We start from the raw sequence: 141571 nt of genomic DNA on the forward strand, positions 1-141571 counted from the left end.
CCAAGCGATGGGAGTGAAGATGCTGTGTATTTATAAGACCTGCACCTTTTGGGTTGTGCTGCTGAGCCCAGAGGAGGAGGAGGAGCAGAGGGAGATGTGTGGGCCTCCCCTGAGGCCCCCCAAAGCCATGCTTCTCCCCTTCTTAGGGGCTGCTCCCACCTCACACGGCTCTGTGTGCAGGGAGACGCCTGTTGGGAGGCTCTGGAGCCTGTAGGAGCACTTAAACAAACCTCTCCCTCTTTTCTTCCTATTTAAATGAATAAGAAGAAAACAGAAAGAGGTGTCCTTTCCTTAATAACATTTGTAAAGCAAACGCATTATTTTCTGCTAAGGGCAAGCTCCTGCAGCCCTCAGCATCCCCTCCTGCCCCCTGGGCTGCCCATCCTCACCCTTGGTGCTGCGCCCACGCGGGTTTCATCCCTTTTGGCATGAGTGCTTTGAAATGAAAATATTCATAAGGCAAACCCGCTAAGGAAAGTGGATGCAACTTCATGTCTGAGTCTTTAGGACACTGCTATTTATCAATTTTTGCATGCATGCAAATATAGCATCAGTGGGTAAAGGGGATGTGATGGCCTTTAATGGGGTTACCCCTGAGACAACAGCTGCCCCGAGGGCTTGAGGAGAAGGAGGTGGTGCCCAGGCCCCGCACAGCAGCCCTGAATGGGGAGATGTGCAAGGACACCCCTGCCCTCCGACCCTTTATTTTCACACCTTCATTGCCCTGTGGGCCACGGAGCTTGTCTGCACCCTGAAAATATTTACACAAAAGTGTCCGCAGTGGAAAAAACTTTGGCAACAAATGGCCCCAAAGCACCCAACAGCAACTCAGACTGCTGCCGTTTGGCAAAGGGAGCTGAAATCTCATGGGGATGCAGTGTGCATGTGTGTGGTGCCTGGCACAACAGCCGATGCCTTTTTCCTATAGACACGGACACCAATTTTCTGTCGGCATGGGCTGAAGCCCTGCAGTGTGGGACCTGCACCCCAGGGCCCACGGGGCGGCACGGAGCTGCTCAGCGGCACGGCGCAGGCGGTGCACGTGGATTTAATTCACTCCCGATTGATCCCATAATTACAAAATTTGTTTAAAGCTGTTATATTATCTCCTTATTTGACACAATATGGCACAATTTTGTTATAGTATTGAAAACCAAATAAGACAACTGCAGTTGGTAGCATTTCAAAGCAACATTCCCTTTAAGATGAAATCAATCCTGTTTCAAGTTTATTCCCTTGCTTTATGATCGAGGCTCTAGGGGTGTATTTTGCTGAAAAATGTCTTTTTGATTTTTCAGAAATTCTTTAGATTAATATGCAGCTGTCATTGCAAGGCAAATCCAGCCCCGCTTTCATGTGCCTCCTCTCTCCCCAGGCTGCGCCGGGGCTGCCTCTGCTGGGGAGCAGCCGGGGCGGCTCCGTGCGAGCCAGGATGGGGCCCGGCCACCCCAAAGCCCTCCGTGGCCAGCTCAGCCTCACTTGGCCCTCACCACCATTTCTAAAGCAGGCATAAAATGTGCCTCAACATATATATACGGCAGTATAAAGAGAGTTTGGCTCTTTTGTACCTTCCTCCGAGTGCCTTTGGAGAAGTTGTTTGGCTTGCAGATCATGTCGAGTAAACTTTCCAGGGGGATCTTTTCGAGTAAATAGGCGCTGAAGGCCGTAAGCGAGGTTTAAGTATTTATATCAATATTTCAGCACTTCTGCCTTCCGCAGTGTCAATCAGCGCGGGGCCGAGGGGCTGCGGCACGGCAGGGACCAGACCCGGGGGCTGCACCCGATGGGGGTTGGACTGGGTGGGCTCCGGGGGTCCCTCCCAGCCCCTGTGCTTCTGTGCTTCTGGCCTCTTGCAGGCTTTGTCCAGCTGCTGCTGCCCTGCCTGCTCAGTGAGCGGCTGCCCAGCAGTGCCATGGTGGCTCCTGGCACTTAATTACTAATTAACGAAGTTGTCAGGCAGAGGAGGCACCGAGCACCCCTTGTACCTGTGCTCAGGTGATGCACAGGGCACTGGCAGCTCCTGGGATGAGAGCAGAGAGAGGGGCCAAGCATCCCTGCGAGGGTTTCCGTGTGCCTTCCCCAGAAATTAATAAAACCTATCACTCTGAAGACCTTTGCATATTTTATTTTTCTTATTTAAGCTGAGCCCTGCAATCCTGGCATTTCTGTTGTTTCAAAGAATGAAAAGCGCTGTTAGGGAATAATACATTAATAGCTGGAATGCTGCAAGCAGTTGTTTTACCAAGGCTGCTTCTGTGCTGGTTGAATAATTCCGTTGATTCCTCCACTTTAACATAAAATTTGTATTTGAGCTGCTTTCTCAGAAGCTTTCTGACACAGCTGGAGATATATGATGAGTCAAAATAAGAATATATGAATGCAGAGAACGCAGCAGCTGGAGTTTCATGTGCTGAAGTGCTCATCTCTCCCGAAAATTTGGCTCTTCATTTCTTTGTTCTCTGTTTGTTTCCCCTTTTTCCATATTTCTTTCATATTTCCATTTTCCTTCGGGGCAACTGGAAAGAGATGAGCTGGGACAGGGTTTTTATCATGTGTCGGGAGTCCAAGTTTAGCGTGGCTGGGAAACGCAGAACCATTTGCTATTTCAGAAAACAAACATCAGCAGCCTGCATAACAAAGTGCTGAGGCGTTTTGTAAAAAATGCTATCTGGACAAGCCTGAGCCCCCAGGCCCAGAAACATCCCTCCCCGTGCTGCAAACCCTGCAGCAGGCGGGGATGGGGGCTGCACGCCTGCCCCAGGTACCTTTGGTGTCCTGCGGGGACACCTGCGGAGCTGCTGGGGACGGGACGCATCCAGGAGCCCGGAGCTCCAGAGCTCTTTCCTCTCTGGGACAATGCTACAGAAAATTTCTCAGCAGAAGGTGCTACGATTACGTGGGGGTGCGTAGGTTCACGCAGCCCGTGTCATGGCTCAGCTGCTCGCCAGCGCTCTGAGCCTTTCGGAGGGCGATGTTTCTGCGAGGAGCTGGAGCCTCTCCAAAGGAATTTCCCAAACTCCTCCCCTCCGTGTGTTTTATTAACTGTGGTTATTATTTGAAATGATTTATGGGGGATTTTGGCTGCTGCTCCTCTCTCGGTAACCCTTTCTCAAGATTTGATAATTATCCCCAAGCAAACCCTCAGTTTTGGCCATAATTTGTGCTGTGAAGTGCAGCAGACAGACGGGGCAGGGTGCTGCAGCCCTAGCAAGCCTGGTTTGCTTTCCAGCAGCTCATTTGGGGGATGTGTATCAGTGGGGACCTGACACTAATCCTGGGCACTTCCATCGGCATCAGCACCGCTTTTATTTGCCATTTTGGGTTCAAGCATACGGGTTATTTCCACATGTTTTGGATGAAGGGTAGTCGCGTGCATCTTGTGCTCGCAGCGTCTCACACTGCTCGAGATGATGCATCTGTCATGCAAGTTATTAAGCCGCTGTGGATTACATCACATTGCTGCTTAACGGGGAGATGTGTTACAGGGCCCGGGAATGTCTTGCCTGTTCCAGCACAGGACATTGTTTTCCCATATTTCTCTAGAAAGATCGTGCATTACAATCACTGCATACAGCATACCATGTAAAACGATCCCCATATATTTCGTACAATAGATACTGTGTCATTTAATTAATTTAGACTAAAGAGGAATGATCAGCATTCCCTAACAACTTTTCCTCCGGGACCGTGCATGAAAAACCCTCATTCTGTACAGCAGCCAGCGCAGGGAGGGGCTGCTGGAGATAAGGTTTGAGCAGAGGGGAAACGTGCCCCTACTCCCATATTTTCCCCCCAAATATATAATGAATTCACAGAAATGACCTGAAGCAGCTGGTGGCAGTGCAACCCGCAGCCCTGTGCAAACACAGAACCGGCCACAGGAGCAATGCCAGGGCAGAGGCAGTCAGGGAGAGGAGCGTGCACCACGGCCGATATTTGGGGCTTGGTGCCGGAGGATGGAGAGAGGAGAAGGCCAGCCCGAGGCACCACCATCGCTGCTGGCTGTTCCTCACACTTCCACTTCTTTATTTTATTTATTTCCTTCAAGGAGGTGTTACGGGGAAGTGTTGTGACTGGGGATGTTTATGGTGCGTGCAGCCACATGCCGGTGACCGCCCGGAGTCGTAGCGCTGCGCGTTAGCATTCCTGTCCCCGCAGAACCCATTTTTATATTATGGAAATTTCTGCAGACCTTAGGCCATAAGTATTGAACAGTGCTCACCTCTCGCAGCTTCTCATTGACCCACGGTACAATACAGGCTTCTTTGAACATAAAAGCATCATTGACAACTGCTCTATTACGCCAGGAGATTGTTTACCCATGTGATGGAGGAGGCTTTCAAACTTGCCGCTAATTAGAGGTGTGCTTCTGAGGACAGCCTTCAGTGCCGGAGCTACCACCGGTTTTGTTCATCGTGCCCGTTGCAGGTGAGCCCTCACCCAGGTGTTTGCTGGTTTCGGCCAGCTCTGGGGCTGTTCCTGTTCTCCTTTCTCTTTTTTCCCATCCCTGCCCCGAGCCAAGGGGCCGGGGCAGCGGGGAAGCTCCACGCCTGGCAGGCACCGAGCCCGCGGTGCAAATCCTCACCGTATTTCATACCTCGCCCTTCTTTTTTCCCCACAAATTTATAGCTCCCTGCATTTACTGTAAGCGCTATTTTCAGCACACATTAAGTGGGTTATTTTAATCACGAGTAGCAGAGCTTCTCCCCCCAAAACAATTTTTCTTCTCGGGAGAGCTAATGCGCACTGGAGGCACAGGTTAGCCCCGCGATGCTCCTCGGTGAATTAGCTGTGGAGAAGTCTTTCACTGCAGCCTTCAGCAGTCGGAGTATTTAAATATAACCACACAGCTTTCATTTGATATAATAAAAGATTCTCATCTGTATTGCTGGGTTCGATATAAGTGGTTTGCCTCTCAGATGTATTATAGTTCATTTCATATTTAGTGATACGGTAATAGCTCAAATCGTGCGCTGAGGTCAAGGACAAGCATTGATCTGTTTAAACAAACACCGCTATTAATTAGAGGTGGGGTTGCTCTGAAATACCCGGCCAGTTTGTGTCCCTTCAAACACCCCAAAGCCCCGGTGCTGTCAGGTTTTGTCCCGGTGGCTGTGCTGAAGAGGAGCCGACCGCCTCGGGGCAGCCCCAGGGACAACCCCAGGATGACACCTTCTGGGTGTCGGAGCCTTCGCTCCATTATCGGAGCCTTTGCTCCAGTACCTGTCGATCCTCTTCCCACATCTTTTTCTTCTTTCCTTTCTGGAGTTGCTGCCTAGCCAATTCTTTCTAAGAGAGGAAGTTTTTACAAAGTCTCATGAGCCGTGTCCCATGCCTATAAAGGTTTTATTATTCGGGCAATATGGCCAAAGCTCTCACTTGTCCCCTCTCCAAGACTTCAAACACAGAAAAACAACTCTCCTCCACCCTCACTCACACACACACACACATTTACATCCCAGCTTTCACCAGGTCATCTTCATGGAAACTACTGAACCACAAACCCGTGAGTTTATACAAGTGCTGCTAAGCTGTCGAGAAAAGCCTTTCTGTATCACAGCAGTGGTTTTATTAAAACCTTTCAACCAAAACCAGAGAGCTTCAACGTATCGAGGAGAAGACAGTCACAGAGAAGAGGCAGTGGAAAGCCCCACGGTGTTGGTCCCAGCGGCTGCAGAGGCGAGAGGCACAGCGGGTACGTGCCTTGGGGCAGAGGCTCCTGCAAGATTTGGCTGCTCACGGCCTCGCTTGCTCTGCTGCACACCCAGAGTTGGTCAGGAACAACTATTTTTGCCCAAAACCCACTTGTGGGTGCCTCCCTGCCTGCTAGGGCACAGGATACGGCCCCCAGGGACTGGGGCTGCACCCGGGGAGGGAGCGCAGCGGAGCCGGCGTTCAGAGGCTGAGCGTAGCCCCGAGTGAAAAACCTGCCACAAACACAAAGAGCAGGCAGGATAAACAAATCCCGCTATTGCGAAGTTGCGGGGCTATCCATCACTGTCAGCGCTCTCCTGACGGTACCAGCCGTCATCGCAATTCAGAGCACCGGCAGCCAGAGCTGTCCCTGTATCTTAAGGGTATCCTTTTCAGAAGACATCAATAACAGGGGAAAAAAAAAAAAAAAAAAAGAGAGAGAGAGAGAGAGAGAGAGAAACGCTCCTTTTCAAGGGTCTCATCGCACTGAAAACTTGCTTGGATTTGTGACAGCACTTTTACATAAAAATAAAAGAATTCACAGTTTCCCCGTGATGTGGTACCAAAAATCACATTAGCAGATAGTTGAGCAAGAAGATCAGCATTTAATACGTCCTCATCATATGCCCATTTTTTAACTATGAAGTGAAATACTGAATTTCAGGGGTTTAACATAAAACCCATCTCTGGAGCTGTGCTTGGGGCACCTCCGTGTGGCGGGGTAGCCGCAGGGACCGGCTGCATGCGCTGCCCGTCGGGCTCCAAAACACGGCCGAGGTCATTTGTCTGGTGCAGGTGGGAAGACTGAACTGATCTGAACTGATCCACGGTGGCATGGGGAAGATTCAGAAGGAAGATCTGCTCTAAAGCTTAATGCATCAGGGATATATATGGGAATCTATTCCGAGCTAAACGCTGTGTGTGCAGCATTTGGCGTTGGCACCAAAGACCTGGGGCTGTGGTGCGACACCAACCCCCTTCCGAGCCCCTCTCACCCAAAGCAGCTCTCAGGTAGCCCGGACACGGGGCACAGCCGTAGCTTTTGGGGTTGTTTTTGGGGTCCTGGCATGCTCTGTAGGAGCAGCAGCTCGAAACCCAAGCATCTCATTGCAAATCTTTTGCAGACGTGGGGCTCTCGGCACAAGCCCTGGCTCCTGCCCCGTTGCCAGCCAGCCCCCAGTCACACTTTGCAGGAGTTATTGCAGTTTTATAAGCAGACCTGGGCAAAAGAAGGTGGCTTCCTGTGGCTTTGCCCCACTGAATCCCTCCAGCCCCCGATGCTGCTGCTCCCCCTGGTCCCCGTGGCCCCACCAGGAGAAGCACAGAGGAAATTATCAGTCAGGGGAGAGGGAGAAGCATCCACATCTGTGCGGGGAGAGAAGGCAATAAATAACAAATGAGATTTGATTATATAACATAATATTACTTTCAATGTAAAAATGAATTACGCTGCACGCGGTAATAAATCATAACTTTACAATTCACCAGCACGGAGCCAGTTCTGAGCCACAACATCTGGAGCTCAGCCTGAGCTTCCCAGCTTTTGGGGACACCTTGACCCGAGCCTCATCTCCGGCAGGCCAGATGAAGAAGCTGAGCCTGATTATCACGGAAGGACCTACGTGGGGACGGAGGCACCATCAGTCCGTGGCACGATGCAAAGCTCGCAAGGAAGCCAGATGGATTAGGAACTTTTTTCTTTTTTTTTTTTTTTAAAGCTACAGCAAAACAAAGCTGTAAGGTTGGCTGTCTGAACAGGTTGCCTGCTGCAGCTCAGGAAGCCCCACGTGAGCCCACGGGGGCACAGCTTGGCCATGCCACCACCCTGGTGGCACCACGCAGCCCCAGTTGTGCCCGCTGCCACCCCAGGTCCCAAGGGGATGTCCCCACTGCCCTGCTGTGTGATGGTGGCAGGAGATACACCCGGAGCCACGGCCACGTCAGCTCTCACTAAACCTTGCACAGTTCCTGGTTTAAAACTCTGCACAATCTGCATTTTGGCTGCAGCAAGCAAGAAGAGCCCCGCTTGTCCTGCACTAAGCAGCATCCCCGGTCGCTTTATGGGAAGAAGCAGAGAGATGCTGGAAGGCCAGGGGAAGAAATACTCGCTTTATTGCTAAGCTTGGCACATCTGTATCTCAGTGAATTGGCTTAACTACAGCTCACAGTCCTCATTTTAAAATATGGGCATTTCTCTGCTGGAGATGCTGTCCTCTAATATTTCCTTGGGCTGAAAGCTGCGAGGGTCAATACATCAGCACTAAAGTCTGCTGAGTGTCTGGAAATAAGGCGGTATCATTTCCAAAAGTAAGTGACCACCAGGCTGCCGTTAGCTCTGACATTGCAGAGGAGGAGATGGCTTTTTGCAACGTTGATTTACTGACAATTGTTGGAAAAGAAGCAAGCAAGAAATGAAAACCCAATATTTCCATTACCGTTTACTTAATAAAAAAAATATTGTAGGAAAGTCAGGCATCGTAAAACGCCCATCTCCTCTCTACGTTTCCAGGATCGCACAATACCTTGAGCCAGGGCAGCAATCAATTAAAGCCCAGAGCGAGCCCAGGGGCTGCTCTCCCCCCAGCAGCACCCCCTGGCCCGTTCCAGTCTGGGGCTGGGGCACGGCACCGACCGATGGCAGCCCCACGACGGCTCTGGAGCATGCCATGGCACGGTTCTTCCAAGAAACCATCTTGGAAGATGTTTCTCCTCCAAGGGGCCCGAGATCATCCTCATCATTTTGCCCTCTTGCACGAAATCTCTGCTGGTGCAGTGGGAGCGGCGCTGCTGGGACATCGGAGCCCGCCGGCGTCCCTTGTTCCTCAGCCAGTGGCTTAATCTATTCTAATGATTATCAGTGCTGATGGGTAGTACAATCACCTTGTCTGATACAATTGCTAGAATCTGAAAGCCAGCTAGATTTTAACGGTTTATCATTAGGAGCATTATTTAGTTGGATTGAGCTGGTCTTAATTCCTCTGCAGCCATCATCTCAAAGCTGCTCGGAGCCCATTAGGGCAACCCCCTCGCCCCGATGTGAATCAGTGCCCTGGCTGCACGCTGGGTGTTTTTATATTGTGTTTAGCAAGCAGTGACACAGATGGACACTGAAGTACCACAGGCAATTCATATCCATGAACTGTCCCTGCCTCCATTCCAAGAGCTTTAACAAGCACAGCAGCAGTGGATGGATGTTCAGCAGACCCAGTTTGAAGACCTGGCTGGAAATGCTCATGAACTGGAGGCTGGAGAAGCCAGAGCAGCCCTTCCTGCAGGGTCCTGGGGCTGCAGGATGCCAGGGCACATCCCAGCAACCAGCACAAGGGCTCAGGCTCCAGAAGGAGCCACAGAGAGCAGCAAAATAAAGCAGGGACCTTGTACAGCTCTTGTCTGAGTGCTGACATGAGACGGAGGCAGGCTCTGCTTTTTGTACCTGAAAATATGGTTGTTTTTCTTCTATGTTCTTGTGTTTCTGGTGCAGCTGCAACCAAGCCCCTGAAAGGTATCGTACTAAGACCTCCAGGGACCACGTTTGCTGCTGCCACGAGATGCTGCAGAGCTTAAAAGCTGGTGAGGCAGAAGAGGAGGCAAGGAGATTGTGGAGCAGCCAAACCATGTTTCCTGTACACTAATACAACATTTTTTTTTAATCAGCAGGAATACAAATGTGCATTTAGAAAAAATGCTGGGAAACTTACTTTTTCAAGAGCTAGTCAAAAGTGGTGAATTAAGCACATTTTTATCTAAACAAGCAATCAAGATCAGCGTGTAATGACCAGGAATAACTCTTCTGTGGACTGAAGAACTGTATTAGGTAAGTTGTTTGATTAATTCGTATAAAAATAAAGCACAAGGCATTTTAGATGTTTCCTTTAGTTAATGAGATTTCCATGATAGTTAAAAAATATCATTAGAAAACAATGCCATTAATCCTGGATTACACGCAACGCGGGCAGAAGACTTAGTGGCATCAAGCAGGAAGATTAAGACACTTTGCTCTTCAACAAAATAGCCGTGGTAGAGGCTATGCGCCGTGTTCTGCTGCCTGAGATTAACAAAGAGGGAATCAGGAGCTGTCCTTTCGTCCCTAACTTGGTGCATTGGCACAGCTCAAACTTCTCCTTTTGAAGTGGCAGAGCCTGCTTCTGAGCAAAAACAAATAGGGGCTGAGCAATGTGACGACAAAGAAACCTCACGTCTTAGCAGGCATCAGGAAACAGCAATGAGAATCGTGTGATGGCTGGTCACCCAAGCAGGCACTGCTCGTGTACGTTGCTGCTGGAACAGAAGCTGGAATTAGCTCACATTTTCATGCCCAACAGCAGGGACAACCATCCCCTGCCCCTCCAAACCACTCAACAGCAAATTCGTTGTTTTTTTTTCCCCCTCAAATATCCAGTTAACCTATATATGAAATATATGATAAATGAAGTATCAATAAACAAACTATCGTTGCTTTGCATTTAGAAAGTTATTTTCCACTGAAATTCTTAAGTTAAATGACAGTAACTTTATACATCCCCTATTCAGCTGTTTTAACAAACAGCAGTATGAAACAGGGATAAAAAGGCAACCCGAAATAGGATTACTTATAGCAATAAAAAGGGAAATAATCTTTGAAGAAATAATGCAAGACCGAATTCTAACTGCATTAAAAAGTAACAAGTCATGGTTTCAATCAGCAGCCAGGCAAGCGGCTGATAATCTCGTGTGTACAGCATATAAATCTGCAAGTGAGACAAATTGCATTTTAATTTATGTACTGAAAAGGTTAACTTCTAATACCCTCTGCTAGCTTAAGAAACCAGGAAAAGCATGTTCAGTCTGCGAACACACCGAGGCCAATAAAGGCACCCTGCACGTGGGGAGCTCACCAAAAGCCCAGCCGTGCAGGGCTGTAACACAGCTCAGAAGCGCACAGCTTTCCACGATACTGTTTGGAAATGAATTTGTAAAAGGAATTTGCCAAGATCACAGAATTTGGTCACTCATATATGTAAGTGACTGCTGGGACACAGGGTGAGATCCGTTCACATTTCCCTATCCAACAGCAGGGATGACCTCACTCCCCAAAACACCCAAGCCCTATTTTGTGGGGGGTTGTTTTATTGTTGTTGTTTTAATCTGGAGTGCAGGACGTTCTAGAACATCCAGAGAGAAGAGAAAAATGCTTCACTTTTAGCGTGCACTTTTGGCAGAGATTTAGATATGATCAATTGTACGCAGTTTATTTTTTTTATTATTAATCTCTTCTGATGTCCCTTCAACAAAGTTATCTGAAATCAAAGGGAATGAGTTCCATGATAAGCCCACAAATGCACTGACTCATACTGACTTTAAAAAAACAGCCCTTTTGTTCGCAAAGTTATTTATTGAAGTGAATCATTATACACATGTATAATGAAATATGCACTGGAATTTTATTCTGAGATCTTATTAAACTTTTCTTCAAACAGAACAGTTTTGAATAAACATACCTAACACACCATAGACAATTGCAAGGTACAATCTTAGCATTCCCCCCTCCGGTACTTACCTAGACCAGCAGCTTGTAAAGAAATGCAAGTCATAAAAAAAAAAGAAAACCCTTCCATGCAGTGTATGATGGCATGCAGTAATTATATTCCATGGAACACACAGGTATTGACGAATAAATGTTTTAATTAACTGAACAATAAAAAGGACAGTAATACTTTACAATGAGCTGTACATGAGGATCCCCCCAGCTTACAAGAGTGATGTAAAAGCGCAACAATGGATCCTGCATTTTTTTTTTTTTTTTTTTAAACAGTCACGTTACTGTTATCTAGATGTAGATTTTTATCTAAAAATTGTCACCTTGTGATATGCATTGTATCACGATATCAAATAAATACTTCTAAAGCAGTCCCTGCTGTGATTCCCTATCATGATAGGGAGAAACAGCCTAAAAATGTAGGGGAGGGGAAAAAAATCGAGGAGAAAAGACTTGATATCATACTGAAATACAGTATTAAGTATTTATTTTCATATCCTTTTCAAATAAGTAATGACAAATCAATGACAAAATAAATAAGGTAACAAATGTGGTCCCTCAGCACACCCAATCTCAACTGTTTGTTGAAGTCAGCCAAGAGCAAAGTGCACGGGAGGCAGGAGCCGACCCCGACCCCGCACTAGGCAGTCTCCTCGCCCAGGAGCAGCGGTTCCACTTCCAGCGCCACCACGCCAGGCTGCCCTTCCTCGCGCTGACGATACAGAAGGAACTGCACGGTCACCTGTTATTTTGGGGTAAGGAAGTAATTGACTGGGATACAGAGGCAGCACTTGCAGTGCTGGCTTTCAGCGAACGGCAGAAAGCCGCACAGAATAAAAGCAGCCACCCATTTAGCTCTGGCTCAGGCTCTGAGCACCACAGTCCACAGAGGAAAAAACTTAAAACTTGTTTAATCTAATTCACATACTGAGGGGTATTATCCATTTTATTTAATCCTAACTGTGGAATCCTCTACATTATCATACAAGCTCTTCCAAGCCTTACTTAATACTCATTTTCAGTATTTTTTTTTAAATGACAAAACATTTAATCACTTTATTTGCAATACTAAAAAAAAGGAAGATACGGGAAAAAAATAACTTAAAACCTCAGCTTTATGGCTCAAATACAAATGAGAATATCCTTTGCTATCTCTTGCCTGCAAGGGTCGTAAGCATGAAATTCATCAGATGCACAAGAGGAGCATCGTTCACCTGGGGAGCCCACATGGGGCTGCTGGTAAGGAGGGGAGTTGGTAAAAACTTCTTAGAGGTGGATCAATTGGGCATGATCAGGAAACAAAATTCTGATTTCCTGCAAAATTCTCCCTCATTTGGTACTGGAAGGCAATGACAGGCCAACAGCTCTGTGACTCACTATTTAATACTGTTTTCAACACAGAATTGTGCAATTAGACATAACTGCTTATTTCTATTGTAAACTAGACCACTGGAAATACTGCTAATCTAAGAAGAATTAACAAGTATGTACTTGTCCTTTTTCTTGACGATTCCAGCTCTCAAACAAAATTACTGATTTTGAGCATATTTAGCCTTTAAAAAAAATGGGGATGTGCACTTAGAAAGAATAAGAGATGCCTTACTCCTCAGAACTTCTGATTGTTGAGTTTTATACTTGGAAGCAGGCTTAAAAGTACAGGGTGTGGAAACAAGAAGCCATCCGTATACCTGGGCACCCCTCTGCAAAGGGCAGTGGATGCTTCATCTACGTTCAGCTTTAATTGAGACTTGTTACCACTACTACTACATGTAAAACCCCACTTTAAACTGAAACTGCATTTCTCTGGGAGGAAACCTGGCATATAAAATTTTGCCAGGAACGCTTCAGCCCACTTAAAATAACTTGGCTGGTAGACAATGTTTGTGAGAAGTCTGAGGCTAGTGTACATGCTTATTTATAAAAATAAGAATTAAAAATAAAAAGCTTTCTGGGAGGCCTGGATGGAAGCAGAGGAAATTCTCTACAAATTTCTTAGGCAGCACCCCAAGAGTTGTCCCACGTTCCCAAAGCTCTCCTGCATCCCACCTCTAAGGCCTCCCAGCTGAAGACTAGACAGGATTTCCTTCAGAGACAGCAGACCAGCACTCATTTCAAGTCCTTCTGCAGTATTATGCAGGAAACTTTAAGAAGAAAGTTTAGCAAATTAGTGTTACAGCATATGTAGCTACCGCTTAAATTTCCTGCCTGTTTCTTTTTTTCAAACAGCCAAACACCTCCCCAGGTCTTAAAAGCTGCACTGGTAGAAAAGGCTGCTGTGGGTTGGGGATCAAACCAGCTGAAATCACACCGTGGGCTGGGAACAGGACTGGGCTGCATTACCGCTTAGCCACCAAGCTGGCAGCAGCAACAGAGCTCTTAATTTCTGTAACTTACCATCCTTCTGTGGAATTCACCAAAAAGTATTTCCAGAATGTTGGTGTGTTGTTTTTTTTTTTTTTTTTTAAGCATATGTGCTCATCTGGTTGTATTTTTAAAATCAATGCTAGACTGCCAAGACTACTTAATATAGAAACATGCTTGCTGCTCAAGTCTGTGACTTTCTGGGGGAAACTCCAAGGCCTCTGTATGCAGAGAGCCCAGACTGGAGGTGAGAACCAAGCTGAGTACTCAACACTGGTGTTTATGACAGCCACTGAACACGTTCATCAAATCTGTTTCATTAAACCTACAAACAATTTAATGACAAATCAAGTAATGCAGTACTTTTGAGACAACAGCAGGTAGTTACAGGAGCACAGAAAAGTTTGGCTGGGAAAGTCTTGCTGACTTGTCAGGTCAGACTTACATTCTCTGCACCGTGTAATTAAATTACAAAGCATGATGTTTTGTAGAAGTATATAATGGATTCCAAGTGGCTGCCCTGCAGCTCACAAAAGGTGCAAGATAAAGAGTCCGTGTACAGCAGCTTGGCTCTTGCTGAATATCCTTTGGCTATTTAGTTATAACCTGGCTACACTTAATGAAAAGAAGTACCCGCAGAGGATTTGAACATCCCTCTCTGACAATAGGGTGATGTCAAACAAACAAACAAACAAAAAAGGCAAAAATCTTAGTAAAGGGCCTTACCTGAATCTAAATACAAAGCAGAGTTGTTTGCTTTTGCTGGGGGCAAGGAGGGGAAAGAAGCAAGGGTGAAAGAGGACACTTAGAGAAAAGGACAAAGTTTTCCAGAAAAGTTGTGCTAAAGTCAGTCTCTTAGACTTTTAGCAGCAGCCAACACTGTTTGCAAGGGCAGAAGTGGTCAAAACCTCATTATTTTAATACTACATATTTTAAATCCTCGTGTACAAGCAAGCCATTAAATAATCACGCACATAAAGCTCTAGTGAGGTGCACCATGGAACCCTAAGATAGGCAAATATGGACTTAAGCATCTCTCCCAGATAAGGCACCCCACCCTGCACGTTTAAACCTTGTCTTTCACAGTCTCTTAGAATCAGAGTGGTTTGGGTCAAAAGGGACATTAAAGACCACCTAATCCCAACCCCTCTGCCCTATAGGCAGGGCCACTTTTCCCTAAAAACCCTTGGGAAACTCCAACCACCTTCCTCCGCAAAGCAGCAGTTGGAAGGAAACAATTACTGGAAGAGACAATCACGTCCAATTTATAATGAAAATGTGCAAAGTTATGAAACTCCTTAAAATGAAAAAGAGGACAACGCATACTTTAGAAACAACTGCACACTTCCATTATTTATCAGAATAACTAGCTTATTGTGTGCTCAAATAACTAGCTTTAGACACCGAGGAAACAGGATGACCACGTTATCCTGTTAAAGTAAGCTGAAATGGGTCTGGTGTAATCCTGCACTACCTAACACTGGAGCTGCAGTTCCAGCTACGATCGGGAGTCCATTTGGTTCTAAAAATAGTCAACGCCAGCCACGGCAGGCGGAAGCACAAGAAAGAAAACTGCAGCAGACACAGAGTAAGTGAACCCTTAATCCTTCCTTGGACCTTGAGGAATGAGGGCTTATCTTCCACCTAATGAAACTCTGCACACTCTGAGGAATAAACCATGCTGGAATTAGACAATTTCTACAACTACTTCTCAAACCAGAGACTGCTGCACAAATGCTTAATTACGAGACACCTCTCTTGTAGAAATTACAACGTTTCCATTTAAGTCCTCTGTTTTTCAAAACCTGAGTGGTCCTGTTCTGGTCTAGGTCTAACATGACATATCGGTTTGTTAGAATTTTGATTTTCTTGCTTGGCAAGAGACAGTAATGAAGCTCTCTTTAAAAAAAAAAATAGCGTTTACTTCCATACCTTCAGGGCTTCTCAAAGCTGGAGGTCTGCTTTTGTTTTCTCTTGATTACAAATACTTCATACATTTTCAACTAACACTATATACTTGACTAGATTTCTATAAGCTCCCCAACCTGATTTGGGAGCATCTGCTTCCAATATAATTTGAACTGGAAGACTATTAGCAAGATTGGATTCAGACTCCAATCAAGAGGGAGCAGAGAAATGAATGTCATGTGCACACTGGCACTGCAATTCCGGGGCTGGGCTTGCAGAGGGGAGAGGTTTGTGGCCAACGTAGAAGTTTTTGAGTACATCACAGAGAGACATCTGCTAATATGCACATAATGTACTGTAAGGGTCATCAAGATCAAATTCTAGGGTTTTTTTTTTTGGTAAATAAATACTGGCAGTTTTATGTTTCCAGCTGTGGAGAGGAAAAGAAAGTCACTACTTCATTTGTGGAACAAAAGGCCTGAGCACTCACACCAGCCACATGGGCTAGCAACCCTGAAGCCCTGCAGTCTGCTCAGGCAAAAGAAACGACATTGTCTCAAAAGATAAAAGTTAAATTTACAAACGCAAGAAGCACGGATACTATTCTGAGGGACAGTACCATTTGACAGCCCATCCAAGGCGAGGGTGAGCTGTCCTATCATCAGGCTAATTGGAGTGGCTTATGAAATTACTTTAATTAGAAAGACAAGACTGGTGCCTGGGAATCACAACTTCTTCAACTGTTCCAGGTAAATCTGGTAAAGAGCTTCCTTCTAATATGGAACAGATTAGCACAGTATGCTTTTTTAGCACGCTCTTGAAATCCCTCTTTACTCTATTCCATTTCATACTTGGAGTTAATGGAGCTAAGTACCAAGATGTTTTAAGAAACAAAACTAAAATTCTTACTCCAGGAAAGATCAGAAAATCTCCAGTTTATACTATTTTAAATGAAACTGCAAGCAGAAGTATCCAGGCAGGTGGCTATAAACACACAATGAACAGAAGAACAGCAAATACCACATTATCATTCACTAGACTTTTAAAGAAAAAGTAAAATATTTATGGTAATATTGTACTTTTAATTTCTTGATCACAGAATGCTAATGCTCAATCTAGAAACAGCATGACTAGCAATAGCTAAAACACTGTAAACATCTTACTTATGTCCCCTGAATTAAGAATAAAAAAAAATACTGCTTAAGTTTACTCAGGACTTCAAGAAACAGACATACTAACCTATGTAACTGTGTAGTAGTAGGGCAGCTCTTAGCACGACTCAGTGAGCATAGCTGATGGTTTGCAGAGGCACTCTGTGTTTCAATGCATCTGATTTTGCCCCAAATTATACAGTTAAGGGTAGCTGCAGCATTTCCTTGTTATATGCTATTTTCTTGAAACAAAGCTGGCCAAAATCTCACAGCCTGTCTCTCAAGTGAATGCACTCTTCCAATAGCATTTATGAGTCAGCCAACTTCTCAAAGCTATAATTCTATATTTCCATTTAAAAACAAGCAGTTTTGGAGGTGTTTTTTGTTTTTACATTTATCAGACATCACACAGAACAGCACACTGCAAAATTCCACTTCCCAACTTTTAGTATACTATATATTGACTACAACATCAAAATTAACCTGTGCAATGTAGCTTCAATGTAGTTATTTTCTATACTGTTATAGAAACATTGTTACAGAAAACATATCAATTATTGTTCTGAAAGAAGATTTTTTTTTAATTAGTTTTAAATTCCACTTAATTTCTGATCTACTTATTAACAAGCCCATCCTGAAAAACTCCAGCTGTAACAGCAAAAGGATACAAAAATGTCTAGAAGCAAAACTCCAAAACTCCCAATGAGCCACGGAAGATGGTGTAAAAAGTAGAGAGCTTGGAAAGATGTGGTAGCAGGCATCTTTAAAACAAGGCTCAGTCCATATGTACAGTTTCCCAGCATGGCTAATGCAAACAGCAGGTAAGAGGTGCCTTCTGTTGATCTTCTTCGAAACTAAATACAAAGAATTTTTACAGAAAAAAAAAAAAATATGTTAAAACATTCACCGCAGTAGATTACATGTTGTAGTATTTTGGCTGGGATGGAAAAGGTAAGGAGGGAACAGGAATAAGCTTGGAAATGAATTAACCATTTACACACTCTGCTAGAATACCTGTATGCATTTGATTATGTAAAACCCTGAGCATTTTTTCCTCCTGCAGACTCTTCACTATTGGTATATTAAAAAGTCAGTAATAGCATCTTCATGGAAAATAGCCTAAAGCTTTAAACTAATTTTCCTCTAAATTTTAAATTTTGATCATGTAGTTGTTTACTTAAGGTAGAATAGTTTGGAGAAAGAAAAGGGGAGATACCACTTGCTCATGCAACCAATCACACAAAGCATGCTTCCGCTCATGTATCTGATTGAACTGTGTAAAAAACTTTCCTCTTTCTGGCAAATCAGTCCTCTTCTATCAATTAAAGACCATCATTTTTCTAAAATTCTCACCACCCTCTTCCCTTTCGAATGGAAAAATAAAGCCCTTCTTTTTCTTTACAGAGTCACAAAAGCCATGCAGGCTTTTGATGTTGAGGGCTCACTGCTAGGAAGAATCCAAAATGTCAAGCAACGGAGAGTATTTTGTAAACTATACAAGTATACTTAGCCAAAAAAATACTTACATTTTTATAAAGCTGAGGAAATCTACTTCCCAAGTAAAACACACAAGATATATAGCCACAAATGAAGCCTGACATTTCAATCATATCAAGGGAAGTCTGAAAAAATAAAGGTACATATGTTTTGGCAATAATGTTTTCAAGCATTTCAGAGACTTAGAGAGGCCACAGGCTATCATTCTGGACAGAACTCCCTTCAAAGCGGTTCAGGACAGCTCTTCAAATGACCAAAAAGGGCTAGAAAAGGTTTAATCTTTATCTTACAACAATGCACAGTGCTGCGTCATAGCCATGACTAAGATCAAAACCAGTGCCAGGCTTTAGGCTGTAACACTAATGTCAATCCAATCCTTCTGCTCAAGATGCTTGGACACAATAATTCAAGCCAAAACTAAAAACTGTAGCTAGGGCTACTAAAAAAAAAAATCATCCTGTCTGGAGAAAGCAAAATACTCATTTTTCAGTTTAAGAGAATTGTTAGTTTTCTCACACTAGCTGTATTTTGAAAATAAGCTGCCTCCCTGCTGAGCAATGTTGCTGGATTACAATTATTTTACTGGCATTAGTACGAAGGCTGCAAAATTGCTAGAATAGCCTGTGAACCTTCCTGGTGAAGTGACAGCAGCAGCAGCAGGTACAATTGTAATTTTCCACTTTTATTGATTTCACTTTTCACTGCATAGTCTCTACATGGATGTCCATGTTATCTAACACAGGCAGAAAGACAACACGTGTACATGTTGTTTCACAAAGCAGCACATCCTAATAACCCAAGGGACAGAATAAGCCCAAAACACAGGAAGCTGCTAAAAGAAGCTCTTTTGTAACTTCTTTATTTTGGGATGTATGGTACATACTTAAAATGTCCAAATAGCGCCACATTTATGATTTCTAAGGCATTGTTAAAAACAGCATCCAAATTTCTTTAAACCTCAGAGCACATAATCCTTTCAAGACACTTACACTGGGTTTTTTTGCTTGTTTGTTTTAGAATGGAAGCAGGTTAAGAACTTACATTAGTTCTTTCCAGTACTGAACTCTGGTCTTGGTTTCTTTCTAGCAGCTGACAGAGCAGAACGATGCACAGGGCTATACACACCAAGATCCAGGTTACACAGAAATTCTTCAGGTTTTTGCTGCCTAGAATGACATACAAACGAATTAGCTGAAAAAGAAAAGGTAACTTTAAATTAACAGCAGATGTTATCTGCAACATAAAAATGCAAATCTAAAGGTACAATTCCAGGTTATCTTCTTCTCAGCAACAATTCAAGGCTAAGGAGTCCTCCTCTTCTCCCGGGCCGTGTTTCCAGCCCTGCTCACTGTGCACTGTGTCTTAATGCACCACCTGAGGGCAGCAGTGCAGGAGCAGGAGGGAGCTCCTCACACAGGCATTGCTACTGAGACAATTTTCACACTCAGTTCATCTCTTAGATAGTTTCATTTCCTAGTAATTTACTTTTATGTAACAGCTGATAAACAGAAAGCAGCTAAGAATAGAATACAACAGTTTCTTTCAACACATTGCAATTTAAAAACATGAAAGCAACAATATTTGAAATTTAGATTACTTATTTATCTGAAAGATATTTTTGAATTTAAGTCTTCTGCTGGACCAGTGTCTATGTCCATGGTTAGCTAGAAATGAAACCTTATCTTTACATGCAGAGGCTCACATATACAAAGATAAAGACTCCATCTAATAAGTTTCCATAAATATCTACAGGACAACCTGAAAATGATAAACAATCCTACTGATCTCTCGAGCTATGCTATCTTCTGTATTTAAAAGGTAGTGGTAAGCTCCTACAGTCACTGTTACCTGCGGAACAAATTGCTGTATAGCATCAGAAGGCCTGCCCTAAAGACCTGCAACCTCTACAACAGGCACAGGAAGCAATACTGCTGGTTCACAGGCTTGAAGATGCAAAATTGACCGACCTGCCTGCAGTAACAGCTCTAGAACTGGCTATTGAAAAGCTTTTATTCCTTTATTCCCAAAACCATTTCTTCCTCTCCAGCTATGCACAAAATTGAGCTGAAGCAGGCATGGACAGTTATAATGCACAAGAGCCTGCATTTGTTTTCAACAGCAGGCAGCAGGAAGGAAATATCTTCAGCACTGACCTATCTCCAGGCTTATTATCAGTTCCATATTGAATGAATCTGCTTTATCCCTATTTAGTTTGCTGGGCAGGCGTCTGTTTTGCTTCAGCTTTTTGTTACCTCCACTGCACCGTGGGTTTTAGGTTTTGTGTTTTTTTAGGTTGATGGAATAATGATTTTAATTTGATACACAGTGAACATAGCTTTCTGTCTTCCATTGCAGTCAAAACAGTAGTTCGTTCAGTAGGCTGAATGCTACAACTACTGCCAGGATTTTATGAAGCAACTCAAGCAATTTCATTCCCATTAATACTTCTTAATTGTGGGTATTGAAACAGAACGCATGAAGATGTCAAGGTATTTTATGCTATAAGCAAATAAAGTCCTGTTTTAATCAACATGAAGGAAACTGAGCCACACAAAGCAATAATAAAAGCTTACTCTCAACTTACACATACAGTTAGATGGCTGAAAGTAGATAACAAAACCATGGAGCAAGTTAAAATATGGAACCAGATTCCACAAAACTATATTTTTATGTCTATATAAACTGAAAGCACTATATAGGAGATATGTACAGGTATTTTGTGGGTAAAAAGAGGGCAGAAAGGCAGAGTAGAGAAAGAATAGGACTTTCATTAAAAGACTGAGAAAACTGCAAGAAATACGCCTAACAACTCCAGTTGGAAGTTGTGCACCCTATTTTTAGGTAGCTTTTCTTTAAATGCTATAGGAAACATCACAGCGAAGAATGTGCTACTTAATGGATAATATTAAGTGCTTAAAAATCTTACATTTTGTCATCTTCTGATTCTTGAGCTTATAGTATACATATTGTGAAATCATGATTATATCCATATTAACATAAGAGATGGCAGTGATGGTCTGAAAGAGAAAAATACATTTGCACGTTCAGTACACAAAAAGTTAAAAACTTTCCCAACTTAACTGTGCTTCATAATAATAACGTGAACAACGACTACCAAGTTAGACAGCAGCAGATGAATGCGATGTAAAGCTTGTGCAATGGTGACATGCTGACACCATCACAACAGTTTGTCATTTTCCAGGATGCATGGCACAAATTCCTGCCTGGGCAGACTGAAAAATCCTGCCCAGAAGCTTAAGCCCACTCTACCCAGCTTCCCAGCACTTTGGAATCTATCAGTCTTGCTTAGTGCCTCCTGCCTCAAGAAGACAGAGCTGACATTCTCTCTTCTCCCTTTTACAATGGGGCAGATGAAACTGTTAGACAACATTAAGTTGTAAACTAGATGACAACTCTATCCACTCTTGGGTCCATCTCCAGCTTGGGAAAACTTCCGTGACTGACACATACATCTTTCTTTCATTACGAATTGAAAATAGAAACAGCAGACAAGAAAGTTCCAGACACAATTAACAGATCACTAACAACTAAGGCTGGAACTGTATTTTCAAATTTTAACAGATTAACAAGAAAGGTCTAGTTCAAAGAAGCTGTTAAAAGACAATTCTCAAAATATATATCACATATATGTGCAATATTAAGTTATCCTAGAGGTTAAAAACACAGTCAAAAAGTATATAACAAAAAGTAGAAGTATCAACAGATTACCTGAATTGGTAGTTGATTTGTTAAATAGCAGCCTATAAAATTTGTAAGATCTCCAGCTATCCAACACAGCAGAAAGCCCAAAGACAGCGCTTGATCCACTTTTCCATTCTGACAGGCAACGTAAATTTGACTGGCACAAATTCCAGAAGTAATTATAAAATATCGTAAGCCAAAAATGTTTGACAAGCTTGAAAATACATTTTTCAAAATCTGAATAAAGAAAAATTAAAACTCTTAACTACAAGAGACCCATCACAGCAATACCCCACTTACAGTCTGAATGAGAACTCAGATTCACTACAGCTCACCATGTCTTACTCTAACAGATGCTGAAATCACAACCCCATTACAGCTCGCATTGAGGTTTGTTTTTTTGTGTGTCCTGCACTGAAGTATTATTTTCTGGACACCAGAACTATGCCAGCATCATTTCATATTCCTCTGGTGTAAGTACTAGCTTTTAAGATACCGAAAGAAGAAAAACACTTAACATAGAAGTGCTAAGAACGAACAAAGCTCCTGTAAGAGCTGACAACTACACTCACGCTTCCAAATTGGAGAGCTGTTACTCAGATTCATAACAGGGGCTATGAAGCAATCCCAAATTTAAGTCCATCAGACATGTCTTGATGAATTCCATACCCACTAACACAACACTTTTAATGTAAAGTTCCTTTTCAACTAATATTTCTGAAGCTCAACAGCTTGCTAAGAGTGTTTTTATTTTGCTTGATTTCCATCACATTTTTATTAGTTCAGTAAATTATATTTCCCTTATAGGGACAGACTTTGGAGTCAATCCCATTTTGTTTCAGGCATTCTCATCTACTAGCAGCATTTCTGCTTTTCTTTTGCCATCTCCTACCTACGTTTGAAACCTGAACCCAGCACCAGTCCATCAAACAGCAACTGATTTAGCACCACCAAAGTGCTAACTCATGTGCTGTTTCTGACCTTTTCCGAGTCCAAACTTCATTTGCAGGAGCCAGCACAAGAGTACTGGTGACATGGCATGTGGTTTAAATAAACACCGAGCCAGTTTTTGCAGCAAGTGTGCTGCGTGTGCACACATCTCAGGGTGGAGAAGATAAGAGAGAAGAGGTGATTTATTCTCATTTGCTCTAAGTGGCAGAGATTAGTGTCAAGTCAGTACAACAGAACAGTACATCAAGCTCATTTGTCAACCACCAAATATTGTTCTAAACATGAACAACATGCTTCTCTGGCATATTATATCTGTATTATGCAGATAGAGAAACATATCCAAGATAAACTAAAAAAAGGCAGCTTGTGAAAAAGGCTTCAGGCAAGATTACTCATGTCTCAATCTGAGGACTGCCTAAGACTTTAAACTTACGGTAGTGCAGCAAACAGAAAACAGACAATGGAAATCAGTCCTATGACAACGCTCCAGTACTCCCACGCATTCTCAACACATTCTTCCAGAAGATGCCAAATCCATGGTGTTCCATTTATACACAGTCTCCTAGTCTCTATTGGGGAGATATTGAAAGCATGTGTATACAGCTGGGAAGCCATCATTTCTGGACTGAGATTCAATTTCAGAAGTTTATTTCTGCCTCCATTTTTACCCCATGCAAATCCGCAAATCCGTTTACCAATGCCGAATATCCGCTGTGAAAAGACCTCTGCATCCAGACGGATGCTTGATACCGCAGTTATTTCCAATCTCATAAACGAACCTGCCAAATTCAAAGAAATAAATATAGCCAGTGTGAATAAGACATTAACCATAAGATGCTTGATCATGTTTATTGCTTACAGAAAAGAAGTTAAGACTTCCAAGAAAGAGAAATACTTTGTAGCCCATCGCATTCATTAACCCTTGCAACATTCCAGATGTTTATCACTGTAGCATTTTAGCCTGAGCCTGTGTTAGATAGAGAGGTGCCAGAAATCTGCTACAGGGTAAAGTAAACACAGCCATTTATTCACACTTAACACCAAAACACTGATTTTCACATTCAGCATTATTGCAATGAAGCAACAGTGCCTTCTTTAACAGTATCCATCCTGAACGCTCTATTTACACTTAAGGAACATAAATTTAGTGATCATTTCTACGCAATTAATTCCCAGCTAATATTATGAAAGAGAAGTTATTTCTTACACAGATTGCAGACAAGCTCCAAGCTCTACTTGAATATATGTAGCACAATCAGCCTAATTAGTGATTCAATACAGTGTCAGACAGTTTGTATTATTTAATAATTCAGAGGAAAGAGGGAAAGCATGAGAAATCTCGTAAGGTAGATGTAGGGTATTTCCACTCCCAAACCACAAAGAATGAAGCACATGAAGTAAAACATAGCTTAAGTTTTGAAGCACAAGATCCTTTTGACCTTAAAAAATATCTTGTCATAGCTAATTATAATGATTCTGGATATTTATTGTTCTTCCTATTGAAATATTCATACTATTGGACATCATATTTTTTTTTTTCCCTAAAAGGCTAACCACTATAAAATTGAAGATTTTTTTTTTTTTTAAAGCAAAAATGCGGAATTATCTGTGACTATTCTTTGAGATTTACTGCTGACAAAAAAAAAAAAAAGCTGCTTTCCCATTCACTGATTCACTGTGATGATACTTAGGTTCTCTAAGGGTTAATAATTTCCCATGCAGAGGAGTCTCAAATCTATGAAAAAAGCCACAGCATATTTTAAGAAATTATTTTTAAAAATATATATGTATTGTATTAATAGGTTCGCCTGTTTAGTACTTAAAGCCAGATGTCAAATCAGTGACAAGACAACGAGAATTTTTAAGACCATTTGGGAACAACTCAGAAGCACAGCAAGTTCAGAAACCAGGAAGAAGTAACCCTGAGGCATGAGGGCATCCTCCTGTAAGTGACTACATATCTTGAGGACAACAGTCCCCAAAGGCCTCATGTTTGTGGCAGGGATTTTGATGTTCATAATACCCTGTGCCTGGGATGGGACAGGGCTTGGAAGGGCTCAACTTTCTACCCTTCCTACAACACATGTTGGAGCCACTCTCATTATGCAAACTACATTCAAGCCTTGATGAAGGTTCACAGTGTTTGTTTTCGTAGAGCATCATTCACTGTGATGTTAGGACTCACTTTGCTAATCATCAGGAAATCTTTTTTCTTTCCAGACTTCAAGTATCTGCGGTGCTGCAACAAGTTTTCTGCGGAAACTGGCTGCCTCTCAAGAGAGCTGTCATCATGGGACCTAAACCACATAAACAATAAAAAAGAACATGTTTTCATACGCTGAGAATTCATCTTTGTCTATTAGATATATTTAGCTTATACTGGAGAAGTTATTAGACTTTGTAGTCATCTTTGAAAATATTTTTTTAAAGTTAAAAAATATATCTATGAGTAATGCTTAAATTAAGCTGCCTGTTCTGGTACTCTGCAGCTGAACAGGGTCTTACCATCCACTAAAAAGGAGAAACAAAGTACACATGCTACTTTAGGCCACAAACTTTCAACTATCTATAAACACTGTAACAATAAACACGCAAATTTTATTAGCTTTCAGCAAACACTGCACCTCAACTTCATCCCAAAATGCCCCTTTTGATAAATGCAAAATATTAGACATTTTAAAACAAAGTTGACTATGGTATTTAAAACTCTGCCTGAATGTCATGACTGCAGTTTGACTCACGCATTAGAAGTTCTCTTAAAAAAAATAATCACAGGGTAAAAAGTCTAAATGAGGCAATTCAGACTCAACCACCTGATCTCAGGCTATACCCTGCTCCAAAACCCCGCAGCTGCTACAGAAAACCAAACAGTTTAAGAAGTGGTGGGAGTCAGGCCACTTACGCTCCCCAGATGCCTGCAGCCGTGTGCGCTGGCCTCCTGCCACGCGCTGCACTTAACACATTTAAAGCACGTGGATATTCTCGGGTTGCTGTTCCTTAACATTTATACAGCAGGGTAACTTCTGTGCTGCCGGCCCATGAGACTATACTTTTAGTCTTAAAATAACAGTGTGCTTTTTTTGTTTCATAATCCCCAGCAAGATACCGTGCCCCTATACCAAGAGCAATTTCACCCGTGGGTAGAACAACTGGATGCTTTCAACTAAACGTATCTGCCACAAAACCCTTCTTACTTCTCTTCTGTTGCATGAAATGCTTTGCACCTGAAAAGAGGATGAGATTGCCGTGACACTTCTTTTCTTCCTATAATATTAGAATTGATGAGGAAATAAAAGGTGAGTTATGTCCCTATAGAAATTTCACACCTACAGACTCATTCTGATTACTGCCCAAACAGTATTTTCTAGCATTTGAAAAAGTTGCAGTAGAGGTATTATTTATTATTTTCAATTAAGTGTTAGCCTGGAAGCTTGACACCACATCTTTCTGAAAAGGCTCAGTGTTTGTCTAGCTGGAAGTAAAACCATTGTGGTTTCGGATATTTAGTTATAAGGAATCAGTAGCTTGAGACTTTGCTTTGGACAACTTTCTTACTTTAATCCCCTACTACGAAATAGAGATGCCCAAACAGAAATAAATAGTATTTTAAGGGTGAAGTCCTCTATGTTAAGAACAGCTCCACGGTGCGGAGGCAAAGCACGCTTCTCCTGTAAGTCTGGTAACAGTCTGAAACCCAAAAGGATGCTCAGCGGTATAGTGTTTGTAATTTATTACTGGGGGTAAAAAAGAAAATAAATAAAAAGAAGAGTTAAGGAGTAACTCGGAGCTTCTTCACACGCTCCCAGCATGAACCCATTCACCCGACCCCTGGCTCTTCCCTGAGAGCATCGTCCCCCAGCTGTGAACGCTGCCTCCTCAGCGCTGATGATAAAGCACGGCCACGCCGAGCCTACAAACCGCGTCCCGTTCCCCCAGAAAGCCCCCAGCTTATCAAAACGAGCAGAAAAAAAAAGAGAGATAAAGAAGCGCCGTCCCAAAGAAGCGCCCAGCCCCAGACCGCCAGCCCCGGGTGCCGGCGCCCCCCGCCCCGCGTAATGGCGGCCCCGCGGGGCGGCCGGGGCCGGGGCCATGAGGGAGGCGCTGCAAGGACGCGATGGGGGCGGACACCGACCTGGCCACGGCGGCTGCTGCTCCGCGGATCCAGCTCGGGCTCGGCCGGCCCAGCACCGAGGGTCCCGGCAGGCAGCGGAGGGAGGCAGGGAGGCGGCCGGGCGGCCCTGGCGGGGTGACGGGAGGGGAGGCAGGCGGCCCGCCCGCCCCGCACCGCCCCTCGCCGCCATCGGCAGCCGCGGGGCCCGGGCGCCCTCTGCGGGCGGCTGCCGGGGCTGCGGAGCTGCCTGAGGGGGGAAAACTGCACCACTCAGGGGGATTGGGGAAAATTGGGGATTTTTGAAGGCCAGGGTGGTTGTTGCGAGGGTGCGCCCCTCTCTGATACAGCACCGCGGCTGCCTCCATGTTGTTGACCAGGGCAGTCGCTGTGAGGGCAAAGCAGAAATCTGTCGGGTGGTCCAAGCAGTCCATAATTCCATATTGCTCCATAATTCCATATTGCTCCATAATTTCATACTGCTCCATGGCTTGCCTTCAGCTGGAGCAGAGGTTCATCCACAAGGGTGTCCCCCCAGCCCTGGACAAGCACAAGCTGAGGTGCCTGGAAGCAGAAGTTAAATCTTGGCAAGATTCACTTCACGTGCAAATGCTCTACGTGCACCTTGGTTTTCTGGAGGCTCCTCTTTCCCCCAGAGGCTCCAAGGTGCAGACCCAGGCTGTTCCCACAGAGCCAGCCATCTCCAAGGAGCTCCCGTGTGGGCTCCAGTCAGTTTCTGGGTCTCCCTCTGAAAACTGAGAAATTTGCGTCTCATCCCCACTGCCTAAAAACCAGGTTCAACCCAGAATGAAGAGCAACACACGTTCATTTACTGCAGGGCTGAGCCCAAATTGCCCTTTGCAGGCCTGGCCTCGGTCTGGGATGCAGCCGCAAGCTTTCTGCTGCCTCCAAACCTGCCCTTTTCACCGCTGACTTAGTGCCCCTTGGACCTGCCGGCGGCTCTCAGGCGCTGCCTTTTAGTTTAATTGGTAATGGCAGGGAGTGATCTGAGAGACAAAGGAGCCTAATGAACAATCCTGGGATCTTCACAGGACGTGCACTTTTAAGCATGAATATTTTAAAATATTTTGATAGGAAGGAATATTGTATAATTTACTGAATTTTTAATAGAATTTTGCTTTTATTCTCATATAGGCTCATCGTTTCTGTAGTTACTGCAGCCTAGCTAATTAACACAGGGTTGGGAGACTGATTAAAGGAAGGGTTTGGGTATCTGTATTGTTCTGGTTTAATTGCTGCTCAAGCGATGATTCAGTGTTGTGTTTGGCAGCTGAGCAGCAGTTGTCTGGCACTGTGAAATTCCCCGCTTATGTCCACGAGGCTCATCTGTTGCTGATTGGCAAAGGCATGCAGATTTATATACTTTTATAATGTTAATTGTAAGGGAAAATGAGAAAACTAGCAATTTAGGTGTGGAAGAGCACTGTAATGATACCTCTAAAATGCTTCTAGAGGCTAGAAAATGTTTCCAGAAAGAGAGCTTGAAATTCACAGGTTTATCCAGGCCAGTTGCTGCTTCTGTTTCTAGAATGTGCGTATCTTGTATGTCATGAGCTGCATCTTATGACACCCACTTTAAAAAGTGAATAAAGAGAGGGTAATGTGCTGAAAGACAGCCAATTATTTCATAAATGTAAACTACACTAAAAAGTGATGTACAGCATTATATATTTATGGACACAATTTTGTTCTACTGTCACATAACAAAATGAATAATACATTAGTCCAAGAACTTGTCATTAAGTGAACTTCTTTGTTGCCTTGCCATTAAAATAAAGTCCTCGGTCTGTGTATATGCATGACATTAACCCTTTTCTGGGAGTACAGTGTAGTGTGAGTGAAGGTACTATGAGACTGTAAATTTGAAATTGATTTTATAATTTTTAAGGTGAAAGGATTCTAATGAGATTTATCTAAGATTTGAAGACATTCAGGATGGTTCTACAACTTTGTTAATGAGATGTGATAAATTGAATCCGTACTGAATATTATTTGGACAAGAAAATGCTGTTCTTTTTGACAGTCTCTGTTTTCTGAACATTTTTGTAGTAACCAATTGGAAAGAGAGAGATCCTTTGCAAGAATTAATGAGAAGGTGGAATCAGGGAAGACTTATTTAACCATTAGAAAACTTCCAGGTAAGACTAAAAATTCTGCTTGATCACATTTAACTCTAGAATATCGAGCTATTTTGTATTTTAAGTCAAATTAAGTATTTTTTTTTCCAAGAAGACAGAGGAACATCTATTTATGGTCTGATGAGGAAGACTAAAGGGGTAATCAGTCTTGGTGATTAGGAGAAAATTACCTTTATGTTTAAATGTGGTTGGACTGGATATGGGAATTTCAGGCCCCAGCTTAAATTCTTGTCTTGCCCCATGAGCCCAGCTGAGGGGCAGGGGTGGAGAAAACCCATATACAGTTTGATGGTGTAGCTGTCATAATGTTGAGCCTCCCAGGTATTCTGCAGAATCCTCCATATAGATGTATATGATGAGTTTGCACCTTTCAAAAGTAAGATTAAACTTAGCTGAAATACCATTTATCTCAGGATGTGTTAATCTGATTTTTTTTTCTTATTTTCTTCTTTTTCCCCATAACATAGTTGACAGAAAAATTGGATCAGTTTACTACCGAGTTGGACGTGAAAGGTGAACACTGAATTTTCTATTACTTCATTTTAATGCAATGTGTACACCTCACTATTTGATAAATTCAGACCTTCTGGGGAAAAACTGAAAATCACATTTTGGACACAAAGGATCAGATGTTGACTTACATTGCAGAGACTATTGGTTTAATTTTCTAGTTTGAGGGGAAAAAATTGTTTCTCTGCAATATTTTGAAGTTTCAGGGAGTTGTTTTCGTACTGGAACCCCTGTTGTTAGCTGTGTGCCACATCTGTGGGTAGGAGGTTCTTGGGTGAGTGGGGATGCTTAAAGAAAAGGACAACACGTATAGCAGTATAGAGGGAAAAAATAAATTAAAAAAAAAAAAAATGAGGAATTTTTTGAGGTCATGAAAGCTTTGTGAAGCAAATTTTGCTTAGGTCCTACCCTAAGGTTAAATTAACTTAATAGGACATGGAAAAGCACTGAGCAAAACATGAGGAATTGCCAAATGAGACAGATAATGGTGGAGAAGCTGACAGTGGTTACGTATATGAGGGAGGTGCTGCCAAGCTACAGCACAGTGATGAGTCAATAGCATGACGCTGTGGAGAAAAGCAGCTGTAGCTCTGAAGTGTGCTCATTGGGAGATGGCTGCAAAACATGGGAGGCTGTAATCCTACTGTAATTACACCTGAAAAGGCCTGGGGTAGGCTGTGGTGTTCTGTTTTCAGTGCATCTCTTCCAGAAAAGAGAGAGACCAACAAGAGAGATACAACAAGGGTGGGGTGGAAACTGACAAGAGGATGTGAAAGAGGTGAGAAACTGAATGAGATGTTTGCTCCACAAGAGGCATTTGAGAGAGCAATGAATCATTGAGAAAGTGAGGCCCTGTAACAAAACAGTGATCTGTTATCGACTGCTCCTAATGAAATTGGGAGAAGTGCTTGGCTACTGGGTAAATTCTTAATTGGGAAGTGTTGAAACATTTACCTCTGGGAAGCAGTAACAGCAGAAAAACATCAGGTGTGTCTATACCTGACAGCTCTTGCCTCAGCACAAGGATGTAGGTTAGATCACATCTTGAGGCTTTTCCAATCCTACGTTTCTATGGTTTCATGCTCATTTTATACAGAGACTTTCTTCTGCAAATGTAGCAAACAAAATTAGGTCTAGGAAAGCAGTTTTCCTAGGCATACATACTAGTGCTGATATTAATTCATTTAAATAATTTCTCCCGTGAGGTGTTGTCTATTTATTATTTTTTTTCTGTTGCCTGGTTTCCTTAAGCCATGAAATAAGTGCCACTGCTCAGCTCTGCCATTGTTGACTTTAGCGTTCCTGGTGGAAGTACTGTTCCTTATGTTTGTATCTTTCAAAGCATTGTGCTCATCTGTGAGCTATAGAATTAATGATGGTAAGCTTTTGAAGTATTATATCCTGAACAGATGTTTCAGTAGTTTTTAAATACTGACTCTTACTTTGGCATCTATCCATAGCCAAGAGGAGAACCTGTTCACAGGAAAGGCATGAGCTCATTGTACCACTGTGCGCTGCGTTTCTTTCTCAAAAGGTAGCAGAAATGCTTGTATTAATTTTAAATGCGGAGCTATGGAACGGATTATCTGGTATCATTAGTAGCTTCAGAGGATAGGTGTTTAATATTAATAATCACTGTTAGCCTATAGCTTAATTAGGATGAGAAGTGTCTGGATGCTGTGCAGCACCAGTCTTGGTTCTAGATGCTGTTCCTGTCTGCAGCAGGCACGTCCTGGCTGCTGAGCTTTTGTCTCCAGGCAGCTGAGAACAGCATGTCCTCACTGCTGCTTATCAATACTGCTTCTCCTCCCTGGTTCTGGGACTCTTTAAAAGGTTTCTGGCTCTTAACCAGAAATGAAGAGCGTGAGTGCCTATTGAAACAGTCCCTTGCAGTCAGGCAGTTTTTTCTTCTGTGTGGGAGTAGCTGCCTTTGCTCTCCTGAGGTAAGTTTTCTTGACTTCTGCTCTCAGGGACAGAATACAAGGGTTACTTGGGCTGTCAGCAGCAGTTTAATTCATTTGCCTGACTACCCTTAAAAAGACTTTGCTTAAGCCAAGTGCAGATTTCTGCCCATTCAGGGTTGAAAGGGTAGGAAAGTAGGAAAAACATACAGAAATTTAGAAGTGAAAAATACAACGGAACTGTTGAAGTGCTCCTCAACTTGCAGAGCTTGTAACTGCGGAGGCGCAAATCCACACTCAATATGCTGCTTGGTACAGTATATAAACACTCTGCAGTGGAGTTATGCAGCTCAATTACCACAATTCATAAACTATGCAGCTCAATTAAGAAGGCCCTTTATGTGGGAAACAATGTGAATGGAAATAGATGCCTGAAGTAAAAAAATGCAGTTCAGTTGGAAAATGATTCAGGTAGGTAATGAAAATATGCTATCTGATATGCAAGATGTGAATGTGAGAGGGTGTGTGTGTGTGTGTGTGTGTGCATGTGAGTGTGTAAAAATAGGTTGGGTGTGTCTACAGTTTGTCCATCACAGCAAGGAAGGATGCTGAGCAGCTGAAGAACCGTCAGACGGGCCTGAAGTGACATTTGTTTGTTGCCTGTGAGTGTTTTGGAACTTTCTCCAAAACAGCACTGGCTATCAAGAAATAAGTATTCAAACTTTTCTGTTTCTGATATAGTTTATCAATGAGATGGCACTTCGATGCACAGCAGATGTTGTCTTTTGTGATGCAGATGAGCCTTTTGGAGCAGTGCAGCTGATAATGAGCTCTGTGTATTGTTACAAGATAGGGCTGCCAGGCAATAGCCACCTACCAACCCAACTAACGAACAGCTACAGTGCTGAGGCAGAGTCTGGTTCCTCTGAGACAACGGGTCAAATCCTATGGTTTTTAGTCTTCATTGAGGGAAAACCTATTTTAATCAACAGCAGCTTTGACTTTGGAACACGGGGTTTGGCCTTTAGAAATAAACAGCTATTCTAAAAGTGTCAAACCAGATTGCTTTGTCAGTAATTGGAGTATAAACAATCCTCACTGTACAAATAATAAGTAGAATAGTTTAAAAAAATAGTGTTAATATCGAATTTGATAGAAATATTAGGTTGATAACTAACAGTTTGTTTGGCAGGAGAGTTTACTATCCTAAATAATCCAGTGTATGAAATTATGCAAGTACATGAATTATTGGACTGCTGCCAGTCAAGTGCATGGCCCAGAAATACTTTTTGTAAACTAGTCCATATAGGAACCAAAGATTACTTCATAAATGCCTGTGTCATTATTCACTTCTTTATCTGGGGCAGCAAATAGGCATAAGGAAACTTGTGGAAATACCTACTGGGAGAACAAAAGTTGAAAACAGAACTTCTAAGAGTTGCTCAATTGACTTCAGTGAGCTTTTGGGAGGTTCCTCAGAGGAATGGACACACCAGAATATGTTATCTGGAAGGAAACAAAATCAAATTATATGTATCTCATTATGGTAGAGGAAGCACTGAATCTGTTTCTATAGTTCTTGGACAAAATTGCTAATATCTGTGTAAAAGATGCAGCTGTGAACTAGTTAACTATGTGGCAAAGAATTTACTTACAAAGGAGATGTTCCCATGTTCCTCAAGGTATTTGTGTCCTCACTGATTCTATGAGAGTCAGAGGAATTTTGCCAGATTTTAAAAATCTGAGTGGATTAAGCAAACAGTCATCAGTGTCTTGCCTAGCAAGATTTTGAGGCATCAGTGCACATACTTGAAGGACAGCAGTAGGCACTGCGCCATCTGGGCTAAATCTGCCTAATGCTACCAGGGGTGGCTGACCACCAGGCCCTACAACACAGAGCTAAACTTTGTTATCTGAGCTTGCTGATCATCTGAACGCAGACTTCAGACTAATAATTGCCTGATTTTGAAGTTTTTGAATGTAAACTATTTGGAGGCATGATCCATAACTTCTGTACTATCCTCACTGGTTTCTGTGGCAGATTTTGGGCATACAACAGATTTCTGGCATCTAGATGGATGCAGGGACATAAACCTGATTTTTTTTTTCCTATTAGCTTTTTACTTTAGTAGGTTGTGGGTGTTTGTGGATTTTTATGAACACTCTAAATTAAAGAGACTTCAGCTTGACTGTGAAATTAATAGAGATATCAAAAAGCCCACTGTCATTCTACAACAATTGTTAATTATTTACAAGCAAACTTCTGCAAGAACAGTATTGTAGCTGTCAGCATTGTTGTTATTAAAATTAAACTGCTTTGTCTGAGTAGAAGATAACACGACTCATTTAGGCTAAACGCAATGAATACAGAATATTCTGTTTCTCTTCACCAATTAGTCAGAGAGAACAATAGCATCTTTCTTTCCTAACAAGACGTTTATTTAAACAAGTCTAACAAAATACATTATACAAAATACAATATACAAAATACTTTAAGAAGGGCACAAATTCATTGCAGCTATTATGAAGGTTAAAACCAAGTTTTTTCTAGGGTGGGAAACCTCTTCATAAAGCCAATTCTCCTCTTCCAGATAGTGAAATACACATGTAAGTCTTTTTGCCTTATTGCAATACATTGTTTGTTGTGTGCATTATATGCTTCAGAGGCACGAGTTGCACAAGTGCTATTTATTGTCTTTAATTTCATTTGTCTTTCCAAGCATATCCTGGTCCAGTGGTATTCGGTGTTCTTTGTGTAGCTGATTACATTTTTTATAAACAGTAAGAGGGAAGCTGAAGAACATTCAAGAGGACTGCAGCGGGTGGCTTGACTCAGGCTTCCCGTGACATTCGTTAACGTCCAATCCTGCATTAACTAACATTTCATTGTCTTAGTGACATCAGTGGTGTATAACAATGAATCCATCAATGAAAAAACAAGCTAATTAAGGTATGAATATGTCAGGGTTATAAAGGGTGATGCTAGCATGGCAAAGCCCTGCAGCGAGTGTACAGTTTGGAAACAGATTGGAAGGGACTGAAGCCCTAGCCAGGAAAGTGCCATGTTGCTGTGTCTTTCTTCAAGGTAATGCCATCAGTCTTCTTTTCTAAGCTCATTTGGGTCTCTTGCGCCTGATCTTTGCTTTGCCTTATACTCCTTAGTCAGCTGTCTCTGTTGGTTTTCTCCCTGACTATACAGATGATTCTGGGAGCAGAGAACATTGACTCCAGGGTAAGATATATTCTGTGCAGGACCCCTTGCTGCTGTCCACCTCATGGCATTAAGGGAATGGGTTGTCTGAGAAGGCAGTCAACGTTCATCTTCTCCTTTTTAGTGTAGCTATCAGAAGAGCTTTTCCACATAAATCTTCTCAGGATTGTGATTAGCTCTGACTGGAGTTGTGTTTGAGTAAGCACAAAACCAGCTTGTGGTTCTACTTTTCCTTCTGTATAAAAATTTGAAAAGATTGTCAGACACCGAGGGGAAATGTTACTTCTGTTGCTTGCAGTGAGTGAAGGAATCAACCTGTTAATTCCCACTGTGCAGTAACCTAAATCAGATGCAGAAGTAGAATCCAAGATCCTCTTTATGCTCTCCTAAGACAGTAGTTAGGCCATGCTGCTTTTTAAAATGCTTTCTAACATCTCATGTTTAGAAAACAATTTTTAGAGTGAAGGTTTGTGTTCTGCTAACAACCTGTAAGTCTGGCATAGCCTCACAGAGGAAGGAGGGAAGCAAACTGTGTGTTTCAATGCATACTAAGTTAAAAGGAAGATACAGTGAACACAATCATAAAAAAAAAAAAAGTCTCTTAGCTTCATTAAAGTATGTGTTCACCCACCGTTAATTCTGTATTTGGTTGTAGAGGCCATGCTGCAATGATCTGGAGCCACAAAGCTATTCTGAGTGCTTACTGTTAAAATCAAGGACTCGTAACTTAATTGTATACTCTGTGGAGCAGATTTTTTTAAACCAGAATTTATGAATCCTTACTGTGTTGCAAAAAGGCAAAGGACTTAACAAAAATGCTACAAACGTGCCTCCTCATTATCTTTGGGCAAACAGCTTTTCTTTTCTTCTGGATAAGTAGCTGGCTGAGAGTGCTCGACGTTACCCCTTGCTGTTCTGTGAGGTGGCCAAAGCCATATCCAAATAACCATTATTAGAAAAATGCCAGTGCTGGGACACTCCCAGTGTGGGTTTGCTCCTATGCTCAGCAAGGAGAGGAAAATATAGCCCAGTATAAATTCTGTCAAGCTCCCCGTGGGCCTGTGTGTAGGGTAGGGTTTAGTTACGGTTAATGCTTTGGAAATGTGGAATTTACTTATCAAAGGAAAGCTAAAGGGAGAAGTATACAGACGTGCTTAATGTGGAAGGCAAGCACGTTCAGCTGGCATGAGAAATCTGCCAGGCAGATTTAGAAATGATTTCTCCACTGCAGCTGCCAAGCTTTGGAGGTGGTGAGGTAGGTCCCGAGCACAGGTTTCAGCCGGGCGGCGGCACTTTGTGAGGGCTGCCTGAAATTCTGTGGGTTGGCGAGACAGGACAGGTGCCACCTGAAAGGATGCACGTCCTGCCTGGCATCCGGCTCCTTCCCCAATTTTCCTTGGGCTGGTGTTCCTCCAAAGACACAGAGCCCAGCCTTCTCGCCGACTTCTGACAAGAGGCCCCATATGATATTATATTAACTGCTGCAATTTCCTCGTTGCTCTTAAGCAAGTTATTAATTAACTGAATGTAACCACCGGCTGTTGATAAAATCCTTTTAACTAATTCAAATTCCATATCGAGCTCGGAGCATTTCCACTCAAGCTGCTGCCGACTTTAAGCTTTTGGGAAGAATTAGTTCTGAGCTGTTTTTGAGTTCTGGAGTTGGGGAAAATGGAGAGAAGATATTTGTTTGCTTGATTCCACATGACAACTCCAGGGTAACTGAATAGACTGCACGGTTGGTTTGACAAGGCTGTGCACCGAGCCAGCAGCCTCGCATACCAGAGACAGGGGGATGGAAGGGGAACTGACAGTTGTAATGGATTTTCTCAGAATTTCTCTAAAGACCAACAATTTGCCTTCAATTATTAATGTTTTTCAGAGGTTTCTCTCCTGAGAGGTATGAATAACTAACTTAAATAAATATGCATTCATGTAACACTTTCAATAATGAATAAATTACTGCATGGAAAGAAGTTGAGTAGCACATCCAAATATTAAATAATGGAAGAGGTTTTTGAGAGCGTATAAAATGTTGTCTTTAATACTGGTTAAGTGACTGGTTTTTTTCTGTGAACGCAGGAACTGTGGCTGTTACATGTATAAATGCATTACAATAATGTTTGTTAAAAACCTGTTGTAAATTAGCTCGTAGCTGACTAGAGAGAAAAAGCAGTGCCTGTGCATCGGGGTGTGTTACAGCACGGGCGTTAATCCCGCGGCGTTCTTGATTCATCTTGGGGCTCAAATGTGTTTTGCTTTCTTCCCTGCTCTCTGAAGGCACTCTGCACCCCGTGCTGTGGGATTATTGCCTTACGTTAGGGGAACTTGGAAAATACGGACTAGAGAAGGTGTTGTTTGTACTAAAATATGTACTGAAGAGAGGCTGGAGTGGATTGCCACATACCTGGGAGGAACCTTAGGATATTCAGGGATTGTTTGGTGCCTGCCAGTTCAGGAGACATTGAAGGACAGGGACTTGATTTATTATTACTTTTTAATCACTCTAGTCCCATTTTTACTTCCAGAGTGAAATTCTTGAAGACTTTATCCCGTTGTCATCTCCTGATGGTCTGTTCTGTTTAGTCTCTCGTGCTCTTTAGACAGAAATGCACGTTTTTACACTGAGTAAAACTTTCTAACATGTCCTTTTCCTGTAATGTCTCTATAGCGTTGAAAACCCGTCATGTATATGGATTCTCTCTAAGAAATACTTGAAAATGGTGAACTTCTGACAGCATCACCATGACAATAAGTGCATTGGTATTTGTTACATGAAGCAATTTAGCATATGTAAGCAATGTTATTCTAGCATAATATTTTAACGAAGCTACTTACAAATTGACTTCTTGCACATCTGTCTTACTAATTTTTAAAAATGTTTTTGCTGTGTTACTTATGGCATTAGCGTGTTCTGAAACAACAGCCACATGTAAGCCTCTGACTTTATTATTTCTATACTGAAAATTGTAGAAAACTCTCTTAATAGTACATAGGTTATCAAGCAGATATGTTAAATTATTAATTTATTTTTATTTTTTTTTCTGGTCAAGTTACAAACCTTTCACAAGAGGCACACCTAACAGCTTTACAGGTACATTCTTTCCACTCTCTGTCGGCTTTGTTCTGCATGGATTTTTGCAGCCCAAATTGCGACAGATCTGTGAGATCTGGCTCACTTAAAGCATCATCTGAGCTGTAAAACCTACCAATTAAGCCAGTCAATCACAGGGGAGAATATTTACATGGTGGTTTGCATGTCAAGGAGGAGTACTGACCTTAAATTGGGAAAAGACCTCCCTAAAAGCCCTGCAACCTGTTAGAAGAGATGGATCTTAAGAGGCAGTACGTTTCCTCTGATTGTTTTACAGTTGCTTCCAGTAAGAATACAATTTATTTTTGTATGAGGACTGGGCATTAGTCAGTTTGCAGCTCCCAGGGCTGCAGCAAGGTGTTCCGTTAGCCCCCCCCAAAAATAATAAATCCTAATTAGTAGACTTAATGTTTCATTGTTTGATTATCTGGTCCAGCTCAGCATCCATGGGATCTCCAGACGACATGAAGTGTGGAAACCTGTCATGACAGAAAAAAAACAGAGGCTTGTAGCAAACAATGGTTGTTTTGTGGGAAGAGTTTAAATATATGCAGCTGATCCCATGGGAACTGCTGTAGTCTATTCACCCTGTGTGAAAATGATGCTCTTTCAAAATAATCTTTAATCCTTTTCTTTCACTGAAAAATGTGAGAACTTTATTTAAAAGTTTCGAAAGAGCGCTCTATTTTAGTAAGTAAATGTGTTTCAAATACAAAAATAAATCAAATTATTATTGTAACACGGAGGGGGGCGGTTGTCCAAAATATCTTGCAATATTCTCTCCATAAATTACGTATGTGAATGTTCTTGGGAAAGTTTCAGGCCCAAAATAATCAGGAAACGTATCCGTGCTTTCTTTTTTTCCTGCATGGATGCATGTGGGGAAGGAAGTATCCAACAGTCTTGGAGACATTAGGAACTGTTGTGACCGAGACATCCTTTTTCTAATTCCGCAGAACAGATTTTTCCTGTGAGGTGGGGGTGAAGGATTTCAAGAGAAGGGAATCCTGCTGTATACACAGAGAGAAAGTTTACTTTGAAGGTGATTGTAATCTTCCTCCTATTCATAGAAAAGTAAAATAAAACTAAATGTGCAGTTGTTGGAAATATTTGTCCCCACCCCCAGAGAGAATGGGAATCCAAACCTCTCTTTGTTCAATCCATGCGTGTGTGAATAACATCAAACTCCCACAGGGTTTTGTAGAGCTGCTGTCCTATTTATTTTCCTGTGGTTTTTTGTTTTTAATAGGACCATGTCCTAAATATTAAACCCAGTTCAGTGAAATACAGTCTTACTCCTGGTGGTATCATGCAGCATGTTTTATAGTCTGCACACCCAGTGCTGAAAAGGCAGAGTTACTAACACAGTTGTGCTTTTGCTTTCCTGTAGCGTCTTTCATCCAAGGCATCCAAAGCACTTCATACAATCCAGTGTATTAAGCATGGCAACATGTCTGTGAGGTAAGGAAATTTATGTATTTATTTATTTATTCCTTTTTCTTGATAGAATAGTCAAAGCATTGGGCTGGGATTGCATGGGATTGCCATGGTACAGCAAGACCTCTGGCCTCCCAGTCCTTTAACACAACTCTCTTCACTTAAGGAGAATTCTCTCTTGTGTAATTTGCTTGACAACTAAATCTAAAATAATTTTTGCACTGGGTGTTCAGTTTATACTGAAAAGGAAATTTGCCTTTTCTTTATCAAAGAGTTCTGGCTTTTAGGGTTGCTTGATCCGTCAGTAAAGAAGAAACATCAGCTGGCAAGGCTCTAGTTTGAAGCTGTGCTGCGGTGTTTGAGGAGAACCATGCTCAGTGCCTGTGGCAAAATGGGTGTCGTGGAAGTGAATGGGGTTTGGGAAGTGCTGAATGGATTAAGAATTTGGCGCCCTCGCTGTGCACTACCTTAGGAGTAGAGCCTGTCCTTGGTGGGGCTCCAGCAAGGTTCATCCTCCCGGCCTGTTGTCCTTCAATGTGCTCAACAGCAACCAGTCAGAGGCTTTGAGAGTTTATCCCTCATGGCTGTGGGTTATGGATTTTACTGCAGAGATGAGTTAGCTCAGGACTCGGTAATGTTTAACTTTGTTCTGAAACGCAGTATGATGTAAATTCCCTTCTAATTTGCTTGAACAGTGCAGTAAGAGGTTAGGTGCCTCTTGCTTTCTAGTGAGAAAACTGGAAGATGCTGTAAGGTTCACTTAGCATTAACTGCAGGTAGCCTGCGTTTCCAAAAATTTCTTAAGTATAGTGAGGGGTTTTCCATATTTCTGTTGTTTAGTGTACAGCTAGATTAACAACATGGCACAGTTCTTCAGAGATTGCCCTTTTGTTTTCAGTGGGATAGCACCATCTGGTAAAACTGAGCAACCATACTTTCATCTCAAGTCCTTTGCGAGTTATGGAAATGACTCTAACTTCTTGCAGCCTTTGCCCCACTAAAAATTCAACGTATCTTATTCCTTTCCCTTCCTCTCTGATTCCAAAAATACTTTTTTTTTTTTTTTTTTTTTTTTTTTTTTTTTTTTTTTTTTTTTGTCCTTCTAATGTCTTTCTGCAGAATCTGAGTTCCTGATAAAACTATGACTCTTTTTTTAGCTGAGTTCAATTGGCTCTTGGATGCCTTTAGGTCCGACCGCCCTTTTACGTGAATTTTTTATTGTTAATCTTCTTTTATTGGGGGAATTATTTTGCAAACAGACCAATTCAATTGCTTCAAGCTCTGAAACCTGTCAGGCTAGCTTTTGTTCTGATTGCTTCTGATAAGGAGCTTTGGTAAGAATGTTGTGCCTCCAGCAAGTTAAGAGACTCACCTTGGAGGGGAGCAGCTTCAAGGTCCCAGGGAACACGTGGCTCTTTAAGTTTGTCATGAAAAAGGAATCTAGGTGTAGCAAAAAACAGAATAAAAAATTTGAATTAAATGTGGGAGAGCACCATGAACCTGTGGAAATGGGCTGTGGTATCAGCTGTCTCTTTTTATGCATAATGATGACCTGGAGTTTGTTACAAGAGCTGGAGTCGCTGCTTTCTTCCCATGTTTTGACCACGTGAAGGTGTAGATCCCAGCTGTTTGCCCCCATGGACACAGCACTGACAGGGAGGGAGGAACTTTGGCAAGTCCTTTTGCCTATTTTCTATTAACTGTGTACGTGAGGTACAAATGTAAGTCTGATCTCAGATGCTGATCAGACAGGGATGTCTGTCCTGTTGAACAAGAAGATTCTGACGATGTGGAATTGAGCTGGTGAGGCATCTCAGGAACCACACTCTGAAGCAATTTAATTGTCCAACCAGGTTCTATTTTTTAAGAATAAAAGACATTTATTATGTTTTATCTTTTCTTCAGTGGCAGCTACCTACTAGCAGTAAACTGAAATATTGTAGTGAGTAAGGAGATGCTCAAAGAACAATTTTCTCCTTGTAAGACCTACGCAAGAAGAGTCTTTTGGGCACTTGTACATAATTTAAGTATTAAGATGACAATACAATTCCATTTCAAAGAGTTTATGGTTAAGTAAATGTTTTCAATATTGTCTTTATTGCCTATAAACCACGTACAAATGGAACCATTCCATCAGAGAGAACAGGACCTTTCTGAGAAACTCTCCTGCAGAAGCACATTGAGTAGAAAGAATCTCATTTGCAAAAGGCCAAGAAAAGGTAGCTGTGTTTCAGGGCATCCGATCAAAGGCAGGACTCAAATGGATCTTCATACCTGAAGCATTTTTCTGAATTCTCTATCCAGATTTTGTTGTGCTACTTCTAAAAGTAATGTTAAAAGCCAAAAAACTTCAGACCCTCTTTTGTATTCATGCAAAGTGTTACAGAATGATAGCATTTATTCCTTTGGACAGAAAAATCTCCTCTATTGCAAGAACAAGAACAAGTGAACAAAACAGTGTGAGCTTACTGAGTTTTTCTTTTTAGCCTTCTTCCCAGGAAAGGATAGCTTTCCACTAACACAGAGAGTTCTGTTTTCTCTATTAAAAACAACCGCAGTCAAGTGGAATAGGCTTTGTATTTTGTCCTAGAAACAGAGCGTTTCATTCAAAGATAAGGCCTCTCTGCGTTTAGGTTCATTTAGTCACCTGACGGAGAGATTGGTAACTTTTAGGCTGCTTTAGTCTGCATTCCTGAAATGCTTTACTCCTGGCACTGCAATTAACAGCTTCGGGTTCACTGCTTACCACCAGATTCCCCAGCTTTCCACTCGTGCCCTTGGATGTTGCCTGTGGGAGCTGGAGAGCAGAGCAAACAGGCTTTGTTTCGAAGAGCACAAACTTTACACCTGTAAACATCAGTGGGGATGGCACTGGGAAACCGTGAACAGGTAAAAAAAAAAAAAAAAAATCAGTTTGTCTATGGCTTTTTGAAGTTTTATTTGTAAATTTGAGAATTGCTGAATTGCTGTGGAGGAGTATGATGGGCCTGGTCTCCTCTGTTGGAGACAGAGCACCCTCACCTTACTTGGTGACTGCTGGTTTAGGTCTTCGAGCTTGTCAGGAGAATTGAGCCCCTTGGGCCTTGGGGTTTAGCGTTTCATTAGCTTTTTTTTCTGCTTTTGTCTTGCTGCAAATAATAAAAAAAAAAAGAAACACCATGTAATGATATTGATAGATTTAAAATTATCTATTAAATTAACTATTTAAATCATTTTAAATAGTTAAATAGTTTAAATTATAAAACAGGCTAATGGGAGATCAAAGTCGGGGTTTTGTCTGTTCTGTTAAAATAGAGATTGTTTCAATGAACTATTTCTGGAAAGTTCTCAGTGTTTTGCATTGGTTTTGCCCTTACTTGATGTTTTGCATTATTTTTCTGAAAAACAGTGTAAAATAGAGCACAGGAATTAAGGATACTCTATATATTTCAGTTAATAATTACATGATGAACTATGTTCATCAGCTCAGAAGAGGAGTTTGCCCGTGAATGCACCACGTGGGCAATCTGGAAGCGTGCTTGGTAGATCTCTTGCTATCCTCCAAATCAGTAAATATTTTTTATGATATGAATAAGTGAAGACAGAGGGAATTTTTTCCCCTGTGACATAATGTTTGTGTTCTCAGGTTTCAGGCTGGGTAGGTGCATAGCCAGGGCTGCTTACAGCCCGCGGTGCCAGCTGCTGTGCTCCTGCTGCAGCACCTGAGCTGTCGGCACGACGTTGGGGCACGTGTGGCTGTGCACACCTTCAGCTAACCCAAACCTGCATGAAAGCAAGGTGCTGTTCGATTCCCACACTTGTCGTGCTCATCCAGCTCCTTCGTCGCGCTGTCCAGGTTATGAATTGCCTACTTGTCATAAGATTCCCTTTTCTCCTGTATTTTACTTCTGCTAAGTGTCAAATCTCAGACATTTTTACCCCTCTACGTAATATAGAGAAATTTTGCTCATTGGAAACACAGACCATGCTATTTCTGCAATGTGCATAGAAGCTCTATGAAGCTCGAATCCAGCTCTAGCACTGCTTTTCCAGTGCATAACACTTGAAACCAACTCAAATCTGTGCATTAAATGAGGACCATATCTAGCAGGTGTCTAATGTCATACCTTTATGTTGACCACCTTTGACTCACAGTCATGAGTCTCTTGCACTCTGCAAAGCCAACCCCATGAGTGGCAAAGCTGAAACTTTCTTGTTCAAATTCAACATGCGGTTCATGGTAGGTCCTTGAGGACATCCCTAGATCAGGGATTCTGCATACTGCTTACATGCATCATTTAAAAATCTTTGCTAAACTGGGTGATAGTGAATGTATTTGCTAATTTTTCCTTCTTTTTTTTTTTTTTTAATTTTTTATTTTTTATTTTCCTTTTAGGTTGTGGCCAAAGAAGTCTTGAAATGTGCCACAGATCTATTCTTCATATTACAGTGATGGCCAGTCCGCAGGGTTGTTCCCGTTCTGTCCTCATCTAACTCCTTCGTTCATATGCTGCATGCGGAGGCCTGGCTGAGTGGCAGCAAACACAGCCATGCATCATCTCTTCGGGCTGGTTTTGGCACAGAAGGACCTTTCACGTGCAGGGGATCTCTTCTCCTTAGATGATGCTGAAATTGAAGGAAGCCTTTCGGAAGCTCTTGAACAGATAAGAATAATTAGTTCATCTCCTGTAAGTGAAACACTGTCCTCTAATAATTTTTCATGTGATTCAATATATCATAGAAACAAAGCATTAAAAGTGGTGACATACACAATTCAAGGTTTTAAACTAAAGAATGCCATACAAAATGTAAGATGAGTGTCCAGCTTTTGCTCCTGCATTTATTCATGGACAGCTCCAGGCTTGGGGCTTGTTGCAGTGAGCTGGTTACACAAACACTGCTGGCTCCTTTGAGGTGAAGTGTGTGTGGCTACAAAATGCTTGGTGAGCTTCTGAAAGGAGGCAGGATGATGCTGCCAGCACCAGAGTCCAGCCCCATGTCTCCTCAGACTACCTTTGTCACCTCTTTGTCCCCGTGTTTTGCCTTTAACTTGTCTGGTTACAGAGCAAGTTGTGCACAGTTTAATGATCAGCTCATCCAGTCCTTAATTATATTTCACAGCAGACTTGAGCCAGAGCCTCAGAACCCCTCAAATGCACTTCTGGCTGGAGTGTGTGCCAGAAGGGAAGGGCAAGCTCTTAGGAGCGCTAGGATACTCAAGTAGCAACACAAATACCTGTTCCAACAGCTGTGCTTTTCTGGTGTGTTACATCATTGTGATTTTTAAAATCAGTTTTGGCAATGTGCAAACCTTACAAGACCTGACTCCATGATTCTCCCCAGCAGCCTTTTATGTTATCACACAGTGCTGCTGCTTCATTGCCACGTGGCTTGTGTGTCAGTAATTACAGGGGATTACAGGGCTTTGCAATAAAGCCCGTTTAATTAATTTTTATTTGTGTTATGTTAATGCTAATTGAAACTAACCGTGCTTACACCAGGGACCTAACATGATGGGAAATATTTGGGACCGTGCATTTGGCTGTATGTAGGTAACAATTTCAGTGTGAGTTTTGGGATGCTTATGGGAGAAGATGCCCACACGAGTGTTTATAAGGCATGCAGCTGCAGTCTGTGGTCAAGAAGGCCATGCTTTGAGACAGTCTGCTAAAAATCGTGTGATAACATAACCTGTATCTTAACAGTAATGAGAATTAAGACTAGGAACAGCAAGTGTATCATCTATGATGTGGCTGATTTGTTTTTACTCATGCTAAACACTAATTCTGAAGGTGGAAGTGAGCAAACAATAGGCAGCTACAAAAATCTCAAGCCTTCTGGTTAGTTTTATGGGGTCTGATAAAGGATGTGCATTCACTGGCTGATGTCTTTATTTGATCCAGGACTACCAAACCAATGACAACGACCAGGCTGTGGTGGAAATCTGCATCACTCGCATCACCACTGCCATCAGGGAGACCGAGTCCATCGAGAAGCACGGGAAAGCCCTCGTGGCTCTGTGGGAGTCGTGCCTGGAGCACAACCTGAAGCCTTCTGGAAAAGATGAGGACACGCCACACACCAAAATAGCATCTGATATCATGAGCTGTATCTTGCAGGTAAGAACGAGCTGGAAAAAGCAAGGGAGTGTCATGCATTCCTCAGCTATCCAGCTTTATCTCTGAAAAAGCAGTTGTGCCTCATGTTTTCTAAGGGTGCATGAGAGTAGTTGCATTTGTTTAAAACCAAGAATATGACCCCAAATGTTAATGTACATTATCGCATATATGTGGTAATATTCTGACGAATCAAACGTTTTGGCAGATTACTTATCTTTAGAAATATTGTGACTATTTAGTGCCAGATTTTGTTATCTTAATGCTTGTCAATTCCAAGTATTTCATTTAATGTAAGAAAGTGGGAGACGCAGGGCTACCATTTTCTGTGGTTACAGAAAGTTTCATTGGAAAGCACTTAAATTGGGAAAAGTTATTCTTTGGAACTGTTCTGGAAGGCAGAAAAATACTGAAGACATTTTAATAACGTGGCATTTAGGTCACTGGATATCCTGTCAGCAAGGAGACTCTCCCTCTAAATTCGGATTGCAAAAGCTGAGTCCAGATACAATGCAGAAAACTGCCTTCTGACCTAAAACCTGATTGCTGATTGCTACTGCTCTAAGCAGAGGACTAGAAAGAGGTTATGCCCTGGTCAAGAGTGTTGAAATAATTTCTTAGAATATTTTACTAAATGCTGGAGGCAGCAACAATAATATGGAAAAAGTATTTAGGTCCCAAAAATGTTTGCTCGAAGAACAGCTGAAAATAGGTCCTGTCTGAACCCTGTAAATGCAAGACTAAAAATAAGACCTCAAAGTATACAGCGGCCTTTTAGGGTAGGAGTAGGCTGTTCCAAGGCTTTCTAAGAAGGTAATCTTAGGGTGAAAAGCCATTTAAAGATGGGGAGGAGGAAAAAAATCCTCCTAAGACCCAAGCTGATTTAATATGGGATTTATATATATATATATTACTATATTATAATATTAAAATATATTATATTAAATATAATATTAATATATATATATATATATATCCAGAGTCTCTTCTGTGGGTACAATGTATGGGTCAGACACAGCAGTTTTTTCTCCAAATGCCATGAGTGTGTTTTTGTGTGGACTGCTTTGGGGTGGTGTTTGCAGCATGGCTGCTGTCTCATAATTCCTTTCTGTACCTCTTAAAATCAGATGTGGGTTTTCTAGTGCTTTCACTGTAAGAATTGCAGCGGTACTGGCACGCGTACGTCACTGTCCCATGAAAGCTGCTGCTTAGCCCCTTGTAGGATTGCTCAATAAACTTCCTGAGATTCCTCATCTAGTTTTGCTGAAGGTATTTAAAATCCAAAAGAAACAAGAAGTTTCAGGAAAAAAAAAAAAAAAAAAAGTGGAATTAAAAATGAATTTTCTTCAATTAAACTTTAGTTTACAATGATTTGTGGTCAGTTGTTTACTCTTAGTCCGTCACTGACGATACACAAAGAAGTATTACAACAAAATATTAAAAAAAAAAGGATGAAACTTCCTTGCCTGAAGCCAGCTTCTTGCCGATATTGGTTTGGGAAGAGAAGGAGTTTATTCTAGCCAGACATGAGGTCAAGTCTGTGGATGAGATTTAGCAGGATTCCTTCTGTGCTGCGCTGGGAGCTGCGATTCGTAAGCTGCAGGAGCAGGGCCTGGTAAAGCATCCTTTGAAGGTCAGTGGTGTGCTGGGGGGGTCACGTCGTGTCTGCCCTGCTCTGTGAACGGCTGGCTTTGCCAAGGGCCGTGCCCCCGATACGCAGGGGGTGCTGCTCACTTCCCTTTCTGTCTCGAGTCCCTGGGGGTGAGGCAGGAACTGGCTTTGGATGCTGGCTGCAGCACCACTTCAACTTCCCAGACCAAAGGCTGTAGACTGTAAAATCATATCGTACTTTACAGGAATGCCACAGTGCTCCACGGCTCGTCCAAGCCTTCAGTCTGCGCTGTTGGCAACTGCGTGCCGAAATCAAGCGAGCTCTTATCCAAATGTTTTCGGGATTGCACTGTGTTACAGATTGCTTTGAGAGAGGAGTTCACTGAAATGGGAATTATAAAAACAGAGCTGCTTTGAGCAAGTTTCTTCGCATAAAAGAAGAACGAAAGGCATAAACTGGGTTTTTATGCAATATGCGAGGGTTAGTTGAAGTAGTAATGAATATCTGACAGCTGGGTTGAATCTCACAGCATGTTTCTGTTGATATTAGCAGCAGGGAGGTCCCCTAGGTTTGCAAACAGCACTATATCATATTATTGAAATCTGGTTTTCATTGTCACCTACACATAAGTGTGCTGTCATGCCCTGATATTATTTATAAAGGCGCAAATGGAACCTTTCTCCTTCCATCTGAATTAAAACCTTTTCTTAACTATTTCACCTTTATCATAGGTCAAAAAAAAATAATAAAAATCCTATTCTTTGGAATTTTCTTAGATCTTTTTAATACTAGTCAGAGGGCCAAGTCTTATCTTCCCCTTCTTTCTCCATGGAGCCCTAGAGTATAAAATGGAGGCAGAATTTGGCTCCCACTCAGTAGTGCCTCCCCTCCAAACGCAAGGAGGCATTATGTTGATTTAAATGTGCTGCTGCCTGAAGGTCTATTCACTTTAAGGGTTTTTGTGAAAATGCAGTATTTGGTCATGTGGCAGTTGCCCCAGTGAGCTGTGGCAGTGCCTAGGTGTTGCTGCAGCCCTCAGGGGCTGGTGCAAAGGGGCCATCCCAGAGCTGCTGCATCACTCACTGCTTGGCAGGTCTCTGTTGCAGGCATGAGTCCTCACAGCTGGTTAACTTGGCTTTTTTGCATTGGTTGAGCAGCAAACTGCAGCCTTAATTAGGGTCAGCCGTGCTCTCCGTGAGGCTAATGGCCAAGGCAGTTACTACTCACAGAGGCAGAGCTGGCCTAGCAGGCAACGTAACTGGGTATATGGAACAATAGATTTGTGGTTTTTTCTTGTGTTTAAATTTATTTTTTTCAGTGCTGCTCCAGAATGAGCATGTGTTAAGTCTGGCCTGCCTTCCCTTGCACTACTTTGTTGCTTTCAGGAACATCTGGGTCCCAGTGGTTGCCTGTGATTTCAGATGCTAATTAAATCTAATCATATTGCAGGACTATTTTCAAAAACAACGACGTACTCTGGTTTCAAAGAGATATTCAAAACTGAGTGAAGATGAGAGAAAAGCACTGATTAAGGAGGTTTCAGAGAGAATGTAGATCCTCAATTGCACGTAAACAAATATGTCCTGCTTGTTTCAAGAGCAGTGAGGTAACTTAACTCGGGAACATAACAGGTAATAGAGGTTTATAATCTGTGCACGCAATTTTGCACACACAAATAGTTGCAGAAAATCCTTACCCGAATCTCAAAACTTAAGTATGTGTGCAGGTAACCCTAAGATCACTGAAGCTCGATGCCATTTTGAGGACAGAAGTCAGCTGTCTTTAGTCCCAAGTGTAGGCAAAAAATCATTTGACCCTGGTGCTCAGAGGAATTGACTGGAATTTAAGAAGGGAAATCTTAATTATCAGAGAAAAATTGTTGGTTACCCTGTGAACAAGCCTTCCAGAACACGTCCTCACGTGTACTCTTTTCCTCGTTTGACAGGTGTGCCTTTGATTTCAGAGTTAATTACATCTACCCCCTGTCCTTCAAAAAGGGCTTCTTTGTTTTCACTTACTTGGAGCTGCAATTTGAAAAGAGCTCTCAATATTCCGTGAATTGTGCTGTAAGGTTTTGAGTTACAGCTTTGGGCTGTCTTCACACATGGCTGCCATATTCATGCCTTGCTGTAAATTCTGAGGAACACAACTAAACAAACGAGGAACTCGGACAGAAACATCATAGTTATGCCAAATACAAGGGAGACCCTGTGCTGCAGAACCGCGTGGTTCTAGGGTCTTCTTCCTCATGTTTGTGCTGTGCTCTGATGCCGTTTCTGGACATGAAAGCAGCTCAGGCCTTTGAGCTTTCCCCAGGTGGCCTCTGGGGAGGGTAGGTGTTGCAGGGCAGGGGCAGCAGGGCACTGGAGGATGCAGGGCAGGGGAAGGAAGCAAACCTCTCAGCAGCAGCAGCAGCAAAATGCTGCCTGGATGCTGTGCCCGCAGGTAGGGCTGCCCTGCTGGGGTGAAAGGCAGCAATGGGTCTGCTAGGGTGGTGAGCAATATTTACTGGTCAACAGCAGGAGTGATGCTCTGAGGTATTTCCTGTGCTTTGGGGTGGAAAATTACCTATTCTGTCTGGATAATGGATGCGGCTTCTGCTGTGTTCTCTGATGGCACAAAACAGAATGTATAGTTAGAAATGTTACAGCGGTTAACGTTTAAGTAGTGCACTCAGTATTGTGTTTTCTCCTCCTCTTGCAAAATACAAAAATGGATGTATTGTCATCATCCCCTGCTGCAGCAGTTTTAAGTTTCCTTATGTGCTCTTTCTTTGAAGTCTGTTTCCAGTGGTGTTACCAAAACATAACCTTTTTTGACCTGTTTTTTTCTTCCTCCAATTCTGATCAGCAGGAGACTTCATTTTAATAATTTTTTTCAGCGGCTTATTTTTCAGTGTTTCTTCATGTTGTTCCAGAACTACAATCGACCTCCAGTAATGGCCTTAGCTGTCCCAGTGGCGGTGAAATTTCTCCAGAGAGGCAATAAGGAGCTGTGCAGAAACATGTCGAGTTACCTATCCTTGGCTGCAATAGCCAAAGCGGACCTGTTGGCTGATCACACAGATGCCATCGTCAAAAGTGTCCTTCAAGGTATGAACACACTGAGATTCTGGGTTTAGTCCTGCAGTGTGCCCATAATTATTAATTAGTCTGTAGTAGGTGTATATACAAACATACAAATAAACGTTTTATGCACAAAAACACTTACGAGACATGTATGTATAAAACATGCACGCAAGCATTCATAAGCATTTGATGAAATATATCAGATGCAATCTAAAATAACAGAGTGCATCAAGGAACACCTTCTAAGACTATGTGAATTTAATGAACCTTGTTGACTGCGGAAGATTCATTGCAGATTGGATGACCCACAGGGCAGGAAATATATCTGTAGTTGCTATTGCACTGTACTAATGGACTTCAAATAATAAGCTGTGCTAGGAGACACTAGTTACTGGGCTCTTATCCTTTCTATTAGTGTCATTGGCAATACTCCAAAATATAAATGAGGATGAAATGAATCCCGTTCTGTGGCAAAGTAGTCAGATGTAAGATATAAAAGCTTTATGGTGATGCTTTAGTCTTGCCCACATCAGTAGTTTTAGACAGTTTTGTTGCTAAACTCCGTAAATTTTACTTTTGTGGTTTAAAAAGAAACCAAAAATATTCATACCTCTGCAAAAGTAAGTAAAGGTAGTAAAGTTCACAATGTTCGTTGCAATATAGTGCTACTGCAGCAGTAAAGTCATTGTTTTCTCAAGCACAGGTAATAGCAATGAGTACCAATAGCTGTATAATTATGTTGCCGGGGAAGCAGGGCACTATGAACAGCAAGATGAAGTGACACAAGTTTTGGGGCACAGCCATAAGTTTAGGAAAAGAGCGACAAATGCCCACAACTGAAGGATTTGACTGTGCCTGCTGGTTTTCATGCATTTATATTATTCCACCAGCAGATGTTGCTGTGGACATCAGAGATAGAAATTGCAGATTGGAGGAGAGTACTCTGCACAGGCACAGTGCTCTGCTCTGCATACCGGCTTCACAGCACCGTACACAGTTTGTGGTTCAGGCATGAAAAGGTTGGTGTGCAGCAGGCTAAGAACCACGAGAAGAAGCTGTTTGAGAAGGGAAGCAAGAGGGTGTTAAAGATGGCTTTACGAAGCAGTGCAGAGACAAAGGGCCTTGTTCTGGTGCTGCGCAGACTGGGTGCAGCCTAGTGGCACCAGCGAGACTGATAGCAGGCTTTGGTCTGCTGCCTGCGAGTGTTTGAGAGCTGACTGGGTTTTTGGCTACTTGGGGCAACTGCTTGGCTGCACAATCAGTTTCTTATCGTCCTAGTTAAGAGAGCTCTTTAGAGTGAGCATGTAACTACTCTGTTCTGTGCAGTGTGAACTCAGCCTCTAAGCACGTGTGTGTCTGTGCCGTGCGCGTGATGCTGACAGGCCGCGTGCTGGCACCTTCCATCAGGATAAGGGACCAGGCAGCCTTATTCCTGCTTCCAGGGGATGGCAGCAGAACCAGCGTATGGTTATCTGAGGGTCCCACTGCTGCTCTGTCTTCTGGGGGAGCTGGGGCAGCGTGCACGTGCTGCTGTGCTGGGCAGAGGCTGGCTACAGAGCAGGGCTGAGCTCAACGCTGCACACCAGGTTATGGGACTCACCTCTGCTCCTTCGAGTTTGTTCTCAGTGCAGGAGCAGGATCGCAGAGGCTCTTCTGTATTTGGAGACCAAACTCCCCCCAGATACTTCTTACTCGGTGTCTTTGAAACAGGCCAAGTAACTGTTAACAAAGAAAAATGTAGTTCAGCGCCGAAGGGAAGAGAAGCATGGTGGTGGAGGTGCCTCGTACTGGGCGGGAGGAGACTGGCCATGGGAAAGCTCTGCTTGTTCGTGGAGGTTAGAAAGGGAAAGAAAAGCGGTTGGAAAGAGGAGGGTGTTCGAGCCGAGCCGATGAGAACGCGAGGACTGGCTTTGCGTTTGGTAATCTGCCAGACCAGTGCGGAGGTAGGAAAAGGATACTTGCAAGACAAAGCATTTCAGGTATGAGGAACAGTAAAGAAAAGCAGCCAGGAATGACTTTCGGTAATCTTTTTGAGGATTTCGCTTGTTCTGCTATATTTCACGGACATTTGTTTTCATTTAATGGATGGCAGTGTATGGAAAGAGGATTTGAGAGTATTTTTGCGCTTGCACAATGTTGGGAAGTAGAGTGCTTTTCTTAACTCTGAAGATGTGTTTTCTGGCTGACATCAGATGAACAGAGGTAACCTTTCATTGTTCTGTACTTCAGGTTATTTGCAGTTATTATTTAGTAAGGGCTTTTTACATTTTTATTGTAAGTGGTAGGAGAAATTCCAGCCTTCTGAGAAGTTAGTTTTGCCTTAAATACACAGCGTTGCCAAAATGTTGAAGCAGATTGTGTAACTTCAGCTGCAAAGCACAACCTTGAATGTCAAACCCTTGAATGGCGTAGTCAAGTGGAAATTACCTTGTCATAGCTTTTTTCTTACTATTCTGTGTTGCGGAAGGAAGGATTTGGTAGCTGCGTTGTGTTTGGGAATGAACATAGCAGCAACTTTTCAGAGCGTGTCCGTAAGACATCTGTAGAGTGAGAAAGAAATGTGACTAGAGCAGAAAGGTGTGCTGTTTCCCGTGGAAGTGAGAATTGCTTTGAATAAGACATTTGCCAAGATAACTTGTTCAGAGGCTTCAGCAAACAGTGAGGAATCCCCTCAGGTTGATGTGCATTTATCAGTGTCAGCGTCCCTCCTGTACGAGCAGCCCTGGCCACGACGGAGAGCTGCTGGAGCAGCAGATCCCTCCACGGGCCAGTGTCCACGGGGGGCTTGTTACCATGACAGACCAGTAAAGCTGTCTTTGCCAAGTGCTTGGAGGTCATTCCTCTGAGGGGAAGGTCTCTCCATTTGTGTGAGACGTTAATATTTGTGTTTCTCTCTATTAGCAACTAAAACAGAGTGGTTACCAACATGGAAAAAATCCCATTTTCTATTTATTTCAAGAGATTCTCTATTTATTTCAAGAGTTCCAGTTGATGAATGCCATGGAAAATCTTAGTTTAGTAAAGTATCTTTATTTACAGAACAACTTTACAAAAATAATTTCAATAAAATTATTACAAAGTCAATTTACAGTATAATACAGCTGCGTTTTCTCAAAATGTAACATCGGATTATGATGGTGAATATTACTTTTATACGTTAGGTCAATCCGTGGCATTAAATAATGCTTTAAACAAGAAGCTAGTTTTATTGTAGTCTACAAATTACTAACAACACTTAATAAACAACACGCTTCTTGGCTTTTGTGGTTCCTCTGCACAATTGACATGAGCACTCTGAAAACCAACGACTGGAGAAGCCTGGAAGATGTGTGGCTTTGCATCTGTTCTGCGGAGACGTGCAGGAGCTTAGCAGGAACTGCAGGAGTCCGGTTCTGCTCAGGCCACAGTGGCACTCATTTTTATACGTAAGCTAGAGAGACAGCGGTCGTCTGACCTCAGGAATAGCTTTTCCAATGTCAAGCCTTGATGTATTGTTTTCAGTGTTTTGCCAAAACAGCAGGCAGAGATCAAATCCCATCTCCACAGTACCTCATTCTGTAAACTTGCAGTGCTAATCTTCCTTGGGAGGTTGGGAGGTGCAGGCTCTTTCAGCTCTGTGTATTGTATGCATTGGCATGCTGCTCTTAATGGAATACGTTCTCTGCTTCAAAAACTGCTTTACAAGAGTTTAAGAAACATACTGAGCTCCCCCATATGGCAGCACTTCTGTGACTCCCCACCCGATGATGTTGCCCCTGATACTGCACGCATCTTCCCCGCTCTGCGCTGCTATCTCTTCGGTGCTGAGCACTCTGTCCCACAGGTTAAAGCCTGTTAATTTTCCTGAGAAGGCTAAAGCTTCATCAAATCCACCTCCAACACAGCAGCCATTCTTCTCCTGACCGATCTGCAGAATTCCTCCGTCTGGAACAGTGTGAGCGTCAGCAACGCCCGCGGCAGTGCCCGCAAGCTCTCCGTTCACCCACAGGGACACGGTCCCGTTGTCTGAGCTCCAGGCGCCGCAGAGATGGATCCACTCCCCAGGAACAATTACATTTTTGACCACTAATTTGTGCTGGTCACTACCTACAGCAAGCACTGCAGACTCGTGGCTGAGATAAAGCTGAATTTCATACGGATTTTTCTTGGTTCCGTAGGAGAAGACAATAGTTTTGTCCAAAACCTCAGTCACTTTGATCCAGATGCAAGCAGTGAAGGAGCGGAGGGTCATCTCAGCGGTTGGATGAACGCTCCCGAAGATCTTTTTTGAACGCATTGGGAATAGAATTGCTGTTTCGCAGCCTGAAAAAGTAAATTAGAAAGATTATGTAAGTAAAGGTTTGTATGGACACAGCTAGGACCCTTGGTGTATGCTCACCCCTGAACTTTTCAGAGGGAGCTGTGGGTTTTGCTCATCCTATGGGATGTAGGGACCCACTTACGGGGTGCTTTGAGGAAGGTAGCAGCTCTGATGGATGAATTTGCTTAGCCCTTGGTATGGCAATGAGCCATCCCGCAAGGCTAATCGTGCTGCTTTAACAAGACCCAACCTTCCCTTCACTGTAAAAGCACGTTGCTGTCCTGTAGCACACAAAATATCATTTAGTTTTAACCCTACCTGCCTGTCCTGGCCATGTTACGGTAAAGGGATGGGTTTGCCAATCTACCAGCCTGGAAGTTTTACGTACTGTGATGTTCCTGGGATGGCAGTGTGAAATGCTGCCGGGGCTGGTGGCACAGAGCCACCGGAGAGCTGCGTCACCAGCAGCTGCAGCGTGTCCTGCTGGGCTGGATACCTGATGACGGCCTTCCGAGTACCAGCAGGGCTCGGTATGTCCGTCCTGTGCAACGCAATACTCTGGAACAGTGCCCACCAGGAGCTGAGCATGGCCCTGGGGAAGCCCTGTCACCGCAGCCCTTCATCCAAACCGGGGCACCTCAGGCTCGAGGGACGAACGGATGCGCTGACGCGTTGCCTGTCGGATTTCTGATGGTGTTTCAGTGCCTATATTTAGGCTCACTTCAGAAGTCAAAGCTTGATCTCGTATGTCCTGCTGCTGGCTCAGGAAATGTCATCGGTTATCGGGGCTGCGATGTGACCCGAGGAGCCCTGCCAGCTCGCTGCGCTCGGAGCAGCACAGGCTGTTTGTTGGTGTTGCTGCCCCGTAACAGCACGAGTTAAAAATGTGCCTTCCTGAGCCAGCCCTGTCCGGCTATGTCAGCACGAACCCAGGGCTGCACAGCTAGCACCTGGGGGGATTTGTGCTGGATTAACTACAAATAGGATCTCGCACTAAGTAAGATACTTGAGAGCAGTTTCAGATCCTGGCTGGTTCTCCTGTCCCTTGCCAACCCGTGCCCTCTGTCCCTGCGATTTCCTGCAACTGGTCTGAGGCAGCATCCTCCAGCAGCCGAGTGGGGAGTGTCGGCAGAAGCATGCTGAGATGTGTTTTTTTAATTTTTTATCAATTCCTTTTCTGACCCTGGCTTTAGGGCTGTTGGTAACTCATGCACTGGTTCGGTGTTTCTCATGTTCCCACTATTTCGTATTTTTAAAGCAGTTCCCCTCCCCTCTCCAATTTATCAATACGTTGCAAGAGAAACTAGGTTATTAAAGCTGTTAACAGGAATTCATGGCTATGAGAGAAGTATCTGATGATTACTGAACACAAGACATTCTTGGCATTCTAACGTGCTGTTCCCTGGTCCTTAGGTACAACTCAGTACTCCAAGCCAGAGGGGGAAAAGCAGCCCCCTTCTATAATTAAGCTGCTTCGTTTCCTGTTTAAACAAGCTAGAGGATCTAAAACGTCTAAAATGTGTGTGGAAACTTCAGCTTCAGTGCATGAAGGACTCTTTGTGTCCTTCTGGATAGTGCTGCTGTGTTATTTCATAGACTGCTTCCTTTAAACTTTGGGCAGATTTTACATTTCTTTGTGTTTTTTTTTTTTTGAGAGAGAGTTAGTTGAGGGGCAGCAAGCAACTGTTGGGGATGCTCCTTAAAATGCTACTTATGAGTGCTATTGTGAAATGGCTTTTAATGAGCAAGCTTTCTGGCTTTATTGTCAAGGAGTAAACAAAATTAAAAACAGCCTCGCTGAAGAACAAAAAGTGTGATTTGAAAATCCCTCAAGAGTGTCTGGCAGTAATTCAAGATGGGAGAAATTAAAGTCAGTTGCTAAAAATTCCCTTGAAAAAAAAAATATTCAGAGAGGGAGACCCTGGAAGTACTTAAAATGTGTCTTTTAAATTAAGAAAGGAAAAAAAAATACAAAACGCTCTCTATAAAATCATGCAGGAACTAGTGGAAATACTTTGAATTTCCAGTGCTGAGTCTGGGATCTTTAAAGCTGAGCGAGTTTTTTTACTCTCACCCAGCACACAGTGACTGACTGCAAGGCTGGCCGTGTTACAGGGAGATAGAGGGTGAGCTCATGCTTTTTGGAAGGCGAGATTCGTGTGCTGGGGGAGGGCAGGGAGGAGGAATATGCTGTAAGAGCTCCTACCAGGACGTGCAGATTACCCAAATATTACAGTAAAGAAGTAAAAGCAAGTTACTTACAAAGCAGAATTAATGTTCTCCGTTAAAGGATGGATTTGTTGGATTGCAAAATGCTTTGTTATAAAGTATTGTTATGCTGTGTTTGCAGCGTAATAGGCTGGTGTAAGTTGGTGGTGGTTTTTGCAGCTGCAAGAAGCACACTTTGCTCTCACACTTTGCTCTCACACTTTGCTCTCACACTTTGCTCACCTGTGTAAGAGCTCACGCTGGTGGCATTGCTCAGGGCTCCCTGCCAAGGCTGGAGTAACCACCCACCTCCCTGTTCACACGTGTGGGGTTCTGTGAGTGTAGGTTGCTTCGTGTTTTGGGTTTTCTATGCTACCATAATACTTCTGTTTGGAAAATGTGATCATTAAAGATATGCCAGCATTTAGAAAACATGTAGCACCAGTTATTGAGTAGGCAGAGTTACATCCAACGTGGTTGTGCTGTGCATGCAGCAACTTTGCACCCACACCCTCTAGGTAGGGGTTTGCTCCACCATACCCAAGGTGCTGGAGCTGCTTCTGCTGGGTGACACATTACAGCACACAGAAAAACTGCAATGCGTTTTGAGATATGAGCTCATCTTTCTATGGCTACCTCGCTTGCTCACCAATACCAACGTTTTAGAAAGAAAAACTCGGCGTGTCAGTCGTGCTGTGTTACCTGCAGGCTCCCGTGCTCGGGGAAGGCATTCTGCCCTGACAGCTGGGTGCAGTGAACGTGCCCTCCCTGCTGCAGGAAGCGTGCGTGGCTGGGGCTGGTTGTCCCCAGCAGCACCTCCTCTGCCCTGGCTCTGCTCTTGGGCATCAGGGTTGGTGAGGAGGAGGCAGCGCTTAGCTCAGGAGGAAGGAGGAGGTGGGTACACGCAGCAGGACGGGAGCATTAGTGACTAGCGAGTGTATGTGGGAGTTACCAGCTGGGAAGGTAAAAGGTGAGAGAATATATTCTGTGTGTTTAAAATATGTTTGTTGCTCTATGCTCTTTGATCTAGGAGAGCCTCCAGGAGGTGGGATCCTAGCCGGGTGGCTGCTTTGCCCTGTGTAAGGACTTTGATTAAACCCTGCTTTGATCCCTTCTTTGAAAAGCTCAACGCCTCTTTTTTTCAAGAGCCCTTACTGGGTTTCCTCCCTGTATCTGCAGACTGCTCAGAGCTCCTGGGCTACCCGTAACATTGCTTTGGAGTCCTGTGTGGAGGTCAATGTTCACAGCATGTCTGCGTTGACAGGCCAACCAAAGAGCTCGCCAGGAAAGAATAACGTGTGTGGACTTACCCGCTGGCAGCAAGTGCCGAGCTGCCCATTTCTGCGATGCCTTCAGTTCGGCTCTCATCTGCTGTAGCTCTTTCCACAGGGAGGTCAAAATGAGGTTGTCTTCTCTGGTGGGACCGAGTTTGTCCTGCTGAAAAGCTGTTTCTTGAGCCTCCGCCTCAGACCTCCTCAGGCAAGCGCTCTCCAGGCGGCTGAGTCTGTTGGACACGTTGTGGCTCAGGAGCAGAACGTGCTCGAGAACCTTTCCTTGCTGGGACTCGTGAAGCCCCTTGGCTTCTGCACCGTGGTCACTGCTCCTCACAAGCGCCTGCTCTGCCTGTGAGATGACGTGGGAAGTGACTTTCTCGACCGCAGCGCTGAAGGTGCCGGCGAGGCTGGCAGCGAGCTGGCTCAGCTCTGCCCTGAGTGTCTGCAGGTCCACCTTCAGGATGTCGTCCATTGTCTGCAGCATCATGTTCTCCTTCATCTGCGAGTTCTCGAGCATGATGAAGAGCTTGTCCCACTCGGTGTGCTCTCGCTGGCAGTCACACGAAGCTGGAATGCAAGATGCAGATGCACTTAGGGTTTTAAACAGAAGGGGTATTTAACAAAACCTGGCTCTGTACAGGGCTTATGAGCTCCAGTGTGCCAGTTCATTTCCTTCTGTATCAAAATGGGAAGGTAAAGCAGTGTGTATCAGAGCAGTTCTGAAACTGTCAACCCCACTCTTCTGCAGGAAAACAGGAACAATAGTGTGAAGCAAACTTCCAAGGCACGCTATCCAAGTACTGTAGCGCTTGCTGTTCGCAATAATCTCCTGGTATGAGCACACGCTTCTTCCTCTTACAATGAATAAACTTTTGTAACAATTGGTACAAGAGCAAGCAACAAAGAATGCAATACTGCACTTAACAGAAATTTAGTTTAAATCTACTTAATCTACTTACTTTCCTCAGTCCCAAGAACCGGACCTTCGATTTCGTTATCCAGATTCACATACATGAGATCATAGTCGTCGTCTTCATCCAGAACAGAGACAGAAGCCCTGAAAACACAGAACAGCGTGAGCAGAGAAAGCACTCCTTGAGGCAGCATTCTCCAGCTGCTTCCTGAAAATAGCTGAGCTGTCTGGAGCTAAAGTCGAAGTCAGACTTCAGCGGAGACGAGACTGCGAGTGAGCCGCGGCGAGCCCCTAATAAATGCTCCGAGTGTCTCAGCCTGAATGAATGAGCGATGCTAGTGCCAGTGTTGTAATAAGAGCACTTCTGGTTGTTGGTTTTGGCGGCGAGGCGAAGGGGGCGTGCAGCTTGCTCAATCTCAGCCTTCCAGGTTTGCGCTGGGGGGAGAAGGGCTGCCTCATGGAGGGGAAGGAATGGGGAAAGCTGCTCTTGCGAGCTGCCGCTTCCCCTCCGAGAGCAGGCTGCCGCAACGTGCAGCGAAGCGAGGCTGAGAGCGGGGGATGAAATCACTCAGAGATCGCTGCCTAAAAGCCCAGGCTGCATCGCTCGTGCCATTGTGTGTCCTTTGTGGGAAGGAAAATGTTCTCTGCAAACTCATTTGGCAGTTGGTGTGTGCCAGGGCTCTGGAGGGGACTGGTAGAGAAATAAATAGGTCTGCAACTGTTTTAGATGCACACGAACGGTTTCACCTAGATCTTGTAGCACTTTTTTTTAATATATTTTTTTTATTATTTAAAAACTTCTATTATACTGGTGGTTTGCTGCCTTAAACAACAAAGGAGAACTTGTGAAAAAACTAAAGGCAGCTTGCTAGGGTTTTGCTTTTCTAGTCCTAATTACCAGTAACAGCTTTGTAACTGGTGATAAGGCATTGCTGCTAGGATCTTGTTTCAGGAGCCCGTAGGTTAGCAGCTGCTGGATGAGAGCTGTTTCTCTTCACTTGGAAACAACAAAACAAGGGGCTCGTGGGTTAGATGTTAATCCAGTGACAAGCAGTGGTGGTAGTGGTGGTGACTCACTTAAGCTCTGGAAAGTTTATCAGCTTAACAGGCCCTTGATTATTCCAGAATTGAGATTAAGGGTATCATACTGATGGTAGAAGTTACAAATATTTAGGAAACTGGGGGGAAAAACCCCACATAACCACACTCAGCGTGCAGTCTGTTCCCTTTCTGCTTGGGACCCCCAGGCCCAGCCCCTCAGCGCTGCACACAGCGGTGGCAGGGAGGGCTCCACTCTCCCCTACACGGCTTCCTCGCCCTGCTCCATCACCGGGGCTTCTGTTCAGGGGCAGGAGACACAGGGAGGTAGCACAGAGGTGTGCATGGCCTCAGCACACCTCTGGTACCAGCACTGCTGAGCATGATGCTGAGCTCCCCATGCTGCTGGCCGTGTTGTGCTGCTTTTCCCCTGCACCACGTCTGGCTGTTCCGCAGTGTGACGGTGGCTCCTGCCACAGCAGGGCCTCCAGCTGCTCTCCTGCTACCTGAAAGAGATGGTAACGTTGGCACAGTGTCCTGCAAAGGTTTGGTAAAATGGAGGTGAACACTTGCAGAGTTCTCTGCCCAGCTTGGGACACCCAGGGAGCGCAGTGCTCTTGGGGCAAGCGCTTTTCCCAGAGTATTCCTGGAGTGAAGACCAGAACAGGGCTGTACGTCCACACAGCACCACCAGCCTCATTTCCACAGCGCTTCTGGGATCAGCCGTGGATGGGGCAGAGCTGGGACAGAGCACGTGGACACCTTTACTACTCCTTGTGCACGCAGGGGATCGGCCAACATGCGTGTGGCATGGTCCTGGGGTTGTGGCTGCTGCTGCTGGCCGTGCCTCTGCCCTGCCTGACTCGCAGCCAGCCCGGCTCAGCCATCGGATGTCCCCAACTGTACGTTAGCTTCTGCCTGAGTTGCATAATTCCCAGTGTGTGGTCTGCTTGGAACGCCTGAGCAAGGCTAATCTGGAAAGCATTGGGGATAAGGGTGGTAAGGAAGGAAGAGGGAGAGAAGGTAATTAAGGAGCTGAGTATAATGTTTTTCCGTCCTCGGACAGCAAATGTGCTTTTCAGGCTCTTGGTTTAGGCGGAGAGAGAGGAAGCAAGATGGAGCAAAGTGAATTAGTTGGGAGTGGGCAGAGCATCGCCACAGCCAGACCCTGAGAATGCAAAAGGTCGGTGAGCTGCACGAGGGGAAATTGCTTAGAAAATGCGAAGGCATGGCAAATGGTGCTCAGAGCTGGCTGGAAACATGCAAACAGGAGAAAGTAGTGAATTGGGGCATGCTTTATGACCCTTTCTAAGTTATATGAAGAACAGACACAAACTGTGGTGCCTGCTTGGATGGTTTACAGGTTGGTGTGTGGGGGTTGTTCGATTAAAAAGGATTCCGTGTCAGTGAGGCCACTTAAACGTCGCTCCAAAGTGATGGGCTAGCTTCAAATTTGCCCTTTTTTTTTATTTATTTATTTATCCTGGTTAGTGAATATAAAGGCAGTAATGTTTGCTGCATGGTGACTGGATGAGCTGCCCAAATTTACTTCTGTACAAAGTATTTCTGTCCAAAGTATTTCATAACTGCAATCCATCATGTCAGGGCAAATTACACCGCCTCCTCTAATGCGTCCAATGCTTAAAATGGTGGTTTTCTCATGGTGAATAATTAGTCTTACCTTCCAGATATCTTCCTGCCTGTGATATTCTGGCTTAGGCAATGGCGAATCTCAGGCTAGCTGCTGTCTTTCCTCATGTAGAGCTGCTACTTTTTGTTTTTCTGTTGAATTATTTCCCTCCACAATTTACAACCAAGAATTTTGCCTGTCCGGGAACAAGGAAATTTCATCTTTTACCACTGCTGAAAATTTGACTGGAGCTTAAGGGGTCTGTTCCGCATGGGCAGGAAGCTTCCAGTGGAAACTAAACATGCACAAGTACAAAGAAAGGGCTTAACTCAGGAAGCACAAAATTATCCAGAGAACAAGAAATTTTTCAGTACATTTGGTTACAAGATTGTTCAATTTCAAACTCGGACGTGAGTCTAGAAATCTTCAGGTAAATCGATCTCAACATTTTGGTTTTAGGTATGGGCAAACTGGGGCTGTGATGGCTGTGTTTAACTGCACTACTCACAACCGCTGCCTTTCCTGGTGCTCAGCTGCCGCTGCCATCCTGGTTAGTTTAAAAATTACAAAATAAAATCTATCAGCTGCTTGTGCAGGTCAAAGGCAGTTTCAAAAGAACCTCTGTGACTTAGGAGCATGAGTCCCCTGGTAAGTTAGTGACTCTTGTGCCCCTCAATTCTTTTTCCAGACTGGTAGCACCAGGAAGAGATGTGTAAAAAGGTGTGGATAGAAAGAGGCCCGAGCTGAGCTGCTTGCTGATCTGTGTGGGGTAATCCATCAGCAAATATTCTTCATCTGCAGCTGGCCTTTGTGCTTTGTTTGTTGAACAGAACAAGACAAATTCTTCATATCCACGGGAATTGAGGTGGGGTCTGAACCTCGTTGTTAGCCCTGCCTTCGGGAAGAAGCCAACAACTCTTCAAGCAGAATAAATGCTTCAGGGGAGGATGCAGAAGTGAGGCTGGATAAACAGTGTGGAGGCACTCCTCCGAAGCATAAGGACCCCTTAAGGATCATTACAGGCTGCTTTGCCTGAAAGTTTTGAGTCTGCAATGAGTTTCATTTTGGTTACTTGCCTCAGGGGCGATGTTGTAAGACCTAACAGTGTTGTGGGCTGCTCTTTCTGTATCTGGCAGGAGCACGATGCGATCAAGTCTGACCCATGTATCCTCTTTCTACCATCCATGAACTGACCTGCTTATCTTCCAAAATTATAAGGCTTGGATTTAAGTGGGAGAAAAAGCAGCAGGCCAGAGTGCGAGTTCCTCTTGGAAACCAAATCCGAAGAGACCTTAAGGACTTTCAAGGGTTTACAAAAAGAAGCCATACTGCACTGCAATAGGCAGATGTTTTCCATATGTTGTTCAAGTGAAACTTAAATATATTGAGGCAGGCATGTACAGCGATGTGAAGTTATATATTTTGGTATGAGCCTGGGCTTCAAATTGAATTATGCACAGACATCTTAAGAAAATGTGTGAGAGAGGGTTTTGCATATCTGTGTCTGTCTGCAGTTGACTCTCTCTGGTTTCTTTCTATTCCTGGAAATGGCATCCTTAACTATTTATGTTCAAATTTACTGTCATGCACATTTAGTTCTCTTAATAACCAACTATTCTTTCCATATGCTGGTTACTTAATTTGAAAGCCTTAATCTCAACAAAGGAGAAATAGAGCTTTTATGTGCTTTCTAGCTTTTTTTTAATTATTAATTTAAATCACACTTAGTCTGTGGGGCCCTAGACCAGTTTATCATCCAAATCTGAAAGCTCGTTAAGTGGCCTTCTCATGGTATTGTGATTGAGAATGAAAATTATAATAGATAGGAAATCCTTTTTTTTTTTACATGTACATTGTTATACCTGCAATAATTCATTCTATTCAGATAATTTATTGGGCTTCTTGGCACGGTACATGATTTCCTGCAGTGAATTTTACACCTCCCTGGTTCTGTACTTACGATTCTTAAAAACTGGTGTCTCCAGGCGTGTGCTGATTTTCTAGGGTGCTCCCTGCCTGTGGGGCACTGACATACACCGAGTCACCGGCCTCTCGTTTGCTCTGTTCTCAGGGAACTCGATGCTGCTCCGTGTCCTGCCTTCCCTGTACGAGAAGCAGCCGCAGCCGATAAACCTCCATCTGAGGGAGCTGGTGGCCCTGCTGGCTCAGCTGCACCACGCCGAACAGCACCACCTCCTCAGGCTCCTCCAGGTCGTGGCGAGGAAGAAAGAACTTGGGGTAAAACTGTATTTGGAATATCTCTCTGCTAAACGTTGCACCCCCTTTTGGGGGAGGTTGTTTGGTTCAGATGGCTTGGCAAAGTCTGTCTGCTAGCTGCTCTCAGAACAGGAAGAGTCCCGTAACATGCATGGCAGTGCGTTCCTATGATTTTCCTATGAATTTCCCTGTGAATTTTTTAATTCCATTTCAAATTCTCCATCTGATCATAAAGAGGACGTAACAGTGATTCTGTTGGACCGAAAAGGTTGTGTTAAACCAGAACTGTTTTCTACTTTTTTGGCTCTTCCTCCATGAGCTGAGCTTTAATTCCCATAACTACATTTCTGTTGGAATAAGTGAACTGTGTTAAGTAATATATCAAGGAAAACTAAAAATGAGTTAGGAAATGATTAAGAGTGAACTAGAGATTAACTGAGGCAAAGCATCCCGTGCTTCGAAAATTCTAGGACAGCGCCCAGCACATTCAAACAAGACACAAAGCTACCTGCTTTGTAAATTTATGGAATCTATAAAATCTTTGGAAAAGAGGAATCAGCAGTAGTTAATACCTTCCTCCAGACAGCCAAGGAAACTTCATCATAATACCCTGTAACAGATGAAATAGGGCTGCTCTTGCAAGTAGGAGAGTCGTCAACCAAAGGGCCCTGTAAGTGTGTGGAGATGCTGAGCTGGTGAAAAGTAGGTGTATAAGCCAAAAAATGCCCGAGTGAGCACTTGGAGCATCCTCCCAAACCCTGGGAAGTTGGTGGAAAGCCTCCCTTTGGCTTCAGCAGGTGTGGGACCAGTCTGTCGTAATAGCATTAAAATCATTAGTCGTGAGCCGTAATAGCTTTAAGGTATTTCGTGTTTGTGCAGTGCTCTGCGTCTGTGCCACACACTCCGTAAATCCAAAGAGGTGTCATTTACCACTGTTAACAATTTATTCGGTCATGTACCTGCAATATTTTGGCAGAGCCATTGGTAACAACTTGCTAAAACTGATCGTCCACTTGAGAAAAAAAGAAAGTCACTTTATGCCCTCATTCTGTGCTGTAATGTGTTTTCCATGCATTCAGCTGTTTCAGTCAGAAGTGTGTTAGTATACACGTAGACGTGCATTAGTATGCATGTAAAATAATAACTCAGTTGGTGGTTGATCACACTCCATCCTGTTTGTAAGGTGTTCTGAAGGACTGGACCCTCAACCTCTTGAAAAATGTCTTGTAAGAAATGACAACTTGCCTGCAGCACTTCTGTGCAGCTAGGATCTTGCCCCTTATTTTTAGTTTTGTACCAGCTATTAACCTTGTCAAGTTATTTGGTTGCTGAGGGAAATCAAAACTTTCTGCTTGCACTTTAATTTACTGTATCACTGGGGAAGACTGAGAAGACCTATGTTGTTTTAATCCATAAAGTATAGAATTGGCCCAGAGCAAAGGAAATATTTGGTGAGGGTTTTTTTGCCTTTTTTTAAACAATTGAGTATTTCCTTACTTAAATATGCATAACTGCAATATTTCAAGGCTACAGCATACCCTTGTTCCATATGTTGAGCTGAACTCCTGTTGACCTCAGCAATAGCTTTGTGCAAAGGTCAACAAAGGTGGAAAACCATTGTGCTAAATCAAAGTCTGGCATTTTAGTTCTATCCCTCCGATGCACAACGCCTCTTTTGGTTATATGTATTCACAATTCTCAAATATATTCACAATCTTTGTCATTTTTATTTTACACAGGTGCTGAAGGAGTGTATTCCGTGCCTACTGGGACACTTACGAGACCCTAGCCATAGCGATGTTATTCTAAACATACTTGTAGAAATAGCTGGCTATGACCCAGTAGCCTTAGCTGCTTTTCTTCCAAAGCTAAAAGAAATTGGTGAGAGTTTTCCAAGTTTGATTGGGCAAACGGCAAAGATCTTTGGAGCTGTTGGACATATTGATGAGGTAAGCTTGAAAACAAAAGTTGGTTGGTTCGGGGGATGGCTCTGTGTGTGTGTGTTTATGTGTGTGTGCTCATTTGTTTCTCTTGTTAAAGGTTGTACAAAGTAATACACATAAGTATTCCAAACTAGGTATTGCAAACCCTGGGTATGACACCGAATTTTAGATGCATATAGTCTTCAGGAACATTGCAATCATGCAGTGAAATATGAACTCCCCAATATATGCTGTAATCCAGCTATTTTGCATTTGTAGGGAAATATGAACTCCCTAGTCCAGTGTAATCCAGCTCTTTTGCATGTGTAACCATGGGTAATTGAATGCTTCTGACGAGTGTTTTATAAGGAAAGTGCCCGGCAGTGATGCTGGACTCAAGCCTCATCACAGGAACATTTTCATGGTTGGACCTGACCCAGTGGGAACACTGTGCTTTAAAAGGATTTAAAGCCACAAACTCCTAAAATTGTTTCATGAGTTTCATCACAGAGTAACAAATCTGCACGGAGTTTTTTTCCTATCATAAAGTCTGGATGTGGAAGCCACGCTCACCTGCTCCGGGTGCTACAAACAGGCTCAGTGTGCTACAGACACCACCGAGCAGCTCTCAGGTCCCAGCCCCTCGCCCTCCCCAAAATCCCAGCTACCCATGGCCCCAGCAGTGAGGGGTGCTGCTCACGAAGCACTGCTGTTACCCTTGTCCCACTGGGACAGAGAAATACCGTAGACCCCACTGCCATCCCCAGCTCTTAAAAATGCAGCCTGAGGGAGGGAGGCAACCACTGCAAAGCCTGCAAACTACCTGACTGCTCGAGACTTTGGGTGTCCTGAGGACACCAAGCTAGCTAGACTCATTTATGATATACCGTGATTTTTAATATGACTTTTGTTTTCATTCCTGGTTATAAGTTTATGTGTCTTTTGCCACTAATAATAAACATTTTCCCTCTGCCTCAAATCACGGCTCTGTGAAGGTAAAAATAATGGTCTGCTGAATTCATGGAGCTCCTGCTAAATAATTCAAACTTCCGTGGCTGTGGTAAAACTTGATTATATAGCCAAAAAATTAATAGTATGTAATAAATCTGTTTGCTGAAGTTTGGTACTGATGCTGCCATACAGTAACCTGGGTCATTTTATTTCAGCAGAGGTGAATCCTTGTAGTTTCCCTGTCCTTTCAGTGATCCTTGCACCAAATCAACTGGTGTTTGTCTCCATAAAGGCTGGAGAAGTTGGTCCTGTGTATATGGATTGGGCTCGGGGGACTATCTTAAAGGTTTTAAAGCCTCCCCAAGAGGTGGGGTCCTGCCTGGGGGCACAAGGGCTCACAGGCAGGGGATGGAGCTGCTGGGGACACGTGGCACACCGCAGGGCAATGTTGTGGCGTTCTGCACAGACTCTCTCACATGTGTTGTGTGGTTGCAGCTTCCAGCATGAATGAAATTGGTTGTTCCCTCCTTGTTTACCTATATCACCCCAGTAAAATTTACCTTGCTGAGAACTGCAGCAGGCAGTGTTTATTTCTGCGCGCGCTACTTCAGAGTTAGGGACTCCTAAAAGCTTTACAGCTCATAACTGGTCCGTCCTTGAAGGAGCACAGCTGGGATTAGGACTCGAGGATTTAATTCTGGGGCTGTGTTTTAGCATGATGAACCAGCTCTTCCATGCAAATATCTGAGGCAGCCTTTCTGCTGTGTTGCCCTTCTTAAAAGGGACAGAATTTATTTTGCATTTGTTTACTTATTCATTGATTTATACCAAGAACAAGCAAGCAGCCACCTGGACGTGTTGTGCTTTGTGTATTATTGGAAATGACAGACTACTGTAAAGTTTACAAAGAAACAGTTTGCAGAACACTTTCTTCTTATATTTTTTTGATCCCTGGGTTTCTGCAGATACATGTAACGTCCAACTTTTACATGCACAGCCTGGGCCAAACCTGCACAGAATAATTAATCTCCAGTCTTGTAAGTGTCAGGTACCCTCCGTGCTGCCCCTTGCTGTACGCCTGCTGTGTCCGAGGGGCTGCAGGCTGCTGACAGCCACGTGCCCTGTTCCAGCCCAGCTCCACACCATGAGCAGTGCTTGCTTGGAGAGGTGGGCACGCGCTTGGCTTGGTTGTGTGGCTCTGCTTTAGCGGCACCCAGGAGACCTTTGACCAAAAACCATTTACAAAAGCGACGTGCAAAGGGTGGCAGAGGTGAGCTCTGCAGTGTGACAGCTGGCTCCTCTGCTCTCCTGGGTTTGCTTTCTAAAAAGATGTCCAAATGTTTTTTTGTATGGTTTTTGCATCCTCTGACATGGGACATGGTCTGCTTCCCTGCATCGCCTGCTTGGGTTTACCTGACGGCTTCCCTTTTCCTTCAGCATTGCAGCTCAAGGTCTTTCTCACACCTTCTCCTTGCGGCTTTTGTCTTTTTATCCTATTTTTTAAATTTATTTTTTGTATTTTAGGGAACTCGAGTGCTTTGTGTTGCACAATTTTCTGGGGGTATGAGGAGCTATTTGGAGGGCCGTTCACTGGTCCAGGCCCATTGCCTGGGTTTGCAGGAGACCAGGCAGTGACCAAAGGGTCCCTGCCCCTCTCACCAGTTCAGTAACGCACAGATCTCATTCTCCCCATGAAGCTTTCTTTTCTTGCTTTACTCTGGCTGTTCCTTTGGCAGATTTTTGCCCCATCCTACTATCAGCAAAGGGGTCTGTGGGTACTCCCGTGCAGATTGGGCACCTCAAAAGAGGGGAGGAGAGAAGCCTTTGTGAGCGCCCCATGAACTTCACTGATGTGTAAGGCAGCGCTCGCTGCAGCGTGGACACCCAGATAAAATAGCAGAAACACATCTGGCATCATAAAAGCCGGGCCAATCGTAAAGGTCCAGCAGATAAAAATGAGTCTACCCAAAAGAAATTGTTCAAGCACCACTGATCTAAGAGGAGCTGCTGGGTTACAAGCATTGCTGCAGCCGGCTAATTTATGTAGGCCCGGCAGAAGTGTGTGAGCAGCACAGCGGGCCCCGCACGCCCGGGCGTGCTGATGGGGTCCCTTATCTCGGCCGTGCCTTCCTGAACACGTCTGCGGCTGCTTCCTGCGACGGGGCTGTGCTGCAGATGCACCGCGAGCTGCTGCCTGCAGACGGGACCCTGCACCAGCCACCCCTTGCTGGCCGAGCAAAGCAAGCGAGAAACGCAATGATGACGGCGTGTTGGAACTGTATTTGTTGGTGTTTTGTTTCACTGGGCGGTTTAGTGGGTGAAAAGAGGTGGCAAGGGCTGAGGGCTGGCCCTTCGTAATGCGGATTGCAAACGTGAGCAGAAAATGTCTTCTGCTGGCTTCTAGAAGCGAGCTCTCGTGCTTTTCCCGAGCTGCTCTCTCCCCCTTGGCAGCTCAGGCAGACCCCTGGAGAGATGAGAGGTTTGGCTGGGAACGGATCCCTTTATTTTAGAGGTCCCCTTGTTTATGCACGCCGCTTCCCCTGATGTCAGGGGGAGTCTCACGGGTGAAGCTGCAATCGGGACATGTCCCTTGACCAGCAATTTGTGCAAAGCAAAGCATCATCTTGGGGCAAAAGTCAGCTGGATATGTAGTTATTGAAATACACATATATTAAGATGTTTTGGACAAACTGGAAATTGCAGTTTCTTCTGAAATCATTCTGGTCTCTTCTGTAGTCTCCTGAGCCTGATTTTAAGAAAAAGCAAACTCTGTTGCCACACCTCGTTGCCTGTATTTCAGATCTTCACCTACTGGCCATAAAACGTGAGATAAGCTTAGGATAAAGTACATGAACACAGAAAACAAGCACAGTTGAAATAACAATGGCTTATGTACGTCCAAACAGGCTCTCTGAATATTTTTGGGTAAAAATTGCGGCGGAGATAATAACTGCTTTCATGTTGAGCTATTTTGCTGTAATTTTGTTTTGTGTAACAGTTCCATATTATATTACTCACTGGAGTTTATTGTTCTTTTACCTCACTCCAGGCGAGTAGCAGCGTTTCAGCGTGGCTGGAGACATTCCAGCTGGATCAAAGTGACATGAAAAGGGTCACAACTTCTCTTCGAGTTGCGTCTGCTGCACAGTTTGTTTAGGAAACAAAAATGTGTTTTAAATGTTAATTGAGCCTATGTTTATCTCTTGGAGGGAGGAATGTCTTCCAAATAAGCTAGTGAGTATTTACCAAAAAGTCAGCCCCCTTCAAACCATTGAGGAAAAGGCCCGCTCTGTCACAGCAGCCCAGCCCGCCTGCAGAAGTAGCCGTAGTTTTTCCACATACGGCTGAGGGGAAGCAATTTGTCCGATAAGCTGTGCTCATTTATCTCTGTCACGGCACGGCGCAGCCCATCTCCTTTTGTTTGAAAGAAGTTGACTTTTTCTTCAAAACGTGTCTCACCCGTGATACTTGGGCAACGCTCTGCCAAAATCTCCCATGTATTTTTATGGCCCGGCTACACTTGGAATTAAACCTTGGGCAGTGTTTTTTCTCCTGTTACACAGTCCCAGAAGAATTTTGAGGTTTTATTTCTGAAATCTGAGGCGATAACGCTGTTGCCCTGCAGTGCTGGGAGGATGTAGATGGCACGCAGCTTCCCCTCCATTTCTGCTAATCCTTGGGAAGAAGAGATTTAGTTGTTTTTTGTTTTTTGTTTTTTGTTTTTTTTTCCCTGAAGTGCCTCTGCTTGCATTTCAGCACAGGTTCTAACAGCGAACCATCTCCTGGTTTCTGTAACGATCTGCTGAGCGTGGAGTGGGTCTCACTATGGGGAGCATCCCAGCGGAGGATCCGATATGAGCTCCGAGTTAATTGCTGCTCTTTGCTGCTTTTACCACCTAGGTATTTGTAGGGTTGTGGAACCTTATACGCCTAGAACAATTATAAGAAAACAAAGAAACCCTCATGCGTTTCTTTACCTTCAGGGTCTGTGTTTTAGTGTGAGAACTTGCACGTGTGCAAACAGAGATACTTGGAATTGGAACCGTGTGCACTTGCCAAGCAGAGATAACATATTTGTTAGCAAATATTTGCTTTTTATTTGTTTATTTATTTACATTATGACCTGGAGCAGCCCCTTTAGTTGTAATTTGTGGGAGACGTGATCTTGGTGATAAATCACCCAGCCAAACTTTAGCTGCGGAGGGCATATCAGACTTCAGCGTGTTGGCAGGGGTTGGCACAGCTGCCAGGCAGCAGCTTGGCGTGTGTGGCGAGATCGTGAAACGAAATCTCATTTTAAACCCCTCGTTGTTGGTCATGGGTCTCACCTGAGCGTTGCTCCTAGATGTAATGCATGGAAGGAGCGTGCCCCTGTGACTCCTGAGGCCCTGCAACCCCTCGCCGTTACCCCCGTCCCTGGCTCTCCTCTGCAGGACGCTGTTGCAGGAGTCCCACTCGGCCTGGGGAGCGCTGGTGAAAAGAGGGTTTGGGGTGACACTGCTAAATATAGCAAATGGGCAACACCCGGCAGATCCAGAAAGGAAGTCGTGATTGGGAAACACTTCTGTGCTCTGGAAAAATGGGTATTTGCTCCCGGCTGTGTGCTTGTCACAGCTGGTGGCATGCGCAGAGCTCACTCGAACTGCCTGGTGGCTCTTGAATGGTTGCAGTTGTGGAGGATAACGTGGATAAGGCAATAAGCTGGAAATTAGCCCATAAATGCAATGGGTCTGTAACAAAGCCACACCAATGGAGTCAGCCGTGGGCTGTGCAGTGCAGCCCTGAGCCACAGGGTCTGCTCCCTGCTGAGCTGAGTACACGAGCACGAGGGTTTGCCTGCCAGAAACAGCCCGGCAGTTAGAAGGAAGGAAAAGAAAGAAAAAAAAAAAAGGCATGGAAACTGGGTTATGGGCAGGTGAGCTAGCTTGGCCAGGCTCACAAGGCCCATCAAAGAAGAAATGGGAGCCAAGTCTGCTGCTGGTGCTCTGATCTGTGAACCAGGTTGATCTACTGCCCTAGGGCCATGCAGAGCCCTCCAAAGGCTTTGGGGACTCCGCTTCTGGGTTGAGGAGTACACAGAGGTGTATGGAGGCTAAGCCAGGTTGGGCAGCACCAAGGCCAACACGTGTGATGTTGACAGCACGCAAAAGGAAACTGTGCTTTTGGTGCAGCTGCCTTTTTGTTAGTCGTGGGGCAGCCACTATTCCCTAATTCCCCAATGGCAATGTTTTAATCAGCAGCATGCACACAAACCAGCCTTGTGCAAGCAAACATTGAATTCATTTGCTTAAAATTTGTTTTTCTATCTCCTTATGTCGTCTAGGAGCGAGCCAGGATGTGCCTGATGTATTTGGTGAACCATCTGGCCAACATGGAGCATTCGTTTCACCACATCCTTTTGCTGGAAATTAAGAGTCTCACTGACACCTTCTCCAGCATCTTGGGCACCCAGAGCAGAGATATCTACCGCATGAGCAACAGCTTCACTGCCATAGCCAAGCTCCTCGTCCGACAGCTGGAGAATGACAACGTGTCAGCAGCCAGGTAACGCTGGGTTTTGTGTGACGAGGACCAGTCCCAGGGGCTGTGCGAGGCAGTGTGAATTTATATTAAATACACCCAAGTTGCAACGAGTGAGAGCATCCAGCTGAAAACAAGCTGTACTGCAGTTCCTGTAAGTTACTGCAGTTCTATTTTCAAATTGATCTTGGTGTCTCTCATGTATTGTTCCAGTGTACACTCACTCAGCTATTGGATTGCATTATTTATAGGGTCAGGTAAGCGTACAGACACCTGATGGAGAACATCCGTGCTCGTAGAAGTAACTTGAGGCATGCATTTCAAACGCAGGAATAAGGACGATCGACACTACAGCAGAAATCCATAGTTCCAGGATGTCAGTAAGAGCCTAGGTGCACTGCAGATGCCAGATGCACGCTACCAGGCAGAATGGCCTCTGAACATCACGCAGCAGCAGCTGTGTCATTTGGCAAGGGAGAAAAAAGAAGCTGCTAAAGTTTTAGCACTTCTAAAAGAGCAGAAAGAAAGCTACATCCCAGATAAGCAGACTAAGGCAATCTGAAATGCTTCAGTTAAAAATAAATCGGTGGAGTCAGGCTACACAATTACCACCGAGTTTATTCTAGAAGATAACCACTGAAGCTAGGAGAACAATGACTGGCACAGCTCTGTAACAAAGGTTTGCTAAACAAGTCTGAAAAAATATTCTCAAGCGTGTACAAAAATGTTCTGAGCACTTAGCTTCCTTAAACTTGTATCCTGAGATTAAAGCATTGGGAGCACTGCTGCATTTGTCACAGTAAGAACGTGTTATTTAAATATCTGATAGTAGTCACTTTTAATTAGGGAGAGACTTATAATTAGCATTGCATATACTGAAATAGGTCAAGAGGGCACGAAGGAATAGCAATCCTGTGATATAAAATTTAACACAGATGTCAGAAAACTCATAACCATGAAGGATAGCTTTGGAGACAGACTGGTAGAGTTGGAGCCAAAACATTGAGGTCATTTGAGAAACAATTAATTGGTATCCTGGAGAGTTAAGAATGAGAAAGGAGAGGAACCCCGATATAGCCACTTATTTTACAAGGCCGTAATAAATGTGCACACATCACCTGGTGGCACAAATCTGCTGAAACAGAGCCCTCAGAACTGCCTTTGTGAAAAGCTTCACTGAAGACAGTGAAAAAACTGAAGTGGAAATAACCGAGTGAGCGTGAAATGACGTACGTGTTTTTCAAACCAGTCAAGTTCAACTACAAAAACGAGTAGGCAAGTCGTCGCAGCGAAGGGGGCCAGAAGAATGCCACATGTTGTGGGAACTGTAACGAAACAGGACAGGAATTGAGGTTTCAGTAACAAAGTCTAATAATTACTCTTGCAGCCCAGGACTGGTCACTTGATTTATGATTGAGAAATTATTTTATTTGCTAAAATGCTATGGTTTTCCTATTCCTTATTACCTTCTATGCCTAACATTTATCACTAGAGTGGATCTCCTCCCTCCTCTCTCCCTACCCCAAAAAAACAAAAACAAACAAACAAAAAAACAACTAACCAACCAGCCAACAACAAAAAAAAACAGGAAAAGGTTTTTGTTAGAACATTGTTGTTGTGTTTCTCTATTTCTCTGTAAAATTGCCCTTTAAGGACTTGCTTTGCTGAGGGGTAGAAGCTGCTTGAGCTGTGTATGCGCATGGTTTCAGAAGCAAAATACAGTTTTGTGTGTGGAGCCTGGGGGAGGAGGAGAGGGCAGAGTTTGGCTTTCTATCTGCAGTGGAGGGAACTTAAAACACAAGTTCCTCCACAATTTGTTTTGCTGTTGCTATCCGTTTTTAATATTTCTGGTGATAAATTGCTGCTGTTAGGAGCTCGGACAGTTGATGCAATACAGGTGCTCTCACCACAAGGCAGGTGCAATTTGTGTTGCTTCACCAGAATAAAATACAAATAAAATCCTGTTCCCAGTGCTGCTCTGGGTGACAAAGAGGCGTGTCTGCCTCTTTCCTGGACCAGTGGCTGTGCTGGGCCCTTTCAAACCAACCTTTCTGGAACTATTTCTTATTTTCCATTTTCCACTTGATTTCTCCTTCATCGTCTGCCTTATCCCTTGTGACCCTGGTTCTTGCAGGCTGGCAGCTGGGGTCCGCTGTGTTAACTCAGCGTGGCTGTGAGTGAGCAGAGAGAAAGGCAGACTTTTTGCAGTTATAGATTTGTTATTTGCTTTTGCATTTCAAGCCTTTATCAAGCATAATATCAGCTGACTCAGACAAGAACAAGTATAGAGCAGCGGTTAAGGGTAAAATGAGAGCTCTCCACTGATTTATGCCGCATTTCTTCTGACTTGTGTGAAGTGCACGAATGTTAAGTGGGGAGGATCCAGAGATCAACATGGAAATCCACTGCTGGCTGCAGAGCTGCTGCAGTTACTGAGCTGCAGTGGTTTTTAAAGAGCAGCAATCCAGAGTGTTTGTGCTGTGAAAGGAAAACAGGGTTTTAAAATGTGTGGCTGGATTATAACCATTCCTTCCAGAATCGTGTGTTTACATAAGAAGAAACTGATTTCTGCAGAGTGATGGCTGGCTTGGAGTTGTTTGACACTGGGAATTTTACATGCGTTTAGTAGAGAGTGTAATTAAAACCATGCGATGCTCTATTGCCCCTCTGTCACAAAATCGCAAGCTACTCGGTCTCGGAGGGGCTTTTTAAGAACACATGCGGGGTCTTAATGGACTGATCTAACCTGCAAGTGTAGCATGGTTATTAAAAGAAGGCAAGAAAGGGCAGAAGGAAAATGTAATGGTGCTTCCAAGCCATCGTTCTGGGTAAGAACTGAGCCCAGCAGACTATACTCGTGCTGCTCAGTTTGGTGGCTGCATGAAATTCTTTCTTCCTTCCAGGACAGCATAGGTCTAGCCCATAGCATCATTTACCATTCATTTACCATTCATTTGCCTTTCTTTTTCTACAGTATTTGACCTTTAAATCAACACTCACAGTGGTGAAGAGAACTGGGATAACATCTAAGATTTCCGTGTGTTTTACTTCCCCCGATACCACCCAGGAGTGCTGAGGCTGTGAGCTGCCGTGCGTCTGACCAGCCTGCAGCTCCATGGGGCACCTCAGCCTTGGACATTATCAGGCTGATGACGTTTCCATAATCGGCTCCTAGCAATATTTGGAAGCTCTTGATGGGCTTCCTGACGGTGAGCTGGAGATTCTGCTCACTTCTGCATAGCTGCACCTCCGTCGTGTTCAAGGAGGTGCTGGAGGCTGTACGTTGATGAACCACGAGGACCTGCACTTGAGCTATTCACGTTACTTCCAAACAGAGTTGAATCCTGGAACCAGTCCCATCTCAGTGTATTTTTAGCAATTTCTATTCGTGTGTGCTCTTCTGCCCATTTTAAGCACCTGACTATGATGCTGATAATGCTGTTGGTGTTCTGGAGCAATACTCTTCACATTAATACATCGCTCTTGACTTGCTGCCCTGTATATTTAGGTATCTTTCTAAAATTTGCAAAAGAGCATTTAAACGCAGTGCACCAGTGAGGAGCACAGCAACGTGGAGGTCTTTGCCAGCAAGGTCCTTATGATTCACGATAAGTTTGTGCATCCTTTTCCTCTTGAAACACTCCAAGCTTTGGTGTAAGCTGATCCTTCTGCAGCAACCTCAGCAATGTACTGGGTGCCTCTTGCCAAGATTTCAAACAATAGTTTATTTTACTGTTGCTGCAAGGGGAGGCCAGCAGGAAGGCCTGCCAGGCAGGCCGTTGGGCGTGGGGTGGAGGCTTCATTGAACATTTCTCTTGGGGCATGTGCTTTTGGCTTCCTGGGAACCGATGCGAGTGCGAGGCTGGTACACGTGAGAGCTGGTGGTGCCCCGGAGGAGCCGTGCCGTGCATCATCCCACAGCCAGCAGTGCTCACAGTTGCTCCAGATGCCAGGTATCAGCCAGGTCCCAACCAAGGTGGGGTGTGAGCACCAGTGATGAGCCCTGTGTTTACTAACTTGCTGCTGTGCACATGGCAGAGAGGATTCCTTGATGCGTTTCTTTATCAGTAGCATTTTCTTGGGTTTCCTTCACAAAGGCACCAAGGTTCACCCGGAGAATGCTGGGGGGAAAAAAAGTGCAGTTAGGAAAGTCTGTTCTCATTTCCAAACGTCTTCAAGGCTTGCTGGCTTGGGGCTGTCATTCATAAACCCCATCAGTCTGTCCATCCTCTGCAGCCAGGCTGTATGTGTGTGCATGTGTCAGATGTTTTCCTTGCTGCTTGATTCCCACAACAAGAGCAGTGCTGGTAGAGCTGCTGGAGTGACATTTTCCTAAGGAATTAAATCTCGTCCTACATCTGCAGGAAGACTCGTTAGCAAAGGTCATACCATGATTCTTTATTAGAAAAAAATACTTTTTTTTCTGAAATGTTCTGTGGTGCTAATATATTATGAGGTATTGCCTAAATTTAAAAACAAAACAGGACAAAGCCTTGCCAACTCTCCTGAGAAATATCCTGAACTGCCTTTATCAAAACAAACAAAAAGGCACACTTCATGATGCACTCACTATTCACAGTTGTTCTTTTTTGGTTTGGTTTTTTTTTTTTTTTTTTTTTGTTTTGTTTTCTGTTTGTTTTTTTCCAAACATGCTTTGTTTCCACTATTAGTAATTCGCAGCATTTGGGACTTCTTAATAGGCTTCCCAACTGTGAGCGTGACTTGTTGAGACGCTGTTGCTTTGGAAGTGGCGTGTTAAAATTCTCATTTGTGGCTTTCAGTGTTCACATTTCACAGACTGAGCCATTCAGATGCTTGCTCCTAAGGGGGGCAGAAAGGAAGAACAAAATAAGTGGGGTGGGGTAAGAGGAAAATGAGCTTAATTTTGAACTGCAGAGCTAAGTAAATGTTGCCAAACATCCCTTCATTCTCTAGGAGGATTCTGGTTGTGGAGTTTCTGAGCATTGTACGGGTCAGGCTGCTTTCAGCTCCGAACACCTGTGGGATGTGGTTACTCATTCGAGCCTGGGTTACTTCGGAAAGTTGTGGCCCCGTGGCTGCACAAAGCTGGGATCTGGGAGGGACAGTGTGCTGTTTTCCATCCCAGGAACCAGCACGGTACCCTGAGGTTTGAGTTTCCTGAGCCTGTTCCTTTCCATGCACAGAGTTATTTTAAAATATATTTTTCTTACTCTGAGTACATTAAGGCAGTACAAACTGCGTGTACTTTCGTCAAACATTTTAAACCACAGACTTCTATAAACTCTACAATTAACTCTAGTTTTGGTTTATGAAAATAATGCAATAAGTCACTGTTTAGCAAGCTTGAAAGAATAGTTTAAGTTCAGCTGAAAACCTTTTCCCTGTGGGACTATCAGGAAAAGAGGCTTTTTGCTTATGCAGATACAGCACATGCAGTTTCTAATCCAGTGTTGTCAGAGATGTTCAGTGTTTCTGATCCATCTGACAGAGATGTTGATCTAGAAGATGTTTCTGAAAATGATTAATCAACCTCTATGAAAATCTCTGCTGAAACATAATTATTTTAGCAGACACATAACAGGGGTCAAGGGCAGAAATGCAGTGTCAGCATCCCTAGGAGCAAAGTGTGCCAGAGCTAAATCTCTGCTTTCTGCTTTCTTAGGACAGAAAATGATATTGAAATAGAATCGCCTGTACCACTGGATGATTTAAAATCTGTTATGAATGGAAATGAAGAAGAGGAAAAGCTTCAAGTTAAGATACAGGCTTTTGAAGAAAAAATAAACATCAACAACAGTACTCCTGGCTCGATAAGAAGATACAGTTTAGGCCAGGTTTCTAAAGAAGAAAGGAAGGATATGAGATTTAACAGGTATGGTTCTGTAAAACGCGTGAGTGGTTTTTGTGAATATCAGTTTTGTAAGAAATCTTTGTTCAAACATTGAGAAACTGGTCCGCTTGCATGATGGCTATGGGCATCGTGAGTCTAATTTTAACCAAGTCTAATATCTGTGAATTGAAAGGCTAGGAAAATCTTTCAAAGTTACTTTTTTGATCAGTTCTGTGACTGATCAAATCCTGTGCCGGTGGGTCTGCCCACGCTCCATGCTGGGATGAGTGTGACTCTCCCAGGACCTGGGTGAGACGAGGCCCCCCATTCACCAGCACCCACAAAGTTCCTTGGCCGTGTGTGCTCCACAGGTACACAGCCGAGGCTGCTGCTTCCTGCTCCAATATTTCTGGCAGAGACCCTGCTGTAAACCTGACAGCAAAGGTAACCACAGCCCTGGTGAGACTGGGACACTGCCTCATCCCCTGCTGCTCTGACTAGGGCATGGTCACTTGTGTGCCCTCAGTGTCCCTGCAAGCACACCTCACCTCTGCGTGTGTGCTTTCAGGCACTTCTCTTTTAGCCTTCTTGCTCTTAAGGAGACTTCAGTTTCATGTTTAGCATATAGATACAGGGCAGTGAAGAACTGGAGGCTGAATCTTGGTTCAGGTTCAGGTTTGGTGCAGTTAAATCTCTGCTGGATGGCATTTTTATGATGTGATCAATAAAGCGTGTGCTGCAGTGCTGGGGTTTTAAGTTCCTTGCAGATAGGTTGACTGGCTCCTTCCATGGCACGCAGATGTTGTGATACATGGATATTATTTAGTTTCATTTGCTTATTAAAACTGGCTTGCATTTTGCTTTTGAAATGCATATTTATCAGAAGGTATTTGCCTCTGGCTAAGTTAGCCTTGCACTCTGCTCTCCAAACTAGCTGCATAGAGGTAACTCGGAAGAGCACATGTTCAAATGATTTCTGTCTCGTTGCTCAGCGTGTTGTGTTCCACCTTACCTCTGTTCCAAAACACTTTTCCTTCTTTACTTGCCTTCCAGGTCTAAAAGTCTTGCTTTGCATGCAGTCCGCATGAAGTCGGTAAACTTAGACAGTGGACAAGAGGAGGAGAACGGGGACATACCTGCTGGCATCTCCTTCACCGAGATCTACATTAGCCAGGAAAACGAGAAGCTACCTTTTGGTGTTGATACCGAAGAAATGCAACTGGGAAATTCTTTGGTTTCACACCAAAGTATTGACTGCACAGAATCAGAAAATTTGCCAGAACTCGCTGGAGAAAAGGCCCATGAAGAAAGCGCAGAGGTGCTGAAGAGTCCTGCAGAGTACCAAGACAAGCTCTACTTGCACTTGAAGGAGAACTTGGGTAAAGTGAAAGCATACGTCATGGAGATGGGGAAGAAAATTCCTATCCCTGACCAGTGTGTTATTGAAGGTAAGAGGCCTGAGCCCCTCAGGCTACAGCTTTAACACGACACTAAATGTCATCACACAATTCAGGCAAATGGGCAGCGAAGATCTACATGTCTAGCACAAAGCTTATGGGTGGGAGGAAGCTAAGTTTTATAAAATAACACCATTCACAAATCGTAGTGTTTGGAAATCTTCCAAGACTTTTGTTTTCCTTCAGGGATATAGGGCAGCTCTGACCTCTCCCAAACTCCTAGGAAAGTTAAAACCTGAGCCCTCCTGCGGGGCACAGAACGGGACTTGTAGCACATGCAGGTACTTAAACACCCCTCTTGGCCTGCTGGGTTGGTCTAGAGCAGACCTGGATCTCCCTCATTAATGTGACATTATTAAATCATGTGAGTTACAAGTTACACCAGTGATGAAGCAGGTCAGGAACCTCACAGCAGCATGTTCTATCCCTGAAAAGAAGCTACTTGAAAGCAATAAAATGAGATCCTGGTGCTCCAGGTTGGGTTGGATACTACCTCACCACCTCCCTGGGCTTCTTTAATGTTTTCTGCTTTCATCAAGGGCAGGCAGGTATCTGTTCTTAAGTGCAAGAAGGCTGTTTTGTCTGCTTTTTTGTGAGGCTGCAGGATGAGGGAGGTGTGCAACATGCTGCAAAATAGATCCTCTATGCTCTTTGAAAGAAAGTTATTTAGGTTTGGTTGTAAGTCTCTTGCCTATACTGAGCAGTGCTCAGTTACCTTAACACAGCTCTGTGTGCAGCTAACCGCTTGTCATTGATCGTGGGCACTTCACAGTCCAGCCCTTCATGGGTCATGTTGCTGGTAAAGAGGAACTGATCTATAAATTAATTTGAAATCACTTAAAATGTCATCTAATACTGTGCAACTTCCATCATATATCTTACCAACTGTTTGTTTACCTTTTCAATAGTTAATATGTGAAAATCAGGCTCCACCCATAAAAGGGATATAACTACATGTAATTTATTCTGTGGGAATTTCTAAATGATGACAAGTGTTAGGTCTACTATTTGAAATGGTTATTTGTTAGAATTACCGATAAAACTTTTGTTTCATAAAAATACGATAGAAAGGTAAGAGTGAACAATGCGGCCTGAATTGCTGAATGCTGCGACCTTGCATCAATCACGTGCAATACTCTGAATATTTTTAAATGTATTGCTCCATTTCCTTTCTGAACTACCTATTGTGGTATGTTCTAAGCATGTGACTATTTCAAAATTCATTCAAACTATTGTAATTTCCTGGAAGTCCACAGCTAGCATTCTTAGGGAAATTCTTTGAGTAGGGACACATGTGCAGAACAGGAGATTTATGTGACTCACTCTAAATACGCTCAAAGAACTGCAGTCTGGCTCCTTACACAGGGGACAGTTTTGTTAATACTTCAGATATTACATAAAGAACTCCATCAAAAACCTGGCAGTTACTGGACTTCTACGATTCCCACACACTATAAAGGCTCATTCAAATGTATCTGTTTTTACTTTTCAAATCAAATGTTTAGCAAATACTAAGAAAATGTTGGAAAATATTAGCAGATTTCTAAATATTTTATGTTGGTTATGCAGGAATTTTTGAACTGGAAATTTAGTCCATAAAGGAGTTAAAATATAAAAAGATAGGCACCTCACAGCAATGTCTCACTGTGAAAGAGAACTGGGAGAAAATACTGGCAAACTGTGTTGCAACAAGGTAGTGCTGCAGATTGCTAACAATGGAGAGTGCAAATTTCCCCAAATTCCACCGCTTTGTCAGAGTCATGCCTTTCCTGGGCTATCAAGTGGCAGCTCACATTCAGGTCAAAAGTGTCAACGTCAGTCACAAGAACTTCTCATTGGTGATGGGCCAAATTCTGTTCGGTGCACTCGAGCAAAATTCAGAACCATGCTTGTACTGCTGGTGCTGGAGGTGTTTAACCTTCGGCCAGACTGCCTGTGAGCATGGTAAATTCCTCACTGCTTAAAACTGAGCCTGGGTGCTGTCCCCAGAAGTAGTCTGGGAGCCACAGGGGTTAGGATAGAAGCAGCCTACGTGCTGGCCAGGCTTGGTGGACGCAGCGTGGTCAGGCCTGGGGGCAGCAGTGCTGAGCGTGAGCTCCCATACACGAGGAGGTCACAAAGGTTCCCCAGATACGGCGTGATTGCCCTGCAGAACAACAGAGGACATTCAGCTCGGTTCTCAGCAGCAGGCAGAAAAGCAAATGGACCAGGGAAAAATTAAGAACAACAGTTACCGCATGATGACATCGTTATGTCGTTGTCTGCATTAATTGGGGCTTGAAGGACAAAGCAGACCTGTTGAGGGGAGTATGAACTCAACTGGAGACCTCGAAATAAAGAAAAATTAACTGGACTGGGACTGTGGGTACTGCCCAAGCACTGAACACAGCGCAGGGAAGCGGGTCAGGGAAGCATGGTTTGTGAGGAAAATTGGAAAAAAGTACACTTAACTGGAAAAGGAGAAGGCTGAAGTAGGACATGATAATGGTTCTCAGCTATGTGTAAAACTCAAAGGTACAGCCCATGCTGAACAAGGCAATGAGCTTTAATATCAACAAGAAAAATGTAGCTCAAACAGTAGGAAAAGCTCTCTAGAAGCACTACAATCTTGTGCTGCCAGAGGAGGTTGTGGAGGACTTCTGAAAGCACGTTAAGGAAACCTGGAGAGGCTGGCTTCTGGGTTTGACACAGCTGAAGAATGGCTGGTGGCTCCTCAACCATTCCTGGTTCTTACACACACACCCGTTGGTTTAATAAAAGATGTTACTGCTTCTCATCCCTGCCTTGCACTACCAGCCAGCCTGCAGCTACAACTCCAGCGTCACAGGCACTGGAGACTTAGCGTGGGTCGGGAGGCAGATCTGCTGGCCGCTCCAGTTCCCCTGCGTGGCTTTGATTACATCTCTGCTCCGTTCTGCAAATTTCCTTTTTTTGTTGATTCATGCATTTGGTATGTATTTCATAGCCGTGGCAAAATATTTTTCCTTTACAGGATGTATTTTTTCAGTCCCTTTGTTGATTTATAAGCTCATTCAATTTAAACTATAGTCAAAATTTATGTAATATTGACTGGAGTGATGGATTTTACAACTCTGAAGGGGATACTGGTTAAAAACCGTAAGAGGGGATCCATGGTCAGTCTGTGACAGTTAATTTGAAGATGCCTCCCATGCACATTGATGTGTCCTCAGCTCTGTTATCCCAGTTAGTATTTACAGTTTGGGGCTAGATGTGTGTCAGGCAGAGGAGAGGCGTGAACTGGATGCTGCTGCTACAGCACAAGCAGAACATCTTAGGCTAAAGAAATGGTCAAGTTGAGAAGGTTTTGAAGAATGGACAAGACCCAACAACCTACTGCATCCCTGTGTACGTGCATAAGTGAATCTTTTGGAACTTACACTGTGTGAGAGGGGATTTAAAATGGTGCAGAAAGAAGGCATCTGAAACCACAAAAATCCTTTTATTTTAGGTTGTTTCAGTTTGGGGCTGATGGTTTGGTTCGGTTCCCATTTAGTTTCAACCACCTTGCACGGATTCTCATCTCTGCTGTGCTTTAAGCAACTTGAGACATTCTTTTATATCATGTTCATCACTTAAATCCTCTTAATCCTGTGGACCTTTTCCTCAAAAAAAAAAAAAAAAGCCACTGTATTTGTTGAATGCTTTAGCTTCCATGGAGCTAAGCAGTTTTCATCAGCCCATATTTTTCCAGATGGTTTGTGATCTTCTGTCTTATCGGTACCTCCGGGATCTTGCTGATGGCAGCAGCCCAGAGCTGTGCCTCTCTAATTTCCTGAATGCTCCCCAGATTTGCTACTGCTTTTCAGCACACGCTGGGCAGGATTTCCATCACCTCGGTGCCACTGGAATTTCGGTGACCGAGAACAAGAAACCGTGCTCTGTGTTGGTCACTAACGGTGGTGTGACCTGCCAGAGCTGACCTCAGCAGTGCCACACCATCCAGCCAAGGCCTGAGTCAATGTCTTACCTGGCTTAGTCCAACTTCTGCACGCAGCATGGAGCTGATGGCTCTGTGTGCTCTAGCCTTGCTGTGCCTCATCCTGATCCCTGCATGCTGGATAAGCCTGAAGGTATTCTCCTTTCCCAGACATGAAGGGATAGCGGATCAAATGCCTGGCTGCGTGGCCTGCCCCGGGCTGGGAGTGGCTGGTGTCAAACAGTTCCCAGACAACAGCCTGTGAAACTGCTCATTTTGGCTATAATTGGAGGGAAATCCTTGTTTTTCCTCTAGTTCTTCAGACAATTCAGGTAAAATCATCACTGTGAATGCCCACAGCTCATTGCCAAGCAAGCCACCAGAAAGAAAACACGACGTGTGCACAGAGGGCAGGGGGGATTTGTGCCTCCCTCCCTCAGAAGGACCGAGGCCAGGGACATTGGATGCATCACCCAATTCTCGGGCACTGAAGCCACATTAAAAATTCAACGAATGATGTTATAGCTGCTATATAGAAGCGAGCCGCTCCTGGCTCCTTGTTGCCCTGCAGGAGGAAATATAAACAGCAAATATTTTGCGGGCTTAACGACAGAACTCTGATAAAGGAGGAGACGGCCGGGGAAACAGGTTGCAGTACGCTGGCCCGAAATCTGGTTGTTGTTATGTTTTATGCCATACCGAGAGCTAATTGGTACCACATGAGGGAGTTGATGGAAAAGCTCGTTGGTCCCCCGCAGTGCTCGCCTCTGCACCGGGCCGATCGATTCCAGCATTCCTTCGGCCCGGCCTGATTGGGACCAGATGCACCTCCGCTCCCTCAGCGGCACCGCCTCGCCAGAGATCGGCTCCGTTTCTGCTGGGCCAAAGAAATATTAGTTGGTGTTTTATCCCGTGGAACTGGTATTAACCTTGAAATCCGTCCCAAATGTCAGGCGAGGCGGTGAAAATGGAGGCATGAACTCGGCCTGGCCCTTGTGCTCGTGGCGATGCGGGCCGTGGGCTGTGTAGAGAGCCCCCGTGGTGCGGGGAGCGTAATGGGGGTGTGGAGGTGCTCGTAGCAGCCTGCCCTCGTGTCTGCAATGACAGCAGCTGCTGTGCTCGTCTGCAAGCCTCTGCTGGCACAGGCCCACCTCCAGATGCGATTTACCTGGTGGTAGCAGAGGGATTCCCGACGCGGATTTGTTAGTGCTCTCCAAAGGCAAACCGGAGGGCTTGGACTTGGGACAGGTGAGGGGGACCGGGACAGACTCCATGCTTCCCTGAGGAGCACTCTCACCAGGAGAACAACCCTGCCCTGCCCTACCCACTGCACCTGGGCTCCAATTTTGGCAGGAGAGAAGAGCCCTGCATGGCTGGTACCCATGCCATGGGGTGAGCAGCAGCCCCCCGCCAGGCTGTGGGTGCCAAGTGGAGATGGCCGAGGGATGTGGGGATGGGGACATTTTCCCAGGACCTGGCTGTCCTGCACGGGCATCGTGGGCTCTTTGTGCTTCAGTCAGCGATTCAGGCAGAAAGAGAAGCACGCTCTTGCTGCTGAAGATGGGATGACGTGAGAGAGGTAGGCCTTCCCACATGGCACAGGCTTTTCATTACCCTAACGGGGAAGAGAAGGAAGTCTGAAAATGTTAGGAAGTTAAGCAAATCTGTAAGTTCTCATACTTGGCTTTTACCACTCAGATTTGATCTCTGCATACTGACTGCACTGTGGTGGGCTCCCCGAGCCTGTTGACATCGTACCTCTGCGTTGCAGTTTGGGTGACTTACTGGGGGAAGCACCCATTGAGCTGAGTTATGGCATGCATGTAAAGCTAGTAGTGCTCCAAAAAATACTTTCCTGAAGCTGACTGCTTTAAAAATTACTCTTTTCTCCTACAAACATATGTATTGTTTGCATCTTTATCTGTAATCTAAACTGAAGAGAAAAGGAAACTGAGGAAGCTGAAAAAGGTCTGACACTTAAGAAGTTGTATAAATTTCTTATTCTCTAGTTTCATGTTTATGGGTGGGTTTGAGTCTATTTGGGAAGTTTATGAGCATACTTTTACTCCTATTAACAGACTTTATTTAATAGTAAAGGATTACCACTGTAAATCAAATAATGCGTGAATTGTTCCCAGAACCAGTGACTCTGTACCTACTTGACCACGTTACATCCCTCCTGGCTACCCCGCGTGGTAAGCTGGAGTAAACAACACAAAACAACTCTGACAAATTCTTGTGCTTATATTCTTTTTCCCCAGGCACAAGCACTAAGTAGTGAACTTTAAAATTGCAACATATATTCTCTTGTTTCTTGTAGAAAAAAAAAAAAACAATAAGTTGGTTCTTATTCTCTTGCTAGGAGTTTTGGACTTGCCAGCAGACGTGGTGGTGAGAAGTGCTTCCTGACCAGCAGTCGTGTTTCCAGGGGAGCCTGATCACCCTTTGGTGTCTTTTGACACATTGACAAGTCCAAGAGGTTTTCCTGGCCCAAGTAAAATGACTACATTTGTTGTCCAGCTCCAAGGGCTAGCACTCCTAAGCTAGTCCTAAGACAGGTCTGTCTGCTGGGTTTTCTTCTTTTTCTGCAGTTAAAGCTCTTATGAGCCTGTGCAGTAGTCACAGCTCTGATGGCTGAAATGGTGTTTTGACGAATCCTAATTTAGGTCAGATGGGACAGGTCACTAAATGAAGCGTTTTTCTCAGTTGTGTGTGTTTTCCTGTTACGTGAATTCAGCGCTTTTTTCTTCTCTGATTCAGGCCTGCAAATGATTTATTTTTGCTCATTTTAAGCAAAAATCTGTTTGCTCCCCTTTCCTAGCTAGCCTTGTGAACCTGGTCCCTGTTCAGCCATCACATTCCCCTTTGTCAGCCGCTCTGCACTGCCAAATGCAAATGCAATGAGTTGTTTTCCCTAGAAATGGCTGCCTTAAAGTTTCACAGGTGCAAATAGGTCTTGCTATGCATTATTATCTCTGCTCTAATTCCTCTGGGATCAGCTGGGATTACACAAGGTTGAGATTTGGTTCATAGTGTTTCATAGATCATTGCAATGAGGGACTGGAAAAAGTACGAAACATACTTTACCTAAAGCTCAGCCAATTTATGGAGATGTGCTTTAGGAAAGCCCAAAAATGTGTCTTCTTAAACTACATGTACTAAGCACGTAAGTACATGTAATTTGTTAATTCTACACAGGTTTTGGAAGTACCTTTTCCATTCTCGGAGCGTGTCTTCTAACTTACCCAGAAGGTACAGCAAAAATGCCCTATTGCAATGTGTGCTTTGAGCTTTAATTCATGGTTCCTTGAATAAGATGCTATAAAAGTGTAATGTTATACTGGTAGTGTCAAGAAACAGTTAATGTTACTACTCTGTGCTGCAGTGGGATATAGTGCTGAGACTCTGAACTGAAATCCCTACACGAGAGGGAAAATACTTGTAAAGAGTTGTTCTGTCACTTCCAGAAACAGTGCCTTGGTTTAGCTTCTTAAAAACGTAGCATACAAAAGTGCCTAACAGCTGGGTGGTAGGATAATACTATATAATACAAACATTTTGGGGGGCGTTTTGAACTAGACAGGCTCCGATAGCCTTTTGAATAATATTTACAGTATCTGCAATGTTTTTACGTGGGATGGAGATGAAGAGAATTCTATTGACATGGTTGCATTTCAATGGATGCTTTCAAATTTTGAAGGACCATGACTCGCCCTGTGTGATTTAGGATTATTTTTTTTTAGTTAGAGCTCTGTGTCTGAGGGTGTTGGTGGGGGATGTGATCCAGCGGGCTGCTGGTTATCCTGCACTGCTCTTCTGCCCTGTCTGCAGATCCAGGGCATCAGTCTCATGTGTCGGTCTCTGATGATGCTGTTAATTAAAATCACCGTATATTTTTTTTCCATTTTAAACGTTTTGTGAAATGGCACAGCATAACTAGTTGTCTGAAACAGTGGCAGCTTCATGTGCCTGGACGATAAGAAATTCACGTAGCCTTGCCTAATTAAAGGCCTCCCACAACCAGAAGAATAAATGGCCGTGGTAGTGACATTGTGGTTGGCAGTTGAGCCAAGTACAGTGAAACTCTGCTAGATAGGTATCAGGGTCATCTTAGTTTCCCTCAGAAATAGGTTTATTATTTTAATATCACTCCCCACTAACAGTGGGATAGCTGAGATTAGCTGTTGTGTGTTGAAACTAGCAGTTCCGTGCCATCGGTTTAGAGCTGCGTGTAGTAAACTTTGGCTTGTTACCAGATATTGCCACATTCAGCATATCAAATGTAGTAGAAACAGCTATGAGTAATTGCTCATCTCGTACCAAAGGTTTGAAGACTGTCTGAGTTGAGTAGGAGGCTTTTTTTTCGCTTGGTATTGACAGATGAACATTACTTTTTTTCCAGGAATTAGCTTTCTGCTCAGCCAGCACAGGCTCCAGTGCTGGAGCTGACGTTTATTTTGGCATGCGTTATCAGCCTCAGCATTTTTTCCATGTCATCCAGTGTCTTGCTAAGCGTTTTCTTGGATTTTGGTGTCCCTCCATATATCCCATGCAGTTTTTGTTCATGCAGGAATCTCCTTCGCGGTCCTATCGAGCACAGTCCCACCTAGCACCGAGTGCCCTTTCTCAGCTGCTCCCCAGGGCTCCGCCACCTGCAGCAGTGACTTCTGTGGCAGACAGCACGGCCGGGGCTTCATCAGCTTCGTGTGGACGTGACGTGGGGGACAGGAGCTCCAGCTCCGGGCTCTGCTGCCTTGCACAGTCGTTTAAGGCACTCCAGCACTAGCCTGCAGCCTTCACGTGCCTCCCAGGTTTCTTGTCAGTTCCTACGTTTGTAATGAAAAAAGAAGTGCCGAGCTCGTTGGAGAGGAAGGCACTGACTGCCAGCTCCTTGTAGCAGTGGCAGAACGTGCTTTATGGTCACTTTTCACTAAGAGCAGTTTCCCATAATGAAGCATTAAACTTTTCACACACATGGACCAAAGCCAAACCTCTACGTCTGGGGGAGTATATTGAAATTAAGGTTCTTTGTTAGCATCTGCGATGCATAAGCCAGGGATCTTTAGTTTGGACCATGCTGGTGGAGGAGCATTCTGTCAACAGGCTCCTTGGAGGCAGCGCTCAGTTCTGTGCTGTAATACATCCCAGGACTTAGGGTCGCTCTAATTAACCCCTTCAGTTTCCCAAACTCCTCTTGTATATTGAATGTGAGCACTGTCAGGTTAGTGGCTTGGGTAATTAGATTAGACTCAGGCCTTCCCCACAGCTGCTTGGCCAAGAGTAGTGGATTTTCTGCCCTTTATTTTCCCTGCTAAGGTGGGAGTGTTGCTCGCAGGCATGGTACATTTGTGATCTGCAGCTAAGGTAATTTTCTTTTCCAGGATTATCAGCTCAGTTTAGCAACATTAACATCTTTGTTAGCTTAACTTTAAGCCCCAACTTGTAATTGGCAGCATTACAGCTGATGAAGCTTGGGTTACCTGGACACCACCGGGTTGCCCATCAGTCCGTAACCACAGGAAGGTGCACGAGCCAACGTGGGGCCAGAACAGGTGACACTGTGTGGAAAGGAAAGCTGCAGGAGCTAGAGGGTCAGAGGGACGAGCTGGTAATGCTGCCAATTACAACTTGTAAGCCCTACCCCGAGGAAGGAGCGCTGTTCTCACCCCTTTCCCTGCAGCCTGTACACTCAGTTTTAGTTCTTGCCTTCACTTCCCAACATGATGCGTTGCCTCTGCCCGTGTTTCCCTCCCTGCAGCGTGTGTAGTGCCTCTGCTGTTCTTTGTTGACTCTGATCTTCCTCTGCCTTTACATCCCACACCGTTTCTCCTTGTGGCAGTGGAGCCTCAGCGAGCTCTGCAGTCCCCACTTGCTGCAGGTGACTTCCTTTCCTCGACAAATTCAAGCAGCCTTGTCAGAGGGTAGCAGAGCGGCTTCCACGTGCCAGCTTCTGAAGTTTCTCCCAGCCCCTGACAGCCACCTGCTCCCTCTGCAGCGTACTGGGCAGGTTCAGGCAGCCCCAGGCTTTAATTTGCCACATTTCCAGTGACAACTCACTCTATCACAGCTCACCAGCTGCGCAGGGCAGCTTGTCTGCTGTCTGTCTGTCTGTTGTGCCTGTATGTAGGAAGCAAGCCTGGCAGCAGCCGCTGGGACCGGTTGTTCTCCCCCCGTCAAGCCCAGCTCTCCAGCTGGGTGATGTGGGTGCAGCACCGAGGTCTTCACTTCAGGATCTCCACCTTCTCTTTCTTCTGTTGTTGTTCAAAGGGACTATAAAATGATATCATTATTTTAAGCCAGTAAAGCAGCCTGAGGAGGCTATGCCTGACATGCTGTTATCATTACGAGGCGTCATCCCAAGACGGAAAGTGAAGGCTCGAGGTCAATATTTTTCCACAGCAGGATCACGTATCTCCGGGGCTTTGTTTCCAGTTAAAACCAGCATGGGAAGTTCAAGTCAGGTAACGTTACGTAGCTATAGCTTTTGTGCTGAGCAGCTGGTCCCAAAAGGCACTGTTGGACCCCACGTAAGCACTGCAGGATTTCGGTCAGTAATGTTTATGCACAGATCAGGTGTGCCCAGCAGACCTGCACCACACATGCTTGGGAACAAGCGAGGTTTGCAGAGCCCATAGCTGTTTCCTAACATGTAGGATTTAAAGCACCTGAGACAAAATTTTTCTAGTACTGTCCCATGGCTTGTCCTTAATTTGAGGGCACAGACACAGCAATGCCCTTCTGGATGCCGTGGTTGCCTGATGAGTAGAAATGCAACAAGCAGGAGGTGCAGCAGCACTGGAAGTGCATCCCCGCTCATCACAGGCACCTGGCTTCTGCCTTCTGTGCAGCTGATTTTACTCTTCTCTGTATTTATTTCTAGATACCGTGAGAAGCTGCGTAGCAAAGTTGTTCTTCAGCTGTCCCCTGAAGGGCCACTACTGCCTGTACAGTAAATCCAGCTTCACCCTCGTCAGCCGGCAGCCCCCGCTCTGGATCCACATCATGTTTCTCTTCCAGCAGGTGCGTGCGGTGCAGATGAGTGGCACCTCTGTATTTCTCGTGTTGTACCTGGAAAAAATGTTGTAGTGGTTAATCTGTCGAAATGTGCTTCTAATCCACGGTGCTGTTAATGTGAGTTTTTGTGAGCCTTGTGATTTCTCAGGGAGCTGTCAGGTTTATTGTGGATCTCACCACGGTGGGTACGTTACAGCAGGTTGAAGTGATTTTGCAGCTGACGGATTTCTATCGAATGTAACAAATTCAAACTGTCTGTAGGGATTCCAAAGCCTAAAGAGCACAGTGTGGGGCCAAACCTTGTTGGCCTGATTCAGGCAAAGCTTGCAGCAAGTCCTAGGTGCCGTCCTGCTGCTTTGCACTTGAACAGGAGAAGCGCAGTTGGTTCGTGTGGAAGCAAAATCAACCCCAGAGACTTCAGGTGCTGTTCAGGGGGCAGCACCCTCTGGAATTATTTTTTTTTTTTTGCTCTGGAAGTTTTGACTGAGCAGGAATTGCAAATCAGATCGGTGCTGTTCACCTACCAGCCCTAAAAGTACTGTCCTACTCTTCATGCCACTTCCAAATGCGGCCCCTTACTTGGATGTGTATGGGATTTCCTAATAGGTTACAAATAGTGTGAAATTGTAAAAGAATACCTCACCTTCACAGTTCAAGATGAAACGAAAGGTTTCTGTAATAAAATGATTAAGTTTGTTTTCTTATCCTTTGTAGAATTGGCCATTGCCATTCACCCCACCCCACTGCAAACTTAGAAATGCAAAGGATTTATCTGAAACTTAAAACATGCTTAGTGAGTTACTGTGAAGTTAACAGGCCAGGTCACTCCTCCCTGTGTTTGTTCCTAGAAGTAAATACAGAAAATGTTTTTTTAAAAATCCAGTGTGGTTGTTACTCATGGGTAACAGACAACAGGAAGGAGAGGTCAGAGAAGAGAGAAAAGGAAGCAGAAAAGGGCAGCAGCAAAACCAAGAATGAGAAGATGATAGGGAAGGAGAAAATAAAGGGGGTGAGGGACTCCGTAAATGAAAGCCTGGAGGAGGAGGTTGAATTTAAACAGAGCCTAGAGAGATTAAATAAATTATGTTACGAATGTAACATTTTGTTCTCAATGAGAGCAAGGGAAACAGATGTTGAGAAATATGTGCACAGCACTGCAACACACAGAGCTGAAGGAGGAGAAGTGGACACGAGGAGGACAAGCACCTCGTTCGCTGCCCCAACCCCACCACCGACCCTCGCCCCGCTGGTGCTCCGTGGCTTCACCCAGTGCACCAACGCTGCACTCACTGCTCACACCCACGGTCCTTGCTGCCCCCTGAACATCTCCACCTGCCCTGGCCAAACCCTGCTTCCTCAGGATGCTGCCCAAAAAGCTCTTAACCAATGCTTCCCCAAAGCATCCCTGCAAACGCAGCACTTCATGCTTTCTCTTATGAAAAAAGAACTCTGCACCCAAACCTGCAGTGCATCGGTGTGGTGCCTCATGTGAGCTAATTTGTTTGTTTGTTTGAAATCCTAAAGCTTTTATGTGCGGGACACCTAACGATGATTAAATCACACTGCTCTGAATTTGGCCCTGGAAAAAATATTATTTACGTCTGTGAAATTGCACAAGAGATAAATTTGACATAAAATATGTTTTATAGTGTGTTAATAATGAGTTAAATGAAAGACTGGTGATAAAAATGTAGCTTTCAGCAGACTTGTCATAGATTAACAGACAGCTAATACACAGTTTCTGCAGATCTGTACAAGTTACTGTATTTTTACTCTCTTCTTGCCAGTCACGCTATATTCTGCTGGACATTGCATTCTGCAACTGTAGAAACAAGAAATATTTTTCTCGGAGGTCTCCAGAACATATCCTTAATTTCAAGACCCTGCTTTTTATTTAATTTCAAAAATTTTAACGAGTAGTTGTATCATGTTTCGAAACCCTCAGATGGAAGTTGTGAAACTGCAAATTATTCCTGTGTTCTCAGCTGAGCAGCTTTTGGCCAGGAAGATGAGCATATTTCAATGGAGAGCTGAGAGAGGAGTTGTCGTACAGGAAAGCTATTATCGGTTAAAGGAAGAAAATCAGAATAAGGGTGAATAGAATAGAGCAGTTACTCGATAGACAAGGTGCTTGATTTCCCAGATTCATTCATTAAATCATCCCATACTGCGGTAGGATTTGGGGTTTGATTTGTCTCGTCAGGGTGCAGCATCACGCTGGCAAGCGAGCCACTTGCCTGCCGTGGCCCCTTCCAGTGCCTTCCTGGCAGCTGTTCATAAATTCACCAAAGCCAGGTTAATTGGGCTGCGGTCTTCCCGTGCCAGGTGCTGCCTCACGCTGACTGTTTCTCAGCTTTAATTTGCACAAGGTGATCCAGCTGCTTCTGACAGCAGAGCTGGAAAAAAAAACGCATCTCCCCGACCACACAAAAAATGCCTGCTGACCACTTGCTCAATACCTCTGGTTACGTTACGTGCTCTGAAGCAGGAGCAGGCGGCTTGCTCAGGCAGAGCAGCTTGCAAGAGGGTTTGGCCATCCCCGTGCAGCACTGCCAGCTCCACTCAGAGCCTACAGAGCTCATGCAGAGGGGGCTCAGGGTCTGGGGATCCCCAGGCTGGCAGGGGGTGTGCAGCCCAGGAGGTAGGGGGTAGGGCTAGGGCTTGGGCTTGGGCTGAGGAATTGGGATCGGCAGGCTTCAGTTCAGAAAGAGAACAAGGAACATCCACCCAGGAAATCTACGTTAACAGGACATAGCACACGTTGTGAAATCAAGTGTTCAAAATACGGAAAATCAGATTTGCTTGTGCACTGTTAACTTGGCTTCTGCGTGCAGGCACATTTTTTACTTACAAGATCATGTAGTAGATGTAGTGGAGGAATAATGCTAAGCCCTCCTAACTGCAGTGCTCTTCTTTTAACACTGACTTTGTGTGCAGTGGCGCTGATCATCTCTTTGCATCTCTAGTAAATGGCATCTCCATGTGTTCTCCACAAAGCAGCCCATCACTGAGATGTACATCTGTGGAGTTCTACCTTGCTTACATTGCCACAGAGCAGCATTTGCATACAAACATGGCATGCAAGCTGCTGTGTGTAGTAGTAGCTGATATATAACGAGCCAAGGACCATACATGGTCATACAGCGAGCTGAGGACCTTAGAGACGTGTAATGTACAATAAAAAAGCCCCAGAAGCAAATTAAATATGTGGGCATTTATCTAACTGTGTGCATATCGATCCTTCATAATTCCTTATAGAGAAATGAACTTATTCCTGTTTTTTTTTTTGCATGGCTGTCCCACTATGAAATAAGAACAAGATGCTGTTTGTTAATGGCCAAGTAAAAAATGCTTGAAATGCTGTTTTCAACATTTTCTTCAGAGCTTGTTCGCAGAACCTTTGTCAATACAGAGTAATTCTGTGCAAGTCCTCAAGGCCCTGTGGGAGAAGACACAGCTGAAGGGGACACACAGTTTTGAAACTGCCATGATCCAGTCTACATTTCCACACCAAAAGGTAAGCATCTCTGAACCAAGCTTACTGATGTGCCAAGTCCTCTTGTGCGGGGTGACCATATGGCAATTTGCAGTGCATGCCTCTGGCTGCCCTTTATAGGAAGCACTTGGCTTGTGGGGAGATTGGGAAACGTTTCCCCAGCCATTATATTTTCCGCAGAGGGTCCACGGTGTTATTTTGTGTGGTGCTTTGAAAGATCTCCAGGCTTCTTCTCCAGCCACTCCTACACGCTTCATGTGGATTGTTCCCAAGGTGATGAAAACTAGTGATGCTCCATATGGAGTTTTTCCTGCTCACAGTTTTAAACTCCAGATTCAGATTAGCTGCCATTATGGGCTGTTTGGCTGCCACTAGGAAATTCAACTAGTTAAACACAGACTTGGATTTTATGGAAACGATCATTTGCACGTGCACCATTAGTTACCCCCATCAGTTTAAAAGATTACTCTTTCAAAGCTGTTTACTGTCTCCAGGATTTCAGGGAACGCTATTTCAAAGCTATTAATCAGGCTCTTGGAAAAGAACGCTATAGGATTGTAAAACAAATATCTATTTACTCCCAAACATCTCCATCCAGTGAAATTGGATGAAATGAATTGTCAAACATGATTTTAAAATACTCTCTCTCAGGATATTTTGAGGCATAGAAATGTCTGACTGAATAAGATTAATTTACCAAGGTTATGGGTGATTTAAAAACAGGAGTTCTGTTAGAAACACCTTCTGAATCTCCAAGACAGCGTTGCGTTGAAGTGGGAACTGCCACTGCAGCTTGTGAGGGGAGCGGGGTCCCCACGTCTGACACCCAGCTTGTGGGCCAGTTTGACTTAGACACAGTGCAGCTCACACTAAGTCTTTTAGCTGCTTCTGAAATCCTTGCCTGAGTCATCCAAAGGCATTAGAAATGTCTTTCTGCTCAGGAGTGCCTTAACTTGAGTCCGTGCCAAAAGCTAGTAGTCGAAAGTCGGAGCTGGTGGAGTGTAGAAGAGTTTGGGGTGAATAAAGAGCTTAGAAAAGAGCACGCTTTCATGGCTAGAATTAGATGTAGTGCCTCGTGTGCACAAATTCTGCAAAATACGTCCAACACCCTAGAAACGTGATTAGTCTCCAGCGCATCAGTTGCATAATCCTACTACTGTTCAGATGCTAGCATTTGGCCTATTTTGGGAACTTTCATCACTGCGTAACAGGATGAGTATCTCTGAGTTCCCAAAATAGTGGAGCTGGAAAATGAGATACTGATCTTCGCTGATTTCATGAATGAGGCAGAAAACAGAAGTTTGGAAACTCCAGAAGCTGCAGACTAATTTACTCAGTGATCTGAAATTTGACTTTGAGAAGTTCTTCCCGCAACTAACAGAACTTCAAATACAGCGAATGAATTGACAATATTGCTAATATTATTCCTCTTCCAGTCATGCAGAATGCAAAATTCCAGGTGTGGTCGTTTCAGCAAACATAGCGCTTTCCCTTGGGTTTTGAAATCAAGAGATTTCAAAACAGGATGGTTGAAATCCACTGCAGTATCAATGTCCTGTGTTACGTTCCAGCTTTACGCCTTGTGTTGCAGTGACATCTGAATACCTGCACTGGGTTTGAGGAACCCGGGTGATGTGGGAGCATGTGGGGAAATCTCGGGGGCCAGCAGCCACCAGGAACCTCTGTGACGCTTTGCTGCAACCCCTGCTCTGCAAAAAATGCATTCACAATTTTTTTTTGATATGTATTCTAAAGAATGTTGTAAACCTGGAGAAAAATCTATTACATCACGGATTTATTCTGGAGTAAATTCTGAGAAATGCTTTCAGATTTAAATCACTGACAGCTATCTGAATTTGGCTGAGCTGTGTGTGCGAGGCATTGCAGTGAATACCTAGCTTACAGAAAGAATGTCCTGTATCACCGGGCAGCGTGTTCATGCCACAAAAAATATTTATACAACACAGCTTAAAACGTGCCAGAAGTAAAGCATTTCCAGATGTACATCCTTACAGATTTCCGTTCGGTTGCTTCATAGTTCTTTATCAAAGTACACGCAGGCCACATTATAAAAGCTCTGCTGGTGTGAGCCCTTTGCAGAAGTCTTTGTGTTGACTCATGCTGTGTCAGAGCAGTGACACAGTGACTACTTTACAAGCCCCGTGTGATTCTCTAAGAGAGCCCTTTGTTGAGCAGTGTTGCAAGAGAATAATTAACATTTTTAAGCCGTTGTTAGTTCTGTTCTTCCTTGCCCTTTGTTTGCTATCTCAGTTTACGCAGCAGAAAGAATTGCCACATTTTCACAATGGAGTCGCTGAAGCTTTCAGGATGATGTAGGGAGAGGATGAGATAAATCTCTCCTCTCCAATTAGGCTTTTTTGTTTCCCTGTGCTTCACCTCCTAAAATAAGTGGCTCATTTGAGGTGTCCTAGGAGTACGGAGTGGGAAAGGATGACTGCTGCGTTGATATTTCCCTGATTGCCTCTCTCACTGCTTCAGCTCACTGCAGCCACTGAAAGATTTTTCACAGGATGGCAAATGCCTGCTCTTTTTGTGCAGCTCCGTCCACGTGTGCTTCTAATGACCCGCACAGACCCGCTGAGAGCAGTGCCACCAAGCATTTTGTCCATCCTGCGGCCCCCCAGGGATAGCTCTGTGCTGCTGTCCCCTGCTGGGAGACTTCACCCCTCCATCGGGGACCAAGGGGCTGGTCTGTCTGTCTGTCCTGCTCCCCGAGGAGCCAGCTGTCCTGCCCTGGGGGGCAATTCTGGATCCCACACTATGCGTGAAGCATCTGGAGGGAGGCGGTGGGCGCCCAGACCACCAGATCCACCACTGACATACCGGGGGGAGAAATACGGAGAGAGGCTGCACAGCTCTCCTGTTACACAGCGCAGCAGCCAGCTGAATTCCTTGCATGCATAAAATTCCTCTTTGGAGGACAGTAAGAACTTCATCAATGCATAATGAGCAAATTAATCAAGTTAATGGGCACCCCCAGGCCTTCAGCAGGGCACCGAGCACTGGAGGGACGCTGCCAGAGGAGGGGACCGGCAGGAGCACCAAGGAGCTGGGCCACTCGTCTCCTGCACGAGGATGGAGAGAAGAGCCGAGCCTGGCTCTGCTGCCCTGCAGCCCCCTCTTGCAACCAAAGCCAACGTGTGTCCGAGCCCTTTGACATCTGGCTGTGGTTTTCCCCTGTGCTGTGAAGCCCATTTTCCCTACTGGAAAGGAAAGAAAGCCTTTGTTGTCTGGAGCTCAGGTGATGTTAGTCCTGCTCACGTGCTGCCTTGCCAGTCTTTAAGACAGCCTGAAACCCACCGGGACCCTGGGCTAAGGCTCAGAGAGGGCACTGGGGGCAGCTGGTGCCAGGAACTGTGTGCCAAGGAACTGTGTTCAGGTTTTTTCCTGGGGTTAGAGGCTGGGGAGCAGAGCAGCCGTGCTGCTGGGTTTCACAGAACTCACAGGCTCCTGCTTTCTCATTCCCTAAAGCTTTTGAGATGGAAGCAAATGGAAAAGGCCTGAATCAGACAGTTCTGCCCTCTGTACAGCCTTCAGTGGGCGGAACTCGTGTCCCTGGCAGGAGAGGGTATTTGTCCCATTTACTGTGTAAATCCGTGTTTTCTTTGGGCTGCTGTGTGCGGTATTACAGATCTCCGATGATGCCAGGTAAACAAATAGGAGTGTTCCCTGAGTGGTCTTGGCAATTCCTTCTGTGTAGTGAGAGACTCGGTGTTATTTAACATCGACATTTATCTAAATGCAAGATAACAGTATTTTTTGGAAATTATACAGTGTTTTAAGTGCCTCATGAGCATCTCCTGGCTTTTCCCATCCTTGAAGCTGCAGGTGTAGTCTCTGTAGGTTTTTCATCAGGTCGGACATTACATTTATTTTGGATAATCCTTACTTTACTTTGCCTAATCCTTACTTTCCTTACTGCTATCAGTGGAAGAATAGCATCGCGTTTACCTGGGTGTGCTCTGTGTAAGATAACTCAGTCCTGCTGGCATTTTTTTTTTTGAGACATTCATATTAAACATTCGTATTGGTGCTTCTTGGATGGGGCTGGATCCAGAACTTCTTTCTTAACAAAAGAAATAACAACAAAAGGCACGGTGGGCACCTGCTGCGCTGGGGACCCAGGCAGAGCGGTGGCACTGCCTTGTGGTTTGTTGGGAAGGTCCCCCGAGGGCTGGAGGTGATGCAGGAGGCTCTGCTGGAGACAAACCGGGGCTGCTGGGGCACAAAGGATCAGAGCCCAGTCCCCTGCCTCCCTGACGTGTTGGGTTAGGTGCTGCTGGTGATGAGGGAGGTGCAGGGACACGTCAGCTCCCGCTGCGACGGGGGCTCCGAGGTGCTAACTGCAGCCGTTCACCATCTGAGCGCCTTTGTTTTCTCTCCTTGTTGGCCCAGGACCTGGACCACGTGCAGATGCACCTGGAAGAAGTGAGGTTCTTCGATCTGTTCGGCTACAGCGAGGAAGCGGGGACGTGGCAGTGCTTCATGTGCAATAACCCTGAAAAGGCAACGGGTGAGTGCTCTGCGAGCCGTGGCTGGGCTGCGGCGTGGCTCTGCTCTGTGCAGGAGTGGTGCTGGTGGCAGAGGCTGTGCCAAAAGTACAGCAAAGTGCCCAGCGTAGCACTGACAGTGTCTGTTTTAACTGGAATTCTCCATTAAACTCCTTCTGTCTCAGCATTTCTGCTGAGAGAGAGAGTCAAACACAACCCTTATTTGGTGTATGCTCATAGGGACACCATCCAACATTAATGTGAACCCATAAATCTGCACGGCTGCTAATGCCTGGGGAGTGGGAGGGATCTGCACCCATCTTGCAGCACCAGATAAAGGAGTTGCATCTGCTGGACCACGTCCCAGGTCCACCGGAGACTGCCCAGGTGCCACGCATCAGGGGATGTTGGCATAAGTGCTGCAGCCAACTCATGTCCTCCTCAACTCACAGGGCATCCCGAGGAGCGGTGGCCAAGGTTTTCCGCATAATTATTTATTTTAATATAATTGAGTCCATAGTGCACATTTTAAGAACAAGGCAACTCTTAAGAACAGCCATAATACTGAAACTGTGTTAGAAAACAGGATGAGGGGACAATAAACTTTGTCCAAGGTAAAAGATTCTGGTGATTTATGGGTTTTGAAGCTCTCTGCTACCCATGTGTTTTAGATCAGTGCACTGAAATTCAGAGGATGGCCTTTTTCTTAGATTTTCTTGCCACACTGTGATAGCCTGCACAATTCTGGCCAAGAATTCTGAGTATTCTGGCCAAGCCTTTGAAGAATTTGCTTTTTCAGCTCTTTATCTCAACAGCTAACATCTCTTTATATTTCATCAACCTTGAATCTAGTAAGTCTTGTAAGCATGGTGGCACAGCTGTCTATGCTCATTTCATGGGGTTTTTGACCATTTTCCTCCTTCCACAGCTCCCAGGTGGAACTCACCTCCCACCAGAGGAGTCGTGCTTTGAGCTGAGATTTCACCTCAGTACGGTGGCCGTGCTGTGGCTTGTCCTTCACATCAGTGTTAGATGTGTGTCAGGCCACAAGGACAGAGTCTGTCTGAAAAATAACCTAACAAAACAGCTTTGTTTTGAACTTTCAAGAACTCAGTGTGCCCAAAAAGAGGAGTGTTCGTGGCAAGTTACTGATTGTGCTGGTGGGGTGGCTCTGTTAGTGCCAAGGGACTGCACAAAGGTGGCAAAGTCAGTCCTCGGAGTGACATGAGGCACTGTGTTCTTGTTGATGCCATGGGTTTGGCTGTTGGCACTAGTCTGGAGACACGAGAGGACCCCGTGAGAGTGGTGCTGGGGCTGGGATCCCGTACAGGCAGTATGGGGCTGGTGAACTCAGGGCTCTGAACACAGGGGGAACAGCAACGAGAGACCCCAATGCCAGGCTGTGATTCCCAGTGAACTCCTTGCTCTTGGGTGAGTAGAGCAGGAGCGTGCAGACGTGGGGACGTCTCTGTGCTGCTGACAAGAGGCTCTTGAGTCTGTTCCCAGAGCACTTGAGCTGACATCTCGAGTAGCATAAACCGTGCGTGGTGCCGGGCGCTAACAGCCCCCGGGAAGTGGGAGCTGACGCGTGCCCTGGAGCACCCGTGGCAGGGTTTGGCACACTTCTGCCCTGCTTACACATCATTGTGCTGGGCTGGGCTGGCACAAAAAGGGCTTGGGTTTGGCGCAGAGGTGTGCCAGAGCAGCAGCTCTTGGCCAGATGGGTGCAAAGCGTCCGTCTCCATGCGACAGGAAAATGTGCCTCCTCACAGCCTGTCCTTCCCAATCGCTTCCTTCCTTACTGCTTCATGCAGGTATCTCCACGTGCCCAAACCCAGCAGTCATCTTCACCACTGGTTTTATCACCCTGTTCATATCTATAGGGGTACAGCCTCCTTTGGTGACCCTGCCACCCGCCTGTCCCCACTGCCGCAGCTGAGGAGGGGAGACCTTAATAAATATCAGCATCTACAAAATCACCATTGACTCCCAGATTTGGAGCCAGGGCTGTGAGTTATGGGGTGCCTTCGGGGATGGATGGGAACAGGAGGAACTGAGCACACAACATTTTTGGGCTGTAACTGTCTGTTCTTTTTGTAAGCCATTTCTTTGTCTCAGTTTAAAAAAAAAATAATCAATCAATTGCACGGCACATTGTGAATATCACAGCTTGCCTCTCGAACCTCAAGGCCTTCAGAAGTCAAAGAAAATGAACTATTTAATGGGTCAACACACGTGAAGGGAATACAGAAGGTAGTGCTTCGTGGGACAAAACCTGCAGGTGAATGGGCAGTTCCTAGCACTGGAGATGCAGGTCTGGGTTAGCTGGGAGAGGTCGTGCCAGAGACACTCGGGGGTCTTCAGGGATTTATAAGATGTGACAGAAAACAGAGGGCTCAGAGATCTCCCTGAGCGTGTAAGAAATGTAAAGCTGTGAGGCATCTTTCATCCTCATTCCACAGTCGGACGGACCCTGTTGAAACCCACCAGTACTTCTGAAAGACACACAAAAAATAATTTCTCCCTCTCAGCAATGCTGTTTAGCAACCCAATTCTTCTTAAAGAAGGAATTCAGAGGGAAATTCTTTTTCTATTATTTTCTTTTGTTTTCTGTTAATGTCGGGTTTTGTTACATTTTTTGGATACCGTGTTGCAAGATGCCATTTATCCCCCAGACTTAGGGAGGGATTATGCCTTAAAGCCTGGCTCTTGCCTCGGGATGCCAGCTCCGTGATGGTTTTTGCAGATGCAGTGGGGAAGCTTTGCGGAGCCGCGCTCTGCTGGGAGGCTGAGTTAGCAAGGGAAGAGGCAGTGGCAATTAATACAGAGAAAGTTTGCCTATTTCACATGCATTCTTCTGGCTTTAAAGCATTATTTAGGCAACCACACTCTTCCAGAAGAGCTGTTAAATCATCCGGATTTTTTTTTTTCCTGCTACCCCTGAGCCAAGGAGGGAGAGAGCATTCCTGCGAACCCTACTCATCTGCCCACATACACGTACGTGCCCTAACTGTGCGGCTGGTCCCAGAGCTAGGGAAGCCAAGTTGCACTATTTTATTTTATTTTTTTTTAACAATAACCATTCAAGCAAGGACGTAAGGCATCTGAAATTTTAGTAAATACAGTGTGCCTCTTGTTAGGAAAAGCTGGCTTTTAAGAGCTTCATTTCAACATAACCTTCTGTATTGACAGTTGGCTTCACAAGCTCTTGCACAAAAAAATTCAGTAAAACCACTTGATAGCCTGTGAGGGAATTGCAGTACATTCCAGATTCTGGAAGCTTACAAAGAAATTGCAGTAATCCCTGTGGGCTGCAGAAGAGACATTGTGCCCATGGGCAATGATTCGGGTAAAACTGAGGGGTTTTTATGAATTCCTCCTTAAAAAAGCAATTCACTCAGAATAGCCTACACCATATTAAGTTCTGAATACATTTATCTTTTGCTAGCAGTGGTGATTATCGAGTGAACTGGAATATCCCAGCTATAATGCTTGCTTGAAAATTATAAAAAGTGGCATTCAGTAATGTGTCCTTTCCAGGTTTTCAACAAAACCAAATGTGATAATTAATGAAAGAGAGCCAATCCATATTCCCTTAGGTTAATTGCATTTATCTTCTTCTGCTTACCACCCACATGTTTCATTCTTTCAAGTTAAGAGCAGCTTATTATCATTGAGATCATTCATGATTGGGCTGAATTTTTGTGGATGGCTTTGTTTCATCAAATGGAAGATTGAATACTTTTTTTTTTTTTTTCTTACTTGAGTTCATCTTGCAAGAGTTTGGTTTTGGTTTTGTTTTTTTGTTTGTTTTCTATTTATTCACTACCCAAACTACTTCAAGTTTGATGCAGTGTAGTTCTGCAAAGAAAGCAAGATACGATCAGGAGAAAATAATTCCAACTTATGTCATGGAGGACTCTTACATCTATGGGTACTATTCAGGGTTAAATTGATTTTGTAGCTGGTCTCTCTTTCCTGAGATGGTTTAAGAAGCAATGGGTATTATAGCAAGTAATTATTCATTTTCAGCTTAGGCAATAGTTTTAGCTTTATTGGGTGTTCTTCAGGAAAATAAAAATGTAATGAAAAATATATAGTAGATAGTTTGAATCCTTCAACTCCTTTTTTTTTCTAGCTAGAGATCTCATGATATGTCAGCACACCACTGCGATTTCAAACCCAGAGGAGATTGTGTGATCACCTGGTTTAACCTTCTCTAAAACAACAGCTAAAGAATCCAGTCCGATAATGCTTATGTCAAAGAATTTTCTCTTTGATCTGTATCACTTCAGTGTATGTTTCTAAAGATGTCTAAACCTGTTTTTTTAACAGTCAAGTGAAGGAGAACCCGTGAGTTGTTGCTCAGGTAAATTAACCTCCTGTTAAAACATGGGCTTATCTCCGGGCTGTCTCTCAGACCCGGATCACGTTAGGCCCTTCCCTGTTATGAGAAAAATCTCTGTGTAGATTTTATCGTGTCGCATCTTGAACTTTGCTTAGGAAATTAAAGAGAATGCACTTCATTAGTTTCCCATGATGCGAATAATCATATAAAAACTCTTGTATGACTTTCCTGAAGTCTTCTTAGTTTGTCTAGATTCATGCGAGGTGAAGAAATCAAAATGAGACAGAGGGTTTCCAGCAATCGATGTGTGTGTGAGGAATGTGCACGTACCCATTGTCGGTTGTTTGCATTTTTTAAATTATTCTAACTGTATTAAAAATGCAGGTATTTCCATGTGGTAAGCAACGGGGCCACCAGCGACTGCATTTGGTTTTGGCTAGAGTTCAGAGAGAAGAGGAACTGCATTTCTGAGGCAGGACGGGTTTGCTCGGGTGCCCCTTGCCAACAGAACCCTGTGCACTTACTCCCACTTTCTGCACACCGTGGGCTCAGTGGCCACAGTGGTGACCAAGTAAAATCCCAGTAAGGACCAGGACAGGCTGCATCAGGATGCCTGGGGACGTGGCAGTGGCCTCATGCCTGCGGGGAGGTGATCAGGAAGGTAGGGCCAAGCTCTTCCAAGGGTGCAAGGGCAGGAGACAAGAGGTATAAACTGGAACAAGAGATGTTCAGGCTGGCTATAAAGGAAAACTTTCCCACCGCGGGGATGATCGAGCATTGGAACAACTTGCCTGGAGAGGTTGCTGAGATTTTCAAGTCCCAAATCAATAAATCCGTGAGCAACCTAGCCTGACCCCAGTGCTGACCTCGCTTTGAGCAGGAGGTGGGATGAGGCACCCCTTGAGCTCCCTTCCAGCTGAATTATTCTGTCATTCCGTGAAGCTAACCGCAATCAAAATAAGCAAAAGGACTTAGAAAAATATTGGAAAAGAGCTTCATTCTTATCTTTTGTGAATCTTTTTCTTCTAATCAGCCCCTCAGACATACTGGCATCTGCTTCATTATGACAACTTTGGAAGCTGACAGCGGAATTCCCCGTGGACTTCTCTGTGGATGTACACAAGAAGTGCTCTGTTATCCCTGGTTCCAGCCACTGAGTGCTTAAAGGCAGACCAGCATTTCTCTAGTAAATCCAGTGTTTGAAAGATTTTGGCCATAAATATCCAATCTGGGACAAAATTGCACATCAACTTCCTTTCTCATGCTGTTTTCCTGACCACCAGCCATCTCAGTATCTTCCAGTGCAGAAAACTTTGTGCTTTAAAGCTTCTCAGTTTGGCTTAGAACATGTTCTGCACTGGAATTGGTATCAAAGCTGTTCCCTGGCACCAGGAGCCAGGTAGGTGTACAAGACGTTGAGCAGTTGTCTTTTCATGGCAAAACTGTGTTTTGCTGTATCTAGATGTTTATACATCTGCCATCAAGGTCTGAGAGTTACTGTACACATTATGAATTCTTTGTAGTTCTCATTTAGAAGTAAAACTCCTACCCTGCCTTATCCTTTGCTCTCTGACTCACTGAGTGGGCTTTGTCGCAGCAGTTCTGACACTTTCTCTTGGGAGGCGATATGGAACCGTGCCCTTTTTATCTCCTCCATGCTACTGAGATAGTATTCCCTGACGTCAAACTTCATATTCTAACGGTGGCAAAATATCCTCCACCAAGAGCCTGCACATGTGAATGGCAAATAATGGGAACGATGGAGGTATGAGCCTGTAGGTTGTTCAATTAATTCCCAGCCCCAGCTCCATCATTCCCAGTGGTGTTTCTGTGCACATCCCCAGCAGCCAGCTGGGCCACTGTCAGCAAAGAGGTGTTGCAGAGGCACCCCATCCCTGCATGCTGTAACATCCTTGTGCCCAAGGAAGGCTTTAAATCCCCTCACCTTTTGACAACAACATGCATTTTTCTTGATCCGATCTCCAGGATTTTCACATCAGCTGAATATTGATCTCCAAACTGCCCCTGCCCCAACCACACTTCTCTGGAAGGCCCAGGACAAAAGCTTGCCAGATGAGGAAATTTCTTGAACAAAGGAAAACGTGTATCTGTAGTAGTTTTGAAACCAATATTTAACGCAGTTGAAAAGTTGTTATTAAGGGGCACGCTGTAAAACGTGGCTCTGTCCCACTGGAAAGCATGTTGTGAAATTGGTGCAGCCCCAAACCAACTTCCCCGTAAATTTGTGCGGTTTTGCAGTGACAAAAAATTGCTCGGGGAGAAAATAAGCCTCTGTTTTACTGTGTCAGGTTGGGTGTTGTAATGCATCAGTGCTGGCATGAAAATCTGCAGAGACGAGCTGCCACGTCGAGCTCGGAGTGCTGTGGGGAGAACGACCTCTTTATCACAGAAATCTGGGGCGTGCTTCCCCATCGCGGCTGCAACTTGGCCACCCCCATCTTCATTCAGCGTATCTCCTTCCAGAAAATCGCTGTCTGCAGAGACAGAAATATTTGTCATCTTTCATGAGGAAATTGAAGTAGTACGCACTGAAGACCCCCAATGCCTGCAGCTCTGCCAATACAAACAGCGCTGGGGAAAGCATACATTCTTTATCTAAATCTAAAATAGTTATCTAAATTGCGTTTGCATTGTTTCCCACTACCAGAGCAGAGGTAGCGAAAAGAGCTACGTGTCCAGAAAGCCACAAAGCCTCTGAAGCCCCAGGTGAAGCCCAAGAGCAGCAGCAGCGCTGCCTGTGGTGGCTGCCCCTGGGCACCGCGCTCACCTCGTGTCCTCCCGAGGGCCTCGGTGTCACAGCAGCCCCTCTTGCTCCGGGCTCTGAAGGGCCATGCACAGATGACAGCAAAGGCTTTCGAGAAAAAGCTTTGCTGGCTAAAGCTGAACACGAAGGTATGCGAGAACGGCCAGCCAGAGGATAACCAACTATCTGACAGATGCTGGGAAGGACTCCAAGCCAAACAGCACATCAAAACACATCCGTTCTCAGGCTGCTTACGCCTTGGCCTGCTCCTCAGTCCATCTGATCCGTCCTGTCCTGTCTGACTAAAAATAGAAGAGAAAGCAGAAAAGAAGAACCAGCAGTGGCATTACAGAAGTTAAGAGTTGCTCGCTCCGTGCGCAAGGCCAGCAGCTCGAGGCTGCTCCGAGGGCAGCGTTTTGGAGCCCAGGGTGATCCTTGTGGTTGCTGGGCCTTCCTTGTGCTGGAAGCTTCCTCCTTGGGTGCAGGGTTAGGGGACACTCCTCCGGCTCCCGAAACCCCATGGCCATGGGGCTGATGGTGGAGGAGGCCCAGCCTTATAACCACACCGTGAACGAAGCGCGGGGCCTCCCAACATCCATGCAGTGCTTTGAGTTCTCAAAGTAATTTTAAACATAGCAATATTTTTGCAGTAACGACTCTATTTGGTCTTTGTAAGGGAATCTACGGAAGAAAAATCTGCGGTGACAAACCTGAGCTATTTTTCTAAGGCAGGCTGGAGTCACTTTTCAGATCGTTGTGGGAGATGAATGGACTGGACGGTGCTGAGCCTGTGTGTCTGTGTCCGTGCCCACTGCCTCCCTGCGGTTACTGAGAGCTGCACGCTGCTTATTTCTAATCACATTTTAGATGATTCATGTACAACTTGCTGTAGTGCAGTTGATCGGGGGGCAGAAGCTTTTGTTTCTCTCCTCTCCTCCTCCCTCATCGCTGACTCCTGATGTGCACTGTGTACGGGTGGCATTCACCTGCACATGGGCACCACTGCTGCTATAATTATTCCCACCCAGTTTGTTTGAAAGCAGAATTAGTGGTCGATGACATGCTAATAGTTTATCTGTAAGTAAATTTTGCCACAAGACACTAAAAACTTGGCTCTCCCAAGCGGTGACAGGGGAGGGCCCTGACTGCTCCTGTGGGGGTGGCACTGACCCCTGCGTGGGCTGAGCTGTGAGGCCCTGGCCTTTGCGGGCCAGCATCAAAATAAATCGTGTTATTTTATACATGGAAAAGCGACAGAAAGCATCACACTCCCAGCGGGTCAGTGCTGTGAGATTTACAGGGCAGAAGCACCGCTTGGTTTGCTGTAAGGGCTGGTTTTTACAAAGTGGATCACCAGCCTTAAATGACTTCTGAAATATCCCTGAAGAGAGAAGAGGGGGCTGGCAATAAACACCTCTGTCCTTACCACTGAGGGAGCCCGGTCCTGACGGAGGGGAGGGGAGGATGAGGAGGGAAAGCCGTGCTGGTGGGGCTCCCATGGGACGGGCACCTGGCCTGCCAGCCCACACGGAAATCCTGGCTCCTATCTCCCTCCATGGGGCCACAGCTGCCACAGGGGAGCTCAGGGTCAGCCCCGAGCTGTTCCTGTCCCTCAGACCCCAGAGCAGGAGCACAACAGCACTGAGCTCTGCAGAGCTATCAATTATTATCACGGGGCTGAGGAACAACTGGGAGGTGTTACGGTGGGGGAAGTACACGGGGAATAAGGGAATAATAGAAAAAAAGTGACAGGCAGAGTGGGCCGAGCCATCGGCTCCATCTGCCAGGCCTCCCAAGTAAAACATGACCAAGGGCCTGAGGAGGGGAGGGATGCAGGCTGGCGCTGACACGGCCAAGCTGCAGAAACCTCCTCTGCATCGCGGCAAAACCTGGCATGCCGAGAGGAAAGAACTAACCCCTGGCTGTGTGTTCACCTCTGCAGTGGTAAATCAGGATGGCCAGCCTCTGATGGAAGGCAAGCTCAAAGAGAAGCAAGTCCGCTGGAAGTTTATCAAAAGGTGGAAAACTCGCTACTTCACCCTGGCTGGCAACCAGCTGCTCTTTCGGAAAGGAAAATCCGTAAGTCAGAAGAACGTCAGCTTGATCCCTTTGTTTCCCTCCTCCGCATCACCATTTCCCAGAGGTTTTCACCACTCAGCTTTTTCCATGGGCTCTGTACACCACACGGCTGACTCCAGCCAAGCGCTTGCTCGCAGGGTCTGTTTATGCTTTTCTGGCTGGATCGGGAGCGTGAGACTTTGGAGAGGGCTCAGCGTGAGGCTGGCAGTGCTGCTCTGCAGGCTAATGGCTGCTGCAGCCCTCACGTCTCGGTGCTTTACCCAAACCCTGCCCGAGCATCGCCCCCGCTGCCTCCAGGCACCCAGCACCAGCTCCCAGGTGATCCAAAGCTCCTGCTTCACGAGTGCATCCCCTACTGATGGGACTCCAGTGGGATAAGCAGTAGCTCAGGGTGGGACGGTTGTGTTCAGCATGTCTAGGAAGTCAGGCCCGTCCAAGCATCTCAGGGCGGTCCCCTAAATGAAACAACAGTTCACTTTTTTTTAAAGCCTTGCCTGCTTTTGTACATTAATAGCAGTTCTTGAGGTGATGGCGTTACGACTGGTGTTATTTGTACAGGAGGTGCAGGTCTGCTTAAAGCGAGGTGATGCTGAAGTGCCCTTCTCCCAGAGGAACCAAATTTGTTCTTTCGCATCTACCCTCACCTAAATTCAGGGTAACTCTGCTGAAATTTCTGCAAAATTGTTCAAAATTTCCACCAAAACTCATGACAAGTTTGTTCTGGGCATAGAAGAGAAGGTAATTGAATCCAGTCCTCAATAATTATTACTTGTCAGTCATTAGAAGCTAACTTTCTTCAGCTGTTCACAATGAAAATTATCAAACGTTGTGCAAAATAGTCCTTTTATTTTTGTTGCAATAGTTCTCCCTTAGATAAACCAAAAATAGCAGCATCTTCCAGTTAAACCAAGCCTCAATATTTCTGGTAAAGAATGTCTTTTATTACAGAACCCTAGCAAATCTCTTTAAGCTTCTGAAATGGCTTCCTGAGTCCCTTCTTCCAAGAAACACATCAGGGCATCCAGCCTAGGAGAAACAAGTGCCTTTCACGGGGCAGTACGACCCTCCTGAGAGCAAATACTTCATAAAACGGCCTTTCCTTTACTTTCTAGCAACTTTTTCTGACGTTTGGTTGAGATCCTGAAGACGGTTCAACCCATACAAGTGTTCCAGCTTCAGTTCAGCACTGGCTGGTATTTCCTTCTTAAGGTGTCAGAATAATTGTCACTTTCCTAGCAACTTGATTGGCTTAAAGAAATGTATTTAATGGAATGGATTTAATTAGCTCTGCAAACAAGCCAAGCAAAAGTCACGTCAGAATACCTTGATTACTCCTGGGATGCCATTAGCATGTAGCAGTTGCCTCCTTGCATTTGCATTCTCGGTGTTCTTGTTAACGTGAGGAATGTTCAGCCTTTTGCTGGCAGGTTAGGTTGTCAAACAGCAGATTCTGCTTAATAGCAGAGTCTATATAGGTTAGCTGCCCTTTTTTTAGCTGGCAAACTCCAATTTTCTTTGCTTTTTCTAAAGTTGAACAAAAATATCTGGTTCCTGCGAGCAGCAGGCTGGCGTCCAGCCCCCGGGGACAGCAGCGGGGTGTTGTGCCCGGGCATTCAGTCTTTCAAGTTGCTGCGTTATATCCTGTTACTTCAATGGCTCTGTTTGTTTGCTTGTTTTGTTTTTTAATTAGAGATTTGAGTCCTGTTGTTAACCATTGCTTGGGCTACAGCCTGGGAACCCCCTGAGCCCTCCAGCTTGCGCTGTGTGCATGCCCAGAGCTGACTGCTGCAGACACCAAGGGAAAGGCTTTGCCTTGCAGCAGGGCTGGAGCTAGGACACCGCACAGAAGTGCTTCAGACAATTAATGTGCAAAAGAAGATTTTCAAATCCCGCTCTGCTGAGTGTGCCCTGACTGCAGGCGTAGGAGACAGCCAGGCTCCTGATGCTCCTCTGCAGCTGCGAGGGAGCGTGTCCCAGGCTGGGCTCGGTGGTTTCTCACGCACAGATCCTGCATCTTTGCACCCTTTTGGGGTGAAGCAGTTTGCCCCTCGGTGCCGGGGAAGTCTGGTCAGTGTCAGACAGGGAGCAGGCAACAAAGTGCTGGTGCTGGGCCAGAGAGCGGCAGGAGGGAAGGTGCCACCAGCAGCAGGGAGGCAGCGGATGCACGGAAAGCGCTGCAGTCGCGAGCACCGATGCGCCCAGGCAGCTTGAGGTGTTGCCGGTGAATGGTTCTGTATTAAAAAGGAAAGGTTTCTGCCCGGCCACATCTGGTGCTGATTGCAGTGCCCGAAGCAGCACAGGCCTTGCCTGGCTGAGCGTGACAGCTCTGCCCCTTCATCTCTGGCGTCGCTGAGCAGGGACAGGCGCCGTGTGGGTGTTTGGACTTTTCACGCTGCTCGCTTGAAAACACAAACCAAACACAGAGGAAGTATTGTGAGATAGCCAGCTGGCTGTGCCTGCCTCTTCCCAGAGTCCCACTACAAACCTCCCCTTCGTAGAAGTAACCAGAAGGACAACATTTGCTCTGCGTAAGCGATCGTATGGCCAGTGGGTGAAGGGGCGGAATTAGAAAACCAAAATAGAAGAGGTCTGAAATGAGTCCAGACTCCTGGAAAACAGTGGTAAATCCTTCCACAGAAATGTGCCTAGGGTACATTCTCAACTTTCTGTAGCAACTTGAGGTCAAGGGCTGTGTGGCCGTGACATAACATGAAGGGAGTGGATCGGTTTTGCTAGGCAGGCATCTGTGTCCGCAGGGCTGCTCACGGGGTGCACAGTTCTCTTGGTGCATGGGGAATTGATGCTGCTTGCCTGCGTGGAAGGAGCAGAAAGGTTTTGGAAAACCTGCTGTACTCCTCTTGGTTAAAAGCACAGGGAGCTCAACAGGAGAAACCTGAGCAGTCTTGACAAAGCGGAGCCTTGTGTTTAAACTTCTCATCTGGGAACCACACTTGGTATCTGTGCTCACAGATCTCCTGCAGGACACGTCTGTGACTTTGCATAATCACCTCTTACGCTCCCCGCATCACATTCCCACCCTTACCACGACGCCAAGATTTCACAGATGTACACTTTGTACGTTTTCAAACCACATTACATCTGAGCTGTGCCATGTTCCCCGCTCCCCACTGAAAAATGCCCTGACTTCCCTCCTGGTCCCGGGCCAGACACAAAGCATTTGCTCTGTTGTTACAACCAGGACAAGGAGTTGCTGCTTCCCTTGCTGGGGGAGAGCCTGAGAAGGGGGACAGCTCATCGCTCCTTCAGAGACAGACCTGGCTCCTGTTTCTCAAGGAAACACTGCTGATCACCCGTCAGGGTCGTTTAAGCTGTACCAAACGAACGTGTTTTTCTTTGTCTCCTGTGTTTCAGAAGGATGACCCCAACGACTGCCCCATCGAGCTCAGCAAGGTGCAGAGCGTTAAAGTGGTGGCGAAGAAGCGCCGGGACCGCAGCCTGCCCCGGGCCTTCGAAATCTTCACCGACAGCAAGACCTACGTCTTCAAGGCCAAGGACGAGAAGAACGCGGAGGAATGGCTCCAGTGCATCAACGTCGCCGTCGCGCAGGCAAAAGAAAGGGAGAGCAGAGAGGCCACCACCTACCTGTAGGGCTGTGGCACCTCCAGGACGGGGCAGCTGCCTGCGGGCTGCTCGAGGGGAACGGCCCCAGCCCCAGCTGCTGGGACGTGGGGAGCTGGGGGGAGGCTGTTGGCAGGGGCCAGGTTGGCCATGGGGCAGCTTTAACACCACCGGGGGACCCAGCACTGTGCCGTGTGCTGGTGTAGACGTAGCTTGCACATCCGCAAGCTAAATGCAGCTTTTTCTTCAGCCTAATTGCCTCAGGGCCAGGAGACGTGGTGAGAAACAGCCCAGCCCTGGCCCCCCTGCTCCTGAGAGATGAGGTTTCCGTGGCTTTGGACACTGCCGAGAGCATCTGAGGATGTAAGGGCTTGCTGCGTTCCTCACTCACTGTCCGTCTGTGAAAAGATCATTTTCCCTCTTATTTAATCTCAATGTACCTTACCTTTTTACTGTTTATGTGCCCATGAAAAGAAAATCATAGTTGCTTCTTTTTTCAGATCTGAGATGGGGCAATTTTAAAGGTTTAATAGTGCTGAAAAATAAAATTCTATATTACATGTTTTGCTTTTTCTTCTTTTTCCTGTTTTTTTTTTTTTTTTTTTTTTTTTTCCCTCTATTTGTAACTGAATGTAATTTAAAATAGAAATATTTCCTTTTTTTTTTTTTTTTTTTTTAATTACTTGTCTTCACTGTTCCACAACACTGAAAAATGCCCAGGTATTTTGTTGTTGCTGTTGTCACCCTCCAGTAATTCCAAAGCAGAGAAAGCACTGCAGAAAAGATGAAAAGCAAAAGAGGAAAAGAGGGAAAGAATGAGAGAGAAGTCTGTAGATGAAGAAATTGGAGATCAAAGCTGAGTATATATAAAATCTTAAACTTCCCAATCTGCCTAAAATCTAGAAAAATGTATCTTGTGGAAAAAGTTGTTTCCAAAAAAATTGCCTGTGGTGATTTTACAGACAGATGGATCTTCCGTTCAGCAGAAGAGCCCCCAGCATCTCAGAGAGCTCCTTGCAGAGCAATGCTGGGCAGCTGCTGTTTCTCCAGCGGGGTGGGACAGAAGTAACGCCTGCCTCAGAATTCACAGCCTGATCTCTGCACCGTCCCAAATATTCGCAGCTCTCCCGGTTTCATGCGAGCCGTTGCTGCTGAGCCGTGACCCCCATCAGGAGCTCTGATTTGGTTATTGGGACAGACGTGGGCCTGGTGCGGGGAGCAGAGGGTGGGAAACAAAAACAAACCAGCTCGAAGCTGGCTGGGGCAGCGTGATCCGAGGAGACCAGGCTCCAGAAGGAGCTTTCTGGTGGCAGGGATGCTGGATCTGTGCAGTGCCACCATGCTGCCCGCCCTTACTCCTGATGCTGCTGTTGAGCACCGGCCGCCCAGCCCAGGAGGCCCCCCCAGCACCCAGCTCCTTTCTTGTCCAGCTCTCCACGTGTTCCCCAAACCCTCTGAGACCGAAACAAATCCAGCAAACCCTTCTGGATGCTCTCACACTCCCTTATCGTCTGCTGGGAGTTCGTGTAAGTCGATTTTGTGTTGCTGGAGGGAGGGCTTCAAAGCCGGCCACAGGTTTGTGGATCTAAGCAAGCAATCTGCATCGCTGCTGGTGGCATCGTAGGGGAAGGAGGAAACCAGCTCCAGCCTCCCCAAGTGTCTTGGCTCTCCGGGGAGATGCTCGACGTGGTCCAGTTCCTGAAAATTCCCGTAACAGCTCCCAGGCGGAGATGAGTGCTGGATCACGAAGTGCCGCAGAGTGATGGGAACAGCTCTGTTAAAGCCAGTCACCGAAAGTTCACCCATCAAGGGAAAGCAGCTGAGGGGTTTCGGTAAAGCTTTCAACACGGCTTCCCCTAGGATCGTACTGGACAAAGTGTCCAGCCTACAGCTAAACAAAAACATCACGCGATGGGCGAGCAACTGGCTGACGGGCAGGGCTCAAAGGGCTGTGGTTAATGGGGTCACATCAGGCTGCTGGCCGGTCAGCAGTGGGGTCCCCCAGGGCTCCATTTTAGGGCCAGTCCTCTTCAATGCTTTTATAAGCGATCTGGATGTAGGACTAGAAGGTGTTTTGAGGAAATTTGCTGATGATACCAAACTGGGAGGAGCTGTTGACTCTGTTGAGGGTGGAAAGGCCTTGAGAGAGATCTGGACAGATTGGAGAGCTGGGCGATCACCAACCGCATGAAGTTTAATAAAGGCAAGTGCCGGGTCCTGCACCCGGGATGGGGCAACCCTGGCTGTACGTACAGACTGGGCGATGAGACGCTGGAGAGCAGCCCTGCAGAGAGGGATCTGGGGGCTGGGGTTGGCAGCAAGCTGAATATGAGCCAGCAGCGTGCCCTGGCAGCCAGGAGGGCCAACCGTACCCTGGGGTGCACCCAGTCACTCCGAGCAAGTCTGGTGGCATCTGCGTAGGTCACGGCACTGGAGCTCAGGGGCATAACAGGCTGGCTAATAAAAAAATCCATGGACAAGATGGGCTGCATTTCCTCATCATCATTTGCCACCTACGCATCAATTCAAGGCACCTGATCGCCTGTGCGTGCGCATGTAGGCAAGGAGAGCACGCTGCTTGTTTGCATCTAGCTCCCAGCCCGCGGGGTGCTGCAGCTGAGAATCCAGGGCACTGCTGAGTGATTCCTCTGTACGAGCATGAAGCTGCGATATGGGACAAGGCTGTGGCTGCTTCACCTGCTGCCTCGGAGCTTTGTCATCAGCACCTCGCTGTCGTCCGTCCCTCACGTCCTTCCTCGCAATCCCAGCGTGATTGGAACAATATGGAATGCATAGCTGTGTTGTTAGAGACCCCGGGGTCTGTGCCAAGAAATAATTACATAAAATAAGAAGCTTAGCCACACTTCTCCTGTCTTAAATTAAAACTTGGAATGAAATAAAAGAGAAATTCAGCTGGCAACTTATTCTAGTCATCCTCCTAAAAGGAGAAACACAGAAATCATCAATCTAGTTATGATGAGAGCAAGGAGATTTAAAAATAATAAATAAAAATTAAAAAATAAAAATCCCACTGTTGCAAGATTTCTTCTTGAACAAATGCATAAATAGCTTTTGCTGGTTCTGTTCGCAATGCCATGTACTGAAACCTTCTATCTCCGAACGGCCGCTGCCCTCTGACCAGGGCACGCTCCGGCGGTTCCCGCTGCGTCACCCCGCTTTGTGTGCTCCTCTCTGGAGCCACCGCTGCCCGCAGGGGACGAGGGCAGCGTCCCAGTGCCCTGGCACCCAGTGTCCAGGCCCAGCACAGCATCGCTGCTCCTCCCTTCCAGGAGAGGAAGGAAAGTGGCTGCCTTGCGCAACGCTCAGCACAAAGGATGTCAGTCGCACTCTGCTGTTGGGTGAATTAACCTTTGCTGAAGGACGCCATTATTCAGGAAGTGTTTGGTGAAGGAAAACAGCCTTCGTCTTGTGGAGAGGGGTGCAGCAAATGCTTTCCAAGCCCTGGCTGTACGGGATGCTAAATCCGCCAGGCGCAGCCAGCGCCGCGCTCGCTCCTGATGCACCGAGGGCAGGCTGGCAGCGGGGGCTGGTGGTGGGGCCTGGTGGTGGCACTGCCCCCAGCATGGCCATGGGATGTCCCCAGGGGATGCAGCCACCAGCGGGGAGAGCTCCCAGCCCACACCAGTGCCCTGCGGCCCTTTGGTGGCCGGGAATAGACTGGGGCAGGATCCCGGCCCGGCATCCCTGAGGAAACCAGACCCAACGCTGGATCTGGATGCTCCCGAATACCAGCAGTTCCCAGGCTGGAGCCCAGTTTTACAGATGAGCGTAGTTTCTCCTGGAAGCAAACACTGACTCATTCGAGCATTTCTGTGTAAGAAAATAATCCACTTTTCTGTGGGAGACCTGGTGTCCCCCAAGGTAGCTCCATGACTCAGGGTGTGCACGGCAATGAACGGTGTTTAACTTCACCCAGTTTTCTGTTGTTCATAAGCAAAGAGTGCTTCCTTTCAAGTGTATTTGTTCCGATATTTTCTGAAAAATCCTGCAGCTTCTTCCTGGGCAGTTTGCAGACGGCAGCTTTTGCCCACTTTCTGGTCATGGCTCTGTCCCGGCTCTGTCCCAGCAGTGTGAGCTCAGCGCCCACAGCCAGCCGACAGCAGCGCTCCCCACAAACCCTCCTGTAAAATCCTTCTTTCCTCCCCAGGGCCGAACTGACTGAGCTTGAAAACGAACTGCAGAAGGCCGGGACATTTGCTGTGCTCCACGAGGGCACAATCCCACACGCAGCCTGCCCAAGTGGGTGCGGGCCGGGCCGGAGCCTCCACAGGCCCCGCACTTCCACGCCCGCAGCCCCGCTCGGCAGCGGTTCCTAGAAATGTGAGCCATAGGTTGTACTCCCAAGCTGCCTTCCCAGGGCTTGTTTATGAGAGCTGAACCCGCTTCTGGGAAGTTTTCCAAGGAAAGTTTACCCTCCGATTCCTCCCCTGCCTCCTCGAACAAAGAGTTCTCCATCGCGTTTGACAGGAACAGAATAAAACAGGCGATAAATGCTTAGGTATTGCACACAGGCACCGCAGGCGCTGTGGGTATAAGTGGAACAAGCTGGACTTTATTTTTCACTCCCAGATTTTCCAGGTTTTCTGATCCCACAGGAACAACCTTGCCTGCCTATTGTCGACAACTCATCTAGCTCATATTGATGCTGATGACTAATCCTGCGTGGCTGAAACCCTTAGCCCCAGCGAGGTCAGACACAAAGCTCCTATTAACTCTAATAGGGCCACAGTCTTATCACGATTGCTGCCTGTCTTAGCCTTACCTTTGAAACCTCCCCCAAGCACTGCAATAATGGGACCTGTCCCCTCAGCACCAGCAGCTGAAATGGAGACACTTCCACCCTGATGTGATGAGGGCTGGGCTGCCTCTCACCCCTGCCAGCCTCGAGCATCGCCGTGGCTCAGTGACCTGTGGTGCTGCTCCTCCAGGGACACATCCACCCCACAGCAGCACCGCTCGTGCTTGGGGCAACTGTGGTGCTCCAGGCAGCTTCCCCCAGCCGAGGGGTAGAGATAAGCAGGAGATAAGCAGGTTTTGTGGCTATTGCCCTAGCAGAAACACGCCTGCGCCAGTTAGGGAGCATTTAGATTGCACCTGCAGAGGAAGTGGACGGTGATGAATTAGACGTCAAATTGCCAACACGTTGAGCTGGCTCAGTTATGCCACACATCTCCCCGTTGTCTAATTAGGTGAAGAAAGAGGCAAAACCGGACTTGGTGCTGAAATGATGTGGAGCTTTCCAAACTGCCCACGTTGGGTTGGTTGTGCCAGGATGCCCATGTCCTGGTGCTGGTCCCGGTCCCACCAGGGGATGTCCCCAGTCCTGGGGAGCCCCGATGTGTCTCATGCAGCCTTGGGGCACCTCAAGGGTCAGGTTTATTTGCTTCTGTAAGCGTGGATACTCCGGTATAAATTCTCTGCCTGTCTGCTGTGGATAAAAATCATTCAGAAGGTAATCCCGGAGTTTAATTAGCTGCAACTTTTAATACATACTGAAATCACTTGACATTTTTAGGACAGAAGTACTGTTTTGTTTAAGCAATAGCTATTGTTCAGGGGCCAAGTTTTGCTTGCTGGTCTCTGCCCTCCACTTCTTCTGGCTCTTCCTCAGCAGGGAAATCAAACTAGACATACGAGTTCTGTATGTCCTGTAGACAAAGCATGAGGAAATTAGAATCTGAGGGGTCTTTGCAAATCAAACAATGCCTTTTGTTGCCAGTAAAAAGCGTATCCAGCTTCCTTTCAAGAGAGTTAAAAAATTACCCTCTTGGGAACCATCCAAGGCTGACTTCGGTGTGGAAACCTCGCCCGTGCAACAGCCCCACAGGGCACCGTGGTGGCTGTGCCCTGCACTGGGCTCACCGGGCTGAGCCCCCTGCCCCGGTGGCACAGCCGAGCCCCAGCACCCTCAGGTGGTCAAACCTTCTCTTGTTAGTTATGCATGGAAAATATGTGTGTCCGTAAGAGGGATCTTTGTTTTTACAGTGGTTATTTTTTTTATTTTTATTTTTGTGATGGACAGCTTTACATACCCAGGTAACACTTGCAAGTGGGTACAGACACGTCCCTGACGGGCCGGCTCTTTATTGCAGGAGGAGGTGGTGTGTCACACGGCACAGAACAGCCCTGCGACCAAACATCTTTGGTTGCGATTTGGGACTTCAAGCCCATGTGAAAACACTCGTGGCAAGTGCTGTTGTTTTTCCTTTGAAGAATGTACGTGTGAAAACCCTTTGCTTCAGTGCAGGTGGTGTTTAGGCAACAGCAGAGTATGTTTTTCCAGCTGTCCGTGCCTGTGCCTGAGTTTTGACACCGAGAAGCCACCGCCAGCTTTCTGACGGCCGTGCCGAGCTCTGAGCCCCGGCCGCCTTGGCCCCGGTGCCAGCAGCGAGCGGCCGTGGGTTCGCTGCGCTCTGCGGCACCGTGTGCTGGCCGTGGAGCTGTCCCAGCCTGCGTGGCCGTGGTTCTGCCCTTCAGCCTCTCGCCTTTGCTGGCCCTTACGCCGTCTCACCTCCCTGTTCTCACACTGCCCCTCAGCAATCCGCCACGGTTGCTCTTTGTTTGGAAGGGAAGTGACTCCAAAATGGAACAGAATTCAAGAAATAAACAAAACTCTTACACCCTATCCGTGCTTAGCTGCCCCACCTGGCTCACCGGGACCCCTCTGTTCCCCCGCCCCGGCAGCAAGCCACCGGCACCAGCAGTGGGATGGGGAGAGGAGGAAGCAGGTTGTCCGCTCACACCTACGAGGTACGGCTTTAAAACATCCACTAAAACCCACACCACAGGGAATCAAAGGCGCTTTCTAAACATATCCCATGTGTGCACGGGACTGTGACTGCTCCGCTGGCTCCCTGCCGGGGGCTGTGCAGTATCTGTTTCATTGTGTTTTCGCCATGTGCCTGGCAGATTTGGATCCAGCACGATATGTCTCCGGGAAAATTGAGCCCAGCCAGTTCAGATTGCCATCAGTCGGGCTAACGGGGACGTGGAGGAGCCCCACAGCACCCCTGGTTTGTGGCTGAGGGCACCAGACACCGGTCCTGAGGGCAAGTCCTTTCTCATGAGGGTACGGCCGTGATCTTCGGCAGTGGGCCTGTGTCCATCCTGCCCACCACACCACCGTGAATATTCCCAAAAAGCAGAGATGAGCCCTGAGCCCTCAGCAGAGCTCACCGAGCACCACCAAGGGGCACGGCTGGGTGGTTTATACCAAGGTTTGAGCCCCAGGATCCTTCATTCTTCCTTCCTGCTACATGGAAGAAGGAAGGGGCCACAGGACCCTAGTTTCATCTCGCTCCATCAGCCAAAATCATCTGGAGGCTAAAAGCAAAGGTGTGCAGGAGAAACTGCCGGGAGAACACTGAACCACCTCGACCATGTCTCATAATCTCAGGGGATAGATTACCAGAAATGGTTCACTTCGCCTAATAACACCATCAGCCCCTTGCTGTTGTTCCTGCTTCCCAACAGAACGGCTGGTTTGCAGGCAGGAATATAAAAAAAGAGAGAGAGTTAGTAAATGTTGGCTGGGGAGAAATGTTTGTCCTGTGCAAAGTTATTCCAGCCGGAGTTCATCAATAGCTTGGTAAACACCTTGCAGCCCTCCAGATACTTTTTTTGGCCAAACAAAAAGCAGCAAATTGAATAGAAGCTGAGTACCCAGAACTATTTTTGCAAACTGTTTCAGCTGTGTTGAGTGCATCACATCTGGCCGTATCCTGGTCCATTTAATCGCTAATGAGAACGCATGTGAAAAACAGTCGCCTCTTCAAAAAGCTGGGCTCTGCTTTTGGGTTTCCCTTCCTGCTCTCTGTTAGCTCTCCCCATTCACAGCAATTCACTTTCTCGCCGGCAGCCCCCCGCTGCTCGGATTGTCTTTGACAAGGGCACTGCAGAGGGGGTGGGGAAGGATGATGGAAAACATTATGATTTTATCAGCAGCCTGTTGTACATACTATTATGAAATGAGGAGTAAAACCCATGTGTAACGTATCAGGGCTGGTACTAAACTCTAAAGCCCACGAGCCTGTTAGCTGCAGGATCAATGGATCAGTGGGCTCAGCTGGGAGCCAGCTGCCCAGCATCCTGCCCCTGACTGCAACCAGGAGCAGATGGGGAGGAGGCAGAGGTGGGGTGGCCCCTCTCTGCACCATCCTCTGCCTCCTCCAGAGGTTTCAGGGCTCTCGGGCACTGGGTGCTTCTCCCAGCAGCAGGGTGTTGTGGAATCGTGGAGCCAGCCACCTCCTTGGCCTGGTGTGGCCAAGTCCCACCGTTTAATTACGTGATGTCTGGTGGGTTGGCAGCAGGAGGCACCTGAGAACACGTCCGTGCTTCGTCTGAGGTTCCTGCCCACCACGCTGAGCCCGGTGGGCACCGTGAAGGATATTTGGGGCACAACACATGTGGGTCAGCACACGGCAGGGCTGAGCTCCTGGTGCTGGCTCTCTGATGAATAGTTGATGGGAAATGGACTCGAGATCGTCAGGCCCACCTGGAGTCCCACCTAAAAGCAGGACCGTGCTTAATGGAGGCAGCAGCAGGGTAAACACCAGGGACTGAGCTGTAGGCTTGGGAAGGAGCAAACCTGCTGGCAGAGATGTCTGCCTGCACGTGGACTCACCCCTCTGTTTGGCAGGGAGGATCTTTAGGATGGATGTGCATATTTAGGAAGTGTCACTTAAAAAAAAGCACCTGGGAGCACTCAGCGGGGTGTACCGGGGAGCGTCTGTTGGTGCAGGAGCCGGGCAGTGGCTTGGGGCTCCACGTGGGCTCCATCACCATCCACCCCTGGCTGTGTAGAGGAAGCAGGAGAGCATGCAGTGGGGCTTTTTTGGCCGAGCCCTGCTCTGCGTGGAGCCTTGAATATGCAGCGAGTTACTTCAAAGGAGCCAGGGCCCTGGGGAGGCCTCGCTCGGCTCCGGTCCCTGCGGGGAAGGAGCAGAGACCTGGGGGAGTGGAGCCCGTGAGATGGAGCCAACCTGCAGCTTTGAGTGATTTCTATTAAGATCAAATGCATTAACAATGATAATTGTGGTAAACTGTGATTTTTTATGTTTATTTTTGTGATGGTGTATGTCAGCAGCCTACACTGATCACCTCTGTTGGTCCCATCACAGCTCTAGAGCGAAATTCTGGCGATCTTCAAGGTAGCACGAGGGTTTTTCTGCTGCAAAATGAAATCAGAAAGTCCTTTTTCCAGCTTGACTGGTAATACTTCTGTATTTGAACCCAAAAATAGGCAGGCTTCCCATCGTTTCTGAGACAGGCCATGGGATGTGTAAAACAGGGATGCCTCCTTGTCGTGATTTAAAATTAATGATTTCATTTTTTAATCGGATATAATCCGCTCTGAGTACGGTGATGTTTGCAACCAACACAGGATAAATGCAGGGTTTCCTTCCCCAAGTTCTCGGCTTCCTTCCCCCAAAGCAGACGATTTAAGGCTGGAGGGCCGGCACTGCAAACCTCGCCTGTGCTCACTGAGCAGCCCCCTGTCCACAAAACTGCTGGAGGCAGGCATGGCACGATGCTGTGATTTTCTGTTCACTTTAATGTCTAGATTTTACCTGAGGTCATGAAGTTTGGGTTCTTTTTTTGCAGTAAAGTGCTGCCTCCTGCTGGGTGAGAGGCACCGCAGTGAGGCTTTTCTTCCGCAATTATAAAGCGGTTTTCACTTGAAGCGTAGGAGAGAGCATTGCAGAGAGCATGAATGTTCAGGGTCTCCCTTGTTTCTAACCCACTGGTGCTGGGAATAGTGCGGGGTGTCGGTGTCTCAGCTTTCTCAGTGCTATGGGGCCAGGCAGCCTGTGCATGGCAGGCTCTTTGGGGTGTAAATGGCCTGCGGCCTGTCAGGGCTGAAATCTGTCTGTATTTAATACTGCCGGTGGTTCCGTCAGTAAAACAGGCTCTCGCCCAGGTACTGCAGGTTTAATTTCCTCTCCCTTTGCTGGTGACGCAGCAGCAGCCACCTCCTGCTCTGCTGCAGCACGGCCTCAGCCCACTGGATGGCACACGGCCCCTGCCAAAAGCCCAGAAACGCAGCGCTTGTTATAGACAGCAAAGGGAAGGCAGCTCGTCCTCGCAGTTAACATCACGGGAGGCACTGAAGGTTGTCTAATAACCATTAGCGAGCTGTGTTATTAAGGTCTCATTTATGTGCTGAGACCATGAGCTACAGCATGCGCTCTCCCATAGCTCAGACCATGAACCACCATGAACAGCAAGCATAATATTTAATGTTTTCACATTCAAAGTGTTTTTCTGATGAAGTTGGCACTTTACCCAGTGGTTTCTTTTGGTAACACCCCATATATATTCTCAGCAGCGGTGCTGTTCTGCCTAAAGCAGCCCTGTGCTGCGCAGGACGGGATTTCACCCGCTGCTGCCATCAGTGCGCAATGTGCCAGGGGCCCAGAGCTTCCCTGAAATGCTGGAAGAGAAACAAGATCCCTGGAGGAGAAGCAGAGGTGAGGAGGCAAGGACCTGATGAACCTGCTTGTTCAAATCTTTTTCTAGAGGAAGAAGGAAAAAAAAAAAGTGTAAACCACTTCATTTAAGGTTAATTGGACGCTCCAAAATGCTCCGAAGAGCTGAATACAGTTTGCTGAACACACACATGCAAATGGGCACGGCGGTGAAAGATTTGCCTGCTATTTACATGAGACGAGGCCTTTCGGTACCGACTTTATTTGCCTGTAGGGGAAACACCTGCCTGAACCGATGGCGAGGGGGCATTTTCTCGATGGCGCAGCTGCTCCTAGCGGGTGGCGCTTCAGGAGACGGCCAGCCCGGCGCAGGATGTGGTTCTGTGCATCTCCAGTGCTGCAGCACGGAGCTCTCCAGGCTGAACGTGCTCGGCAGCGTGGCCTCCCCTGCCCCAGGAGCCCGGCTGCGGGGTGCAGGTACTGATGGTGATGCTTGGGGTGTGCGGGAATGCCACCTGTCCTGCTGGGTTCAGCCTGCCCGGGGTAAGGGCAGCACACAAGATTTAAGGTTTTGCAGGCTGCCGGTGTCCCAGCCAGGAGGAACAGCAGCTGGCGTTGGGCTTGGAGCAGCACACGGTGTCTCCACGTGCTGGCACATTCCTCAGCGTCCCAGGCTGTGTGCGCATCGCCCCTGCTCTGAGAGAACAGGATAAGCCCTCCCCAGGCACACCGCTCTTCCCTTCGCTGTCCTTTAAAGCTGCAGACTCATGATGCAACCCCTAAAAATAATTTAGGCCTCTCCCTCTAGTGACAAATCTCCTCCTGGCTGAACCAGAGCTAAATCTGTCCTGCTGATGTCTGCCTGCCCGGACACAGCCTGTTCCTTTCCACCCCTCCGGTTGCCTGCTTCTGCTCGCTCTGTGCTAGTGACCCCAGTGGGATTTTTTCCAGGCTAACGCCCTGACCCTTTGCCATCAGCTCAAAAAATGAGCGCGAGACACGTGCTAAAATTAGTACCCCGATGCCTCACCGCCTGATGACAGAATCTATGAAGCACTTTTACACAAACGCAGCATTAGGGAGAGAACAGAAGGCAGGAAATATTATAGCTGGAGTGTAAGGCTTGAAGACTTTGGCATTTTAGATGATAAGAGTTGGGGAAAATAAAAATAAATAAATAAATACAAAGGTTTATTTTTACACAGGGGTGATATCTGAATCTCTTCTTGATAAAGACTTTAAGCCAGCCACCGGCAGTAGCTCCACTGGCAAGAAATGAGTAATGCCAGGAGGAATGCCACTGAAACCAACAGAATGAGAGTTTTAGGGAGTGGAAGGTAATGAATCAGTTAACGTGAAACAGAGAAACCCTGAAATAAGAGGCGGTGTTCATAATGACGCTTCCGCTTTCACACCACGTTATTCACAGTAAGATCTGCAGGCTGTAACTTATGCTCCTGAATTCCTCTTTTCTCTTTCAAAACGAGTGAGTAAGGGTTTAAAGAAATCACCCCCTAGGAAGCATTTCAAACAATCTTTATTGTTTCTCTGGGCTGTTAATTTGGAGTCCAGGTGTACTGTATAAGTACCTAGCATTCTTCTTGAAGTCGTGATTTGGCAGAGTGAAGTGTTGTTTCTCCAGCACTGCCAGCTCTTGTGGTGCCAAGCTCTTTCACATTTAATCCACAGTGGAAGTGTATGTGCAATCAGAAGTCCTATTAGAGATAACACAAAGAACAGAAGCCATTCTCCTAAAATATTTTGTTAAAAAAAAAGACTTTCCAAGATCTCCGAAGTAAAGATCTCTACAGCCAGCAGCAGGGAAGAGGGAAGGAGCGCTGTGGGGTGAAGCACAAGGGGGCAAAGGGGAGCGGGATGGACACCGTGGACTGGGAGACGCGATGCCCCGCCGCATCCAGCCCCACGTAGCCACCACTCGGACGAGCCAGGGACTGCTCCCTCTGTCACAACAATTGTGTTGGCTGGAGGCACAACGGCACTGATGCCAGATCTGTTTGGGCACCAGTGTTGCCAATGCTGTGCGTGAATGTAGCCGGTGACGTGTGAGCATCTGAAACCAAAGGCTGGCCTTTTGGTGTCCTCTTTGTGCCAGTAGCTGTCTGCACGCAGAGGGTTTAAAGAAAGAGCTTACGAATACAGCTCCGGGCCAAAGGGCACAGAATTCGGTTCGCTAACGTGCTGACTTCCATGATTCAACCAGCAATTATTCATCGCCATCACTTTCCGGCAGTGTACTGGTTCCTGGCAACGAGACACAAAGTTATTAAAATGGCTTTGTTAACAGGCTCAGGCTGCCTACAGTGCGCATGTAGGTGTGGTGCTACAGCACGGAGGCCACAGGGACTTCACCTCCTGTGGACGGTGTTACGAAACACAGCCTTAATGCAACCCCACCTTACCGGCCAAAGACATCGAGTACCGGCTCACCAGCTCCTGCAGACTGTTCCTTTTTTTTTATTTATTTTTTAAAAAAACTTGCTACAGCAAAACTTCCTGGCATTGCTAAAACTTCCAATTGCACAACAGCTGTGCGGACAACACATTGCTCAACTCTACTGAATTAAAAGAAAATATTTGCACAAAAAAAAAAAAAAGAAAAAGAAAAAAAAAGGACAAGAATTGTTAAGAATGGTACAAGCAGTGTGAGCCTGTGAAAGAAAGAAAATGAAAGAAAATACATGCTGGTTTTTAAACCACTGAAGCGCAACTGGAAAACTGGGGCAAATAAAAACCAATACACCATGGGTGTGTGCATGAGCAGGGGAAAGGAAAAAAAAAAAAAAAAAGCAGGCAAATTCCACTGCAATGAGTGACACCTGCTGCTTGCATGACTCTTGTTTTTCCTTCTTTCCAGACTTTTTGGCACGTATCGCTAACTGCTTTGAAAACGGAAAGAGCTGCTCACCTCCTGCAAACACCCATCCACCTGGTATTCTCACCTTCAGAATCTGAGGGCTAGAGAACAGAAACAACTGTGGTAATTTTTCCCCAGCTCCTTTTTTTTATTATTCCTTTGATCTTTAGCACTTTCAGTGTTGTGTAAATTGTTTTTGCCGTTGCAGAGACACTTAGCACTAGCATTGTGTGTGCACTGCGCAGCCAAGGGAAGTCCAGTGCACCACAGAGGGCTGCTGGAGGTTTCTAAAAGACCAGTGATCTTCCTGAAGTGGTGGTGGGCTTTTCGAATCTCTGTATTTGTATTTTTTATTTCTTAGTGACTGTATGAGTACATGGCTACAGGGAGGGAAGTTGTGAAAGGCACAGGAAGCTTGGGTGGGCACGCCAACCCTCCCAGCTCCTACAACCCCTGCTGAGCCACAAAGCCCAGCACCTCCCAGGACTGGGGAAAACCAGAAAAGCAACTGAATGGTTATGAAAAGGCACTGTTTTGATAATAGGTACAGACTGGCCTTCAGAGCCCAAACTAGAAAGGGAAATGAAGGCTTCCAGACAAACGTTGGACTGTGGACTTGGTGATCTCCATGGGGCTTGTCATGTTCAATGTTTGCCCGGCCGCCCTGCCCCACCCGCACACTCAGCACCCGCTGCCCCTCGGCCATGGGGCCAGGCACAGCACCCACGGCTCTTTCCTCCCAGGACAGGTCCAGCAGCCATCTCTTGTCACCGATTGAAACCTGGGATCTGTGTTTCTCCAAAAATTCCTTCCTATCTCAGGTTTTGTCAGTGTAACAGACCCCGGCAGCAGGGAACTGCTCTGGCTCTGCGCAGTCAGGGGCTATACGGTAACCTGGCCCTACTCTTTGGGATTTGGGCAAACTTATGCTTCTCCAAGCCCTCTGCTCCTGTCAGGTTTACTCTTCCTCAATAACCAGAGGGGGAAAACCATCTTTGCAGAGCACTCTGCCTGTCCCACAAGGTCACAGCGGTGCTGGTGAGCACACCTGACAGACACAGCCCACAGAGAGGCACCAAATTGCTGTGGGTAGCTGTTAGGCGGTGCATTTTGGGGGCCTAGAGCCTGTTGTGTGGGGATATCCCCGCTGAGCACTGCTGGGGCCCCTTGTCCCGCTCCACAACCCACAGGAGGTCGGTGAGGAGCTGTGGGGGAACGGGTGGGGTGAGCTGGTGAACTGGCAGCAGGGCTGTAGGAGGGGGCTGCGGTGTGGTGTGGTGCTTTGTGTGAAATATATGACATGGCCGGACCGTGCCGTGCTGTACCGGGCCGTACTGGGCTGTGCCTGCCCTCAGAGCCGGGCAGGGACCCCGGGGCCAGCCGAGGACACGGCCCCACAGCGGCCGCTCCCTGCCCCGCACACAACATGGCGGCCGGCTGACGGCACAGGGAGCTGCCAATCATCCCCAAGGAGCCAATCAGGTCGCGAAGCTGCCCGTTGAAAGGCGGGGCCTCGCTGGCAGTTCGCGTCTCCTTGCGGGCGGGTAGTCCCGGCCGGGCGCGCGGCCGCGGAAGGATACGGGCGGGCGGGCAGGCGGGCGCGGCGCTGCCGTTCCGAGAAGTGACGCGAAAGACGGGAAGTGTCCCTCCGCCGCCCCCGCGGCGGCCAGGCCGGGAGGGGGCTGCTGCGGGGCTGCGGCCCCCGGGAGGAGCCGGGGCCCGGCTGTGCCGAGCTCTGGGGGCATTTCTGCCGAAACGGGGCTGGGCTCTGTAAAACCGTGTGTTCCGATGGGGTACGCAGCTGCCCACCGCCCCTTTGGCGTTTGGCAGAGCTGTTCCTCAAGCAGCACTGACAACGGTGGTAGTAAACTATTACAGTAATAACAGCTTGATACACAGGGAGGTGTTTCCAGCTCTTCAGTAATGTTACTAGAAATAAACGCTTCATACGCAGCGTGTCTGCAGTCAACAGCCACCATTACGGTGCAGCGGGCAGAAATAACATTTTTAATGAGTCACAGTGGGTTCAGAACTGGCTTGGAAACGTGTTTATAATAACTCATAACCCCCAGGGCTCCTCACTGCGCCCCGCAGCGCGGCGGAGCCCCCCACACCCCCCCTCAGGCTCTGTCAGGGCGCTGAGGCGGGGCGCGGGGGGGACTCTTTTTTCCCGGCGTGCCCCGCGCGGCGCGGCGGGGCGCTGCGTCACGGCGCGGGGCTGTGCTAGTCGCTGCGTGGCCGGCCGCGGGTGCGGACGCGCGGCGCCATCATGGCCTCCGCCGCCGCTCTCCCGGCCCCCCCCGCCGCCTCCTCTTCCTCCTCCTCCTCCTCCTCAGCCGCCCCCGCCGCCGCCTCAGCCGCCGCCGCCGCCGCCCCGCCGGCTCCTGCTTCGTCCTCATCATCGGCTGCCGCCGCTCCGGGCATCCTGATCGGCGACCGGCTGTACTCGGAGGTGTCGCTGACCATCGACCACTCGCTGATCCCCGAGGAGCGCCTGTCGCCGACGCCGTCCATGCAGGACGGGCTGGACCTGCAGTGCGAGACCGACCTGCGCATCCTGGGCTGCGAGCTCATCCAGGCGGCCGGCATCCTCCTCCGCCTGCCGCAGGTCGGGGGGGGCTGAGCCGGGCCGGGCCGGGCCGGGCTGTGGGGGGGAGGAGGAGGAGGAGGAGGAGGAGGAGGAGGAGGAGGAGGAGGCGGGGGGGGGGGGGGCGGCCGCCATTGTGGTGAGGCGGGGCGGGGCGGGGGGGGGCGGCGGGAGCACGGCACAAAATGGCGGCCGGGCGGGCTGAGGCGGCGCTGCCTCAGGGCCTCAAGCCCTCACCCAGCGCCTCCCGCCCTCACCCGCCGCCGCTCCCTCTCCGCAGGTGGCCATGGCGACGGGGCAGGTGCTGTTCCACCGCTTCTTCTACTCCAAGTCGTTCGTCAAGCACAGCTTCGAGGTGAGCGCGGCGCCGCGCCGCTCCCCGCCGGCCTCCAGGCCGCGCTTCTCCTTAATTATACGCTATTAATCCTTAGCTAGCGTTAATTCTCTCGTCACCGCCTAAGTAACCCGGTGGAAATGGGCTTCCTTTCAGATTGTTGCCATGGCCTGCATCAATCTTGCGTCCAAAATCGAGGAGGCGCCCCGGCGGATAAGGGATGTGATCAACGTGTTCCACCACTTGCGCCAGCTCAGAGCAAAAAGGTAAGGGTGGTTTCCTTCTCGGCACCAGCACCTTCTGTCACTAATGTGCGCTGCAGTTCTCGATTCACAGTACTTTTCCAGGCTAAGTTCAACGACCTAAAATTGAGAAAGGAGCGCGCGTTGCCTGCTCTGTAGGCAGTACAGCTCAGTGCTGACCTCTTCGAATGTTACTTTTGACCGTTTGGTAGACTCTTTTATTATTTATTTAGCTACAAGTCTTTTGAGTCTTGGTTGTAGTTTTAGGTCCGTGATTGTAGTTTTAGGTACACCGCTAATTGATTTTTTTGGTGCCTTGCAGTTCTTGAAAGGTAGTGCTAGGTGTGATGAGCCAATTTGCTGCGTGTTCTCTAGGCTTTTAACAATGTTCAGCAGTTCTAATGCTTTTATGATAGCGTGTGCCCACCCAAATGGGGTTATAGTGGCAATAAAGCACCAGTTTACAAAAGATGAAAGCTGAACCTCTGCCAGCGATAGCAGTATTGCTTTTTAGAAGTAGCGGGTTTAGAATCTGAAGAAAGTCTGGTCTGGCCTGCAGTGTTTACAGCTTTAATGACACGACTTCAACAAGGAATGTGTAATTGAGCCTGGGAAGCTGAAGGCATCTTTAATTGCGAAAAGTGAGACTTCTGTTTCTTATGGCACTGTGTGTTTGTGTCAGTCAGTGAAGTGGGAATGTGAGCTCACCTGATCTGTGTGCAGATCCGGATAATGCGTGTGCTCTAGTTGTAGAGCTGTTCTCAGCTGCAAGTGCCTAATGCTGCTTTTTGTGTGTGAAGTGATGGATGTTCTCATGTGGAAAGCAAATTAACGGTGCGTTGGAGGGAGCAAGGAATGGCCGAAAGGAAGGGGTTACTGTTAAACATCAGATTTGTTAAAGTCCGTGGTGCAGCAGTGTTATAGACGGGTTGGAGATTTCAGCTGTGGTGAAACAGCTTTACTTTCAGTACCTGATTGCTTAGAACTTGGGGTAATCTATAGTTCTAGAGAAGTGGTTGTTTTCACCTAGATCTTTAAATTCACACTTTCTTGCTTGCTCAGTATCGTTAACAGGAGCTCAAACTGAGTTGTGTTAACTTTTCAAAGTAGAGTAGAAATCCCTTAGGGAAGCCAGCTGTTTCTCAGCACGTTTATTCTGGTTGTGCTTCTGTGGCATCTAAAATGTCGGCTTTTACTGTCTCATGCTAAGTTCTGCTAGTTAGCTTCAGATAAAAGAAGAATGGGCTAGTGTTACACAATGAAAGGAACTTAGGTTTTTGGGTTGTTTTTCTTTGCTTTTCCTTTGAAGCTGTTGGCCCTGAGAGAGTTTTTTTGAAGTTACACTGAAGGTGACTTCTGTAGTATTGCTTCTTAACCACAGTTGGGAGAAAGGAGTCTGGTTATTGGATTATTGAAGCTGGTTCAGAGATTTGTAATGTTTTGGCTTTGATCCAGACGTTGAAGGTTAATTAATCATACGCAATGCTTTTCTTTGCAAGGAGAACACAAATTAGTCGTTTCTTTGTGCCATGCAAAGGATCAGAGAAACTGAACTTAACCTGTGAACTTAAATCTTTCCAGCTAGCCTGTTCCAAATCAGAATGTCACTTATGCATGTTACATGGTGTCTAAAACGCATCATGTCGAGAGAAATCGTGCACTTCTACCCATTATTTTCTGGAGAAATGGGTATTGTTGCTCTGAGATTCTGAGTGAATCTGCATGAAATTAATCTAAAGATGCGGAAGCCTGACATTCAGGCTTGCTTTTCTTTTTTTTACAAGCAGGATGTAAACGTTTTTTCTGTACTTTTTACAAGATTACAATCGCATAATCTGTACACGTTATTAACTTCAACTCTTTTTTCCCTTGCAACCGACTATACAGCGACCAGCTACATTTACCAAAGCCTGGGTGATGTGGAGTGGTACATAAAGATGAAGCTGTCGTCATGGCAACAGTGAGTGAAGTATCGAAAATCCCCAAGGAGAAGCCAGTGCTCTGAGAATAGGTCACTGGAATCGGGGGACAAACAGGTTGGCCGCTGGTGAACCATTTGGAAGAACTCCTGTATCTTGTTATAAGCTTTTTTCTTTGCTGTCCAGGTTTTTAGAATACTAGCTTAATCTTCTTTTATCTGAAGCTAACACTTAGGCTGTAGTTAGTTTCTCACACACAACCCAGACCTGAAATGAAGTTAGGCTGCTGTACTTTTTTTTTTTTTTTGCTTCTAGTCTAGTATTTCTGTTAACTGAAGCTCTTAACCCCACACGTGAAGGTTGAGTAGTCTGAGTGGGCTTGCTTTCTTAAACAATTTTGGTTTCTTGGTTCCACTTTCTGGATCTGTATAATTGTAGCTTGAATCCGTAGTAAAACTTGCCTTCACAAAGGTACAGAAGTCTTACATTTGTAAAGTTTTTTTTTTATATAAATGATGATGTAAGTGCTCCCTTACATGTGTGTGTTTGCAGAATGGGAATTGCATTGGAATTTCCTTTTTGTAAGTCTTGTAGTCAACCGAGTTGCTATTAGGTGGTATTTCTAATACTGAGAAATAAGAAAAAGCTTTAAAAGAAGTGTTTTGGACAAGCACGTTTTCTTTGGAATCTTTCACAAGCATATGTCATGTAGTATTGCATGTGAAATGTTTGTGTGCATGAAGAAAAGCTCGTATTATGAAAACACTGCTTTTACAAATGTGTGCTGAAACGTCTGTTCTGAGCCAAGTACAACTGATGTTTAACATGCAGAATGTAGTTTGAAGTTGATTTTATTTATCTTAAATGTGCCTGGAAGCTGCAGAAAGGCCTCGCGAGGCTTCAACCAAATGTGACTCCTGTCATCTGTGACCTTCCAAGCGTTGGTCTGAGGCTTACTCAGCTGTTCTGCACCTCTGCTGCAGCCGTCAGGTTTATACACTTATGTTGAAGTGGCCTGCATTAATTCACAAAACTTAGCCTTCTTAACTGGTCTATAAACGCACAGTGCTTGTATTTATGGTGTTGGAGACAAACGTAGAACCTGACTTCTTTTCACATTGAGTGGTGTAAGAGATCTGTCTGGTCATTGAAGCGAGATGCTGACGTTACGCTGCACTTACCAGAAGTACTTGTTGCACTTTAAACAAAACCACACGCAGGGTACTTTTCCTCCAACACGTTAGATGTTCCAAAGACATGCAATTTTAATATTGCATCTAACGAAGCTGTGGTTGTGTCAAGAGCACAGATCTTGTTTGTCAGAGGGATTAAAAAAAGGATATTTATAATTCTGTTGCAAACACGTTGCGGTCTGTTTACCTTCTGGGTTGTTGTGCTGTCTCTAAATGCAGATGAAGTTCTGTGACTGGATGGGCTCACCAGAACGGGCGCTGTGCTCTCCATAAGGTCTCATCTGGAGCACTAGTGCTGGTTTATAAGAAAATGTAGGCATTTGTGATAATTTGTAATAGTGCCTTGCTGTGTAGGGCTTGAAGCTTATATTTCATGTATAAGCTTACAAATTAATGTTCTCTACCTTGTTACCTGGGCCTAAAAACAATTCCTGCTTGGACTGAGAGCTAAGTGCAGCAAATACAGTAGCAAAGTTCCTCCTACTGCCCTTCTGAGTAGGAAGGCTCAGGAGATTTTCTCTTGGAAACATCTGAATACTTGTGAATCTGAAACTTGTGAATAACTGCACGTCCCAACACGTGGGAGTTGATGGCAGCAGTGCCGAACTGACCAACCTGTTTCAGGGGGGATCTTCCCTCGTGCTAATAACAAGGTGCAGTAAAGCCTTACACAGATTTGTAAATTTGCTGAAGTAGATAAAAGGCCACAACTTCTTTCTGTTTCTGGAAGTACCGTCAGATAAACTGATGGCTTCAGTTTAAAGCTTCATGGCTTCTGTGGTAGATTCCTAGAACTTGTATGTCACAGGTGGCCAAGGTAACTCAAGACAAGAGAGTGAAGCACACTTCCAATGTCTATTAATTGTGAGTTTCCCACACTTAGCTGTTGAGCATGTATGAGCAGTTTGTATTGATCCTCTTGCCATGTAGGATTGTGAAAACTTCAGGTGAAGTAAGCTTTACAGCCTTTCCTGTTGCACTTTTAGCTGGCTTGTTGTTTTCATGGTAATGATTTCCTTAAAGAGCTGTCAGAGCACGGAAAGCCCTGTGAAGGGTCGGGAGCCTGCTGCAGGTGGTTGAGTGATCCCACCTGGTCACGCTGTCTCACTTGTGACCTTAAACCTTAGCTGCTCTGGCTGTTTGATGTGAGGTGGATGCCTCTGAAGTGTGGTGCTAACGAGCTAAGATGAGCCTGGATGCCTAAACTTAGGTTCCTGCTCTTATTGATGACTCGCAGACCCTGTTATGCTGGGGATGGCTAGATAAAATTGTGTGAAGAAATGCTATTTAAAACTTGGTGTTGTTAGGTGAAAGCAGTTGGAAGTGAATCAGTTTCACTGTTTTGAAGAACTTAAGGTGGTTCTCTGAAGCAGCCTCCTACCCCAGAGCTTTAAGTTCAGACTCCTCTGATGAGTAAAATAATACTGTAACTTCTCTGGAGAAGTAGTCATGTTAAACTTCAAGTCTATTCTCCAGTTACTTTCTGAAAAGCTACATGTTTTGACTGGGTCATGTTTAAAATAGCTGCAATCACAAGCCATGTAAACTTGCTGTGATGAAAGTTGCACTGAATGAATGAGAGAAGTGACTTCTGTGTACCAGAGAGCACTGAGACAAGTGGTGTGGCTCCTATTGAGCTGTGGGTCCTTCCTCGCACCACGAAGCTGCAGGAGTTGATTTCAGGTGTCCTGGGAGTTGTTCCTCTTCCCCTCTGGGGAGAGCTGGGGGGAGCTCCTGCTTCCTTTAACCAGTGGTGATCAGCATCCTTCCAGGTGGCTGCAGAAACCTTGCCTAGTGTAAATTGTGGGTTACTGCAGCCGGGGAGTCCTTCAGTCAGCCTTGTGATTCAGCTGACACTTTCTTCCTGGGATGGGAACATGGAAGGGTTTTTGAGCATTCCTTGTGCTCTGACCTGTCAGGGAAAAGAAATGTGACCAAGGTGTGGAACGTGCATTGGGTCCAAAAAGACAACTTACCAGTGAAACACTTCGTCTGATAAAATAGGCTTTGTATTTGACATCCACTTTGCCTTACTGTTTTCTGTTCAAGATAACGTGAAATAAATTTGTCACCAGTGTTTGGAATGGACGAGGTTTATGGTGTAAACAGTCTGGGGTTTATTAGAGCGTAACTAGTTGCACAAATACTGTTCTGCACTGGAAAGCACAGAGGATCTGTAAGGTGTAGTAAGACAGGGCAACGGTTGAGCTTTCTTTGAGGAGTTGGGAAGGTGAACAAGTTGAGGTATGGTGCTTGTGGGTAAACCATACGGCAAGTTACTTCAGCTGCAATTAAAAAAACGCCTTGTTCAGTTTGTGGATTTGGGAGGAATGAGGAGTTGACTTGCTAGTGCTAGACTTAGGAGTTTTTGTCAAATGAGTGATTGGTTTACAGATGCACATACTGATCAGTGGATGCAGTGTGCAGAGCCACAGGCACACCTTAGAGTTTAAATTCATGGTTTTACACGCTTTTTGTACGTTGCAGTAGCAGGGCTGTCTCCTCTCAAGATCTGAATAATTTTGACTTGTGGTGCATAGGAAACTGCAGTTGGAAAAGCACAAGCCTGCCACTTTAATGTCAGTAAAACTGTTCAGAAAGCTCTCCTAGCTTGTTTTTGCTTTGAAGTCCTGCCTAGCTAAGGTAGTTGCCTCACGCTCCTTCCCCCATCGCTATCAAGAAGTAAAAAGGCTCCCTGAGATCCTCACCGTAAAGGTGGCTTCCATCCCAGCAGCTGGAGCGACGTAGTTTGCATACACAGTAGGACAAGTTGGTTTTCATTTTAGCCATCTAATCTGAAGCAGTCAATTGCAGAAACTAAACTAGTTTATCTAAACTTGGACAGCACAAGATTAATGCTTAAACTTGCTTGCAGGAGTTGAAAACCGGATTCTGTTGCCATTAGTTGGTTGGAAGGGAAAACAGAGATGCACTATTTTTGGATATGCAAAACAGTTTTGATTTTATTTCTTGCAAACTATAGGACTCCAAGCCCCCTGATACTTGATCAGAACTACATAAACACCAAAAATCAAGTAATCAAAGCAGAAAGGAGGGTACTGAAGGAGTTGGGATTTTGTGTTCATGTCAAGCATCCGCATAAGGTGAGTCATCAAAAATTAATGCAATTGTAAATATTATTCTACCTTGAAGGCAGCCCTGTGAGCTGTGTGTGGGACAAAGTCACGGGTGTAAAGATGATCTGATTTCAGTGATTTATTCCATAGTAGCCATCACGAATGTATTTGCAAGAGTGTTTGAGCTAATAGCCATATTGACTGTGGTAGAAATCGCTTCCTTGGAAAGCATTAAAGGTGACTGTTTTTCAAAATCACAGAAAAGGAGCAAAATAGAGCATTGCCTGAACACAATGGGATGGTGTGTGGGCTTAGAGTACAGAATCGGCAAAGGAGGAGACACCATTGTTTTGGAATGCCGTTTGGTTAGCATAGTTATTTCCTTTCTGTTGCCTTATATGTTATAACTGAGTCTCTTTTTTTCCCCCCTTTTCCCTCAGATCATTGTTATGTATTTACAAGTCTTAGAATGTGAACGTAATCAAACCCTGGTACAGACGGCCTGGTAAGTTGTTTTCCGTTCTCTTCCTAGCCAGGAAAATAGTAGCAGAAATAATAAGCCTGATGATCCATATGCAAAGCAATGAGATGTAAGTTTCTACATTAATACGTACTTTTAAAATACTCTGGAGCTTGTTTCTGCTTACTATTTTCATGGCTTGATTTCATTCTGTAATGGAGAACTCAATTTAACTTTGTTCTTTTTTCTACTCTTTAATTAAAGGGTAGTCCATGATGGTAAGTCATAGAGCTCTGCCCTCTGCACCTCAGCCCATGACCTGGGGATGGCCTGTTTGGCTGCCCTTCTCTCCAGCCTACCCAGTGCAAGCTCTCATCCGAGATTCACTGAAGTGGTCCATATCCATCGGGCAGCATCTTCTAGTTCTGTCGGGGTGTCAAAAGGATTTGTATATTTGCTTTTAGAAGTACCTGTTAACAATGTCTCTAAATGTGTTTATTGCCTAGCTACTGTATACTGTAGTGCATTTAAAGGGCCCGTGGACACATTGGGTAGATTTTCTGCCAAGATAAATTCAGCTAATTTAACACTTGGCTAGACTCAAGGTTTTTGTTTTGATTTGTTTTGTTTTTTTAAAAAAAAATACAGTGCATGCAGCATGTTCACTTAGTATCCATGTGGGGCACTGTTCCGTAGAGCCAATAATTCCTGACTGCTGTTTGTTTCTTCCCCATAGCTCAGAAATTTAGAAATTGCTGGAGGTCTCTGCTGTTTAAACATCTCTCTTGGCATCTATTTCATGGCGGTGCCACCATGCTGGAAGAAACGTAGCTTAGTGGAGTAGTTCCAGTACTAACCTGTAGGTCTTTTTCTAATGTGAAGATTTTGAGTGCAGTGAGCAAATCAGATTCTTCCCTTTCTGGATGAAGTTAATGTTAATCAAGGTGCACGTAGGATTTAAATGTGATGTTCTGTGAACTTCATAGGTTGCCTCTAGCCTCTGGAAAATGGTAGGTTGAAAATATCCTGTATTTTCCTGCTTGCATTTGAATTTGAAACATACTGACTTTGAAATATGAAAACATTGGTGTTTAAAGCAAATGGACAGATGAAAAGTACTTGCTAGACTGTTAACTATGGACACTTCATGGTGCAACTTGACGTAACTGGGGAGAAGGTATTAACTTGCATTGGTGTTTAGAAACAGTGGCAATGGAGCAAACTTCTTTTACAGAAGTAACAAATGTAAACATCAAATGCAATAATTCTAAAGAAACTGTGTTTAATATTATAAGAGAAAAAATAATAAAGTCAATTGAGTCTCCAGAACTGTTACTCTCTAAAGAAAAGGATGGAAACCTAAGATCCAACCTTGCCTACATTCCTTTTTTTAGGAATTACATGAATGACAGCCTTCGAACAAATGTGTTTGTTCGCTTTCAGCCAGAGACCATAGCATGTGCTTGCATTTATCTCGCTGCTAGAGCCCTGCAGGTACGTGTTAATTTTTCTTCAGTTTGCTATGGCTTTTACCACTAGTAACTTGTTTTCAAGAAAATAGTAGTGAAAATGCTTAAAGTGTAGTCTGTAATCTCTAATTAAGGCCTTTTTAATTTGTTTTCAGATCCCACTGCCTACCCGCCCTCACTGGTTCTTGCTCTTCGGCAGTACAGAAGAGGATATCCAGGAGATCTGCTTAACTACTCTTAAGCTCTATACCAGAAAGAAGGTAACTTCGTTAAATCTTTGTGTTTTTTTCTAGTTCAGTGTTTGTGGCTGCTTGAGTTGTCCCATAGTTGTCTGGGAGTGTTTGGGGACATGGATGTACACACCTGCTAATCAGAACAGCTCTGCTGTGTGGCTGCTCCTCTCTGAGGCAGGGGTGAGAGCACACGACAGAAGGCAGTCAGGTGTCTGGGCACATAGTTAAAAGATGCATCTTGGAGAAATGGGACAAAAATGCAAATTGTGTAAGCCTCTTACCACTTTGTTATTTTAACAGCCCAATTATGAATTTCTGGATAAAGAAGTAGAAAAGAGGAAAATGGCACTACAGGAAGCTAAACTGAAGGCAAAAGGCTTAAATCCAGATGGAACTCCGGCACTCTCAACACTGGGTGGCTTTTCACCTGCATCCAAACCATGTAAGCTTGTTCTCTGAACAGAAACTTGGGTAGTACCATTTGAGACCAGTAGTACACATGGTGTTTTGGTTGTGTTTTAAAACAAAAAAAAAAAAAGTAGGTTTGCCCTGTGAGCAAACCTTTGTTTGCTCACAGTTTGACAGTTTATACTTTTTCACTCTTTCTCACAGAAGTAAGAAGCTGGAAATTTGCTTTTTTAGAACAAATTTTAAAAGCGGTTATTAATAATATGAAATAGAAAATTAGAAAAAAAGAGGGTTTGTTCTTCCAATCCCCTGCAGTTCCACAGATGGGGCAGGGATGTATTAACAACATGTTCCTTAAGGTAATCATGAAAATGCCTAGACGCAGGATCACTGTCTTAGGAAGAGATTCTCTGGATTTAATCTGTTGCAGGGCTGTAGTAGCCTTCATGACTTCTTTCATAGCAGGTGTTTCTGAAAAATACCTCCTTGATGTACTTCTCAACTGTTGAGTGCAGTGAAGGAGGACAACTTGTGGTCAGGAAACTGAAGGGAAATTTACATAACAGTGCTATTCCTGGCACTGCAGTGAAAAACTTCTTGTGCATATCTTGAATCAGTCAATGAATAACGCTGTCTGAACATTATTGATACAAAGAACAGACAGTTTTGTCTTGGCACTAATACCTCTGAATACTGGTACTGATCTGTAAACTACCAATGAACAAAGCAGGACCTATGGTGGCGTTTGCTGAAGTTTTTTATTTTTTATTCCTGTCTTTGTACCACTGATTTAAAAATCTGTGACTTTGCTCTTCAGTCTTAATTATTTTGATGCTATTGAAAATTAACCGTCATGGTAACAATTGGAGACGGATACTTGTGGGCCGTAAAGGCAGGCTTTATTTTGTACCATTTGAGCCCTGGTGGATCAAGTCCCAGGTGAGCCTGTTGCTTGGCTTGCAGGTCAGTGGTGTCCCTCGCGTGGGGTGTCTCACCCCGCTCAGTCAGTTGCCTTCAAACTGCCATGTGTGTACCCCCTGGCATCTTCCTGCTCTGTCCTCAGAGGGGAATGAAGCTGTAGCTCTGGAGTTTGTATTTCAATTTCTTGCAAAGGGTACAAAAAGGTACAATGTGGTCATGACAAAGTCTCAGTAAAATACCTAATCTTGAATTTAAATTTGTAGCTTCCCCAAGAGAAGTAAAAACCGAAGAGAAGAGCCCAGTACCCTTGAATACCAAAACCATTAAAAAAGAGCCAGAAGAAAGGCAGCAGGCTTCGAAGAGCCCTTACAATGGGTAGGTGAAACATTTTTTCCTGGTTATGGAGTCTTCTGTGAAAAGGGTTTCTTCAACTGAAGTACAGTGAACTACTTTTCAGTTACTTAATGGAAATAATGAATATCTCAGAAGTGTAACCCTACTTCTCTCTTCTCTCCGCCCCCACCAAAAGCATGAGGAAAGAAAGCAAGAGGAGCAGAAGCAGCAGAAGTGCCAGTCGATCCAGGTCAAGAACAAAGTCACGGTCTCGATCCCATACTCCTAGGCGGCAGTAAGTAGTGGGTTGGTTGGTGTGAGGTTTTGGGGGACAGGGTGGTTTGTTTGTTTTTTTTAGGGGGATCTTTTTGTCCATAATTAGTTCTGTTATATTTTTATGGGATAAGAAGAGAGCTGATGTTGAGGGGAAGCTTCATGATGAGGTAGAAGAATCGCAAAAGGTGCTACCTTTGGGATTGGGGCTTGTTTTTTTTGTGTTTTTTTTTTTTTTTTTTTAAAGGAGCACAACTCAAAGATGTATTGTGGGAGCGCCACTATCATTATCAGCTGTCTATTCTGGAGAAACATTACTGATTTCTTCCAGTAGTTGGAAAGTTTCTAAACAACAACAACAAAAAAAAAAAGCATATTCCTCACTTCTCCCTCCCTGCTATGTGAACGAAATGTTCTAACTTGTTACCGTTTTTCTGTAAGCTACAATAACAGGCGGAGTCTGTCTGGGACCTACAGCTCAAGATCGAGAAGCAGGTCCCGCAGCCACAGCGGCAGCCCTCGCAGACACCACAACCACGGCTCGCCGCATCTGAAAGCCAAGCATGGCAGGGAGGAGCTGAAGAGCACCAACAGACACGGTCACAAAAGGAAAAAATCCCGTTCGCGTTCGCAGAGCAAATCCAGGGATCATTCTGACGTCGCCAAGAAACACAGGCACGAGCGGGGCCACCACAGAGACAGGCGCGAGAGGTCCCGCTCCTTTGAGAGATCCCACAAAGGCAAGCACCACAGCAGCAGTCGCTCAGGACACAGCAGGCACAGACGCTGAGGCTTGAGCCTGCGCTAGGTCCTAGCTAAGCCTGTACATAACCCAGTAAATGGACTTGAGAACAAAGGAATCGATTAGGAGTTGTTTAATTTAAGCCCAATATCTGATTTTCTAAAACACGTAGAACATTTTTCTTTTGGGAAAGGAACTGTTACCAACTTTTTGCACATAATACCTTAGCAGTATCAAATTGATGGAAAACAATGATCAGGTGAAATTGTATGTACTAGAGTTGTGTATTGTTTATCACTATGAGAACTGGAGAGTGGATTTCTGTACAAAAGCAAAATGTACCTTATTTTTATACAAGTCAATTGCAGACACTTATATTTAAGTATAGTTATTTGTTTAAACGATGGTGGATACTTTCTTACACTGGTTTTAGTCTGCATGTGTTAAAAGATTTTTACAAGAAATAAAATATAAGGCTTTTTTTACTGCCTGTTGGGTATCGAATGTATTGAGACCACTAAAAGGAATTTTCTGAAATCTTGCACTTTGCCTTTTGGCCATCAAAGCGACACTTAAAATATTGACGTGCTTCTGGTACAGACAAAACACCTGCAGCAATTTAGAGGGAACGGGGGAGGCTCTAGGAATTGGTGTACCTCTCAGCACAGGCAGCCAGGAAGACTGCATGTAGTAGGAGCATTGAGCTTCCCCAGGGCTGGCCTGTCAGGGCTACAAGTACAGCACAGGACAAGAAGTTGAGGTTTTTGTGTCCCTGTCCCCTGCACTTCAGTGTTCTTCCCTCACGTCTTCCTATTACCCAGCTGCTGTGCCTGTGCCCTGTGCCACTGAGAGCCCAGTTGGCTGGCACATAGTGCTTTGCTGGCACTACTCTGTGGCTGTATTTGCAGATGGAAATGGAAAGGGGAGAAAAGGTGAGGAAATTTTGGTTCTATCAGCTGCTCAGATAACAAAATGTTAGGCTTAAAGGTAGGAGGCGTCTGCTGTCATCACAAGCTTCAGACGCTGACCTGCAAACCTGTGGGTACAGAAACAACACAGCATAAAAACATCTTTACTGTCCCGAAAAGCTGCTCCCAGCTCTGGCTGGGGGTGACGTGGCGCTCAGAGGCAGCACAGGACAGGGCAAAGCCCAAGGCCGGGTGAGCTGGGAGCTGGGCAGGGCCCGGCACGCTGTGCGGTGTCAGCAGCAGCGCCAGGCACTGGGCAAAAAGTCTGCAGCCCTCAGAAGCCACGGGGAAAAGTGACTGAGCAAAAGCTGCTCTGCAACTGGTGTGTTCTGTAAGCAGCTGCCCAAGATCCTGCCTGACCCTATTTGTATCTGTTCTCTAGAAATTCAGAAAGGGATTTTTTTTTTTTTTTTTAAAGTTGGGAAAGATAAACGTGTTTCTCTGTTTCTTGGTTACCTCTGTTTTGTGTTGTTTTTTAATCTGCAAAAACTTGGCCTATCTTTCACGTTGTTTGTTGCTTTCAGAAAGTTGTGTTACTATGGGAATTTAACATTTCTCCATAGATACAGGTATTTAGAGGGTTTGGGGCAGTGGTAACAGTTCTACAGTAGCACAAATAGCTCCAGCTCCGAGTGTCAGAGTTCAGTTACTGGAGAGAAGCTCGGAGTGGGCTCAGCCTGCGTGTGTGTGAGCACTGATTGCCCTCCTGTACTCCTTGTGCCCGGCGCTCCAGAGCTGAAGAGCAGAAGTTGTCTCCCGTACAGAGCTGGAACATCTGGTGATGTGGAACGTCTAGACACCATCTGCTGCAGGCTGCTTACACAGTGAGCTTGCAGCCCGTTAGCAGAAGCTCAGTGTTTGTCTAATCTTTCCTGGGGGTAAAAAAAAAAGATGTGTTCAGTCAGCTTTATTGATGGCGGCCGTAACCGTGTAACACTTTTGAAAAAAACAGGCCATGAAATAAATGGTTTTGGTTACTGAAACAGGAGCACACCTGCCTCAAAGCCCACCTGAAGCGGGGTGGGTGCTGTGGAAAGGAGAGGTGCTGGGCAGGCGGGTGCCCAGGGGCAGCACCGCGGAGCCCTGGGGTCTGTCTGGGCTTTGCCTTGTCCAGGTTGTGGGTTCCTCAGCCTCTTCGGCTCGTTTAAAGGGGAGAAAGCTGCCCCAGAACCAGCTGTGCCATCGGTTAAAGGGCTGGGGGACAAAAGCAGGGGCAAAACAAATCCACCAGCTGCCGGCAGCGTGACAGACAGCGAGGTGCCAGCCGGGGACTTGGACCAGGGCCTTGCTGTGTTGTACTGCACTTACCTGCTAGCTGCACGGCACTAACAATCAAATTAAAAAGAAAATAAGTCAAAGCCTCACGTAAGGATGGCCCTGCGTTATTTTTAGAGCCAATCTCCCAGGATTTTGGAGTGCTGTTAGGTGTTCCTCGAGGTTCAGATCACAAAAATGAACAGCTGGAGCATTGTTGGACCTGCAAGCCTCCAGGCTCCCCTCATAAATCTCAGCAGCTGAAAAGCATTTTTCTTTAATGCGTGTTATTTTTAAATTCTCTCTTAAAATCCCAAGTCTCTGGTGTGTGCTCGAGTCACCGATGGCAACACTTCATCCGCTGAAACTTCTTCCTGAGCGGTGTCACGGTTTTGGTGGCCCACCACTGACATCTGGCTGTGAGAGCACCCCCGGCAGCCCTGACTTCAGCGCAGCGGCTGGGTTTTGGCATTTTGGAAGCGAGCTGGGGTTGTGAGTGTCCTGTCCGGATCATTTGGTTCTGAAACAGCTCGTGCCTCTGTGCTTTGCTTTTGGTTTTCTATTTGTTTGTTTCAAGGGATCCCAAGCTGTTTGGGAGACCCAGCTACAGAGGTCCTGACCCTTTTCTATCCTGATGTGTTCCTTTGGCTGTTCCCAATGCGTGCTGGTGCAATGGTTTGTCGTGCAGGGAAGCAGAGAATGAAGCTGGTGCTGCTCACACCGCCGTCACAGCACCAGCAGGAGGTTAACACAAACCCTGTGTTCCCAGGGCCAGGAGGCAGCCCTGGCGAGCTGCTGGGCTTTGCTTGTAACTGGTGCACACCCAGTATGCTGAGGAGAGGTACGTAACACACACAGGAAGCACAGTAAGACCGTGTCTAAACATTCACC

General features: G+C 45.6%; 4 protein-coding genes across 5 annotated transcripts; 2 read left to right on the plus strand and 2 right to left on the minus strand.

The window, feature by feature from the left end:
- Positions 1 to 11338: 11338 nt before the first annotated feature.
- Positions 11339 to 27025, minus strand: SLC66A1L (solute carrier family 66 member 1 like). Of its 2 annotated transcripts, XR_004253611.1 has the most exons (10): positions 26912 to 27025; positions 24965 to 25076; positions 23213 to 23558; positions 21856 to 21985; positions 21053 to 21143; positions 19168 to 19292; positions 18156 to 18251; positions 17298 to 17483; positions 16718 to 16807; positions 11889 to 11951 (listed from the first exon to the last, which is right to left on the minus strand). XR_004253611.1 is itself a non-coding variant. In XM_032193523.1 (9 exons), the coding sequence occupies exons 3-9, from the start codon at positions 23548 to 23550 to the stop codon at positions 11850 to 11852; spliced, it is 1068 nt and encodes a 355-aa protein (XP_032049414.1). In that variant the 5' UTR covers positions 23551 to 23558; positions 24965 to 25076; positions 26912 to 27025; the 3' UTR covers positions 11339 to 11849. The 2 variants fall into 2 exon arrangements, 1 of the variants encoding a protein (XP_032049414.1); XM_032193523.1 differs by lacking the exon at positions 16718 to 16807 and having other exon boundaries at positions 11339 to 11951.
- A 4844-nt stretch (positions 27026 to 31869) lies between these two features.
- Positions 31870 to 110992, plus strand: VEPH1 (ventricular zone expressed PH domain containing 1). The gene is made up of 15 exons (XM_032193777.1): positions 31870 to 31928; positions 39153 to 39223; positions 43575 to 43866; positions 45082 to 45297; positions 49824 to 49998; positions 63409 to 63575; positions 65294 to 65503; positions 71751 to 71971; positions 77592 to 77801; positions 78813 to 79207; positions 90034 to 90173; positions 93550 to 93684; positions 98080 to 98197; positions 107229 to 107365; positions 110738 to 110992. The coding sequence occupies exons 3-15, from the start codon at positions 43729 to 43731 to the stop codon at positions 110972 to 110974; spliced, it is 2499 nt and encodes an 832-aa protein (XP_032049668.1). The 5' UTR covers positions 31870 to 31928; positions 39153 to 39223; positions 43575 to 43728; the 3' UTR covers positions 110975 to 110992.
- Positions 53079 to 58913, minus strand: PTX3 (pentraxin 3). Its single transcript, XM_032193778.1, has 3 exons — positions 58716 to 58913; positions 57793 to 58323; positions 53079 to 54276 (listed from the first exon to the last, which is right to left on the minus strand). Exons 1-3 carry the CDS (start codon positions 58861 to 58863, stop codon positions 53663 to 53665), a joined length of 1293 nt encoding a protein of 430 aa, XP_032049669.1. The 5' UTR covers positions 58864 to 58913; the 3' UTR covers positions 53079 to 53662.
- A 15513-nt stretch (positions 110993 to 126505) lies between the features above and the next one.
- On the plus strand, positions 126506 to 138948 carry CCNL1 (cyclin L1). Its single transcript, XM_032193083.1, has 11 exons — positions 126506 to 126875; positions 127135 to 127209; positions 127345 to 127454; positions 133526 to 133646; positions 134060 to 134124; positions 135474 to 135573; positions 135704 to 135808; positions 136082 to 136223; positions 137374 to 137485; positions 137640 to 137738; positions 138158 to 138948. Exons 1-11 carry the CDS (start codon positions 126537 to 126539, stop codon positions 138504 to 138506), a joined length of 1617 nt encoding a protein of 538 aa, XP_032048974.1. The 5' UTR covers positions 126506 to 126536; the 3' UTR covers positions 138507 to 138948.
- The last annotated feature ends 2623 nt before the right edge of the window (positions 138949 to 141571 follow it).

The sequence above is a fragment of the Aythya fuligula genome, chromosome 9 (genome assembly GCF_009819795.1).
Source record: "Aythya fuligula isolate bAytFul2 chromosome 9, bAytFul2.pri, whole genome shotgun sequence".
NCBI lineage: Eukaryota > Metazoa > Chordata > Aves > Anseriformes > Anatidae > Aythya > Aythya fuligula.

What these genes read in the sequence shown, in the direction of transcription:
- CCNL1 (XM_032193083.1), top strand. Translation starts at nt 126,537, where the DNA reads ATGGCCTCCGCCGCCGCTCTCCCGGCCCCCCCCGCCGCCTCCTCTTCC. An exon ending in AGCTCTATACCAGAAAGAAG is followed by an intron (nt 135,809 to 136,081) that starts GTAACTTCGTTA and finishes TTATTTTAACAG; the next exon opens with CCCAATTATGAATTTCTGGA. An exon ending in TCCCATACTCCTAGGCGGCA is followed by an intron (nt 137,739 to 138,157) that starts GTAAGTAGTGGG and finishes TTTTTCTGTAAG; the next exon opens with CTACAATAACAGGCGGAGTC.
- PTX3 (XM_032193778.1), bottom strand. Translation starts at nt 58,863, where the DNA reads ATGCTGCCTCAAGGAGTGCTTTCTCTGCTCACGCTGTTCTGTGTTTTC. An exon ending in GGTTCTTGGGACTGAGGAAA is followed by an intron (nt 58,324 to 58,715) that starts GTAAGTAGATTA and finishes CTTGCATTCCAG; the next exon opens with CTTCGTGTGACTGCCAGCGA. An exon ending in TCGGCACTTGCTGCCAGCGG is followed by an intron (nt 54,277 to 57,792) that starts GTAAGTCCACAC and finishes TTACTTTTTCAG; the next exon opens with GCTGCGAAACAGCAATTCTA.
- SLC66A1L (XM_032193523.1), bottom strand. Translation starts at nt 23,550, where the DNA reads ATGAGATTGGAAATAACTGCGGTATCAAGCATCCGTCTGGATGCAGAG. An exon ending in TTTCTGTTTGCTGCACTACC is followed by an intron (nt 21,986 to 23,212) that starts GTAAGTTTAAAG and finishes AATTTGTGCCAG; the next exon opens with TCAAATTTACGTTGCCTGTC. An exon ending in CAAATCAACTACCAATTCAG is followed by an intron (nt 21,144 to 21,855) that starts GTAATCTGTTGA and finishes TTTCTCTTTCAG; the next exon opens with ACCATCACTGCCATCTCTTA.
- VEPH1 (XM_032193777.1), top strand. Translation starts at nt 43,729, where the DNA reads ATGCATCATCTCTTCGGGCTGGTTTTGGCACAGAAGGACCTTTCACGT. An exon ending in CGTCAAAAGTGTCCTTCAAG is followed by an intron (nt 49,999 to 63,408) that starts GTATGAACACAC and finishes CTCTGTTCTCAG; the next exon opens with GGAACTCGATGCTGCTCCGT. An exon ending in CGAGGAAGAAAGAACTTGGG is followed by an intron (nt 63,576 to 65,293) that starts GTAAAACTGTAT and finishes TATTTTACACAG; the next exon opens with GTGCTGAAGGAGTGTATTCC.